The sequence below is a fragment of the Mytilus galloprovincialis genome, chromosome 6 (assembly GCF_965363235.1).
Source record: "Mytilus galloprovincialis chromosome 6, xbMytGall1.hap1.1, whole genome shotgun sequence".
In the NCBI taxonomy this organism is placed as follows: Eukaryota; Metazoa; Mollusca; class Bivalvia; order Mytilida; family Mytilidae; genus Mytilus; species Mytilus galloprovincialis.
The window spans coordinates 2,377,634-2,493,779 of NC_134843.1; the positions used below are offsets into that span (position 1 = coordinate 2,377,634).

General features: G+C 32.5%; 2 protein-coding genes across 5 annotated transcripts; one reads left to right on the forward strand and one right to left on the reverse strand.

Moving 5' to 3' along the window:
* Positions 1–1,372: 1,372 nt before the first annotated feature.
* On the reverse strand, positions 1,373–34,329 carry LOC143078691 (lipid scramblase CLPTM1L-like). Of its 3 annotated transcripts, none has more exons than XM_076253599.1 (18): positions 34,218–34,329; positions 32,234–32,422; positions 30,283–30,383; positions 28,980–29,163; positions 27,146–27,267; positions 26,641–26,713; positions 25,268–25,385; positions 24,837–24,931; positions 22,545–22,629; positions 21,047–21,150; positions 19,986–20,051; positions 18,699–18,749; positions 14,175–14,257; positions 13,242–13,276; positions 10,659–10,714; positions 10,173–10,217; positions 9,704–9,819; positions 1,373–7,581 (listed from the first exon to the last, which is right to left on the reverse strand). In XM_076253599.1, the coding sequence occupies exons 2-18, from the start codon at positions 32,390–32,392 to the stop codon at positions 7,497–7,499; spliced, it is 1,578 nt and encodes a 525-aa protein (XP_076109714.1). In that variant the 5' UTR covers positions 32,393–32,422; positions 34,218–34,329; the 3' UTR covers positions 1,373–7,496. The 3 variants fall into 3 exon arrangements, with proteins under 3 accessions (XP_076109714.1, XP_076109715.1, XP_076109716.1); XM_076253600.1 differs by having other exon boundaries at positions 34,195–34,329; XM_076253601.1 differs by lacking the exons at positions 28,980–29,163; positions 30,283–30,383; positions 32,234–32,422; positions 34,218–34,329 and adding an exon at positions 28,203–28,514.
* Positions 34,330–37,955: 3,626 nt separating this feature from the next.
* LOC143078688 (uncharacterized) lies at positions 37,956–104,327 on the forward strand. Of its 2 annotated transcripts, XM_076253595.1 has the most exons (41): positions 37,956–38,007; positions 38,871–38,935; positions 39,471–39,753; positions 40,315–41,394; positions 41,665–41,766; positions 43,488–43,643; positions 44,611–44,948; positions 46,203–46,407; positions 46,770–46,905; positions 47,550–47,688; positions 48,119–48,284; positions 49,695–49,821; positions 50,060–50,137; positions 50,829–51,007; positions 51,423–51,547; positions 51,849–52,061; positions 69,276–69,520; positions 69,775–69,941; positions 76,329–76,504; positions 76,871–77,000; positions 77,742–77,848; positions 79,636–79,851; positions 81,285–81,414; positions 82,107–82,306; positions 83,283–83,398; positions 84,561–84,763; positions 85,844–86,082; positions 88,346–88,532; positions 89,197–89,346; positions 89,754–89,886; positions 90,459–90,610; positions 92,204–92,265; positions 93,174–93,443; positions 94,627–94,917; positions 95,704–95,819; positions 96,834–96,922; positions 97,393–97,575; positions 99,462–99,638; positions 100,172–100,342; positions 102,484–102,732; positions 104,102–104,327. In XM_076253595.1, exons 1-41 carry the CDS (start codon positions 37,989–37,991, stop codon positions 104,155–104,157), a joined length of 7,626 nt encoding a protein of 2,541 aa, XP_076109710.1. In that variant the 5' UTR covers positions 37,956–37,988; the 3' UTR covers positions 104,158–104,327. The 2 variants fall into 2 exon arrangements, with proteins under 2 accessions (XP_076109710.1, XP_076109709.1); XM_076253594.1 differs by lacking the exons at positions 37,956–38,007; positions 38,871–38,935; positions 39,471–39,753 and having other exon boundaries at positions 39,772–41,394.
* Positions 104,328–116,146: the final 11,819 nt, after the last annotated feature.

Consider the following 116,146-nt stretch of genomic DNA (forward strand, 5'->3'; position numbering starts at 1 on the left):
TAAAAGAGTCCTTATTTTATTTTTTTGTTTTATATTAAAAGTCAAAATAGAGTTTACACAACTGATATAACAGAGGAAATATAAAGCCAGAAAGTGATTCTGTATAGTGGTAAGATTTCCTGGTAGTAAATATATATATTTCCTATTTGAAAGTATGTCAAATTTAATATATTTTGTATCATACTTTTCATTATACCAAAAGTAATATAACAAAAAGACAGGGAAATTCAATGACAAATTTAACAATGACTGGATTGACTTCCTTTTTTAGAAGGTTAATGGTATTTTTAACCATAATGAGACGGCATTTTTTTTTTCAATGCATTCTGAAATTGATTTAACCTTGATTAAAAGTACATTTAAAGGAAATTTTTATTCACTTGATTTGTCAACTGTAGAATTGCAGTTGCCTACGTGATCATTATCTTGTGCACACTTGATGTTGCGAGTTGGAATCTTTCATTTGGCAAAGAAAAAGAGGGGCGAAAGATACCAGAAGGACATTCAAACTCATAGATCAAAAATAAACTGACAACGCCATGGCTAAAAAATAAAAAGACAAACATTTAATAGTACAAATGTTTGCAAATATTCTTGTACTAAGGGTTACCTAAACTTGGGTTATACACCATAGGCTTAATCTTTTAATCCATTTTTTGGGATGAAAAGCATGTGGCTACTGTGTGGAGTTTGACCCCAATTTAAGGGTCACAAGGAACTGGTATTGCCCCTTATGAATTAAACAAAATCCTTCCAATCCGTAGGAAAGTAAAAAGATCCTGCTCCATATGTGGCATCTGCCTTGTTGCTGATGTAATTGATCTTCCTTCACTAAATCTTGACTTTAAACAACACAATCCATGTTGTATTAAAACTTATTTTTTTTGACATGTTGTTATGCTTTGATTTTTTTTTTTTCTGTCTATAAGAAGCGTAGCCATTGCTCTGTTTCAAAATGATGACGGGAGGTTTGAACAACCTTGACTGGCTATATAGCCATCACACAGTTGGTTTCAAAATGCCATTATTTTCCAAGTACATCAACAACATAATTTTTCAAATTACATAAAATATCTGTCTTGTGGAGAGTTATCTCATTGGTAATCATACCACATCTTCTTATTTTTATGTATTAGTTCTATGGATAATTAGTTAGAGTGATGAAGGGTGGTTATTTTAATACGCACATAATATTTCTATGTCAGTGTGACAACCTAAACTTATCAAAACTGACACAATTGACCTAAAATTGCCCTTTTACATAAAGCTATATCATATTTTGTCTTCATCAATTAAAATATATTATTTTTAATGCCTAACTTCCAATAGACAAAGTATATTTGTTATTAAATATTTAATTAATATTCAAGGAGCCAGTCATAAAAGCTTTATTTAAAATGTAATCATTTCAACACTCATGAAAATAAATGCATATTTAACTGTTTTTAATTATTATTCCTTTAAGAACAACAATCATTCATTTCTGTTTTCTTTCATTTTTCTCTCTCTCTACAGCTCAGGTAAAAACTGAAATTCCATTTTGTTGGACAAAGCGTTTAACAATAATACATCATGGTCACTAATTAAAAGTAAAGAGACATAACTGTAATAATAATTATGACATATTATTTCCATAAACAATTATTGATTAATATTATTGGATAATACAACAATATTGTCATAAATAACATATACTTTGTAGACAATGACATCACTCACACAAATTTATTTTAGGGATTACAACCTAATAACAAATTAACTTAAATCATGGACGTCCGGTCATTAGTTTTCCTTCAAACATTAAAGGACACCTGAGATTAATCTCAGATCTAGTAGACATCTGGAACAAGCTACTGCAAATTCAGAAATTATTGCGAAAAATGTGTCTGGGTTATAACCTCAATAATTCAAAATTGCATTTTGAAATTCTTTTATATGAATTAAACAGGATTTTTCTCAATATTGCAAAAATTTAAATAGATATAGGAAGATGTGGTGTGAGTGCCAATGAGACAACTCTCCATCAAAATAACAATTTAAAAAAAGTAAACCATTATAGGTCAATGTACAGCCTTCAACACGGAGCCTTGGCACACACCAAACAACAAACTATAAAGGGCCCCAAAATTACTAGTGTAAAACCATTCAAACGGGAAAACAAACGGTCTTATCTATATAAAATTAAAAAAAAAGAGAAACGAGAAACACGTATAAATAAAATAAACAAACGACAACTACTGTACATCAGATTCCTGACTTAGGACAGGCACAAAAAATTTGCAGCGGGATTAAACGTTTTAATGGATCAAAACCTTCTCCCTTTTTCTGAAACAATAGCATAAATCCCACTTTAGCCCAAAATGACAAAATTGCAATAATAAATGCAGGCAATAATTTTGAATTAACAGTATTGGTACCAAAAGTATCAAGTCTAACCGTTTGTATTTCTACAACTAAAAATATATTTATTGAACATATTATAGCAGGAAATCTTTTTAAAATAACTACAAAATTTAAATTGAAATTCACAATAAGTTTCCCTATAAATGAGGAAAAAAATTGTGGAAACAGTTTTTCAATATATAAATGAATAAAAGAGACATAATTGAGAAAAATGTAGAAACTAAGTTAAACTATTCAGTTCATTTTTAATAAGGAACAAATCTAATCAAAAACACATTGTTGAATTCTCATAACCAACAATACCAATGCTATAAACTTGTAAAGCAATTTAAACTATTCCAACCAAAATTAAAACAAGTACATTAAATTCAGAATTTATTGCAATGATTTAATTTATGCAAAAAATGCTACAGTATTGGTTTCCCAAAAATAAAAACTGGCATTCATAATTTCAGTAGTGATTTTTCTTCATAAAATATTGCATTTGCATTAATTAGATCCTACTCTGAATGCATAAATTAATTTCTGAATTTACAGTATTGGAATATCATGAACATGAAACAAAATAGTAAGAATGTCCTGCAATACTCAATGCAGCATAATATGTTTGTCAAATAAAACACTTAGAAATAAATTAACATAATATCATTTACAGATGTATTTGTATACCAGTTAAGATGCTAGAAAACAGATGAAGATGGATAGCACTAAAGAATAAGATGCTAAAAATTAAAGTACAAGTACACAAATATAACAAGATGATACATCAACATAATATCATTTACAGGACAAGGACGTCTGGTTTATTTTAAGTGTTTGAAGCCCTAAAGCAGATATGTTGGACAAATTCAATCATATACACACAAACAGCTGACAGACTAACGTACTGTAAACATTTGAAGAATGTTTATTAATAGTTTTATATCACATCAAAGGGCAATAGATTGACCTTATTAAATCCTTCCCTTTGTTTTGATCAGAGAGTGTGTCCAGAAATTTATAGACCAAAAAATATCTAAAAATATATTTCATATGCATAAAATCTACAATAAAATTAACTATTAATAAGGAAAAATTTCTGTCTCACTTGATTTATAAAGTATTTAAAGATTTTGAAAAAAATTAACAATAAAATTGACTATTATAGGAAAATTTTCTCTCACAGGATCTATAAACCATTGAAAGATTATGTATAACATGTTGTATGTGTCAATAAAAAGTCATCCCAACAAAACAAAAATCCCAGACTCCTAAAGGTCAGCATATGGTTGTTTTGCATTAAACTAATGGCATAATTAGGGCTTTTATGGACAATCCACTTTGTGGAGAATTGAAAAAAGGACAAAAAATCTGATTTTTACCAGTTAGAACATGGAACATTGCAGCAATATCACGTAAATATTTAATAAAATAATAACGTCTGCATCTTAAAAAAAAAATCCATATTTTTTTCTCTTTTCTAAATTTTGGAGATATAAATGGTAGATATAAGAAGATGTGGTATGAGGCCAATGGAAAAATTCTACATCTAAGTCACAATTTAATGTTAAAGTTAACCATTATAGGTCAAAGTATGGTCTTCAACATGGAGCCTTGGCTCACACAAACAGCAAGGTAGTCTTTCTATGTTGTGATGTTACAGTTAGGTTAGGGTAAAGGGTGGCGGCTATTAAAACATTTAAACAGTCTGCATTTGTTTACACCTGTCCTAAGTCAGGAATCTGTTATTCAGTGGTTGCTGTTTGTTGATTTGGTTCATAAGTGTTTCTGGTTTCTTGTTTTTTATATAGATAAGACCATTGGTTTTCCTGTTTGAATGGTTTTACACTAGTCATTTTTGGAGCCCTTTATAGCTTGCTGTTAGGTGTTGAAGGCCGAACTTTGGGATACTTATACAAATTGTAACTTGTATGGAGTGTTGTCTTATTGGCACTAATACCACATATTCTTATATCCATAGAAGACATTGCATATGAAGTATTATTTAGGCATAACACCTACGATGTAGGTAATACAGCTGATTTGATGTTACCTGAAATGTTGAAACGAAGCATTGAAAATAATTTCAATAAACCTTACCAGTTACTGTACATTAAATACAGACTAACCACTATAAAAGCATGAATAAAATCAACCAAAACATATTAAACCATAATACAACAAAGTTAATATCTTAACAACTGTTTTAGATAATATATATATTAGATTTTGAAACTTGCCCTCATTCTTTTATTAACAACCATCTATCAAAAAATCTGAATGAGCCTCTGTCTCAAAGTGATTTAACTAGTTGGTCTATATATATCTATTTGATAATATCAACTTTTCAATTCTTTCTTTTTTGGAAACTTGCCAAACTTATTTATAAATAAGGCAATCCATGTGTAATGAGGCAGGCCAATTACTTCCTGTAAGACCTATGGTGCTCAATGTTTGTGGAAAACCCTCTCATTAAATATTAAAACTCCTTTGTCATAAAATTGTATAAATCTGTAAAAAAGTGACATTAAATCTTAACCAGGTGCTCCACAGGGCGCAGCTTTATACGACCGCAGAGGTCGAACCCTGAACAGTTGGGGCAAGTATGGACAAAACATTCAAGCGTGATACAGCTCTGAATTTGGATTGTGATCAAATTTTTGACATTACATGGTTTTTTTTTACACAAAACAAATGTCAAGATTTTACAAATCAATTAAAGATTTCTTCTTCAAACTTTTTAAATCTAAAATTAAATAGTTGACACAGCATAGGTTTCTGACACAGAATGAATGTGGTCTAATGAACTTAAAAGTTTTTTTTTGCCTTTGAGCAATTCACTATGCTGTTGAATATTAATCCTCTCAAAAAAATGTTTGAAGAAATTTTCTTTTTATTTATGAAATCTGAAATGAGAAAAATTTAACCCCCCCTTTTTTTTCACATCCCCGTTTCCCTTTTTCCAAAACTGATATCAATTCAAATTTCTAATGGAGTTTGCAACAATAACTACTCTTTTAAATACATCATAAAATATTAAAATGTAAAATAAAGTGCTTGTTATCACTGAATGGTAAAGATTGGTTGGTAGTAAAAGTGAATATACATTGTTTATTGTATAAAACAATAAAAAAAACTTCATCAGCAACATTTTATATTGGCAAATTTCCAATGAAGTTATTTACATAAAGTAATTGGCAAATAAAAATAGAAAATGACATCATAGTCATGTCTGGCAAATGTCCAACATACATTATCTAAAAACATTTTAGATAAGATAAGGAAAAAAAGCTTCATCAGCAACATTTTATATTGGCAAATTTCCAATGAAGTTATTTACATAAAGTTATTGGCAAATAAAAATAGAAAATGACATCATAGTCATGTCTGGCAAATTTCCAACATATAAAAAAATATCAACTACTATTCTATACAAAGAAAGATAACTCCAATTGAAAATTAATTGCTATTGCACAATATTGTGCAATTAGATATTTCTTGCTATTGTGCAATACTGTGCAATTGAAAATTTCTTGCTATTGCACAATACTTGATATGGAATCCTGATTTGGACCAACTTGAAAACTGGGCCCATAATCAAAAATCAAAGTACATATTTAGATAAAGCATATCAAATAAGCCCAAGAATTTAATTTTTGTTAAAATCAAACTTAGTTTAATTTTGGACCCTTTCGACCTTAATGTAGACCAATTTGAAAACTGGACCAAAAATTAAGAATCTACATACACAGTTAGATTTGGTATATCAAAGAACCCATTTATTCAATTTTTGATGAAATCAAACAAAGTTTAATTTTGGACCCCCATTTGGACCAACTTGAAAACTAGGCCAATAATTAAAAATCTAAGTACATTTTTAAATTCAGCATATCAAAGAACCCCAAGGATTCAATTTTTGTTAAAATCAAACTAAGTTTAATTTTGGACCCTTTGGACCTTAATGTAGACCAATTTGAAAACGGGACCAAAAATTAAGAATCTACATACATAGTTAGATTCGGCATATCAAAGAACCCCAATTATTCAATTTTTGATGAAATCACACAAAGTTCAATTTTGGACCCTTTGGGCCCCTTATTCCTAAACTGTTAGGAACAAAACTCCCAAAATCAAACCCAACCTTCCTTTTATGGTCATAAACCTTGTGTTTAAATTTCATAGATTTCTATTTACTTATACTAAAGTTATGGTGAAAAAACCAAAAATAATGCTTATTTGGGACCCTTTTTGGCCCCTAATTCATAAACTGTTGTGACCTCAACTCCAAAAATCAATCCCAACCTTCCTTTTGTGGTCATAAACCTTGTGTTAAAATTTCATTGATTTCTATTTACTTATACTAAAGTCATTGTGCGAAAACCAAGAATAATGCTTATTTGGGCCCTTTTTTGGCCCTTAATTCCTAAACTGTTATAACCAAAACTCCCAAAATCAATCCCAACCTTCCTTTTGTGGTCATAAACCTTGTGTCAAAATTTCATAGATTTCTATTCACTTAAACTAAAGTTATAGTGCGAAAACCAAGAAAATGCTTATTTGGGCCCTTTTTGGCCCCTAATTCCTAAAATGTTGGGACCAAAACTCCCAAAATCAATCCCAACCTTCCTGTTGTGGTCATAAACCTTGTGTTAAAATTTCATTGATTTCTATTCACTTTTACTAAAGTTAGAGTGCGAAAACTAAAAGTATTCGGACGACGACGACGACGACGACGACGACGCAGACGACGACGCCAACGTGATAGCAATATACGACCAAAAAATTAAAATTTTTGCGGTCGTATAAAAACACCAAATCAATACAACAATATTTTCAAATAAATACTTTCATTTTATCTATTGTTGTGCCTAAATATCATTCAAAATTTCTTTTATTTTTTACTGTAACCTTTTTCCCAAATCCACATAATGTCTGCCAATGCACAATACTTTCTAGCAGAAATGATTATAATCATTCTCTGAAACATTCGCTAAATTATGGCCATCATATTTTTTCCTTTACAGAAATAATGTATTTCCATTGTCAGGTTTTTTTACAATTTAAAAAAACTAAGATCATTAGTTTAACTAATTGTTAAGTCTTTGGTTTAAGAATTATTTTGTCTTTTTGGTTTCTCCGTCTTCATCATCATAAGACACACCAAATTCATTGACTCTCTTCATATCAACAGGGTATAACCTGAAAAAGAATATTGTAAATGTTAGGTAAAGTATAAATGTTGACTATTGATTATTTTGCAATTATAAAATTGAGAATGGAAATGGGGAATGTGTCAAAGAGACAACAACCAGACATAGAAACAGACAACAGCAGAAGGTCACCAACAGGTCTTCAATGCAGCGAGAAATTCCTGCACCCAGAGGCGTCCTTCAGCTGGCCCCTTAACAAATATATATACTAGTTCAGTGATAATGAACCTCATACTAAACTCAGAATTGTACACAAGAAACTAAAATTAAAATAATACAAGGTTTTTAATAGATGTTTTCAAAAATGTATGCTTCTTTCGATGGCAAATTGTGAGCGTAAATGAACGGTGACCCCTTTTTTTTATTTCATTTTTAGCTCACCTGGCCCAAAGGGCTCAGTGAACTTTTCTCATCACTTGGCGTCCGTCGTCCGTTGTCATCCGTTGTCGTCCGTCATCGTCCGTCGTCGTCATTGTTAACTTTTTACATTTTGAACTTCTTCTAGAGAACCATTGAATGGAATGAAACCAAACATAACATGAATGTTCCTTATGAGGTGCTGACCAAGTGTTGTTACTTTGTAGCCTATCCATCATCCAAGATGGCCGCCAGCGGGGGACTTAGTTTAACATAGGACCCTATGGGAAATGCATACAAATGACTTCTTTTAGAGAACCACCTAATGGAATGAAACCAAACATGGCATGAATGTTCCTTATGAGGTGCTGACCAAGTATTGTTACTTTGTGGCCGATCCATCATCCAAGATGGCCGCCAGCAGGGGACTTAGTTTAACATAGGACCCTATGAGAAATGCATACAAATGACTTCTTTTAGAGAACCACTGAATGGAATGAAACCAAACATGGCATGAATGTTCCTTATGAGGTGCTGACCAAGTGTTGTTACTTTGTAGCCGATCCATCATCCAAGATGGCCGCCAGCGGGGGACTTATTTTAACATAGGACCCTATGGGAAATATATACAAATGTCTTCTTTTAGAGAACCACTGAATGGAATGAAACCAAACATGGCATGAATGTTCCTTATAAAGTGTTGACCAAGTGTTGTTACTTTGTAGCCGATCCATCATCCAAGATGGCTGCCAGCGGGGGACTTAGTTTAACATAGGACCCTATGGGAAAGATATCCAAATGTCTTCTTTTAGAGAACCACTGAATGGAATGAAACCAAACATGGCATGAATGTTCCTTATGAGGTGCTGACCAAGTGTTGTTACTTTGTAGCCGATCCATCATCCAAGATGGCCGCCAGAGGGGGACTTAGTTTAACATAGGACCCTATGGGAAATATATACAAATGCCTTCTTTTAGAGAACCACTGAATGGAATGAAACCAAACATGGTATGAATGTTCCTTATGAGGTGCTTACCAAGAGTTGTTACTTTGTAGCCGATCCAACATCCAAGATGGCCGCCAGCATGGGGACTTAGTTTAACATAGGACCCTATGGGAAATGCATACAAATGACTTCTTTTAGAGAACCACTGAATGGAATGAAACCAAACATGGCATGAATATTCTTTATGAGGTGCTGACCAAGTGTTGTTACTTTGTAGCCGATCCATTATCCAAGATGGCTACCAGCGGGGGACTTAGTTTAACATAGGACCCTACGGGAATTACAAACAAATGTCTTCTTTTAGTTAAACACTAAATGGAATGAAACCAAACATAGCACGAATGTTCTTAATGAGATACTGACCAAGTGTTGTTACTTTGTCGCCATTGCAACATCCAAGATGGCCGCCAGTGGGGGGACTTAGTTTAACATAGGACCCTATGGGAAATGCATACAAAAGTCTTCTTCTAAAGAACCACTGAATTGAATGAAATCAAGCATAGTATGAATGTTCCTTTCCTTATGAGGTGCTGGCCAAGTGTTGTTACTTTTAGCCAAATTTTATATTTTTTTATATGATTTCAAAAACCCAAGTAGAATCAGGTGAGCGATACAGGTTCTTGAGAGCCTCTAGTTTTATTAAGTATAAGATAAAATTTATTTATAGAAAAATAAAGCGAAATCCTATATTAAATTAAAAAGGATTTAGACCCCCTTAAATGTATGAATCTTGCTGATTTAACTTACCATCTTTGGTATAAATAAACAACAAAAACAAGATCATCTCTAAAACAGGCAAGTCTATGAGCTGTTGGCATGGTGATTATAAATGCAAATATGTCATCTATAAATGTGTTGAAAGCCTGAAATATTAAGTAGGTCAAGTTTCTTCCAAGATCTCATTTTCAAAGTTTTTTTCAGGAGACAAAGATATAATTAAATTCTTTCTGATAAAATATTTATAACTTCTGATTTTTTTTTCTCTCACTCAGACAAAATGTTGACTTTTACTTTGTAACTTATATTGTAAAAAAAAATTAACATTGAAAACAAGCAACTGAAATTTTTCCCAAATAAAAAATATATTTTAAGAATGCATTATGCAATTTTCAAAATTTTCAACGATTACACAATTTATAATAAGGCACCTTATCAAAGACAAACAATGTGGTGATATCATGTAAAATATCAAAGAATATCTGATTAACTAATTTACCTTATACATGAAGGCTCTCCATGGTAGATGTGCTACTGACTTCAACTGAAATGGAAAAGGTACTTCAAAAAAGTAATAATAAAATATAAATAGTGAAAAACTGTTCACCTATCGATACATTTGTAAAATAAATATTACTACTTAGCATTAAAAATTTGGGGCACATAAATGTTAAAAATATGCTGCATTGTCCTACGTTTTGACCTTAGAATAGTAGCAATATCAACTTTTCATTCTAGGATATATATTTTTTTTACAAAACTTCATAGTAAAATTGACAGTTTTACCCCTAAAGGGACTTCCTATAGGAATTACCATTGTCTATATTTACAGAAGTGCAAACTAAAACCTATTTTATACCTTGTTTGTTTGTATCAATGTAATGCCAAAAGTTATATACACTTTAATATAGGGTATTGTAGTTTGTTCCAAAAGTAAAGGAATTTATATTACTGGGTTATATGATATACATATACATATACTTACTTTATAATTAACAAACAATTGTGGTAACATAAATAAAAATCCAAAGGCATATACACCTAAAAAAACAACAGTACCGTTATTATATATGTCACTAAATAAAGGTAAATAGCTATAGTGCTGTATCAACCAGCTGTGATGATATCGATATCAGTCAAGTTAACAAAGGCTTTACCATACCCCTAATCTGTATGACGTCACATCACTGATAAAAGTCACAGTTAATTTTAACTATTTATTCATTTAGATGAAAGGATTGTCAACAGCCAGAGTCTATGTGTGGATCTCCTCTCCTCAATGTCTCCTCTAAGTCATGGTTGCAAGGCTAATTCAACACCCTAATCTGTTTAATATTTTACAATGTACAAAATATCAATATTTGTACTTGATGAATTAATTAAGTGCATATGATATGGCTTTTCAATATCCCTCACCGTACTAACCCTTAACATATATAATCCAAAGAGACCTGCAAGAAGGGTTTTATTGGTTAAAGGGTTTATACAGATATGATATTGAAAAACCAATATGATATTGTCTATTTATTCTATATATTACTTTATTTTAACAGATATTATTTAACATAAACCATAATATCTTCCAGGAATATAAAAGTACAATCATTGGTTTTAAAAAATTCTAGTCAAGTATTAAGGCAGTCATAAAATTCATTCATACATTTAAATATTTACAAACTTTGTCAAAATGAAATTATCCCTGATTGATTGTTGATTTCTTAAAGTACAGTGACAATTAAATGTTATTTTGTTATGCTATTAAAAAAAACATAATTAAGAGATATATCAGCGTCTTTGTCAGATTATAGTTAATATGATTGATTAACTGTTTCTAGCTTAACGCCCAATGGCAATATAAGTACACGTAAATATGTTATGCGTTTTAAAAATTTTTATTAGAATATATGTCTTTAAAACTACAGAAAATCCCCATACTGTGAATTCATTTTTCTTCCTGGAATACCAAATTTTGGTGATTTCTATGGTACAAGCTTAATGAACCATGAAATTTGTATGTTCAATGAAGTATCAATTTGCTCTTGTATGTAAAGTAACCATGAAATCATATATCCATGAAAGATTTCCTCAATCAACAAAAAATGGTACCCATGAAAATGAATTAATACTGTACATTATTCTGTTAGGAATGCATATTGAAAAACACAATCATGAAAAAAAAATTCACAAGAAAACTAAAAAGAAAGAGCATTTTTTAAAAAAAAAAGTATGAAAAGATAGTTGATATTTAATGTTTTCAACTAAACAAAAAATTGAAGTCTTCAATTATCTTTTCTTGCAAATCTTCTTCAATTAAAAGGTAAATGTTTCTGATTATATAATGTTTTATTCAGTCTCCTTTGGAATCCCTTATGACTACATGTATATCAGATTTCAGGATGTCCTTAGGTGAGGTTTTGGAAATTGTGTTAGATTTTCGAACTCCATAGTTTTTACAGGGTTAAATTATGCCCCATAACACCCATTTATCTTTTCATAGAAGACTTCAATAGATGATAAAGGTCATTTACTAAAATTTAAGCAGATTCTAGATTTTTTTGTCATTTGATTCAAGACACAAATAATACCAATGCAAATATAAGGAAAAAGTAAGAGTCAGCCTTTTCTCGCTTTTTTTAAAACTCAAATATCTCAGAAAGGACCTCTATAACCTATCAATATTTTTGGCTTATTTTGTTTCTTAACTAATGCTCTTTCCACTTATAGCATCAATTTCAAAATCTTGATTTATTCATTTTTACATATAAAGTACATCCTTGAAATACCAATATATATTTTCTGCTCTTTGGTTGGGTTGTTGTCTATGACATATTCCCCATTTCTATTTACAAGATATTCACAGTTGACAATACCACTATAGAGGGGGTAAAGGACCATTGGATGTTGGATGTGTACGGATTGATAGTTTAATCTTAGATGCATGATTTTTTATTATTTGTTAGTGGCTTTGAACTAGCTGTCAGATAACTACAAGTACTCTCAGATCTGTTCATTGTGTCTTTTTGTGTCGGGATGTATAAGTACCCGGCCACTTCCACTTGTATTTTTGTCCATCTGATGAGTTAAGCCTTTTTCAACTGATTTTTATCATTCGTTCTTATGTTGTACTGTTCTACCACTGTTAGGTTAGGGGGAGGGTTGGGATCCTGCTATCATGTTTAACAATGCCACATTATTTATGTATGTGCCTGTTCCAAGTCAGGAGCCTGTAATTCAGTGGTTGTAGTTTGTTTATGTGTTACATATTTGTTTTTCGTTCATTTTTTTACATAAATAAGGCCTTTAGTTTTCTCGTTTGAATTGTTTTACATTGTCTTATCGGGGCCTTTTATAGCTGACTATGCGGTATGGGCTTTGCTCATTGTTGAAGGCCGTACGGTGACCTATAGTTGTTAATGTCTGTTTCATTTTGGTCTGTTGTGGATAGTTGTCTCATTGGCAATCATACCACATCTTCTTTTTTATATTTATCAAGACTTCAGGATCTGTTTTTTTTTAGCCCGGGATTTCAGGATCAGGACTACTCCTACCCCCTTCACTATATACTTACCGTTAACCAGACTTTGTATACACCAGGAATACCAACTGAAAAACATATCAAAACCAATTAAAATCCAATCATAATTAAAAATTTATCTAATCTTACATTTTCTTACTAGTGAACTAGTGATAAAATGAAATGCATAAGTACAGTCAAAATAAAATCTCCTTTACAAAAGTAATATATACATGTATATCTTTTCAGTAAAGCTTTCATTCAAATGTTTAGTATTATTTTATTGGTATTTAGCAAAGAAAGATAACTTCATTTTTTCTCACGTTTTATTTTATACTACAGTTAGTGCGCTTGATTTAACAACCCAACTTTCCATTGGAGTTGAATGAAAAAAATATTGTTTTCACAAACGCTGAACTGGAAAACATTGTGAATGTAAAAAATAAAAATATTACATTTTTTAGGACATCAAACTATGAAAGTAGAAGGATGTTATGTTTACTGGAAGCTGTGTGACATTATGAAGACAGAAAATAAAAAGTATATAAAAATGTTATTTCGACTTAAAACTTTCATTCCTTTTTTTTCATTCCTCTTTGTGGCTTGTGTCACTTTTTAAACTTCAAACTTAAAATATCACTTAACTGCATGGTGTGCACATGAATTTTTTTCAATGATGCATTTTATTGTTTCGGGTGTTGCTTGTTTTTCGTTGCATATAAATTAGACCATTGGCTTTACATTAGTCATTTTTGGGGCCCTTTATAGCTTGCTGTTTGGTGTGAGCCAATGCTCTGTGTTGAAAACCTTATTTTGACCTAGAAATGTTTACTTTTTACATATTGTGACTAGGATGGAGTGTTGTCTAATTGGCACTCAAACCACATCTTCATATATCTATGAAGATTATCTCCCTTTGAAGGTTTCTATGATAGAATTCAATGTCAAGAGAAGCTACTATTGTTTAACTGAGTAGTTATTATTTACCTTTTATGTGGAACATAAAATAAAGAGTAGATCGCACCACCTATCACTAATGGCAACAATACAAAGGATAAATACTTCATTGCCTGTAAAACAATATAAAGAAGATATAATGTTTTCTTGTACATATTTCAAAGATGCTAAAAATGTCAATTTGATAAACATGCAACACCAAAATTAATAAATACAAAAACGTTATTTTGCATCACATATTTGTTTCAAGGCAAACTCAAGAATCAGAGTTTGTAACCATCTCCCTAGAAGAATAGCTCCATTAATAATAAATAGGGAGTGTGTCTATTGGACACAGATGATGCTCCCACTTGTCTATCATATAAATTTAAACTTGAGGCTCTTTAGAGCCTGTGTCGCTCACCTTGGTCTATGTGCATATTAAACAATGGACACAGATGGATTCATGTTTTGGTGATGGTGATGTCTTTGTAGATCTTACTTTACTAAACATTCTTGCTGCTTACAATTATCTCTATCTATAATGAATTTGGCTCAATAGTTTTAGTGGAAAATGTTAGTGAAAATTTACAAATTTTATGAAAATTGATAAAAATTGACTATAAAAGGCAATAACTCCTTAGGGGGTCAATTGATCATTTTGGTAATGTTGACTTTTTTTGGGGGTCTTACTTTGCTGTACATTATTGCTGTTTACAGTTTATCTCTAACTATAATAATATTCAAAATAATAACAAAACTAGAGGCTCTAAAGAGCCTGTGTCGCTCACCTTGGTCTATGTGCATATTAAACAAAGGACACAAATGGATTCATGACAAAATTGTATTTTGGTGATGGTGATGTGTTTGAAGTTCTTACTTTACTGAACGATTTTGCTTCTTAAAATTATATCTATAATGAACTTTGCCCATTAGTAACAGAGAACTATATTTGGTAAAAATTTACATATATTTACCAAATTAATGAAAATTGTTAAAAATTGACTATAAAGGGCAATAACTCCTTAAGGGGTCAATTGACCATTTAGGTCATGTTGACTTATTTGTAGATCTTACTTTGCTGAACATTATTGCTGTTTACAGTTTATCGCTATCTATAATAGTATTCAAGATAACCAAAAACGGCAAAATTTCTTTAAAAATTACCAATTGGAGGGCAGCAACCCAACAACCAGTTGTCCAATTCATCTGAAAAATTCAGGGCAGATAGATATTGACTTGATTAACAATTTAACTTCTTGTCAGATTTGCTCTAGATGCTTTGAATTCATAGTTATAAGCCAAAAACTGCATTTTACCCCTATGTTCTATTTTTAGCCGTGGCGGCCATCTTGGTTGAATGGCCAGGTCATCGGACACATTTTTCAAACTAGATACCCCAAAAATGATTGTGGCCTAGTAGTTTCAGTGGAGATTTTGTAAAAGATTACTTAGATTTATGAAAAATGGTTAAAGATTGACTATAAAGGGCAATAACTCCTAAAGGGGTCAACTGACCATTTTGGTCATGTTGACTTATTTGTAGATCTTACTTTGCTGAACATTATTGCTGTTTACAATTTATCTCTATCTATAATAATATTCAAGATAATAACCAAAAACAGCAAAATTTCCTCAAAATTACCAATTCAGGGGCAGCAACCCAACAACCGATTGACCGATTCATCTGAAAATTTCAGGGCAGATAGATCTTGACCTGATAAACATTTTTATCCCATGTCAGATTTCCTCAAAATGCTTTGGTTTTTGAGTTATAAGCCAAAAACTGCATTTTACCCCTATGTTCTATTTTTAGCGGTGGCGGCCATCTTGGTTGGTTGACCAGGTCACGCCACACATTTTTTAAACTAGATACCCCAAAGATGATTGTGGCCAAGTTTGGATTATTTTGGCCCAGTAGTTTCAGAGGAGAAGATTTTTGTAAAAGATTAATTTAATTTATGAAAAATGGTTAAAATTGACTATAAAGGGCAATAACTCCTAAACGGGTCAACTGACCATTTTGGTCATGTTTACTTATTTGTAGATCTTACTTTGCTGAACATTATTGCTGTTTACAGTTTATCTCTATCTATAATAATATTCAAGATAATAACCAAAAACAGCAAAATTTCCTCAAAATTACCAATTCAGGGGCAGCAACCCAACAACCGATTGACCGATTCATCTGAAAATTTCAGGGCAGATAGATCTTGACCTGATAAACATTTTTATACCGTCAGATTTCCCCAAAAGATTTGGTTTTTGAGTTATAAGCCAAAAACTGCATTTTACCCCTTTGTTCTATTTTTAGCCGTGGCGGCCATCTTGGTTGGTTGACCAGGTCACGCCACACATTTTTTAAACTAGATACCCCAAAGATGATTGTGGCCAAGTTTGGATTAATTTGGCCCAGTAGTTTCAGAGGAGAAGATTTTTGTAAAAGATTACTTTAATTAACGAAAAATGGTTAAAAATTGACTATAAAGGGCAATAACTCCTAAACGGGTCAACTGACCATTTTGGTCATGTTGACTTATTTGTAGATCTTACTTTGCTGAACATTATTGCTGTTTACAGTTTATCTCTATCTATAATAATATTCAAGATAATAACCAAAAACAGCAAAATTTCCTCAAAATTACCAATTCAGGGGCAGCAACCCAACAACCGATTGACCGATTCATCTGAAAATTTCAGGGCAGATAGATCTTGACCTGATAAACATTTTTATACCGTCAGATTTCCCCAAAAGATTTGGTTTTTGAGTTATAAGCCAAAAACTGCATTTTACCCCTTTGTTCTATTTTTAGCCGTGGCGGCCATCTTGGTTGGTTGACCAGGTCACGCCACACATTTTTTAAACTAGATACCCCAAAGATGATTGTGGCCAAGTTTGGATTAATTTGGCCCAGTAGTTTCAGAGGAGAAGATTTTTGTAAAAGATTACTTTAATTAACGAAAAATGGTTAAAAATTGACTATAAAGGGCAATAACTCCTAAACGGGTCAACTGACCATTTTGGTCATGTTGACTTATTTGTAGATCTTACTTTGCTGAACATTATTGCTGTTTACAGTTTATCTCTATCTATAATAATATTCAAGATAATAACCAAAAACAGCAAAATTTCCTCAAAATTACCAATTCAGGGGCAGCAACCCAACAACCGATTGACCGATTCATCTGAAAATTTCAGGGCAGATAGATCTTGACCTGATAAACATTTTTACCCCATGTCAGATTTGCTCTAAATGCTTTGGTTTTTGAGTTATAAGCCAAAAACTGCATTTTACCCCTTTGTTCTATTTTTAGCCGTGGCGGCCATCTTGGTTGGTTGACGGGTCACGCCACACATTTTTAAAACTAGATACCCCAATGATGATTGTGGCCAAGTTTGGTTTGATTTGGCCCAGTAGTTTCAGAGGAGAAGATTTTTGTAAAAGTTAACGACGACGGACGACGGACACCAAGTGATGAGAAAAGCTCACTTGGCCCTTCGGGCCAGGTGAGCTAAAACCGGCAAAATTTCCACAAAATTACCAATTCAGGGGCAGCAACTTAACAACCGGTAAACCGATTTATCTGAAAATTCTAGAGCAGACAGATCTTCACCTGATAAACAATTTCACCTTCTGTTAAATTTGCTCTAAATGCTTTTGTTTTTGAGTTATAAGCCAATAAAAACTGCATTTTACCCCTATGTTCTATTTTTAGCCATGGCGGCCATCTTGGTTGGTTGGCTGAGTCAAGGGACACATTTTTTAAACTAAATACCCCAATAATGACTGTGGCCAAGTTTGGTTTAATTTTGCCCAGTAGTTTCAGAGGAGAAGATTTTTCTAAACGATTACTAAGATTTACGAAAAATGGTTAAAAATTGACTATAAAGGACAATTACTTCTAAAAGGGTCAATTGACCATTTTGGTCATGTTGACTTATTTGTAAATCTTACTTTGCTGAACATTATTGCTGTTAACAGTTTATCTCTATCTATAATAACATTCAAGATAATAACCAAAAACAGCAAAATTTCCTTAAAATTACCAATTCAGGGGCAGCAACTTAACAACAGGTTGTAGGATTCATCTGAAAATTTCAGGGCAGATATATCTTGACCTGATAAACAATTTCAGCTCCTTTCAGATTTGCTCTAAATGCTTTGGTTTTTGAGTTATAAGCCAAAAACTGCATTTTACCCCTATGTTCTATTTTTAGCCATGGCGGCCATCTTGGTTGGTTGGACGGGTCACTGGACACATTTTTTAAACTAGATACCCCAACAATGATTGGGGTCAAGTTTGGTTTAATTTGGCCCAGTGGTTTCAGAGGAGAAGAATTTTGTAAAAGTTTATGACGACGGACGAAGGATGCAAAGTGATGACAAAAGCTCACTTGGCCCTTTGGAAGAGTTTGAGCTAAAAAGTGTTCTGTAAAATCTAGTAAGGTTTTTAATTTGGATTTATTTATCTTAAGCTGAAATCAGATGGTATGCAGGGTTGTCAGATTAAAAAAATAAATTCTGCTAAATACTGCTATAATCAATTTCGTTCAGTTATTGTAAAATGTCTTACTAGAGAATCAAATGCTTCTGTTTCCTTTTCTTTGTCTGATGTCGAACCAATCTAAAATGTAACATTAAAACTCAGTTAATCAAAGCTACAGAGATTGATATCTATTTAAAAAATAAACACCCAGAGTATTCATCAATGTAATTTCAAGGATTGGTTCCTCATCTTTTTATCCATCTTTTCATAATACATGAAAAAACATACAGTCAAACCTGATTAAACCGCCCCCCTGAATAAACCGGCTTCCAGTCCATTCCGGCCGAAAATGAAAGTCCCATATTTTTCCATTCAAAGTCTTTGTTAAAAAACCCTTTGTAAACCGGACCCTGTGTATTACGAATTCCGGTCTAATTATGAAGTCCCAATACTCTTAATTACATTAATTATTACCTGTCAAAACCGGTTTGTCTAATTAGTTTCAATGATCGATATGCAATCAAAAAATATTTTTTTTTATACAATATGGCTTTTCGTGAAAATCAATTAGTCAGGTGTCAAACTGTGAACCTACAATCGTACAGTAGTGAGCTGTATTATTTATTAAAACATTATAAACATGTCAATTAAACGAAAGACACACCGAATATATCTCGGATTGAACTTACGTTTTAACTTGGATAAACAAATTCAAATTCCGGAGTAAGAAATTCGCATCGTGATTTCGAAATCCTGAGTTCCCTGTTATGAACCCCTAAACAAATGACCTTGATAATGAAAAACACCGGATGACAACAATCAATGGATATTGTATACTGAACGACAACGTTTCGAAAGGGATGAAATTACGTTTGATAATATTCTGGTTTTTAATCGGCCATTCAAACATTTCAAATTATTGATCATGGGAGTACAATTCAAACAATGCGAGCATTATGATGCAAATGCAAACAATGAAAAACGAAGTGAAAGTATTTTAATTTATCAGATATAGTTTACAATCAGAGAGAACTTTTACATGCAAAATGTCGGACGTCACAAGTCATTAACTTCCGGTCAAAACGGAAACCTGAATAAACCGGCTCACTGTCCAAACCGGCCCTTTTTCATAATCCCGTAGCCGGCCGGTTTATACAGGTTTTACTGTATAAGTATACGTAAAAAGCTTACTATTTCTAAATTGAAAGCTTAGACATATAAGTTCAAATTGTTGTTGATTTATCATTGCAAATCTTACACTTCTGGGGAATCATATAAAAACAAAGCCCGTTATTTACCCACTAGAAAATTTGGATTTTTTGTCATAAATATAAATATACCATATCACTTCTTTACAATTATAAAATAACTTACATCAAACTTTGGTTTTCCATTTTCAAATCTAAATGAAACTTTGAAAGCTTTCTTTACTTTCCATCCCTACAAAAGAAACAAGAATGGCATAACTTCGAAAACAGATAGAACCATAATGTATACTTATACTTGCTAACATCAATTGTTCATTTTACAGGCACAAATATCATTCATCTGGCTATGCTGAGGCAGTGCTGGAGCCAGTAAAACTCATTTGTAACAGTAAAATCAATAACTTACTTTGACAAACATCAATATACAATACAGTTATTACCTAAATATTCTTTCTTTTAAAAAAAATAATCAAAATGTCAAAATGTTCCAGATTGACAAATTTATAAAAAGACTTCTAGTACTGTGAAAGTACTTTTGTTTGTGGGTATCAATTTTCATGGTTTTATCAAAAGTTACAAGACCCTAATCAAGAAAAAACCTAACCTCTATGTAGGTATCAGTACCAGTAAACTGGGTTCCCGATCACATTAACACCTACCTCTATGAACGCTCCAATTCCAGTTGGTATCAGTACCAATAAACTGGTTTCCTGATCACATTAACACTTACCTCTATGAACGCTCCAATTCCAGTTGGTATCAGTACCAATAAACTGGTTTCCTGATCACATTAACACCTACCTCTATGAACGCTCCAATTCCAGTTGGTATCAGTACCAATAAACTGGTTTCCTGATCACATTAACACCTACCTCTACGAATGCTCCAATTCCAGTTGGTATCAGTACCAATAAACTGGTTTCCTGATCACATTAACACCGACCTCTATGAACGCTCCAATTCCAGTTGGTATCAGTACCAATAAACTGGTTTCCTGATCACATTAACACCTACCTCTATGAACGCTCCAATTCCAGTTGGTATCAGTACCAATAAACTGGTTTCCTGATCACATTAACACCTACCTCTATGAACGCTCCAATTCCAGTTGGTATCAGTACCAATAAACTGGTTTCCTGATCACATTAACACCTACCTCTATGAACGCTCCAATTCCAGTTGGTATCAGTACCAATAAACTGGTTTCCTGATCACATTAACACTTACCTCTATGAATGCTCCAATTCCAGTTGGTATCAGTACCAATAAACTGGTTTCCTGATCACAAAGGTAGAAAAATATAATAACAGTTGACACACATCTCCATACAACTGAAATAAACAAAAAGAGATAAAAATATAATTAACATTTATCTCACAAATCAAAAGAATGACAGAAAATAGATAAATGACCAAAATACACAATTGTTCTGTACAGAGCAGTGAGATATACAATAAGCAACATCAATATCAAAACACAAACAATTGCTGGGTCAAGGACAATGTCGATATATGCAATTGATTCATTTCATACAAAACCATTATGCTTCATCGCCAAACAGAAAATAGCTACACAGAAGATAATAAAATTGCCTACAAGTATGATTTAACATTATCAAGTTGCAAATTAAAATTAAAATGTTCAACTAATGACAAATTTTCTATAGGCATGTATAAAGGTTTTGGCAAAACCACGATATTATATATCAACGATAATGCAAGTTGTCCTTAATCCATGAAAAATGGTACCCACGAAAATAAATGAATCCACACTACCTAAGTTTTTTTTCCTATTGCTGTTAAACAAGGAAACATATCTTAGTCTCTTCATGAAAATCTACTAACCTGCCCTTGTAGACAAACCAACCATAGTTTTTCTCTGTCTCCAGTAGCTACTAACCTGCCCTTGTAGACAAACCAACCATAGTTTTTCTCTGTCTCCAGTAACTAATATCATTCTTAAAGGCCAGAAATCTACTAACCTGCCCTTGTAGACAAACCAACCATAGTTTTTCTCTGTCTCCAGTAACTAATATCATTCTTAAAGGCCAGAAAATCTACTAACCTGCCCTTGTAGACAAACCAACCATAGTTTTTCTCTGTCTCCAGTAGCTAATATCATTCTTAAAGGCCAGAAAATCTACTAACCTGCCCTTGTAGACAAACCAACCATAGTTTTTCTCTGTCTCCAGTAGCTAATATCATTCTTAAAGGCCAGAAATCTACTAACCTGCCCTTGTAGACAAACCAACCATAGTTTTTCTCTGTCTCCAGTAACTAATATCATTCTTAAAGGCCAGAAAATCTACTAACCTGCCCTTGTAGACAAACCAACCATAGTTTTTCTCTGTCTCCAGTAGCTAATATCATTCTTAAAGGCCAGAAAATCTACTAACCTGCCCTTGTAGACAAACCAACCATAGTTTTTCTCTGTCTCCAGTAGCTAATATCATTCTTAAAGGCCAGAAATCTACTAACCTGCCCTTGTAGACAAACCAACCATAGTTTTTCACTGTCTCCAGTAACTAATATCATTCTTAAAGGCCAGAAATCTACTAACCTGCCCTTGTAGACAAACCAACCATAGTTTTTCTCTGTCTCCAGTAACTAATATCATTCTTAAAGGCCAGAAAATCTACTAACCTGCCCTTGTAGACAAACCAACCATAGTTTTTCTCTGTCTCCAGTAGCTAATATCATTCTTAAAGGCCAGAAAATCTACTAACCTGCCCTTGTAGACAAACCAACCATAGTTTTTCTCTGTCTCCAGTAGCTAATATCATTCTTAAAGGCCAGAAAATCAAATAATAACTGAAATGAGAAAAATAAACAATAAACAGATGCACTGTTAAATAACTACCACATAAGAATGCATGTCAATAAACAATAAACAGATGCACTGTTAAATAACTACCACATAAGAATGCATGTCAACATACAAGATATTTATATTTAAGTGAAGGAACATTAACCAGGATATGAAACATGAAACATGAAAACTTAATTAAACGCCTATTTCTACATATACAATATGTATTCAATGGTGTTGTACATAAATGACATATAAAATACAAAAATAATATACCAAAATACAATATGTATGTACTATACCAAAAATTGAAAATATACACTGTGATACACAAGAAAAAAGTCAGAAAAGTTCAAAATAATTTTCGAAATACAATGTTTTCACCCGACATTTAAAAGTATCCAAAGATTCAGAGTTTCATACATTTGTACCTAGTTCATTCCACAATTTTGGCCCAATAGTACTAAAGCTTCTATCTGAAAAAGTTTCTTTTTGTTATATGGGACTGCATAACAACCAATAGATGACTCTGACGACCTTAATGAACGTTTCGACACTTGAGGATTTAACAAATTGATCAAATATGACGGTGCATTACCTATATGACAGTTGTACATATATGTTAAGATTTTGAATGTAATTCTGGCTTTGATCGGAAGCCAATGTAAGTCAAACAATGCCTGCTTGGCATTATCATACTTAGAATGGTTTAACACAAGTTTGGCACACATATTCTGTATACGTTGCAATTTATATAAATCAGTTTGTGAAATTCCAAAAAGTATAACATTGCAATAATCTAAATGTGATATAACCAAAGATAAGACCAAAGTTTCAGTTGCTTCTTTCGATAGATAGGATCTTATGCACTTTATTTTGTAGTAGTTCATCATTGCTGTTTTACATTTTTTAGTAATATGGTCTTTGAAGTTTAGAGTCTCATCCAGAAAAGCTCCTAAGTACTGTATACATGTTCTTGATTTTATAACATCTCAACAAATGATTATTTCTTTTGTCTGACATTTAGAGAGTTGGTGTCGACTGCCAAAGAGAATGAACTCTGTTTTCGCATTGTTCATTTTTAGTTTGTTACTGTTCATCCAGGTGTTTATATGAACAGCGCAGTCCTGTAAGTCACGAATTGCATCCATCTCATTCGTTAATGTTGGCATGAAACGTTTATTAGCAGTATGGTCGTCGGCAAATTCGTACACAGTAATGGATGATAGAATAATGTCGAATAGAGTTCCGGCGTAGACTAAATAAAGCCAGGGACCTAAGCAACTTCCCTGTGGTACGCTACACTCAAGTTGTCGCTCTGATGATGTTGTAGAGCTGACATTTACACGACAGCTTCGAGGTCTCAAATAGGAATCGATCCATTTAAGTGCGGTTCCATTTACACCGTACTGATATTCGAGTACTTTTATCAAAATACTATGATCTACAGTATCGAATGCTGCACTTAAATCAACGGCGATCATAGCGGTGACTTCTTGATGCTCCATCCCATCAAGTATGTCATTAACGAGTCGTAGAAGGGCCGATTCGCACGAATGGAATTGACGATACGCAGATTGGTTTGTAGGAAGGAGATCATGATCTTTCACATGTTCATTCAGTCTATATAGCGCCCATTTTTCAATTAATTTAGACAGGAAAGACAAGTTGCTTACTGGTCTATAATTTGAGTAAATTAGTTCAAGACCAGCCTTTTTCAGCAGAGATATCTCTTTTAAAAGGGGCATAATTCTGGAATTTTATAAAATGTCTGATTTCTTTAGGCAATTAATACAAGAATGAGTAGAGGATCAAATGAAAGTATTGTTTTTGTGTGCACTAAAAAGATTCAAATAAATATCAAAGTGCTTTCATTTTTCAGTGAGGCTGTTTTATGATTTGGTTTCACTTCAATTATGGACAAAGGAAGATAACTTCTATTTTACCAATCAATTTAACAATTCCATCATTGATAATTTTGAATAGATATTAGATATGCCATTCATGCACCACACACAATTCAAGTAAGGTTCCTGACAAGTGTAGTTATACATATACACATCATTTTGTAACTTGAATATCTGAGTATATATTTCTTGAAATGTCCCTGATATGATGCATAGAATCATGTTCTCAATGTCTGGAAAATTAATAACTATCAAGCCAGACAAGAATAGCTGTTTTCCATTTTATAGAAAAACAAACTTACATGAAAAGCAGATACAGCAAATGTTAACATCAGAAAATAAAAATTTGTGTCAACAAATATACCCTTCAGTTCATCTGAATCTTTCTCTGAAAATCCTGAAATGATATAATACACAGAAAATTACATTAACTTAAAATGGTTTAAGATCTATTCTTATATCATGTTAAATTCTATTCTATGACAGTCACTCTTTGCTACTCAAACCTAGAGGTTCATTTTTAGCAATAGTTAAACTTAAAATCAACTGATTTATAAATTTTCAAATATCTATCAAACATTTTTTGTGCTTATCATCTGTAAAATAAATTGGACCTCGTGATGAAGACTTTATTTGACCTATAATGATTTACTTTTACAAATTGTGACTTGAATGGATGGTTGTCTCATTTGCACTCATGCCACATCTTATATCTAATTACAATGATAATTACCATAACTATGTAACTGGTCTATTGCTTGTTGCATGTGTTCCCAAAACCTCAATTTTCCAACAGATATAGGTGAGTATACTACTGTTAGAGGTAATGAATGACTAGATTTGTTTATTGGCTGAAAGGTAAAGGTAAAATACTGTAAATACACAAATTATTACATTCATTTATTACGGCCATTTTATCATTTTATACTAAACTGTGATTTTATTTTTTATGATATTGAGGAAAATCCTAGTTAATCCATATAAAAAGTTTACTATATTGCAATTATTACTCAGTTGCATTTTTCGCAATAATAACAACATCGCAATCATTTCTGAATTTACAGTAATCTATCATTTGTTACCTCCTCTACTGAATAATGTAAGCAGGGAGGGCCAGTTTAACTCCTCCACATGTACAAAGTTTCAAGTTAATTGGACTTCAACTTCCTCAAAAACAACCTTGACCAAAAACTTTAACCTGAAGCAGGACAGACGGAGGGATGTACGAATGATCGAATGGACAAACAGACCAGAAACATAATGCCTGTAAATGGTGCAAAAGAATTACAACATATTTGAGCGTGCAAGAGATCAAACCTTTAACCTTCTGCGCTCCAGAGGAATACCCTACCAGACTTTTTAGTAAATTCATTCATTTGGTAAATCCCCCTTTAAAAATAAACCCATAACATGCAAAAGTAATATCTAAAATTTATAAAAAACAGACCATTAAGGGCATACGATACAGTTACAGGGAAGATAATGACGTTGCTAACGTAAAATGTTATTTTCGTGACGTCAAACTATGACATATCATGAAAAGATGCATTTTTCGACTGATTTTTATCATTCAAACTGATTTAATTTGAAAACGAGTGCATGGACCCCTATTTTTTTAAAATAGCGATTTGTTTCATTTTGCAAGGAGATTATGTGACCCAAATTTTATAAAACTGTAAACTGTTTTAATTTTAATAAACATGCAGCAAAAAATGACATTTGATAAATATAGAGTTATTTCGGAATAAAAATTGCATAATTTCTAATGATACTTATAAAATACAAAAATTACCGATTATTTAACAAAAAACAATTTGTGTTTATCTTTTAAAGCAAAAAAGTTATGTCGTTCTTTCGAAAAAGAAAATACGGACACAAATCTGAATTTTGAGCAAATATACAAAATTTCGACCTCATTTTACTCAAAAAGTAGCACATGAAGGTATATTTTTTATGACATATTTGATTTAATCAGGTAAAAAATAGCCTATATGCAAATTTTCATCAACTTGTAAATACAGGTTCAAAACTGTATCGTATGCCCTTAAGTAGATTCATTCATATGGTGAATGTGAAATATTAATAAATGGATGACAACTAACTCACCACTAAATCTTTTGTACGGAAAGCTAACTGATCAATGTACAACATTGGTAGATAATCTCCATCAGGTGAGGGTCTGTAAAGTCAAATTATATATATTAACTGTATTTAGCTTCCTGTCATGAGTTTTTGCCTAGCATTTTTTGTTTTTGTTTTTTTTGTTTAAAAAATCTTATTCCCAAAACAATGATTGGTTAATTAACAGTAAAAATGAGTGTTACATAATAAAAAAGTAAAATTAAATTTACATGAAAAAATTTGCTAAACAGATTTTTTTTTAAATACAACTAATTGTAAATCTATAATTTCTTTCAATCTTTGAGATGTTCACTATGCATCCTATGACCAAATTAATAGCCCAATTTAAAAATCTATTTGGTTCATTTATCCAGGGAAAAACACATCTATTTTAAAGAATGTATGCCTTTTTCTATGGAATAAACAAAATCAAGTTTTCTTTTTTTTGGAAAAGTTTGCCTTTAGATAGACATGTAAATGATACATTTACTTTATAAGTCTATGAATCTCCATGGGCATGGCTCTCCTGTCAAACTGAATAGAATCAGCCATCACAGATATAATGACTCTCTGTCTCAGATGTGTGATAGGTATGTCAGGACTAGTTTTATTCTGAAATGGAATACAAAAATCACCTGATAAGAATTTACTTGTGTATATGCGCATTTACATATAATGTCCTCATTAACTACAAAATTTCATGAAATTCTGTCGTGTGGTTTCAGAGAAGTTGCGATAGTATAATAATTCTAAGTTCAAAGGAGCATTATTTCTAGAAAAAAAAATATATCGTAATTTCCAGTTGATAGACACATCTACATAGTACAATGTAGTATGTCCTTATTGTCTACAAAGTTTCATGAAATTTGGTTGTGTGGTTTAAGGGGAATTGTGATGACATACTGTTGCAGTAGTATATTGTGACCAAAATTCTTAGTTAAAGGGGCACAACTCCTAGAAAAATTTTTAATAGTACTTTCCTGTCGATATGCACATCTTCATATTAATAAATGTGTCATTATTTACAAAGTTTCATGAAATTCTGTTGTGTGGTTTCAGAGGAGTTATGATGACAAGAACAGGACCGATGAACAGACAGACGGACCGGTCAAAAACATTATACCCTTTGAAACTTGTTGAGGTGGGTTTAATTACTTGTGAAATGAATTTGAGTTTTAAGTGTGTATAGTTGTTTTTTGTGAGTGTATGTATACTGTATTATCCCAACCTTTGCTGTGTCTGTCACCAAACTGAAGAACTCTGACTCACTGTGGCAGAGAGTATGTAGTTATAGGTGTGTGTGTGTAGGTGTGTTTTTCCTGTATTATTCCTACCTTTACTGTGTCAGTCATCAAACTGAAGAGCTACGACTGGGGGTGAGAGTATGTAGTTATAGGTGTGTGTGTGTAGGTGTGTTTTTCCTGTATTATTCCTACCTTTACTGTGTCAGTCATCAAACTGAAGAGCTACGACTGGGGGTGAGAGCATGTAGTTATAGATGTGTATGTGAATTGTGTGTAGGTGTGTTTGTCCTGTATTATCCCTACCTTTGCTGTGTCAGTCATCAAACTGAAGAACTCTGACTGGGGGTGAGAGTATGTAGTTATAGATGTGTATGTGAATTGTGTGTAGGTGTGTTTGTCCTGTATTATCCCTACCTTTGCTGTGTCAGTCATCAAACTGAAGAACTCTGACTGGGGGTGAGAGTATGTAGTTATAGATGTGTATGTGAATTGTGTGTAGGTGTGTTTGTCCTGTATTATCCCTACCTTTGCTGTGTCAGTCATCAAACTGAAGAACTCTGACTGGGGGTGAGAGTATGTAGTTATAGATGTGTATGTGAATTGTGTGTAGGTGTGTTTTTCCTGTATTATTCCTACCTTTACTGTGTCAGTCATCAAACTGAAGAGCTACGACTGGGGGTGAGAGCATGTAGTTATAGATGTGTATGTGAATTGTGTGTAGGTGTGTTTGTCCTGTATTATCCCTACCTTTGCTGTGTCAGTCATCAAACTGAAGAACTCTGACTGGGGGTGAGAGTATGTAGTTATAGATGTGTATGTGAATTGTGTGTAGGTGTGTTTTTCCTGTATTATTCCTACCTTTGCTGTGTCAGTCATCAAACTGAAGAGCTACGACTGGGGGTGAGAGCATGTAGTTATAGATGTGTATGTGAATTGTGTGTAGGTGTGTTTGTCCTGTATTATCCCTACCTTTGCTGTGTCAGTCATCAAACTGAAGAACTCTGACTGGGGGTGAGAGTATGGAGTTATAGATGTGTATGTGAATTGTGTGTATGTGTGTTTGTCCTGTATTATTCCTACCTTTGCTGTGTCAGTCACCAAACTGAAGAATTCTGACTGTGGAAGTGAGTACATAGTTATAGGTGTGTATGTGTATGATCCATACAAAGTTTGAAATGGATCCTGTCCCTTAGGTACTACAAAGGCATGTAGATACATTGTTCCATTGTTTCTCACTTTGTACGGTATAGATATATTAACTGTCCTGAAATATACAAGTTAAAACATCATGCATACGGTCAAATATTGCTCTTCATCAAAGATATAACGCCATACAAACAGTCTCGGTCATATAATTTTCAAAAATATAGGGAGACACTATATACATGATATATATATATGCTATATATACATAAAACCTTAACCTTATATACATATATATGATATAGGGATTCTGTGATTACAGGTTTCACTTTACTATCTTTCATTTAAAGACTGTCATCCATAAAGTTGTTCAGTTAAGATATAACGTAACCAAACCCCATCCCATACATCTCCAAATGTTAATGCATGAAGCTTGAGGTATGGAAATATGGTCATTAGTTAGTGTTCTTGACACTTGCAATAAAGCTGTTTGATAATGTATGACTTACAAAGTCTGAGTCAAATCCAGGCAGAATGGGGACTTCAAATATGTTCTCTGATGTACATTGTTGACAGAATAGTGCCAGGTTCTCTACACATTTAGAACCCTTGCAACAACTTTTTATAGAGGTCTTATGGTAAGCTTGTAGCAAGACTAAATTTCTATCCCTATCCAATGTATCCTCATTTTCCAGTGACAATCAGAATTGCATGTCCTTCATCCTGGTTGTAGGACCTACAGATAAAATTGTTGATATGTTCTTGTCTAGAACATGGATGAAGTATTTGCCACTGGACATAAATCAAACAACAATTAACTAATTTCAATGTAAGAAAACAAATGATTTTTTTCCCATATATAATAAGGAAATCTTCACTAAGATAACAGTTTTGTTGAAACCATGACACTATAATACCATCTTTACCTTAGAAAAGTTCCCTTAATTATGACACTCTTCCAAATTTATTTCATAAAACCAAGATAGGGATCAACGTTTTATAGATTTTACACTTTTTGATGGTACACTTACAATGACGTATTGTGGAGTGGGCTACCAACTTTTTGTTGATTTCGTGGTAAGAGTTTAACCACGAATTCAAATGTTCAAAAGTGCAAAATTTCTTTCTGCTTGTATCATGTGTATGCAAACTTTTGCAAAACCACAAAATCAAATACTCACATAAATAAATTTTTCTTGGGTCGACGAAAATAAATGAATCCACAGTACATTGTACTTACTTTTCCACTGTGTCATGGACATCAAATGTAGTATTCATCCAGACAAGTTTTAAATCAGATTCCTTGGCTCCCATTCCTCTTGTAGATGTATAAACTTTAATCTGTAATACATAAAAAAAGATAAACAATTCTTCATAAACATGATTAAATCAGATAATAACAAGAGGCTGTCACAACAACAGCAAACCGGATTTATTAACATTTATTTGTGTCCTGGCAATATGACAAAAACCATAACTGATGAACGGTGAAAGTGAAAATCGTTAATATCAAATTTGACCTCCATTTTGCCATCAGTACCAACATATTAAAATTTGAAAAGCTTAGGTTGAATGGTTCATGAGCATGATGAGTAAATGCAACAACATGAACGGAAACACCATTTTTCAATCTTTCATAACCATAACTCCTGAACGGTAAAAGTCAAAATCAAAATTATTGAACTTGACCTCCATTTTGTCATCATTCAGTAACAAGTTACTAACAACATATTGAAATTTGAAAAGCTTTGGTGGAACAGTTCACAAGTAAATGCATGGACACGACTGGAAACACCATTTTTAAATCTTTCAAGAACCATAACTCCTGAACGGTAAAATTCAAAATCATCATTATTGAACTCGACCTCCAATTTGTCATCAGTAACAACATATTAAAATTTGAAAAGCTTTGGTGGAACAGTTCATGTGTAAATGCACTGACACGACTTGAAACACCATTTTTCAATCTTTCAAGAACCATAACTCCTGAACGGTACAAGTCAAAATCGTCATTATTGAACTTGACCTTCATTTTATTGTCAATAGCAACATATTAAAATTTTAAAAGCTTTGGTTGAGCAGTTCATAAGTAAATGCACAGACAACATTTGGTTGTTGGCCGCCAGACAGCCATAAATCCCCAAATCTATAACCGACATTTTTTCACAAAAATCCGGTTAAAAATTCTACATAATAAAATTGAGAATGGAAATGGGGAATGTGTCAAAGAGACATCACCCAACCAAAGAGCAGAAAACAGCTGAAGGTCACCAATGGGTCTGCAATACAGCGAGAAAATCATGCACCTATGGCATGCTTCAGCAGTAAAAATGTATAGATAGAGGTTATTTATTTCACATCAGCATTGACATACATGACTGATAAATAAGGGGCAACAATTCTATATTATGGATAAAAAAGGACTGAATCTCTTCATAAGCATGAATAAACAAGGGACTAATATTCTACATAAACATGGGTACATAAAGGACTTTAATTCTACATAAACATGGATAAACCAAGCGCTAAAATTCTAAGTCAGATTTTTTCACTACTTACTTTTCTTATTCATAAAACTTAACATGACAAAGACTCCAGGCTGAAAGTCTGATGATTGTTTTCTTCTATTAAATATCTACATGATCTACATGGGAATTAATAAAACACAAGTTCACACAGAACCATGTTAACAAATCTCTTTAATTAAACATTGAATTGTATTGTTTTATCAAAACTTGTCTTAAGGATGTACTTAGGTGAGGTTAGGTGAAAATTAATAAATAAAGAATTTAAAATTGATACTTTAAGCCGGTAGAGCATCCGTTAGGGATAAACATAAGCTAAAAATATTGATAGGTCATGGACCTCCTTTTCGAGATATTTGAGATTTAAATTATGGCGGGAAAAACTTGTCTTAATTCAAACTTCCATTATTTTGAAATGTGATCTATAACTTTGGTTCAGATTGCCTTCAGATGATGCTATGCTTTAAGCAGTGGTTAAAAAAAATGATAAATAAAATAACAAAAATACCAAACTACAAATAAAATTCTAAACGGAAAGTCCTTAAGTAAATGACAAAATCATAAGCTCAAACAAGTAAAACGAATCGATAACTACTGTCATATTCCTGACTTTGTACAGGCATTTTCTTATGTAGAAAACAGTGGATTAAGTTACAAGTTACTTACTTCTAATTTTGGTTCTGGTTTCCGATCTAAGTATGATGGTATACAAGATTTTGAATCTTTACATGGTGTTGGGAAGAATATACCAACTATAACCCACATGGAATGTGCTATGTAAGCTAGAAATATGACTGAAACAATGGCAGTAAATGATGGCTTCATTTTGGATTTCTGTGAGTTAAATGGTGGTTTCTGAAATAAAATATGTATGCAGACTTCTTATACGTTCAGGTATTTCACATCCAATTTTTCATGGAAATATTCTTTATAAAGCACAAAGGTGTCAGTATTCACCTCAAAAACTAACAAAACCTTTGAATAGACTTATTAAAAAGGGATATAGTTACGATACTGTTGTCAGGTCATTAAAGATTGCATATTTTGGCGTTAATATTGATTCACTTATAGGGTCTTTGCATCGGAACTAAACACATTTATTCAAAAACCAGTTGTTGGCATGACACGGGTTACGTTCTTCTCATATATGTTATGATGGTATGATACTAAACCCCTAACGGGAAGGATTGTGCCTGATGTTCATATGATGAAATCATAATCTTTCAGTCAGTTTAATTGAAGTCTGGATCTGGCATGTCAGTTAACTGCTAGTAGTCTGTTGTTATTTATGTATTATTGTCATTTTGTTTATTTTCTTTGGTTACATCTTCTGACATCAGACTGGGACTTCTCTTGGACTGAATTTTAATGTGCGTATTGTTATGCGTTTACTTTTCTACTTTGGCTAGAGGTATAGGGGGAGGGAAGAGATCTCACAAACATGTTTAACCCCACCGCATTTTTGCGCCTGTCCCAAGTCAGGAGCCTCTGGCCTTTGTAAGTCTTGTATTATTTTAATTTTAGTTTCTTGTGTACAATTTGGAAATTAGTATGGCGTTCATTATCACTGAACTAGTATATATTTGTTTAGGGGCCAGCTGAAGGACGCCTCCGGGTGCGGGAATTTCTCGCTACATTGAAGACCTGTTGGTGACCTTCTACTGTTGTTTTTTTCTATGGTCGGGTTGTTGTCTCTTTTATTTAGTTCTTCAAAGCTACATTGTATCAATCAAATTATTTTGTTCAATATTCAACATGTTCAATACTTTTTAGGTTAGGGGAAAATCAGATTTTTTTTGTTTCTCTGCATCATGTGCATTCTAGGAAAAAACTCAAGAAGTCCCAACATCTGACAAAAATTCATAAACATGACCTGAGTACATCCTTAACATTCAGTGGCAAATATTTCATGTCTAATACAGGACTAAAAAACGTTAGCGATATACAATAGGTACATTGTAGGTCTTGTAATAGAAGTCACCCAGTATGATTGATTGATTTTTGGTGTTTTAACACCACTTTTAAGAGCCACTTTTTTGGGGCTATTTAAGTTGGTCAGTTTTCAAGGGGGGGTGTAAGACGGAGTGTACGGTGAAAGCCACTGGCCTTTGATAGGAAAACTGACAATCCTAGTCAATTAAAATTTGAGTAGAGTGTTGACTGGCTAGTGGTTACAATAGTAGAACTACTTAGACCCTCACCCAATTTGAAGGTACAACATGTACAATGTATGTTGGCATAATGTTGCACTTTCAAACTTGACCAATACTCAACGCTTTCGGTGGGTGCAAAAAACAGAGTAATTTTGTAAGATAAACCAAAAATATACAAGCAAGTATAAAGTATGATAGAAAAAAAAATAATAATGCAAAACTATGAAAAGGGGTGGGGGTGGGGTGGGGGTGCTCCATTTTATTTTCGTTCATCTGGTATGGGCATGATGAGGGTATATCGGATAGGAACAGAAATTTTGACTTGAAACAGGCCACCTACAAATCATGAAAGTGTTGATGTAAGGTTATTAAGACACCCTCTTTGAATGAGGGATCAGATTTGAGTGACCAGATATAAAGGCTACTGAAAAAGGGCCTCATAGAAAAATAAATTAGTGATTGGTGCATTTTTACATATATCCTGTCAAATGTTTTACTTTTCAGATTTCATAAATGATCTACATAAAGGCTGTCTAAGATGCAAATGTAAACTTTGACATTCAAAACTGTAAAATGTGTAAACAAATCATTGGCCACTCAATCCCGGAAGTAAATTTAGAAATTAAATTATTATCTAAATTGAGTCTTCGGATCCGATACTGTAGTGCTAAAACAATGAGTGTAAGTTTCGAGAACATGTTATCCCTTTTATAAATTATAAAATGTTTTAATCAGGATACATTTTGACTAGAGGGTCTATAAAAACTCAACTTGTTGAATTTCTAACTATATTTCACATTTTTTTTGTCATTGTTTTGAAAAAAAGTGGATGTCCAACAACTTTATCATAATAGATGATAGAAGATTGGAAAATAACTTTAAATCGAATTTAATATAATCTTTTGGAAAGCAAGTTATTTAAAACAGCTTGCATGTTACTGGACAGCTGGTTATATTTTCAGTTATTGGCAATCAGCGTCTTAAAATGATTGTCGCGGCAAGCGTAACAATGACGGCTGTCGGTAATGTGTTTGTGTACATCCATCTTCTTTCTATATTGGGCATATAACTGAGAAGAAAGATGATAGGGAACTTCAGGGACAACAAGGATATCCTTTAAAATAAATCCGCACCTCTACGATGTCTACACACATCATAGATATGTAAGACTCTAAAGTGCGATGGTACTCTAAAGTGCGATGGTCACGCTAAAGTGCGATGGTCTACGCTAAAGTACGATGATGTCTCACGCTAAAGTGCGATGGTATAACACACAGCGGCTAACGTAAGATTGTTTTAAATTTTAAGAGGCTAAATTACAATGAATTAAAACGAAAAGTACGGTGTTTGACCAAAACACTGTGATGGTCACATTACAGAAGTTAGTTTGCTAGTGGGGTATAGCACAGTTATGTTTAAAACAGATGTTTTTAAATTGAAGTTTTTCTACTATGCTGACTTTATTTATGCAGGTAAATGACATGAGTTTTGAAATATGAAAAAGAGTTTCCAAATCGAATTCGAGCGTACTAAATGAAGTGCTTGGATAATTGATGTATCTTGCCGTTCACGCAGCTTTCTAACAGTAAACACCTTCCTTTAACAATCTTCAATTTCAGTCTAAATTAATTTCATTTTATGTACAAAAAGTATACAATATTTGTACATTCTCTGTCCGAAATATCACTATGATTTGTACTTTGAGAAACGGAGAAAATAGGCGAGGTTTTTCTCCTGTTTCGAAGCGAGTAGGGGGCCTACACATAACTTTTATAATTTACGAATACTGTTTTAGGCTACAATTTTAAATTTTATTCGCTTTGAACGTATGTTTTTTTTTTTTTACTGACGTTGATTTTCAATTATATCAACATAATTTAAACGATGAACGACTTTAACAGTATTGTATATATATAAATGTACCCAATAGCCAGCAACAGAAACAGGACACAAGAAGACTAGTATTTAGGCATATGCATACTATATATATGGTGTGTGGATAGGATTTACAGAATAGAGAATAATGGGCCAAAATATTAAAGAATAGAAATCAATTAGTGGGATGCTAAAATAAAAAGAATAGAGAATAATTGCCAAAATGTATAAAGACTAGAGAAAAGTGTCTGAAAAAATAAAGAATACAGAGTTGAATTACCACCTATCAAGACTCTCTACTATTCTTCACCTTTACTGTAAAGTAAAATGGTCGATTGTAGGAAAGTTTCCAAAAAGAAATACATTTGGTTCCGCCGGTATAACACAGCTAGTTTTAAAATTCAGTAAGCCCGGTTGTTCATCTCTTGGTTAAACTTTAACCTATTGTTAAATATCGTAACCCTTGGTAAAAGAAGATTGTCAAAAATACTTAATTTATTTTCAGGCATGTCCATTTTTGTATGTAAAAAAGATGTTAACGTCATAATGAAATAACGTCGCTTTCATCTATGCTTTCGCAGACCATCGCACTTTAGCGTATGGGGGCATCGCACGTACACCAACGCACTTTAGCGTGGCCATCGCACTTTAGCGTCCCCATCGCACTTTAGAGTCCTACAGATATATGGACGCGCTTACACTATATAACTCTGGAACTTTCAAATTTTGAGATTTTAGAAAGATATTTTGTAGAATGGGAATCATTGGCGAATCGTGGACTTTCCAAATTTTCTACTGATTTTGCCGCGGTATCTGTGATTTGTATATATTCTTGAAACCCGTTATTTACATATTTGAGATAGTTCTTTTTTCGTTATTTTCTTTTTGTATTTCATTATTTTTTTTTACATTTGTTTTTATTTATGTTTAATTAATTGAGATCTATGTATATAAAATACAAACACTAATATTTTTTCTCCTTTAAATCATGTATATAGGTTTATGTCCATATTCAGTTGAAGTATAAAATACATAAGGAACCATAGCGACTACTTTTTATTAATGTCGAAAGTTCTTGTGATGATATTTTCCGCTACAACGAGATCACGAATCTCCAAGTCTTAGCGCGTTTCTTTTTTAATATTTATTGCGTGCACAATTATTTCACTCGGTAGATGTTGATTGAAAATTTTGACAGCTATTCAATCTCTGAGTTTAGGTGACGAAGTTTACCGATTGTTACCTTGAATTTTTTTTTCTATATTGTATATAAAAAAAACTATATTATTCATGGCCTTGCATTTACTAACTGAACTTCATCATAACTGTTTGTTCAATTATTTGGTTTATCTTAGAATCAATTTACACTTTCTAACTGAATCACAGTTTTCCATCACACTTCGCTGTGCGGTTGGCAAAGTTCGATCGAAATGCCTCATGGCGAAATCGAGAAAGGGAAGACAATATAAAGAAATAGCGGTATATTTCTAAAGATTTTTATAATAAGATACAGATTTTTCTTTTTTTTATAAAAGTAACTTCATGTACACATTTTTAATAGTAAAAGTTTGTCCTTTTCATTAAATTAGCATGTGACTTTAAAAAAGATTGTACACGTGCTAATAATGAACCACTATTAAGTTACGCATGCGTAGAGTTTGCAAAAAATATTAAGACGAGTTTTGACCAGTAGCTGATCAATAACTCACCAAACAGTCACATCAAATTTGGTATTTTTTACAAGGATTTACCCTTATCTTGCTCACTTGCATTTCATAAAGAAGAATTTGAACTCAAATACTAGTATCATATGGTTATATGATTCCACTAACATAACCTTCTATGAATAGTTTAGTGGAGGCGCTAAGACCAAGAGCCTGTCGTTCATTAGTTTACATTATTTGTTTGTTTCGTTTTTTTTTAAGCTGACACCAGATCTTTGATTCTCTCGTTTGATTTTTTCCCCTTTTGCTAGGGCTTTTATACAGTTCATTATACGTTGCGGATTTTGTTCATTGTTGAAGGCAGTACGATGACTATATTGTTGTTAACATCTTGGTCCATTTGGAATTTGGTGGATATTTGTCTCATTTGGCAATCATAAATTCTTATTTTTATATGTTTATTCATTAAAGAGTTTTCGGAAAGAAAGTTGATTTCAATTGCCAAAATGGTAGATCGTTTATAAAAAACCCTATTGGAATGGTGAACTTAAATCTAAAATGGTTACTCAGTATCATCATATTAAGTAATTAGTATCACAGTCATATTATTTATAGGTATACACATATGAGGGGAAATATAGCAAATCGATTTACACCTGGTTACTATGACAATAGCTACAAGAAACATGTATTGATTCCAAATACACCTGTAACTGTTTTTGATGTAACATGGCTAGAAATGGCTTAGGTAAGATTAAGTAATGTCTTACATATTTGATGTCAAATTGATGTATTCCTATTGATAACTTATTTGTATTTTGTTTCTCCTTTATATTTTTATGTATTTATTTCAAATTTTTGAATGAAGGTTACCCACAGAAATTCCAACAAAAGTAGCAATACATTTCTTAGCAGAAAATAATATCTTTTATATTTGATGCGACTGTCGTAATCTGTCTCTGTACCATTGTACTTTGGTCTACGATAATAAAGATGTATATATATATATATATATATATATATATATATATATATATATATATATATATATACAAGTGAAAGGTTTATCTAGCTATAAAACCAGGTTTAATCCACAATTTTCTGAATAAACTCGTGCAATTATATATTTTTTTGGTCTATTTGATTTCATATTATAGGTTTAAAAGATATGTACGAGAATGAGTTTTTGTAGATCGAATCAGTCTACTAAAAGGTTTGACCTAGCTTGTTTCACTTCCAATGCTCACATTGTTTTCTTTTTTGAAAAGCCGAACACGTGTAGTTGATGCGTAAACCATCTTTAGCTAAGGAGTTCAATGGAAGTTCACATGGACACGGAATTAATAAGATCGGATTTTTTACTTGCAGTGAATAATTCATAAGCGATGTTTCTTTGCTTATTTTTACTGAACCAAACTGACTGCCAAAAGGGAATTATTATATCACTATTTCACTTTCATTAAAGATTTAACAAATACAATCATATTTCATTATTTTCTTTTTCTCGTAACTTAAGCTTATTTAAAGGTAACATTGAACAACCGATGAAACGTATATTAATATCACGAATGCTGTTATTATAGTTTCATATTTTATGGTTTGATCTTTCAGTTGTACTAGTTATACTGGTATGTCCAGCAATGGTCAGTTGTTACATGCAATGTCGAGATGATGAGGTGACTATATATTTTCAATATCGTAGATAAAATAGAAACGTCTTTGTGTTTGTTTGTTTTTGTTGTTGGGGATTAGTTTATTAATCATATTTTATATTTTTTTTTACGGAGAGGGGGAGGTATTTTCTCTCTTATATTAGCAGGCCAATGTTTGATTTCTTAGTTTTCTTATAACATCATCATCATTCCAGGATTTTCATATAACACTTATTGCATAAACCAAATTTTATTTATTTTGTTATACATTTCGAACAGCGGTATACTATATTAAATGTTCTTCTACTATTTGGAATAACTATTAAAACTATTAACCAGGACTGTTTATAACAATTGTTTCAAAATAATCATCGGTTTTCAACTTTCATATATCTAAAGGTTTCTTAATTTAAGACTCGAACGTACTCGATGACAGTTAATTGAGACACAACACAAAAGAAATAACTACATAGCTGTCTTTTTTTTATTTTATTAAATACTAAACAAATATTAACATACCAAGGATACACATTAAATGCATTTCTTTTTTTTCGACCAGATATTTTGTATCAGAACTGGGCAGTGCATTAAACAGAATTCAGATTGTTTCAAAGAAAATCAGAATATAATTGGTGGTTGCCAACGGGACGAAGTATTTTGCCTAGAAACGGGCAAGTGCATCAAAGTTGATAGGTCGTGTTCTGATGGCAATACAAACCACCAGTGTGCTGACAACGAACAATTCTGTCTATTTTCTGGTGAATGTGTGAAAAGGGACGTTAATTGTTTCCCAGCGACCGCAGATATATGTCCGTTTGGTACCACAAAATGTCTACAAACTGGTGAGTGTAACGTAATAGAGCATACATTTTGTGATCAAGACAAAAGTTCCAAGAGTATTATGTGTTTAGATCATGAAGTATTTTGTTTGCAGAAAGGACTGTGTGTTTCCAATACTGATATTTCTTGCGAAAACGATAAAGATACAGATATAAACCAAATATGCCCAGAAGGTACAACAAAATGTCTTCAATCGGGTGAGTGTATTGCCATGAACAGCAACTGCAACAATGATCAGTCACCTTCGACTCTCATGTGCAATGATAAAGAAATGCTTTGTCTCAACTCTGGACAGTGCAGACCAAAAGAAGACTCATGTGAAACAAACAATGTGGGGACGTCATGTCCAGAGGGCACTGTATATTGTCTCCTTTCTGGAATGTGTATTCATTTACACAAAAATTGTAACGATCACAGTAAACAGTGTTCGGAGAACGAAATATTCTGTCTTGAAAGGGGTTATTGTATAGACAAGGACGCACTTTGCGACTCTCATATTAGTGAGAGCAATGACAAGTTTTTCTATCAATGCAAAACTAATGAAATTTTCTGTATTCATTCAGGCCATTGTGTACCAAAAGATATGACCTGTGACTTTCAGCCTGGCGAGGGAACTAACCACCAATGTATTGAGGGAGAATTATTTTGTCTACAGAGAGGTATATGTGTAACAACGGAAAAGACATGTGAGCACAATTCTGGCACAACCACAAGCGATCAATGTAACGAAGGCGAATTATTTTGCCTAAATGAAGGAAAATGTGTATCAAAAGAAAATGTCTGTGACTCTCCGTCTATAGGTGATCATTCAAGCCATCAGTGTATAGAAGATGAAATGTTTTGTTTACAAAGGGAACAGTGTGTTCCTAAGCTACCAGAATGTAATCAAGAACTGGATGATGACCAAGTCACAATATGTCCTATTGGAAAAATCAAATGTTTACAAACTGGTAAATGCGTTAACATTTGTCATGATGATTTAATCGATTTGTCGAACGCAGGACCGTGTCCTTATGATCATGTAAAATGTTTGTTAACAGGAGAGTGCGTTAAGCTTACGGAACAGCCTAGTATCTGTGAGGATATAAATACGAGTACCAGGAGTTGTCCACGTGACCAAATAATGTGCCTTCAAACTGGAAAATGTGTTCCGACTCCCAAAATATGTGATACCAATGCAAATAGCATCGTGTCGAATAAATGTCATGACGGCGACATTATGTGTTTACAAAGTGGAAAATGTGTTTCAGCAACAAATGGATGTAAAGATGTAATAGAAGATGCAAAAACGTCAACATCAGAAGACAGCAGACTTTCAACAACGGAAAGCTCAGACTTTACAGCTACAGGAGATACACAACCAACAAATGATGAGGTGTCTGTTACACAAGAAAACAACTCTTCAATGAGTGGATGGAACGCAACACATTCTGAAATAACATCTTTGGAGACAACAACTTGGACAATGACAACCACTGATCCAGTTCTTCCAATTACTGATGTGTATCATAAACTGCTACCAGAGCCTTTGTTCCTATACGAGGATTACCTCTTTATAGTTAATGATACTCTAGGAGAATATGGCATCGAGTCTGAAATGAAAATCAACTGTACAGACAATGTGAAATTACAAAATTCTACAGGTATGTTCAAAACGTAACTTCCCAGCTCAAATGGCAACGCTTTTAAAAATTAAAAATAATGTTTGATCGTTTTCTCTAAATTTGAATATATCAACCAAAAAAAATAAAAATAAATAAATAAAAAAAAAAAATCGCTCAGTGATAGGAAAAGATATGACATAAGGTAGATGTTTAAACCGCTGATATCGTTTTTCTGTACCATAAAGCTTTTTTACATCGTTGTATTGTGTATGTATTAATTAGTTACTACCGATAACCATTATTTTGAAGGTGCTTCATTGATAACCGCAGGTACGCCAGTTACCACTCAAAGCTACGTAATACTGACTTTGATATCAGGAGGAGACGGCTTGTGTAGGATACATTCACAAGGTATTGAAGATGTTATTTGATTGCCAATAAGACACCACTCAACCAGAAACCAAACGGCATATAATTAGAGAACAACTATAGGTCAACGTACGGATTTTTTTAATTTCTGTGTCCTTTGGTCTCTTGTGGAGAGTTGTCTCATTGGCAATCATACCACATCTTCTTTTTTATATTCAATAGTGATCAAATCCAACACCGTATAGTAAGCTATAAAAGGCAGGGAAATGACAAATATAAATAAATAGTCCAATCAATCTAGCATGAAAGTAATTGGAGAAGATTTCTAAGTTATGATCTTTACCATTATACCCCAAATATACACAGAAAAAAGTACCATAAAATCTTATTTGAGGAAGACTAAAAAGATCACCATTTATAAAAATTCCTATGGAGATTCGCATTGAAAAGGGAGATAACTCTGGCAAAAAAGGCAGAAATATTAATAAAAATTGATACAAAATTATAGCTTACCGCTTCTATTCATCAGAATGTATTGATTCTTGATTTTTTAGCGGTCTTTAGGGTATAACAAACAACTCCAAAGGTGTTTTCATATCTTTTATCAAGCTATAATATAGATTTTGTAATTCATTAGGGACAACATCAAAAGTTAAATGTAGGATAAAAAAACTTAATTCACATAGTTTTTTCACTGACCTCTCCCCTCTTAACTTAATTTGGGAAAAATTGATTAACCTATATGGATATAGGTAAAATCGATTTTGGATTAACAAAACTTGCAGCAATGTTGACCCCCCCCCCCCCCCCCCAACTATTTGTTTTTTATCCTACATCGATCTATTAATGTCGTCCTTTGTTGACCATTTTGTCGATTTTTTCAATATGTCAAGGTAAAGCATCTCAAATTTAATAAAAAAAAATAATTAAGAATGTATTATTCTTTTTGTGGTTTAAAGTTTCTTTAGACAAGTTAGATGCTGATAAAACTAATATACAGATATAAACAATACCAAATTTTTACATTATTTTTTCAAAATGGTCACAGAGCTTCAAATTTGCAATTTCTTTAATGAAAAGTGCACAAAAAATAAAACTACCCATAACACTTCGGTTTTGTACATTTCATGAGCAGAAGATTATATAATTTAGTCAAATATCAACTTATAACCCCATCAAAGTATCATACTTTACATAAATTTCAAGAAAATCAACCAAAAACTGACAAAAAAAGACTTATTTTTGCGGAGGTATCTCCCCTTCCAATGTTAATTTCCATTGACTTTTTTCTGTGTATATTAAGGGCATAATGCTATAGATTAGAACTCACACATTTTATGTTGCAAATTGGCACTAAAATGGACATAAAAGGTAATTTCATACCTACATTTTTAGAAAATTTCAAAGCTAAAACGGCTCCGAATTATATAATATCAATTGATCCCATTACCCTCAAATCAATGATGAAAACATGACACAAAAAAATCCGAAAATCTAAAATTAAATATGAAAGTAGAAAGGTGACATTCAAATGTACACAAAAATATCACAAGAACAAGCATATACAAAGAAATATGTTAGTGAACACTATAGGCATCTTCCACTTTGCAGGCATCACTTGTCGTTAAAACCACTATTGTTACACAAGCTTTAACTGACTGAAAATACTTTTACATACAGTATTTATTTGGATGTGATATCATATTCAACATTGTTTTACTAACTATGAATCATTCGTTTGAGTCTCTTTTTTATATTTACAGACAAACCGAGATCAGTTTACTTTATGTATATCAAAATGATCGAGGAACCATATAAAGCAGATGTTGAGTTTGCTATGGCGGAAGCGGAGATAGAAGAGGACACACATTTCCTTTATTTCACAGATTGGAAAATGTGGTACAATATCACTATTAACGGTATACTTATATTTATAAAAACACACTTCGTAAGAAATATATAACATTTAATTTGCTGTTTTCTTCAAAACATACTGCTTTACTGCATTACAATCGGTTATGTCATGCATGCAATAACCAAGTATATTTTGAAGTAGACGATCTAAAATTGTGCATCAAATTTATTCGTTCATACTGTGTTAATTTACGTTTTTTGATTGAGTTAAGCCTTCCAATTGATATTTTATCGTGTGGGTTTCTATGTTGTGATGTTATGCTATTGTTTCAGAAAAGGGGAGAAGGTTTGGTACAATTAAAACGTTTAATCCCGCTGCAAATGTTTGCACCTGTCCTAAGTCAGGAATCTGATGTACAGTAGTTGTCGATGTTTAAAAATTATGTAATTTATATGTGTTTCGCGTTTCTCGGTTTTTATATAGATTAGGCCGTTGGTTTTCCCGTTTGAATGGTCTTACACTTGTAATTTTAGGGCCCTTTATAGCTTTTTGTTCGGTGTGAGCCAAGGCTCCGTGTTGAAGGCCGTACATTGACCTATAATGGTTTACTTTCATAAATTGTTATTTGGATGGAGAGTTGTATCATTGGCACTCACACCACATCTTCCTATATCTATATCTATTATATGACTGATTATTGGTTTTTGTTGTATGGAGATAATGGCAGTTTTGAACAAATAAGAAGTGAATGCATTGTTGGCGTAAAATTTGGTTCTTTTGTCATTTTCAATATAAATTTTAGCAGAACGGAATTAATAACGTTCACTATCACAAAAATGATCGGAGAGATTGTAAAAAAAAACTGTTATCAAATCTCAACAAATACAGCAATTTGTGAATTGACATTACAGTTGAACATAATGAAAGAAAATAAGCTGAAGTTAATATCTATCATGTATAATGTTTATTTGAAACACGATCCTCTCGATTAAAAAAATACGTCACTAATAAACATATTATTTCCTTGGCAGACGATGCTGTAGACATCTCAACGTTTGCACTGACAAATGAATCACGAAAAGAGTTCGTTGATACATATAAGGGAAAACTTTTTCAACATCACATCTTGCATGGTATCAACAGTCATCTTAAGCTTCAACAAGTGCCTTTGAATGAATACGGCGTTCCTGTCGCAATCTTGGAAGTTCATGATGGGTCTAAATGGACTCCACACGTAATGAAATATACGAATGTGGATATAGTAAAACACAATTATAGAATAAAATTTACAGAGTCATGCAATTGCCAGTTTAATGTAGAATTGTTACACCCAGGAGCTAAATCTAACAATGATCTGATGGTTATCAAGGTATGTTAAAAGTTAAGTTTTATTATTTGATTTAATCAACTGGCGATATTGGGTTTAGGCAACTGACTAAGGTTGTTTTTATTCTACACTGAGTTTACTCGTCAATTTACAAACCCGAGAAATACAAACTCCCATCAACACAATATTAGTAGCAGCGTGTACTAGTTATCGAATATAATATATACGTGGTTAGTAAATATCCTATGGTTCGAGACACGGCGACGTTAAGCCATATTGTTGTCCTTAAGCGTGAACAAATATATTATAACGTATGTTTACAATGTATTTTTACGAAGAAACATAACCCTACAACTAACCGTGTATATTAAATATACATCAATCACTAACCCTGTATTAAAAATAAACTCTCACTGACCTTATAATAAATTCTAAAGCTTCCCAAGTGTTTGCTCTTAGCCAATAATATTCCTAGAAATGCATATGAGGTAATTTAAAGTCATATGAAACCTCAAATTAAAAAAAAATATATGCATATGTTTTTTAAAACTAAATGGATAGTTTTCATTATACAACTTATGTACATATACTTTTTTCTGAGGAAAATTCTTTAATTTGTCCACATTTAGAAGAAGGTTGCTTATTTTTAATTGCTTGCTGCCAGGAAGCAATTCGCCGACATATTTTCCGTATGCATAGTGACCTAAGCGTGACCCTCCTCGTAACAATCCGGTGATAGCAATACGCATGAATCTGTCATTAAAATAAACAATTACCTGATTGTATATGTTAAACACATGCTAAATACCCATGTTTTTTGTTGATTATTTACTATAAGGTGACAATCGGTAAACTTCGGCTTCAAAACACGACATTTAATGAGTAGCCATATTTGTTAAATCATAACAAACAGATAAAAAAAAATAATTGACAATTATACGATATATTTGCGTAAAAAATGATAAAATCGTGCACAGAGGACTAAGTTTATGATATATACATGCATTGGTTCAAGAATTGGATGAACATTATTTTTCACCAGTCACTCGTTTCTTATGACTTGAAGAAGTGATATTAAGTGCTTCAGAAGGGGTTAATATATCCTGATTCGAATTCGAAATATGTTCGTATTCACACATTGACGAAGATGATTTGGAGTCATAAGTATGCACATTCAAGAATAGAATGGTCCGAACTTAAATGAAAAATCTCCTGAACATCAACAACTTATATTTATGCAAATCACGTAAAACAGGTCCATTACTTAAACACATGATTTATTTTGATACGTAACAGGTCATGACTGTAAACGACGCCCCAGTACTTACAGATAGAGCAATATTGAGATACAATGAATTAGTCGAGACTTATCTTTTATACCCGTATGTACACGAAGATACAGACTTTAGGATTTCAGATATAGTTCCACAATTCTATTCCGATGAAGATGAGCATAGTATTATAGGTGCTGCTGTTATAGGACAGATATCCGACAAAATAGGTTAGATATTTATGAGATAATGTTTTTAAACCAAAAGACGTAACGTGAAAGTCAGGATTAATTGATTGTAACATGTAAACGTCCTCTTTGAAATATTTTATGTATAATCAGAAGAAGTGCAAGGCTAATCGATAAAGAAAGCACAATGAAAAAGAAAAGGATATTTCAGTCTCGCTTGAGACCTTAAAAATATGTAGGACGTCAAATACATTTAACCTCAAAATAATCAGAACCAAACAAAACAAATTCAGAACATTCAGATTTTCTAAAGTTTACGTGGGGGTGTGCCAACAATAGAGTTAAACACTGAAGAGTTCGGTCAAAATGGTGTTTCAACAGAATTTCGATTTTTATTTTTGCAGGAAAATGGATGTTTTCGCACAACAGCTCATGGACTTCATTTCCATATATAGACAAATCAGATTTACCCGGCAGATCAAACATAAATGTTCATCTTCTTGGTCCGGATGATATTATAAGATTTGTCCCTAATAACAGGTAATGCTAGTAGAAAGGATTCTGGTAAAACAGTTGACCATATAATAAAAAAAAAACCAATCAACATATCCTGCTTGTTGATAAAAAGTAAAATCATAAAAATAATGAACTCCGAGGAAAATTCAAAAAGGAAAGTCCCAAATCAAATGTCAAAATCAAAAACACTTACACATCAAACGAATGGATAACAACTGTCATAATTGTTTTCCTAAAAAATAATCAATCAATTGTAAATGAAATAATAAATAAAGTGATATCGTAATGGTTTGAAAGAAATTGCCGTGATAAAATAGTTCAAATAGTGAAAAACTTAAATTTGTCATTTATAAACAAACAAAAAAATGGCAAAAAATATAAAAGGAACATTCAAACTCATTAGTCGAAAATAAACTGACAACGTCATCAAAAAACAAACCCTAAAAATATAGTATACAAAACACAACATTGAAAACCTAAGACCAAGAAACACAAACCCCATCAAAACCCGGGAATGAAAGTATGTGCTCCGAAAGATTGAGCATATCGTGCACAACGTATAGCACCCGTTGAGCAATAAGAAATATATTTGAACTGAATCAGTTTGTTTTATAGTTATTATTTCCATCTTTATCAATACTTTCTTTTAGAATTTTTGTATGTTGTAGTTCATATCTTTGGACCAGACAAGAGGCAATAGCGTATACCAGAATTTACCTTCTTGGCTGGGACATGAGTAATTCAAATAACGAAACACAATTAACAGATATTGTGGACATTCATAAGTGTCATGGTATCCATAATAAGGTAATCTTCAATCAAACCGAAAGTACACAGAAATTCACATTTTACCTTCATACGGGTTTTTTGAAAAACATCTATATCTTCAACGTGCTATAAGTTTTGTGGATTATTTCTTTAATTATCTCAAAAGTAAATATGATTTTGAAAGCCAAAACAAAATTGTAAAAAAAACAACAAAAGTCAGACAATAGTAAATAAGGGCAACAGTAGTATATCGCTATTCTAAAGTCTTAAATCGATTAAGAGAAAACTAACCCGGGTAACAAACTGAAACCCAGGAAAACACATCAATTATAAGAGGAAAACAACGAAACAACACTGAAGTGCAACAAAAAACAAAAGACAACGCAACATAAATGGAAACAAACTTTTAGATAACAACTGCCGTTTCGATTCCATTACCTATTGTGATTTTCAATATCTGTATGTTAAGATATGTGGACCTGGCGGGAAATCAGAATTTGGAAGAGATGTTATCGCTCTCTACATAAACAGAGTTGGGTGTGATGGTATGGCGTCATCGTTGATGTCTGCAGACAGTTGTGGAATTTGTGGAGGACATGACGACTGCATTGATTGTACAGGAACACCTCATGGAGGTAAAATCAATATTTTTAGTTTTTCGTTTCACGACTTCATTTAAGAAAGATAACTGATACCTTACTGTATAAATAAAGACATTAAATATACAGAGATTGTAAATAAACTCACGTTAATACAGGAATTAAATGTGACGCTCGAATCCAAAAATAAACAGTCAAAAAACGTCAGAAGTTGAAGAGAAGTGTGGAATCAAAAAGCAAAATGTTTTGTCATATACAGATAGGGTCATTTCTTCCTGAAGTTTAAAATCTTTAGTATTTCTGAAAAAAGATAGACTGTTAAAAATATTCTATAATAGTATGTCTTACTTATCGTACAACGTAACTAAACCCATATTACAACTGACTTCAACGAACCTACATCCTTGAGCAATACTTTTTATAAACCCCTCCGCAAAAATATATAAACAATATCTTCAAGTACAATGTGTAAACACATTGCACAAAATACTTATTACTCTATAAAGGTATGGGCAATATCAATTAACTTTGTAATCCAATATTAACTCACTCACAAGCATATACCGTACAGCGGTTTATTTTCGCGGGTGTAAAATTTCGCGATTTTCATTGAATAAGGTGTACGAAATATTTCGGCGGTTATTATTTTGACGGATTCAAAACTTTTATCAGTACAATTGCATGGGCATGGGCATTTTTACACCCCGCATGGTCAAATTTACACCCCGCGAAAATAACCCACTTTACGGAATATGGAGCAGGAACTGTTCAACATGCTTTAACACTCCAGTTTAACATTCAGTGTTACTTAATCTTTATATATGTGTTTACTGTTATGTAGACTGAGACATGTATTGTCGAAATGCGCATCTGTTGCAGGAAAATTGGTACCGTTAATGTTATTACTACCACTGGGTCGATGCCTCTGCTGGTGGACTGTTAGTCCCCGAGGGTATCACCAGCCCAGTAGCCAGCACTTCGGTACTGGCATGAAAATACGGGTTTTTTGTGTTATTAAAATTTGCTGTTACAAAATGTTAGAAATTATTATAAATTAAGGAATGTATCTCTCTCATGCAAATCTCTGATTCCTTTCACGGATTTTGTTATAATTTTTGGACCTTTTGGATTATAGCTCTTCATCTTTCAAATAAGCTTTGGATTTCAAATATTTTGGCCACGAGCATCACTGAAGAGACATGTATTGTCGAAATGCGCATCTGGTGCAGGAAAATTGATACCGTTAATGTTATTACTACCTATGGGTCGATGCCTCTGCTGGTGGACTGTTAGTTCCCGAGGTTATCACCAGTCCAGTAGCCAGCACTTCGGTTTGATTTATAGTTTTAGAATTGCCTCTCTGGTAATACCTTCTCTTTATTGGTGCCTACAGCAGAATGTTCAAGGCTCTATAATCGTTATTTTAGATATACTTTATCATTAAAGGTGCATCATATGATATGTGCAGAGATTGTACAGGTGGAAGTAGCAGTATACCATACGGACACCATCTTGACTGCAACCATGAATGCGGCAATAATTATTACGAACAACGTTTACAAATGTGTGTCAGGTGAGTAAGATTAACAAAAAGGAATGAGTTTTATTCAATCCAGTAACTCTTTATATGATATAATATTTAATTCCAAAAATGTGATAAAAATTTATTCTTATTACTTTTAGGTTCAAGCAAAGCATATGTTATATGGTGTGTCAACTTATTTCAATGTGACGTATTATAGTTCTTCAAACTTTTTATGGAGTTTGTTAATTGAGTAAAAATTGAATTAACTGATTTTTTTATCATTCAGAAATGGTACAGATGTCCACGGACTGTTGACTTTAATGTCATGTGACAGTATGTTAAACAGCGGGGCTTACATAAACAAGCAAGTATCTCAATCATATCTAAACAATATGGTGTCCCCTAAACGTTAAGATGTATTCAATATTTTTTTACACAGTCGAGAGGGGAGAAATTGTGTATCTTACGCATTTCAATGTTTTAGTCTCTTGACTGCTTTACCCCTATTTTTGATATTTTTACCTATTATGTCTGTTGGTTTTGTTCACACTTCGTTGTCAATATAATACAATTGTATACGACTGTCATACAAGTTAGAGGTATAGCTAGCTATAAAACAAGGTTTATAATTAAAAAAAAATAAAATAAAAACAGGTCTAATTAACCATTTTCTGCATAAGAAAATGTCTGTACCAAGTCAGGAATATGAAAGTTGTCCATTCACCGTTTTGAATGACGTCCTCATGGATAATTACAGCACGTTCATAATCAACCGTAAAATATGAGAAAAAACATACCGAGGTGACGAGATCAACATGTTTAGAAATTTGTATGCAATATAGACTGAGGGAAAGTAAAATTACTACTGAAATTGCACCATTAAATTTTATCATTACCAAGACAATGTATATATAAAATTTTATATAACAGATTGATGTAGAGAACAACATTCCTGTTTTGGTTAAGGTATGTGTTACAAGAGAAAATATGCTTGATGGTTTTTGAATTTAAATAAATTACAATTAGGTTATCCTAAGTTGAACTTTTTATCATAGATGTGGACATTGTGTATTTGGTAATACTTCATTACCTAGTAATCATGGCGAAGATGTTTGTGAAGTCTGTAACGGTGACGGCACATCCTGTTTGGATTGTGATGGTGTTGTTAATGGCAACAAAAAGGAAGACTTTTGCGGACAATGTTTGCATCCATCAGACAGTAATTACAATAAAGGTAGGAATACATGTAGATTGATATGGTCTAGCAGACAAATGATTGGTTATTAATTTTGAATAAGGAGGACCAATAAAGAAACTTGCAACGTATGCACTTCATTTTCATTTATTGGTTATTGTTAAACACGTATATTGTTTTGTTGGACACTATATTTGATCTAAATGGTATTGTGCTTATTGCTTTGTCTGTCAAATACTAAATTTTGAAACAGCATACTTTTAAGTTAAGAAAACTTATCAAAAAGAAATGAAACACACAGATAATTGAAATTGTGGGAGGAATAACGAATATTATCAAGAAGGCAATGTTTAGCTGTAAAGACTCATCAAAGATGCAAGCCTTACAATCGGAAAAAGAGTAAAATATGAAAAATATATTTTCGTTATCTACAAATATTTTCTTTTAAATCCAGGCTGCATGAAGTTAGGATCAGTATCCCCGAATTACCTTCGCAACTTTGATAATCATACGTTGCATGTTGTTGGTGTAAAGTTGGACATGTTCTCGACTGTAGAATGTTCCCTACACAAACATAACGTAAGTATATTGGCATTTTTGTATTGATTCTCGGCAAAAAGTGTGTCTCAATTGGTTATGATATACTATTGTCGAATACCATTTCCAATGAATTCTGCACTGTTACACTGGTTTGTCTTTTATTTTTCAATTTACTTTGGCCTAAAAAGAACTCTTGGAACTGTTTTAGACAAAAAGTACTCGTTTTTGCAACTGCAAATAAAGACCAATGTTTGTAAACTTTTCATTAAGCATACACATAAATATATACGAAGATTAAGATATCATTTACAATTTGTGATAGATTTGTTTATATTTGTAGGACATATATTTGAGCGTACTTAGCTTTGATAACACAACAAGTACAATTGAACTACAGACACCAGATCTGTTAGGAACCAGGGGAGAATACAATATATCATGCTTGTTTGATAGCAATACCACTTTGGTACTGGAGAATGAGCTTACAATTTATAAATATCCACATATTACATCTATCAATCCTGACTCTATGGTAATTGGAGATATGATAAAGGTATGTTTTTATTAATGGAAAAATAATAATTGATAATGAGCACTCTTTTCTTACTGTAGCGGATTGGTTAACTTAATGTATGGACAGGCAGTAAACAACATCTATTTCGTTTGACTTTGTAATCTTAACTCAATATTGTAACATGATACATAACTATGCAACAACGTCAATAAAGTATATGGTGACGTTAACAAAGTAAATGGAAACGTCGTTAAAAGTAGTGTTAACGTTTGACGCGTAAGTTGAACTGTCTCTAAATAACTGACACTTATGAATATGTGACCCTATTCAAATTATTCACACCGATTAAAGGTTAGAAATGAATAGTTATAAATACATTATGATTCGTGCAAAATAGAATTAGACAATCATGATAAAAAAGACAAATGATGAAAAGATGAATTATTGTTTTCTTCTTTCAATAGATTGCTTGTAAGCTCTAATCCACTTTTTCGGAAATATTAGAGGCAACGCCAGTTCGATTGTCCTCTGTGACACGGATATGTTATAAATACGTCAGATACATGACGAAGTTCGTAAAACTTTCGGAAGGATAACATATCATTAGTTTATCGCTATCTTACACTAAGGAATCCGCTCGAAAGCAAGCTGTACATGTTTTAATGAAAATCGAATGCATGGCAGTTTGTTTGCCATGAAATTTTATATACATATTTTAATTGTTCAGTATTCAAATTTCATTTGCTTTTTTATCTTATCATTTTTTATTTTTTTTTATAAACCGTTCATTAATTTCCCTAATTTCTACGGCGTGTTATTTCTCTAAAAAGACATAGCATCTTTAATAATCGTTTATTAAATTAAAACAGGCCATGGGTCTTCATGTGTTCGCTTTTAGAAAATGATATTCCTTGAGGTGAATAAGAGGAAAAATAATTGTCGTTTCAGGGTTAATACATTCTTTTCTAAATGTTTAAAAATTCTGATTTCTGTTTATTTTTTCTAGGTGAATATAACAACGAACGGTGTGGAAGATACAGGGTTTACAAATCTTAACTTCTGTTTATTTCTTTTAGGTGAATATAACAACGGACGGTGTGGTAGATACAGGGTTTACAAATCTTAACTTCTGTTTATTTCTTTTAGGTGAATATAACAACGGACGATGTGGTAGATACGGGGTTTACAAATCTTAACTTCTGTTTATTTTTTCTAGGTGAATATAACAACGGACGGTGTGGTAGATACAGGGTTTACAAATCTTAACTTCTGTTTATTTTTTTCTAGGTGAATATAACAACGGACGGTGTGGAAGATACAGGGTTTACAAATCTTAACTTCTGTTTATTTTTTCTAGGTGAATATAACAACGGACGGTGTGGTAGATACAGGGTTTACAAATCTTAACTTCTGTTTATTTTTTTCTAGGTGAATATAACAACAGACGATGTGGTAGATACAGGGTTTACAAATCTTAACTTCTGTTTATTTTTTCTAGGTGAATATAACAACAGACGATGTGGTAGATACAGGGTTTACAAATCTTAACTTCTGTTTATTTCTTTTAGGTGAATATAACAACGGACGATGTGGTAGATACAGGGTTTACAAATCTTAACTTCTGTTTATTTCTTTTAGGTGAATATAACAACGGACGGTGTGGTAGATACAGGGTTTACAAATCTTAACTTCTGTTTATTTCTTTTAGATGAATATAACAACAGACGATGTGGTAGATACAGGGTTTACAAATCTTAACTTCTGTTTATTTTTTCTAGGTGAATATAACAACAGACGATGTGGTAGATACAGGGTTTACAAATCTTAACTTCTGTTTATTTCTTTAAGGTGAATATAACAACAGACGGTGTGGTAGATACAGGGTTTACAAATCTTAACTTGTGTTTATTTCTTTAAGGTGAATATAAGAACGGACGGTGTGGAAGATACAGGGTTTACAAATCTTAACTTCTGTTTATTTTTTCTAGGTGAATATAACAACAGACGATGTGGTAGATACAGGGTTTACAAATCTTAACTTCTGTTTATTTCTTTTAGGTGAATATAACAACGGACGGTGTGGTAGATACAGGGTTTACAAATCTTAACTTATGTTTATTTCTTTTAGGTGAATATAACAACGGACGGTGTGGAAGATACAGGGTTTACAAATCTTAACTTCTGTTTATTTCTTTTAGGTGAATATAACAACGGACGGTGTGGTAGATACAGGGTTTACAAATCTTAACTTCTGTTTATTTCTTTTAGGTGAATATAACAACGGACGGTGTGGAAGATACAGGGTTTACAAATCTTAACTTCTGTTTATTTCTTTTAGGTGAATATAACAACAGACGATGTGGTAGATACAGGGTTTACAAATCTTAACTTCTGTTTATTTCTTTTAGGTGAATATAACAACGGACGATGTGGTAGATACAGGGTTTACAAATCTTAACTTCTGTTTATTTCTTTTAGGTGAATATAACAACAGACGATGTGGTAGATACAGGGTTTACAAATCATAACTTCTGTTTATTTCTTTTAGGTGAATATAACAACAGACGATGTGGTAGATACAGGGTTTACAAATCTTAACTTCTGTTTATTTTTTCTAGGTGAATATAACAACAGACGATGTGGTAGATACAGGGTTTACAAATCTTAACTTCTGTTTATTTCTTTTAGGTGAATATAACAACAGACGGTGTGGTAGATACAGGGTTTACAAATCTTAACTTCTGTTTATTTCTTTTAGGTGAATATAACAACAGACGGTGTGGTAGATACAGGGTTTACAAATCTTAACTTCTGTTTATTTTTTCTAGGTGAATATAACAACAGACGATGTGGTAGATACAGGGTTTACAAATCTTAACTTCTGTTTATTTTTTCTAGGTGAATATAACAACAGACGATGTGGTAGATACAGGGTTTACAAATCTTAACTTCTGTTTATTTCTTTTAGGTGAATATAACAACAGACGATGTGGTAGATACAGGGTTTACAAATCTTAACTTCTGTTTATTTCTTTTAGGTGAATATAACAAGAGACGATGTGGTAGATACAGGGTTTACAAATCTTAACTTCTGTTTATTTTTTCTAGGTGAATATAACAACAGACGTTGTGGTAGATACAGGGTTTACAAATCTTAACTTCTGTTTATTTCTTTTAGGTGAATATAACAACAGACGATGTGGTAGATACAGGTTTTACAAATCTTAACTTCTGTTTATTTCTTTTAGGTGAATATAACAACAGACGATGTGGTAGATACAGGGTTTACAAATCTTAACTTCTGTTTATTTTTTCTAGGTGAATATAACAACGGACGATGTGGTAGATACAGGGTTTACAAATCTTAACTTCTGTTTATTTCTTTTAGGTGAATATAACAACGGACGGTGTGGTAGATACAGGGTTTACAAATCTTAACTTCTGTTTATTTTTTCTAGGTGAATATAACATCGGACGGTGTGGTAGATACAGGGTTTACAAATCTTCACTTCTGTTTATTTCTTTTAGGTGAATATAACAACGGACGGTGTGGTAGATACAGGGTTTACAAATCTTAACTTCTGTTTATTTTTTCTAGGTGAATATAACAACGGACGATGTGGTAGATACAGGGTTTACAAATCTTAACTTCTGTTTATTTCTTTTAGGTGAATATAACAACGGACGGTGTGGTAGATACGGGGTTTACAAATCTTAACTTCTGTTTATTTTTTCTAGGTGAATATAACAACGGACGGTGTGGTAGATACAGGGTTTACAAATCTTAACTTCTGTTTATTTTTTCTAGGTGAATATAACAACAGACGATGTGGTAGATACAGGGTTTACAAATCTTAACTTCTGTTTATTTTTTCTAGGTGAATATAACAACAGACGATGTGGTAGATACAGGGTTTACAAATCTTAACTTCTGTTTATTTCTTTTAGGTGAATATAACAACAGACGATGTGGTAGATACAGGGTTTACAAATCTTAACATCTGTTTATTTCTTTTAGGTAAATATAACAACGGACGGTGTGGAAGATACAGGGTTTACAAATCTTAACATCTGTTTATTTCTTTTAGGTGAATATAACAACAGACGATGTGGTAGATACAGGGTTTACAAATCTTAACTTCTGTTTATTTCTTTTAGGTGAATATAACAACAGACGATGTGGTAGATACAGGGTTTACAAATCTTAACTTCTGTTTATTTCTTTTAGGTCAATATAACAACGGACGGTGTGGAAGATACAGGGTTTACAAATCTTAACTTCTGTTTATTTCTTTTAGGTGAATATAACAACGGACGATGTGGTAGATACAGGGTTTACAAATCTTAACTTCTGTTTATTTCTTTTAGGTGAATATAACAACAGACGATGTGGTAGATACGGGGTTTACAAATCTTAACTTCTGTTTATTTTTTCTAGGTGAATATAACAACAGACGATGTGGTAGATACAGGATTTACAAATCTTAACTTCTGTTTATTTCTTTTAGGTGAATATAACAACAGACGATGTGGTAGATACGGGGTTTACAAATCTTAACTTCTGTTTATTTTTTCTAGGTTAATATAACAACGGACGATGTGGTAGATACACGTTTTACAAATCTTAACTTCTGTTTATTTCTTTTAGGTGAATATAACAACAGACGATGTGGTAGATACAGGGTTTACAAATCTTAACTTCTGTTTATTTTTTCTAGGTGAATATAACAACGGACGATGTGGTAGATACGGGGTTTACAAATCTTAACTTCTGTTTATTTCTTTTAGGTGAATATAACAACGGACGGTGTGGTAGATACAGGGTTTACAAATCTTAACTTCTGTTTATTTTTTCTAGGTGAATATAACAACGGACGGTGTGGTAGATACAGGGTTTACAAATCTTCACTTCTGTTTATTTCTTTTAGGTGAATATAACAACGGACGGTGTGGTAGATACAGGGTTTACAAATCTTAACTTCTGTTTATTTTTTCTAGGTGAATATAACAACGGACGATGTGGTAGATACAGGGTTTACAAATCTTAACTTCTGTTTATTTCTTTTAGGTGAATATAACAACGGACGGTGTGGTAGATACAGGGTTTACAAATCTTAACTTCTGTTTATTTTTTCTAGGTGAATATAACATCGGACGGTGTGGTAGATACAGGGTTTACAAATCTTCACTTCTGTTTATTTCTTTTAGGTGAATATAACAACGGACGGTGTGGTAGATACAGGGTTTACAAATCTTAACTTCTGTTTATTTCTTTTAGGTGAATATAACAACAGACGATGTGGTAGATACAGGGTTTACAAATCTTAACTTCTGTTTATTTTTTCTAGGTGAATATAACAACAGACGATGTGGTAGATACAGGGTTTACAAATCTTAACTTCTGTTTATTTCTTTTAGGTGAATATAACAACAGACGATGTGGTAGATACAGGGTTTACAAATCTTAACATCTGTTTATTTCTTTTAGGTAAATATAACAACGGACGGTGTGGAAGATACAGGGTTTACAAATCTTAACATCTGTTTATTTCTTTTAGGTGAATATAACAACAGACGATGTGGTAGATACAGGGTTTACAAATCTTAACTTCTGTTTATTTCTTTTAGGTGAATATAACAACAGACGATGTGGTAGATACAGGGTTTACAAATCTTAACTTCTGTTTATTTCTTTTAGGTCAATATAACAACGGACGGTGTGGAAGATACAGGGTTTACAAATCTTAACTTCTGTTTATTTCTTTTAGGTGAATATAACAACGGACGATGTGGTAGATACAGGGTTTACAAATCTTAACTTCTGTTTATTTCTTTTAGGTGAATATAACAACAGACGATGTGGTAGATACGGGGTTTACAAATCTTAACTTCTGTTTATTTTTTCTAGGTGAATATAACAACAGACGATGTGGTAGATACAGGATTTACAAATCTTAACTTCTGTTTATTTCTTTTAGGTGAATATAACAACAGACGATGTGGTAGATACGGGGTTTACAAATCTTAACTTCTGTTTATTTTTTCTAGGTTAATATAACAACGGACGATGTGGTAGATACACGTTTTACAAATCTTAACTTCTGTTTATTTCTTTTAGGTGAATATAACAACAGACGATGTGGTAGATACAGGGTTTACAAATCTTAACTTCTGTTTATTTTTTCTAGGTGAATATAACAACGGACGATGTGGTAGATACGGGGTTTACAAATCTTAACTTCTGTTTATTTCTTTTAGGTGAATATAACAACGGACGGTGTGGTAGATACAGGGTTTACAAATCTTAACTTCTGTTTATTTTTTCTAGGTGAATATAACAACGGACGGTGTGGTAGATACAGGGTTTACAAATCTTCACTTCTGTTTATTTCTTTTAGGTGAATATAACAACGGACGGTGTGGTAGATACAGGGTTTACAAATCTTAACTTCTGTTTATTTTTTCTAGGTGAATATAACAACGGACGATGTGGTAGATACAGGGTTTACAAATCTTAACTTCTGTTTATTTCTTTTAGGTGAATATAACAACGGACGGTGTGGTAGATACGGGGTTTACAAATCTTAACTTCTGTTTATTTTTTCTAGGTGAATATAACAACGGACGGTGTGGTAGATACAGGGTTTACAAATCTTAACTTCTGTTTATTTCTTTTAGGTGAATATAACAACAGACGGTGTGGTAGATACAGGGTTTACAAATCTTAACTTCTGTTTATTTCTTTTAGGTGAATATAACAACAGACGATATGGTAGATACAGGGTTTACAAATCTTAACTTCTGTTTATTTCTTTTAGGTGAATATAACAACGGACGGTGTGGTAGATACAGGGTTTACAAATCTTAACTTCTGTTTATTTTTTCTAGGTGAATATAACAACGGACGATGTGGTAGATACAGGGTTTACAAATCTTAACTTCTGTTTATTTTTTCTAGGTGAATATAACAACGGTCGATGTGGTAGATACAGGGTTTACAAATCTTAACTTCTGTTTATTTCTTTTAGGTGAATATAACAACGGACGATGTGGTAGATACGGGGTTTACAAATCTTAACTTCTGTTTATTTCTTTTAGGTGAATATAACAACAGACGATGTGGTAGATACGGGGTTTACAAATCTTAACTTCTGTTTATTTCTTTTAGGTGAATATAACAACAGACGATGTGGTAGATACAGGGTTTACAAATCTTAACTTCTGTTTATTTCTTTTAGGTGAATATAACAACAGACGATGTGGTAGATACAGGGTTTACAAATCTTAACTTCTGTTTATTTCTTTTAGGTGAATATAACAACGGACGATGTGGTAGATACAGGGTTTACAAATCTTAACTTCTGTTTATTTCTTTTAGGTGAATATAACAACGGACGATGTGGTAGATACAGGGTTTACAAATCTTAACTTCTGTTTATTTCTTTTAGGTGAATATAACAACGGACGATGTGGTAGATACAGGGTTTACAAATCTTAACTTCTGTTTATTTCTTTTAGGTGAATATAACAACGGACGATGTGGTAGATACAGGGTTTACAAATCTTAACTTCTGTTTATTTCTTTTAGGTAAATATGGGGTTTACAAATCTTAACTTCTGTTTATTTTTTCTAGGTGAATATAACAACGGACGGTGTGGTAGATACAGGGTTTACAAATCTTAACTTCTGTTTATTTCTTTTAGGTGAATATAACAACGGACGGTGTGGTAGATACAGGGTTTACAAATCTTAACTTCTGTTTATTTCTTTTAGGTGAATATAACAACGGACGGTGTGGAAGATACAGGGTTTACAAATCTTACCTTCTGTTTATTTCTTTTAGGTGAATATAACAACGGACGGTGTGGAAGATACGGGGTTTACAAATCTTAACTTCTGTTTATTTCTTTTAGGTGAATATAACAACGGACGGTGTGGTAGATACAGGGTTTACAAATCTTAACTTCTGTTTATTTCTTTTAGGTGAATATAACAACGGACGGTGTGGAAGATACGGGGTTTACAAATCTTAACTTCTGTTTATTTTTTCTAGGTGAATATAACAACGGACGGTGTGGTAGATACAGGGTTTACAAATCTTAACTTCTGTTTATTTCTTTTAGGTGAATATAACAACGGACGGTGTGGAAGATACAGGGTTTACAAATCTTAACTTCTGTTTATTTCTTTTAGGTGAATATAACAACGGACGGTGTGGAAGATACAGGGTTTACAAATCTTAACTTCTGTATATTTCTTTTAGGTGAATATAACAACGAACGGTGTGGAAGATACAGGGTTTACAAATCTTAACGTCTGTTTATTTCTTTTAGGTGAATATAACAACGGACGATGTGGTGAAACGGGGTTTACAAATCTTAACTTCTGTTTATTTTTTCTAGGTGAATATAACAACGGACGGTGTGGAAGATACGGGGTTTACAAATCTTAACTTCTGTTTATTTCTTTTAGGTGAATATAACAACGGACGGTGTGGAAGATACAGGGTTTACAAATCTTAACGTCTGTTTATTTCTTTTAGGTGAATATAACAACGGACGATGTGGTGAAACGGGGTTTACAAATCTTAACTTCTGTTTATTTTTTCTAGGTGAATATAACAACGGACGGTGTGGAAGATACGGGGTTTACAAATCTTAACTTCTGTTTATTTCTTTTAGGTGAATATAACAACGGACGGTGTGGAAGATACAGGGTTTACAAATCTTAACTTGTGTTTATTTCTTTTAGGTGAATATAACAACGAACGGTGTGGAAGATACAGGGTTTACAAATCTTAACTTCTGTTTATTTCTTTTAGGTGAATATAACAACGAACGGTGTGGAAGATACAGGGTTTACAAATCTTAACTTCTGTTTATTTCTTTTAGGTGAATATAACAACGGACGATATGGTAGATACGGGGTTTACAAATCTTAACTTCTGTTTATTTTTTCTAGGTGAATATAACAACGGACGGTGTGGTAGATACAGGGTTTACAAATCTTAACTTCTGTTTATTTCTTTTAGGTGAATATAACAACGGACGGTGTGGAAGATACGGGGTTTACAAATCTTAACATCTGTTTATTTCTTTTAGGTGAATATAACAACGGACGGTGTGGAAGATACGGGGTTTACAAATCTTAACTTCTGTTTAGTTTTTTTCTAGGTGAATATAACAACGGACGGTGTGGAAGATACGGGGTTTACAAATCTTAACTTCTGTTTATTTCTTTTAGGTGAATATAACAACGGACGGTGTGGAAGATACAGGGTTTACAAATCTTAACTTCTGTTTATTTCTTTTAGGTGAATATAACAACGGACGGTGTGGAAGATACAGGGTTTACAAATCTTAACTTCTGTTTATTTCTTTTAGGTGAATATAACAACGGACGGTGTGGAAGATACGGGGTTTACAAATCTTAACTTCTGTTTATTTGTTCTAGGTGAATATAACAACGGACGATGTGGTAGACACAGGGTTTACAAATCTTAACATCTGTTTATTTCTTTTAGGTGAATATAACAACAGACGATGTGGTAGATACAGGGTTTACAAATCTTAACTTCTGTTTATTTTTTCTAGGTGAATATAACAACAGACGATGTGGTAGATACAGGGTTTACAAATCTTAACATCTGTTTATTTCTTTTAGGTGAATATAACAACGGACGGTGTGGAAGATACGGGGTTTACAAATCTTAACTTCTGTTTATTTTTTCTAGGTGATTATAACAACGGACGGTGTGGTAGATACAGAGTTTACAAATCTTAACTTCTGTTTATTTTTTTCTAGGTGAATATAACAACGGACGGTGTGGAAGATACGGGGTTTACAAATCTTAACTTCTGTTTATTTTTTTCTAGGTGAATATAACAACGGACAGTGTGGAAGATACAGGGTTTACAAATCTGAACTTCTGTTTATTTTTTTCTAGGTGAATATAACAACAGACGATGTGGTAGATACAGGGTTTACAAATCTTAACATCTGTTTATTTCTTTTAGGTGAATATAACAACGGACGATGTGGAAGATACAGGGTTTACAAATCTTAACTTCTGTTTATTTCTTTAAGGTGAATATAACAACGGACGGTGTGGAAGATACAGGGTTTACAAATCTTAACTTCTGTTTATTTTTTTTCTAGGTGAATATAACAACGGACGGTGTCGAAGATACAGGGTTTACAAATCTTAACTTCTGTTTATTTTTTTCTAGGTGAATATAACAACGGACGGTGTCGAAGATACGGGGTTTACAAATCTTAACTTCTGTTTATTTCTTTTAGGTGAATATAACAACGGACGGTGTGGAAGATACAGGGTTTATAAATCTTAAATTCTGTTTATTTCTTTTAGGTGAATATAACAACGGACGGTGTGGAAGATACAGGGTTTACAAATCTTAACTTCTGTTTATTTCTTTTAGGTGAATATAACAACGGACGGTGTGGAAGATACGTGGTTTACAAATCTTAACTTCTGTTTATTTTTTCTAGGTGAATATAACAACGGACGATGTGGTAGATACAGGGTTTACAAATCTTAACTTCTGTTTATTTTTTCTAGGTGAATATAACAACAGACGATGTGGTAGATACAGGATTTACAAGTCTTAACATCTGTTTATTTCTTTTAGGTGAATATAACAACGGACGGTGTGGAAGATACGGGGTTTACAAATCTTAACTTCTGTTTATTTTTTCTAGGTGATTATAACAACGGACTGTGTGGTAGATACAGGGTTTACAAATCTTAACTTCTGTTTATTTTTTTCTAGGTGAATATAACAACGGACGGTGTGGAAGATACGGGGTTTACAAATCTTAACTTCTGTTTATTTTTTTCTAGGTGAATATAACAACGGACGGTGTGGAAGATACGGGGTTTACAAATCTTAACTTCTGTTTATTTTTTCTAGGTGAATATAACAACGGACGATGTGGTAGATACAGGGTTTACAAATCTTAACATCTGTTTATTTCTTTTAGGTGGATATAACAACAGACGATGTGGTAGATACAGGGTTTACAAATCTTAACTTCTGTTTATTTTTTCTAGGTGAATATAACAACAGAGGATGTGGTAGATACAGGGTTTACAAATCTTAACATCTGTTTATTTCTTTTAGGTGAATATAACAACGGACGGTGTGGAAGATACGGGGTTTACAAATCTTAACTTCTGTTTATTTTTTCTAGGTGAATATAACAACAGACGATGTGGTAGATACAGGGTTTACAAATCTTAACATCTGTTTATTTCTTTTAGGTGAATATAACAACAGACGATGTGGTAGATACAGGGTTTACAAATCTTAACTTCTGTTTATTTTTTCTAGGTGAATATAACAACAGACGATGTGGTAGATACAGGATTTACAAATCTTAACATCTGTTTATTTCTTTTAGGTGAATATAACAACGGACGGTGTGGAAGATACGGGGTTTACAAATCTTAACTTCTGTTTATTTTTTCTAGGTGATTATAACAACGGACGGTGTGGTAGATACAGGGTTTACAAATCTTAACTTCTGTTTATTTTTTTCTAGGTGAATATAACAACGGACGGTGTGGAAGATACGGGGTTTACAAATCTTAACTTCTGTTTATTTTTTTCTAGGTGAATATAACAACGGACGGTGTGGAAGATACGGGGTTTACAAATCTTAACTTCTGTTTATTTCTTTTAGGTGAATATAACAACAGACGGTGTGGAAGATACAGGGTTTACAAATCTTAACATCTGTTTATTTCTTTTAGGTGAATATAACAACAGACGATGTGGTAGATACAGGGTTTACAAATCTTAACTTCTGTTTATTTCTTTTAGGTGAATATAACAACAGACGATGTGGTAGATACAGGGTTTACAAATCTTAACTTCTGTTTATTTTTTTCTAGGTGAATATAACAACGGACGGTGTGGATGATACAGGGTTTACAAATCTTAACTTCTGTTTATTTTTTTCTAGGTGAATATAACAACGGACGGTGTGGAAGATACAGGGTTTACAAATCTTAACTTCTGTTTATTTTTTCTAGGTGAATATAACAACGGACGGTGTGGAAGATGCAGGGTTTACAAATCTTAACTTCTGTTTATTTTTTCTAGGTGAATATAACAACGTACGGTGTGGAAGATACAGGGTTTACAAATCTTAACTTCTGTTTATTTCTTTTAGGTGAATATAACAACGGACGGTGTGGTAGATACAGGGTTTACAAATCTTAACTTCTGTTTATTTCTTTTAGGTGAATATAACAACGGACGGTGTGGAAGATACAGGGTTTACAAATCTTACCTTCTGTTTATTTCTTTTAGGTGAATATAACAACGGACGGTGTGGAAGATACGGGGTTTACAAATCTTAACTTCTGTTTATTTCTTTTAGGTGAATATAACAACGGACGGTGTGGTAGATACAGGGTTTACAAATCTTAACTTCTGTTTATTTCTTTTAGGTGAATATAACAACGGACGGTGTGGAAGATACGGGGTTTACAAATCTTAACTTCTGTTTATTTTTTCTAGGTGAATATAACAACGGACGGTGTGGTAGATACAGGGTTTACAAATCTTAACTTCTGTTTATTTCTTTTAGGTGAATATAACAACGGACGGTGTGGAAGATACAGGGTTTACAAATCTTAACTTCTGTTTATTTCTTTTAGGTGAATATAACAACGGACGGTGTGGAAGATACAGGGTTTACAAATCTTAACTTCTGTATATTTCTTTTAGGTGAATATAACAACGAACGGTGTGGAAGATACAGGGTTTACAAATCTTAACGTCTGTTTATTTCTTTTAGGTGAATATAACAACGGACGATGTGGTGAAACGGGGTTTACAAATCTTAACTTCTGTTTATTTTTTCTAGGTGAATATAACAACGGACGGTGTGGAAGATACGGGGTTTACAAATCTTAACTTCTGTTTATTTCTTTTAGGTGAATATAACAACGGACGGTGTGGAAGATAGAGGGTTTACAAATCTTAACTTGTGTTTATTTCTTTTAGGTGAATATAACAACGAACGGTGTGGAAGATACAGGGTTTACAAATCTTAACTTCTGTTTATTTCTTTTAGGTGAATATAACAACGAACGGTGTGGAAGATACAGGGTTTACAAATCTTAACTTCTGTTTATTTCTTTTAGGTGAATATAACAACGGACGATATGGTAGATACGGGGTTTACAAATCTTAACTTCTGTTTATTTTTTCTAGGTGAATATAACAACGGACGGTGTGGTAGATACAGGGTTTACAAATCTTAACTTCTGTTTATTTCTTTTAGGTGAATATAACAACGGACGGTGTGGAAGATACGGGGTTTACAAATCTTAACATCTGTTTATTTCTTTTAGGTGAATATAACAACGGACGGTGTGGAAGATACGGGGTTTACAAATCTTAACTTCTGTTTAGTTTTTTTCTAGGTGAATATAACAACGGACGGTGTGGAAGATACGGGGTTTACAAATCTTAACTTCTGTTTATTTCTTTTAGGTGAATATAACAACGGACGGTGTGGAAGATACAGGGTTTACAAATCTTAACTTCTGTTTATTTCTTTTAGGTGAATATAACAACGGACGGTGTGGAAGATACAGGGTTTACAAATCTTAACTTCTGTTTATTTCTTTTAGGTGAATATAACAACGGACGGTGTGGAAGATACGGGGTTTACAAATCTTAACTTCTGTTTATTTGTTCTAGGTGAATATAACAACGGACGATGTGGTAGACACAGGGTTTACAAATCTTAACATCTGTTTATTTCTTTTAGGTGAATATAACAACAGACGATGTGGTAGATACAGGGTTTACAAATCTTAACTTCTGTTTATTTTTTCTAGGTGAATATAACAACAGACGATGTGGTAGATACAGGGTTTACAAATCTTAACATCTGTTTATTTCTTTTAGGTGAATATAACAACGGACGGTGTGGAAGATACGGGGTTTACAAATCTTAACTTCTGTTTATTTTTTCTAGGTGATTATAACAACGGACGGTGTGGTAGATACAGAGTTTACAAATCTTAACTTCTGTTTATTTTTTTCTAGGTGAATATAACAACGGACGGTGTGGAAGATACGGGGTTTACAAATCTTAACTTCTGTTTATTTTTTTCTAGGTGAATATAACAACGGACAGTGTGGAAGATACAGGGTTTACAAATCTGAACTTCTGTTTATTTTTTTCTAGGTGAATATAACAACAGACGATGTGGTAGATACAGGGTTTACAAATCTTAACATCTGTTTATTTCTTTTAGGTGAATATAACAACGGACGATGTGGAAGATACAGGGTTTACAAATCTTAACTTCTGTTTATTTCTTTAAGGTGAATATAACAACGGACGGTGTGGAAGATACAGGGTTTACAAATCTTAACTTCTGTTTATTTTTTTTCTAGGTGAATATAACAACGGACGGTGTCGAAGATACAGGGTTTACAAATCTTAACTTCTGTTTATTTTTTTCTAGGTGAATATAACAACGGACGGTGTCGAAGATACGGGGTTTACAAATCTTAACTTCTGTTTATTTCTTTTAGGTGAATATAACAACGGACGGTGTGGAAGATACAGGGTTTATAAATCTTAAATTCTGTTTATTTCTTTTAGGTGAATATAACAACGGACGGTGTGGAAGATACAGGGTTTACAAATCTTAACTTCTGTTTATTTCTTTTAGGTGAATATAACAACGGACGGTGTGGAAGATACGTGGTTTACAAATCTTAACTTCTGTTTATTTTTTCTAGGTGAATATAACAACGGACGATGTGGTAGATACAGGGTTTACAAATCTTAACTTCTGTTTATTTTTTCTAGGTGAATATAACAACAGACGATGTGGTAGATACAGGATTTACAAGTCTTAACATCTGTTTATTTCTTTTAGGTGAATATAACAACGGACGGTGTGGAAGATACGGGGTTTACAAATCTTAACTTCTGTTTATTTTTTCTAGGTGATTATAACAACGGACTGTGTGGTAGATACAGGGTTTACAAATCTTAACTTCTGTTTATTTTTTTCTAGGTGAATATAACAACGGACGGTGTGGAAGATACGGGGTTTACAAATCTTAACTTCTGTTTATTTTTTTCTAGGTGAATATAACAACGGACGGTGTGGAAGATACGGGGTTTACAAATCTTAACTTCTGTTTATTTTTTCTAGGTGAATATAACAACGGACGATGTGGTAGATACAGGGTTTACAAATCTTAACATCTGTTTATTTCTTTTAGGTGGATATAACAACAGACGATGTGGTAGATACAGGGTTTACAAATCTTAACTTCTGTTTATTTTTTCTAGGTGAATATAACAACAGAGGATGTGGTAGATACAGGGTTTACAAATCTTAACATCTGTTTATTTCTTTTAGGTGAATATAACAACGGACGGTGTGGAAGATACGGGGTTTACAAATCTTAACTTCTGTTTATTTTTTCTAGGTGAATATAACAACAGACGATGTGGTAGATACAGGGTTTACAAATCTTAACATCTGTTTATTTCTTTTAGGTGAATATAACAACAGACGATGTGGTAGATACAGGGTTTACAAATCTTAACTTCTGTTTATTTTTTCTAGGTGAATATAACAACAGACGATGTGGTAGATACAGGATTTACAAATCTTAACATCTGTTTATTTCTTTTAGGTGAATATAACAACGGACGGTGTGGAAGATACGGGGTTTACAAATCTTAACTTCTGTTTATTTTTTCTAGGTGATTATAACAACGGACGGTGTGGTAGATACAGGGTTTACAAATCTTAACTTCTGTTTATTTTTTTCTAGGTGAATATAACAACGGACGGTGTGGAAGATACGGGGTTTACAAATCTTAACTTCTGTTTATTTTTTTCTAGGTGAATATAACAACGGACGGTGTGGAAGATACGGGGTTTACAAATCTTAACTTCTGTTTATTTCTTTTAGGTGAATATAACAACAGACGGTGTGGAAGATACAGGGTTTACAAATCTTAACATCTGTTTATTTCTTTTAGGTGAATATAACAACAGACGATGTGGTAGATACAGGGTTTACAAATCTTAACTTCTGTTTATTTCTTTTAGGTGAATATAACAACAGACGATGTGGTAGATACAGGGTTTACAAATCTTAACTTCTGTTTATTTTTTTCTAGGTGAATATAACAACGGACGGTGTGGATGATACAGGGTTTACAAATCTTAACTTCTGTTTATTTTTTTCTAGGTGAATATAACAACGGACGGTGTGGAAGATACAGGGTTTACAAATCTTAACTTCTGTTTATTTTTTCTAGGTGAATATAACAACGGACGGTGTGGAAGATACAGGGTTTACAAATCTTAACTTCTGTTTATTTTTTCTAGGTGAATATAACAACGTACGGTGTGGAAGATACAGGGTTTACAAATCTTAACTTCTGTTTATTTTTTTCTAGGTGAATATAACAACAGACGATGTGGTAGATACAGGGTTTACAAATCTTAACATCTGTTTATTTCTTTTAGGTGAATATAACAACGGACGGTGTGGAAGATACAGGGTTTACAAATCTTAACTTCTGTTTATTTCTTTTAGGTGAATATAACAACGGACGGTGTGGAAGATACAGGGTTTACAAATCTTAACTTCTGTTTATTTTTTCTAGGTGAATATAACAACGGACGGTGTGGAAGATACAGGGTTTACAAATCTTAACTTCTGTTTATTTTTTTCTAGGTGAATATAACAACGGACGGTGTGGAAGATACAGGGTTTACAAATCTTAACATCTGTTTATTTCTTTTAGGTGAATATAACAACGGACGGTGTGGAAGATACGGGGTTTACAAATCTTAACTTCTGTTTATTTTTTTCTAGGTGAATATAACAACGGACGGTGTGGAAGATACAGGGTTTACAAATCTTAACTTCTGTTTATTTTTTCTAGGTGAATATAACAACGGACGGTGTGGAAGATACGGGGTTTACAAATCTTAACTTCTGTTTATTTTTTCTAGGTGAATATAACAACGGACGGTGTGGAAGATACGGGGTTTACAAATCTTAACTTCTGTTTATTTTTTCTAGGTGAATATAACAACGGACGGTGTGGAAGATACAGGGTTTACAAATCTTAACTTCTGTTTATTTTTTTCTAGGTGAATATAACAACGGACGGTGTGGAAGATACAGGGTTTACAAATCTTAACTTCTGTTTATTTTTTATAGGTGAATATAACAACGGACGGTGTGGTAGATACAGGGTTTACACAGTGTATACTATTATGTCCGTTCAGAAGTCCGGAAATTGGTTGTTACACAGCATCAGGATTTTCAAAAGTCCATATCCCTATTGTTTTGCTGAACTCAAAAATAGTGCAGTGCGATTTAAGTCAGTTGCGGTATTTTAATCGTGCTAAAGCCTACAAAATATTAGTGGCAGTAGAACAAAAAGAGATTTTGGATCTAACAAGGTAAAGACAGGTTTTGGTTTTGTCATGTTTAACAAGCTTCCCATTTTGTTTATCTTGGAGTTTGTTTTTTTGGTTACATTTTTGTTATTATTTTTATTACAAAAAAAATATTTAAAATCATAACAGTCCTTTCTTCATTTATAAGCAGAACTGTAAAACAACTTTTTAAAACGGATTAGAACATTGGAGATTAATTATCGTTTTATATTTGGTATAAGTGAATATTTACATGCATGCACAAATATTATTTGTAGGTTACAATCCACAGACTTTATCATCAGAGCCGAGGCTCCTGTTATACAAGCTGCCATATTTGATAGAAGTTTTTGTTACTTCAGTGTTGTTTTCAATAGAGATATAACTGGACCAAATAAATGCAGCGATATATTCCATTTGGATACTTATAATTTATTAGGAACAGGTATAAAGTTGAATAACTAGATATATGAAAATTGTAGGGACTGAAATGGTTCTGCTTTTTACACGTCCGTCAAAATTTTGACGGGACGTATTATGGTATACACATGTCCGGCGTAAACATGTCGCACCGAAACTTGTGAACAACTAACCCAAGTTTCATGAAACTTAAAATGGTTGTTCCTTATGATGGCCAAACGATCTGTATACTTTCTTGGATTAAAACATTTTGAGTTACGGGACTTTTTAACTAAAACAGGGGTGGTGGTTTTTTTTCACAAGTCGCGCCTTATCTCAAAAACCATTAATGATTTTTGATTAAAACTTTACATACTTCTTAGTTATATTAATCTAAAGATCTGTATATTTTTGGTGATGACTCAAAATTTTATTTTTGAGTTATTGAAAAAAAAGAGGGGGTTCACATGTGGCGCCATATCTCAGAAACTATTCATGATTATTGCATAAAGCTTCACACACCTGTTAGTTATATTAATGTCAAGATCTGATAACTTTTTAGTGATGATTATTTATTTTATTTTAGAGTTATTGAGTATTTGTAAAAAAGGGAGGGGTCACATGTATGAAAGGCCGATCATGTCAAAAACCCGATAAAGTAACACGTTAACATTTAACGCGATTAAAACACATGTAACACGATAATACAGTTTAAACGCGTAAAAACAAAATTTTAACGAGTAAAACAATATTCTAACGCGTAAAGAAATCAATATATTTAACGCGTTAAACTTTGCAATTATCAGTAAAAGACGTTTATCGCGATAAAATACCTGTCGCACTGGCCACATGTGTCATAATGAATCACATTTACGCGTTAAATTCAACACCATTACGTTGCTACGATATATTACTTAACACGTTAAAACATTGTTTAACGCGTTAAAACATCGTTTAACGCGTTAAAACATCGATTAATGCGTTAAAACATCGGTTAAAGCGTTAAAACATCATTGCATGGAATATCGGGTGTCCTGTACATTACAGACGAGGAGGATAACAATTCTCTTTAACAGCCCAGATTTCAAAATAGCAAACACAGGTTTGTTAACTGAAAACCATACAAGTTCTAATGTCCTATATGAAGCAGGTATCTTGAACAACATGGACTCTGAATGCATCGCTTTATGCGATTTAATATAAAAAAAACAAGTGCTGCAAATGAAAACATACCACCACAAACACAAGAAGATTACACCAATGAAGACGATAACATTTTAGCACACTAGGGAATGAATTACAGCCTCCAACGTGTAGCCTTGGCCCACACCGAACAGTAAGGTATGAAGGGTCCAAAAAAAGACAACCATTCAAACAGGAAAGCCAACGGTTTAATCTATAAAAAAAATGAGAAACACTTATGAAGCACATCAACGAAAGACAACCACGGTACAAAGTACCTGAATTAGGACAGATGCAAACAAATTCAACGAGTTTAAACGTTATAATAGACACCAACATTTATCCAACTTGAAACGATAGTGTAATATCATAACGTAGAAAGACACACTTTAAAATATCAACTGAAATGGCTTAACTCAATCAAATGACATATTAAAAAAACTATTGAAGAATGACTCAATGTAAATACAAAATAAAACAATGGGGTTACAGTCAAATAATATCAGAAAGACAATCATAACCTTGAACAAAATTCAGGACTGATAACGGACGGACAGAGAGACAGTCTATTTCCGCTTTACAGGTAGGGCACTAATAATAGCGCCCATTTTAGGGGAAGGGGGATACATAATGTGTTCTCTGTACATGCCATATTACAGAACAACGCAGTATTTAGAGGTAAGAAATGAATGATGGCGAGGCGAAAAAAAACCCAACTTAGTAAGTAGTAAGAATAAAGAATAACATCCTCCTTCCCCAATGGATATCAAATAGTCATCCTCTTACTTTTGGCACAGATTAAATGCATTATTGGGCATGGTTTACTAGATGCTCGATGCATGCTCTTAAGAGCCTCTTGTTTTAAACATGTTCACAATTTACACAAGATTGCTAGATGGTATATTCGTAATAGAAACCAGGATTGAAATTTTGTACTTGCGCCAGACGAGCGTTTCGTCTAAAAAAAGCCTCGGTTATCTGAGTGACAGCCGTGTAACAATATCCGATCGTAATGTTTAACTGATGTCTGGTTGATAGATATAGTAAAGATATGTCATGTTTTCACCATCTGCAGAAAAACTTCACTTGTAGAGACTTATGTAAGTATACGTCAAACTACCATAGCTTATGGTACAATACCATCGTACAATACTCGACTTTCATCATCGGATAATTTTATTGTCCCTAAATCAAATACAGAATTATACATTGGTCCAAAAGTGTGGAATTCACTGTCCAGTGAAATTAAAAAATCAAAAAGTATATCTGCATTCAAATACTCTTACAAGTCATTTTATTTTTAAAAGTGTTAAATTTATAATTTAAGCCACAATGTATACCATAGGTGTTTTTGTTGTTGTTATATTTCTTTATATACGTCTTTTGTTTACATGTGTGTAATAGTAGATTAATTATGTTTTATTCATATTGTTAACATTGTATGTAGAAAGCCTCATTAAAAATTGGTTTAATCCAAATGAGTTACTCTCTTTAAATAAAGATATTATCATTATTATTATGGTAAACCCTTATGTTAGATACAGACATCAAAAGATGCAAAAAGACCAAGTAAAGTATCTGAAAAACCTGACATATAAACACAATTTATTCAAGACGAAGCGTAAAGACAGGTTGACAAATGTAAATTTAGATGGCCTTTTAATTAACATGATGATCAGTCCATTATATATATATATATATATATATATATATATATATATATATATATATATATATATATATATATATATATATGCTTAAATTAAATTAAACATTACTTTAAACACGTTACAGTAACAATTGTAGTTAACGTGTTAAAGATGGATTTAACGCGTAAAAGTGCATTTTACGCTTTAAAGTTGCATTACATGCGTCAAAATTGTTTTAAACGCGTTAAAATAATATTTAACGCGTTAAAGTTACATTTAACGCGTTAAAGTTGCATTTTACGCGTTAAAGTTGCATTAAACGCGTTAAAAGTGCATTTAACGCGTTTTAGTTGCTTTTACCGCGATTAAGTTGCATTTTACGTGTTAAACTTGCATTTTACGCGTTAAAGTTGCATTTAACGCGTTAATTCTTATTTTAACGCGATAAGTAATAATGACGATGATATTGAAAATGTGCTGAAAATCAATAAACTTTATCGCGTTGAGTGACAAAGTTATGTATGAGTGGCCGTTCGTGTCATTTGCGCGATATTCTATCGCGTTATTAAAAATAACGCGTTAATTTACTTAACTATCGCGTTACTTTACAACAATAACGCGTTATTTCTCGGTTTATCGCGTTAGTTTCCAAAACTAACGCGTTATTATACAAAACTATCGCGATATTTAATTTTTGCTATTAATTTGAAAAATTATCAAACTAACGCGTAAGTTTTCATAATTAACGCGATATTACTTTTTCAAGTAATAACGTGTTAGTTTCCAAAACTATCGCGTTACTTTCTCAAACTAACGCGTTATTTCTTCATTTTATGAAAACTATTCAATTAAGTATGGTCCAATCAGAGTCTTTGTTATTTCCATCTTTTGGCAATAGAAGTAAAATTAAAGTGGCTTGAATCCATGATCCGAGATAATTTTCAGTTTCTTTAAAATCATTGTTTTTGATTTTTTTGTTCGAAAACAAGATTTATATTGAAAATCAAAGATTTTTGTATCCCATTAACAACATTCTAACTTTAGTTTGTAGATTTCTAATTAATTAGCATTTACAATAAAACGAAATCAGGACAACGATTCAAACAAAGTATTATCTGTTAAGTCCAGGGAGTGATTCGTATTTGCGTCGTCAATTCTTTATGGCTAGGGATTATAAAGACTGCTTTATAAAATAGTTATTGGATAGTACTACAACGGAAGGGTAAAGCATTTCTGGGGTAAGCGTTCTTATAGGGTAAAAATATCTATCGAAACATGGAAATAAAGTCAAATTCTATACAATACGCATTTGGGACTATCCGACCCGTTGTCCTGGTAGTTCTTTATGGCTATGGATTTATAAATAGAACCCAAACGTAAAGCTATTGGATAGAACTGTAACGTGTGGGTAATAATTTCTGGGGGAAGCATTCTTAAAGGACGAAAATAACGCCCGAAACATGGACATAATGCCAAATTCTATATATAAAAAAACGCATTAGGGATACCCACTTGACCACACTTGTCACTGTTAATTCTTAACTGTAGAAAAAGATCAACTCCACAAAACTTTTGCCATGTACATTACTTGTCTCTGCTTTTGCAAGGAAGGTTACATCGTTAAAAAAGAGAGGTCAAAGATACCAAAGGAACAATCAATTCAAAAGTCGAAAACAAACCGCAATAGTAGCCAATTCATCTGTTATCTCCCCTCCTATCCTCTCTTCGTATTCAGTCTAGAGGAATAGTATTTGTGATTGGATAAAAAAAATAACATAACCTATCGTGTTTTTTCAATAAAATATCACGTTAGATTACATTTCTAGAACTAACGCGATAGTTTTGGACATTAACGCGATAAAATGTGGAAGTAACGCGTTAGTTTAACAAAGTAACGCGATAGTTTTACAAAATAACGCGTTAGTTTTGCAAAGTAACGCGATAGTTAAACAAAATAACGCGTTATTTTTTACTATCTCGTGATTTATAAATATCGCGTTATTTATGAACATTAACGCGTTAGTTTGATAATATTTCAAATAAATAGCAAAAATCAAATATCGCGATAGTTTTTTGTAATAACGCGTTATTTTTGGAAACTAACGCGATAAAACGAAGAAATAACGCGTTAGTTTAACAAAGTAACGCGATAGTTTTACAAAGTAACGCGTTATTTTCACTAACGCGATAGAATATCCCGCAAATGACATGAACGGCCACTCATACTTATGACACATGTGGCCATTTCATTTAGTAAGTTTCGAGTAAAATCTGACACCTTAAAACGTTGTTATAGTGAAAAAAAAGTATTTTCGGTCATTTTTTGTAGTTTTGTGATTAACGCGTTAAATAATTAAATAACGCGTTAAAAATTATTTAAACAGTATAGTTAAAACAGTATTTATCGCGTTACACGTGATGTTATCGCGTTAAATGTTAACGCGTTACTTTATCGGATTTTTGACATGAACGGCCTTTCATACTCATGTCGCGCTGTATCTCAGAAACGATTTATGATTATTGCATAAAACTTCACACACTTCTTAGTTTTATTTATCTGAAGATCTGTATTCTTTTTTGTGATGTTTTTATTTTTTTTTATAAAAAATATGTTGTGTGCAATTTTTTGTCTGTGTCTTATATAAACTTCCTATTGAGCAGGAATAAGGAATGCGTCAGATTACCTAGCATGACTTCTAGTACAACCCCCGTGTTATACTAAAAACGATAAATATGTGTATTTTCAAAAGAGGACGGGTGTATCATACGCTCGTGGCGCATCAAATCCGAGTTACAAACAAAAATCGAGGGGGACACATCAACTATAAGAGGAAAACAACGGAACAACAGAAACACTGATGGGCAACAAAAAACAAAAGCCAACATACATAGCAACTTACTATTTGTTAACAACTGCCATTTTCCTGACTTGGCACAGGACATTTTAAGAAAAAGATGTTGGCTGAACCTGGATTTACGGATAGCTAAACTTACTTATATTTCAATGTCAAAAGATATCGCTAATATGATAATACAGACATACAACACCGAAAAACAAAAGAACACTCAACACAGCGAAACGCATAAATAAATAATGTCAAAGCAGATTTTTTAACATGTAAAATGCAGAATAACCAAGGACATCTTTCATTAACAACAGCACAGCAAACCCCAAACTTGTTTTTTTTTACTTATATATAATCTTGAAATTCATACAATTATATGAAACGAGATCCAATAAAGGCAACAATAGTATACCGCTGTTCGAAATTCATAAATCGATTGAGAGAAAAGAAAATCCGATTTACAAACTAAAACTAAGGGAAACGCATCAAATATAAGAAGAGAACTAAACTTTACAATTATTTTCACAATGGTAGTCCATTTGCTATTTAAATTAACTGCTGAAATGTTTTTGAAGTAGCAATGCAGAAGTAAAAAATGATGTGTGTAAGACGTTTTCAGTTTATAGTATGATGAGAAATATCTCCTCAATATATATAATACGATAACTTTATACCTTTGTATCGTGTTTTTTTTTTTTTTTTTTTTTTTTTTGTATATTTTCTCACGTGAATGTAACTTTTACCCTTTCTCTATAGATCCATATTGTATAACTGTTGGTAAGAGAGTACTTGTAGATCTTGGCAGAGACAATACTCTACGACCAGGCCATACCATAACACTTAAATCATCCGCAATATACCGCATTGGAGCCATGCAACAGTATGCAGAGTTCGCTACAGGAAGTACAAACATAAGCATACCAGTTAATGCGGTAAATTATTAAAAATAAAAGATTTAGAAATAGTTCCTTGTTACCTTTGATTATTTTTAAGAAAGGTATTGCAATTTTAAACAACGAATTGGAAATGGCGATGATCATATAAATGTTTTGAGAATAAAGTAAGTTTTTAAAAGTGTTCCTACATATTCAACAGAAATCAATTGTTGCTCTAAAAAATTTTAATGACACTATTTACATCTTCTTGAAGTATAATTTTAGATAAATCAGAGCTCAAAATATAATTCGTTTTCCCTGTATTTCATCGAAAAAACGTTCGTTCGTCACTAAATGTATATAATAGAATGATAAAAAAAAGTGAAATGCATAGTTATTTAAGTTTAAAAATAAATTATTTAGATGCAGCCTCAGTTTTCCCTGATCGGACCATCAGTAGTTGGAAGTTGCGATGCATTTAATGTGGTACTCAAACAGACAAACAGTGGCTGTATAAAATTCAGATCTCATTGGTCCATACAGGCAAATCCAGGTAGGAAACTGAAGTGATAATTTACCTAGCAAATAGAGTTTCAAATCAAATTTTATATCGCTAAGTTATAATAAACATATGTACTTGGTTCTTTTTGTTTTAAAGAAACTAAATCATCAAAATTTGTCAACTCAAAATAGGTAAGCAAATCTATCGATTAATATTCATTTGCAAAAGGTCGATTTCAATCCGATGAGTCTCAAATATTTTCAAAAGACTGAAATTGTGTATGTCAAATCACAATTATTAATTATACCCCCGCTTTAAAAAAGGGGGAGTATACTGTTTTACCTCTGTCTGTCCTTCCGTCAGTCAGTCCGTCCGTCCCATGAATATTTTTCGTCGCATTTTTCTCAGGAACTACAATACAAGGATTTCTGAAATTTGGTTTCAGGGTTTATCTAAGTCAGCTATACCGTGTGATGCGTTTTCAGATTGATCACTTGACAACTTCCTGTTTACCGAACACTTGTATGATTTTACACATGATAGCCAAGTTGAAAATTTTCGTCATATTTTTCTCAGGAACTACAATACAAGGATTTCTGAAATTTGGTTTCAGGATTTATATAATTCAGCTATACCGTGTGATGCGTTTTCAGATTCATCACTCGACAACTTCCTGTTTACCGAACACTTGCATATTTTTACACTATTAATATTATCCACTTGCGGCGGGGGTATCATCAGTGAGCAGTAGCTCGCAGTTTCACTTGTTTGAACTTCTTGTTTCATTTTTAGCATCTGGTAATACATCTTGGGTCAACTCTACCTCGTTTACCTCCTTTATGAACAAAATTCATGATATGAAAAATAGTCCTAGGATGTTAGCCGTACACCATGATGAGGTAAATTTCATCTTGCAACTATGCTGCAGATCGATCTATCAATGTAGGGTAGCGGAATCGAGGTTTGCTGACTGAATTCACAATCAATCAATAAAAAACTGATATAATTGATGTAAGAATATGAACTTGTCAAACGAAAATAAAGGCAACAGTAGTATACCGCTGTTCAAAAATCGTAAATCTATGGACAAAAAACAAAATCGGGGAAACAAACTAAAACTGAGGGAAACGCATTAAATATAGGAGGAGAACAACGACACAACATTCAAATGTAACACACATAGCAACGGACTAAGCGTTAGACAAAATCCGATGAGAATAACCAATATAACATCAAAACCAAATACATGAATTTGGGATAGAAAAGTACCGTGACACGTCTTATAGCAATGAGAATTCACACTCAAATATAGGAGAAAACAAACGACACAACGGAAACACAACGTAAAAATGTTACACACACAGAAACGAACTATGATATAACAATGGCCATTTAAAAATAAGATACTAACATCAAAATAGAAAGCTAATGATAGGGAATATACCTATCTTGTACTTATGTTAATGTATGATATTTGATGTATTATATAACTGAATTACGAATGGACTGTTTGACGATATGACCATAGAAAATAAATATGCAGTCGCTCATAAAATGTTATAGAACAAAATTAACAACATATACTTTCTCACACATATTTGTGAACTGTTAATACATATCCATATATACACATTTTCAAATAGTCCTCGAATCCTTTTTTTTTAAATGAAAGTTACTTTATCCCGAATGAATTCACATAATGTTTCTATAAAACACAATATTCAGAATCATCTATGATTGTTAAGTAAACTTATTCCATCTAACATCAACTATTATCTCGTATCCATAATCCCTGAACCAAATTGGGTTATTTATTCGCAACATGGTAATGTTTTCTGAACATTCAATGTGCTATGCTTCTATGGTTCATTTAATGAAAAAAGTAAAGTCACAAAAATACTAAACTTCAGAAAAAATTCAAAACGGAAAGTTCCTAATCAAATGGCAAAATCAAGAGCTCAAACACAAGCACCAAATGAACGGATAACTAGTGTCATATTCCTGACTTGGTATAGTCAGTATCAAATAAGTATGCGTATCAAACGAGTATCTTTCATTCTTATATAACGAATAGTCGGTCTTGACTACTAGAAAAACACACGAGAGTATTAATATCATGTTTGTCAGTATTATGTATTGGCATAATATTATTGTAACTGATAAATGTACTTAAGAAATGTTATAAAATTTGCTATACCTTAAGTGCTAAGTGTTGCCCATATCTGTCCGTCCCGTCTGTCCTGCGCGTCCCCAAAAATAATTTCGATCTCGTACTTTAGTTTGGCTCAACCAAATATTATAAAGCTGATATACAAGTCACACAACACAAATCAAGATCGAAATTGCGTGACGTCACTTTAATCTCTTCATAAAATATGCACCTCTAAAAATATAAAAAAAATGTTGAATTTTTCGTTTCCTTTCTCTAACTTCAGTTTGCTTTAACCAAATATCATTAAACTTATACGAAACGTCCACCAACAGTGGCATCGACCCAGTGATGTAAATATTTATCAAAGGTACCAGGATTATGATATATGAAATATGTTATTACAATATATAATATATAATATATGGTATTACAATATTTAATTTTGAGCATTGTATTTGTTGTCGAAATATAATTATCAAATGAACCTCAATGTATTGTTATATATTAAAATGTATACATGTTGTGCATTTGCAGATACAACCTGGGGAAAATGTTGAATTCAGTGTAACTGTTCAGGATGATTTAAATGGGTTATCATACGTTGCAAGGCACAATGTTTCCCGAGAAATGACCATGAATCCTCTATCTGTATCTTTAATGATACTAGGCGATACAGCGCATGTTGATCCAGCCAATATAATACGTTTCTATGCCACAGCCAAAGTACCAGAATGTTATAACTTGACAGAGGTAAATATGAACGATCATCACGTCAATACTTCGGTCACGACATGATTATCCGTATATAAACATTAAAATTATAAAGAAACCAAGGTTTCAACTCCGTTGATTGTTGGTCGTAGATGATTTGATATTTTTAGGTCCATTTTCGTCATAAAGCTCTTCAACTGATTTGGTTCAAAGATCCTGATGAAGGTAAATAAAAAAGCCGCAGGAAATATATAACGTGTTGTATTCATTTTTTAATAATTATTATGGCTAATTTATGATAATTTATTTACATTTGAAACTGATGTAAAGAAATAAAATAAGTTACATGGATAAGTTTGAATTCAATCTTTTGATTCCAAATGTCGTGTAAAGTAGATCTAGGATTGTATACGTAGTTAATCAAAAATTGGTGAACATTCTTATCACTTAACTTAACTACGATATTTTGTTCCTCAGTTAGATTCGTGCTAATGTATCGTCCTCTTGATATTGCCGGATGTATAAACTAAATTAAGTTGAGAAAAACATAGTGAATGTGTCAAAGAGACAACAACCAGACCAAAGAGCAGAAAACAGCCGAAGGTCACCAATTGGTCTTTGACACAGCAAAAATATTCCGCATCCGAAGGCATGCTTCAGCTGGCGTCTTAACAAAACTTTACACTAGTTCAGTGATAATGGACGTCATAATAAACTTTAAAATATATAAATAAACTAAAATTAAAATTCATACAAGACTAACAAAGGTCAAAGGCTCCTGACTCAGGACAGACGCAAAAATGCGGCAGGATTAAACGTTTTGTGAGATCTCAACACTCCATATATACCGCTAGCCAATGTAGAAAAAACCAAACACACAGCAAAACGTACAGTAAGAAATAGTAAATCAAATGCAAAGAAGAATTTCGTTAACTCCACTACATATCCTCTTATTTTCAGTGATAGTCCTTGTTTTTCGTCCGAATTTAAATTGTTTAATTTGTGAGTACCTGCATATCCACATAGTATTTGATACTGGACGTTAAACAAACTCAAATAATTAACCAATCTCAGAGCATTTAATTAATTACTGCCGATTCCAATGAGTGTGTAGGGAAAGGTAACATATTTGGTTAGCTTGTTTACTAGCTGAACTGTTAAGTCATTATAAGGTAAGTTTAACTTCCCTCCTTTAAGAGTAGACTAGTCTGACAGATAACCAATCTATCGGTCTGTAGGACTAAACTCCTTCGAAAGAAAGATTGTTTACCTTACCTAATAACGACTTTAAGGTTCAGCTAGCAAGCAAGCTAAACAAAGATATTAACTATACCTACACACTCATTGGAATCGGCTGTACCCTTCTGAAAAACGAATGTCTTGTTTTTATTATGAAAATTAGGAAGATATCCACTCATAAATTCAGTGCGTATTCCTACTGTTGCTCTTATACCATTTTATTTTTTTTGAAGGAAATCGTTAAATTTAGTTGGCAAAGTGGAACCTCAGATTTTAGTTTGTCAGTATTTAATGACAAGCCAATAGCAGCCGTCAGACCGAACACATTGCGAGGTGGCAGCATGTATACAGTTACAATTATTGGTAGAGTTTTATCACTTTAATAAACAATTGATCATTTATTAACTTTTATAGACTGTTATCCTTTATGTATACTTTATGTATAAAGTAAAATAACAAAAATAACGAACTCCATGGAACATTTTATCCGGAAAGACCTTTATTAGATGGCAAAATGAGAGAGAGTGCAAATTCTTCAGTTAAAAAATGCATTTAAATATATATCATTTAGCATCCACGGTTTTGACGCCGTAGTTTAAATTTCTATTTGAAATATTAACTTTCAACCGAGATAAGATAAAGTAAATTTGATTGTTATAGATGTCAAATGACAAGAATATCAGTACCATGCATAAATCTATCCAGTAACCAGATATAATATAAGATTGTCTATCCAGTAACCAGATATAATATAAGATTGTCTATCCAGTAACCAGATATAATATAAGATTGTATTATCTATAAAGTTCAATGAAACTTTTCATTGTAGGAAAACAAGTTCTATAAGTAATTAATTCGAAGAAAACCCAATCCAAATATCTTTCTGACAATAATAAAAGGATTTTAAAAATATGCATTACTACATTTTTGCAACAATTCACTCTTCCTTCAAGTTATCCAAAAGGGCGTTAAGAAACCATTTTCACATATTCCAAGACCAAACAACTGGAACATCAGAGGGATATTAACAAAATAATAACATTTTGCTCCTTCAGCATTCTTTGAAGACGTTCCTGCAGCGGAAGCTGTTGATTTAGTAACGTTCCATACAATAAGTAAACCATTGGATGTTATCATCGATGGCGGTGATTTCATGGTATTCGCACCTCACCAAGAAGTTGTACTTGATGCTGGTGTTTCACAGGATCCTGACAGACAGAACTTACCCAAGTTCTTTACTTGGACATGCAAATATGCAAGTTTAGCTTATTGAATACCATATCTATGTTTATTAATCTAATATTATTAAAGAGACATTGAATAAACATCTTTGTTTGCTAAATAAAAATAAATACAAAGAAAAAAAATATGACAAGGATGCTTTTTTATTTCTAAAATTCGAAACTAAAGAGTATCATTAATATATTAAATACCATGTGTCAGATGTCCATAAGAAAATAGTTGATGAAATAAAAATAATTTATGTGTCAATTGTGTATTTTTTATGCAACAGGTGTGTACCGATGCTATAATGTCATGAATTAATCAAGAAGCTACAAATCAAAATAACAAAAGAAAAAGTTACAATTTAACGAAGTAAATTTTAGCGAATTAGTTTTGTCATATATTAAAGTCATATGAAACTAGTGACGGGTGAAAAATAATGTTTATCCAATCCTAGAACCAATGCATGTATATATCATAAACTTTAGTCTTCTGTGCAAGATTTTATCACTTTTTAACGCAAACATATCGTGTAATCGTCAATTTTTTTCTCTCTCTGTTATGAAGTGAAAATATGGCGGCTCATTAATTGTCGTGTTTTGAAGCCGTAGTTTACCTATTGTCACCTTATAGTAAACAATTAACAAAATAAACATGGATATTGAGCACGTGTATAACATGTACAAAAAGATAATAAATTATTTCAGTGACAGATCCATGCGTATTGCGATCACCGGATTGTTACGAGGAGGGTTACGCTAAGGTCACTTTGCATACGGAAAATATGTCGGCGAATTGCTTCCTGGAAGCAAGCAATTAAAAAAAGTGATCTTTTTCTAAATGTGGAAAAATTAAAGAATTTTCTTCAGAAAAAAGTATATGTTTATAAGTTAAATAATGAAAACTATCCATTTTGTTATAAAAACACATGTACATCATCTTTTTTTTTAATTTGAGGTTTCATATGACCTTAAGAACATTTGTTATTGTCAATTTGGTAATTGTAGGAAAATGGCTTTCCATGTTTAATAGCACATGGAAATGATACTGTTCATATGTCCTCAGTATTTACCTTCAATGAGAGGATTGTTATCCCGGTCAATACCTTAGCTGTTGGTGACAAGTAAGCGAATATAACTGTTTAATATGAAATTGTCAGGAAATATGAAAACTGTTGTAAGAAATAAAATGGTATTATAAATTATAAGATATCGTGATAAAATGCGTGTGTTCAAACGAACAGATGATGAATACTTTAATTTCTTTTTCTTCACATTAGTTCCGAATACGAAAACACAATTAAATTTGATTTTTTTTTCAAACTGTTACTAAAGCGGGAAAATATGAAAAAAATATTACTTCGTTTTTAGGATTCTGTTTGGTTCAGTTTCGTGAAAATGTGCTAAATAAGATAATCCCATAATTATTGTTGACATGAAAGTTTTTAATTTAACTCATTTGGATACGTATTTAAGCAATTTTTTTATTATACATGAAGAGGAGATGGACGAGCATGTCTTCATCGTCTGGTTCATTTATTCAAAAGATTTGAATGTACATGAAGGCAATAAAAGTATCCCGTTTTTAAAAATTCGCACATCAATTAAACGAGAGAAGAAAAAAAACAAGGCATAACAAACCAAAACCAAGAAAAAACAATCAATTATGAGAAAAAACAAGGGTTAAAAAGAAACACTTGACTGCTACAAAACCTAACGCCTACATACATAAAATGAACTAAACAAGGAAGCAATGCTGAATACACATTTCATTGACTAAACAGAAAACATAATTAATTAAAGTTAAAAGATGATTTATACATATTTTTAACGTATAAAATCGAATCAAACAGACATGAAAACAAAAAGCGATTGCATGTGTTCGTTATCTATTAATATTCATATTTTTATTTATATCGGGTAATATGACCGTCTGATCTTCGGAGGTCATTTTATGGATTATAAGACAGCATATGGCTGAAAACAAGTCCGGATTGCTGATACATTATATGGAACCTGTGCACTATAAAAAATTTTTTTTTTAGGTTTTTGTAAATGTGAGAACTTAGGTCAAATCGATGAACATGAATTTGACAGCTAATGATGCTTTAAGAATAAACACAAGGAAGGGAAAATACGAACGTTTATACACTTCAGTGTTCTGTTGTTCAGTTGTTTTCCTCTTATATTTGATTTAAGTTTGTAACCCGGATTTACTTTCTCTCAGTCGATTTATGACATTTGAACAGCTGTATAGTAATGTTGCCTTTATTTAAATCTTTTCAGGATGATGTGGACAGCAACGATGACAGTCGGTCAACGTACGGGTAATTACACGACAACTGTAGAAATTGTCAATGTCTTGCCGCCATCTCTAGTTTTACAACTCACAAATAGTATAGTAAACCCTGGAGATAAACTTAGAATTCCATGTACAGTTACGTCTCATGGTCCAGTTATGATGATGTGGTCTTCCTCGTCCGATAATGGTAAGAGAATTTCCCATATTTTCTCCATATTCCAAGAGCTTCAAAGTGCTAAGTTTTAAGTGTGTATTTTTTTTTTTGATTTTCACTAGTATCGACTTTTCCAGTTCTTGTGTCAGACTATTTTCGTTACTGACATTAGATTTGTTTGCCTTTATATACAATTATTTTATGTATGTTGTTCTTTTTATGTTTAATATAACAACAGTATTGTATAATATTAGGCACGCTATAATTGCAAAATATCACCTTTTTTTAATTCGTATGATTCAATTCTTATTTTTTTCTGCAATTTTATGTTTCATACTGAAAAAAAGAGAGAGAGGTTAAAGGGGCTCCTGGGTATAAATCAATTTTTTTTTCTAATATAGGATTTCGCTATAATTTTTTATAAATGAACTTTATCATATACTTTAAAGAAAAATGAAATTAAAAAATGGGGTCACCGTTCATTTTAGCTCACAATCTGACTCCGGAAGAAGCATACATTTTTGTTAATGTCATTTTTTTCTGTTGAACTAATAAGAGAAATAGAGGTAATATCGAAATAAAAAAATAACCTAATTACAGAAATCGTTTAAATTTTACAATTATTTAGTTTATGCACAGCTTATTTTAAAACAATAATAAAAAATATAGGTCACCGATGAGTTAAAAAAGATATTTCAAATTTAATGCCAAAAAATGGCATTTTTGCACCAAAGGGAGATAATTTTGAGCTTTTTCAATGATATAAACATTTTAAAGGTCATCTGGGACCAAACCGAATCGATTTGTTGGGATGATTTTTGTACCATATCATAAATTAATAACTAATAGTGTAATGAATAAAATTTGTAATGAAAAAATAAAGGTTTAATTTTTTGCTGAAATTTTTGTACCCACGAGCCACCTTAAACAGATTTTAAATTAACTATCTTAACCTAAAGGTTGCTACACAAAGGCACCGCTACCCCAATTATTATAAAACACAAACAAACTACTTAATAAAGGTTTTTCAATTACAACAATTAGTGAACAATTATATTCACTCAGTATGTAAACAATGTCACTGGAATAATACGTTGTGTGTCATTTTTTAAGGTTTTGATTCAATCGATCTTTCAACCATACTTAACTCTGAGTCAATACTTCAAGAATCAACAGTATCGGTGACAAACAAGGAGTTTTCTTTGTTCATTGACTTGTCTGGCATTGCCACGCTACCAGCAGGAGCTACATTTGTATTTGTTGTGACAGCATTCGCTCTAGATAATGAGCAGAGTAGTGAAAAGAGGGTTCATGTGACAGTTAATTCCCCACCAACAACTGGCGATGTCCAGGTAAGTTGAATGTTTTGTAATATTTAGATCAAAAGTATAAAACACGGGATTTAAAATACAAGGGAGCTAACCTAGACACATATATTTACATATTTATGTAGATATGATAGGTTAAACCTGGTTTTAAACCAGCTTAACCTCTCACTTGTATGAAAGTTGCGTAAAATTCAATTAAATTGGCAACATTGTGTGTGCAAAACAAATAGACATGATAGGTAAATATGTCAAAAATTGGGTACAGTAGTCAACAATGTGTTATAATCTTAACCACTATAAAACAACTATGTCAACAAAGAAAAAATGACATGCAAAAACTCTACAGACAAAGCAATTAAGACAAATGAAAGACAGGAATATAAAAATGCCGATAGCACAATGACAAAATTACGGGATGTATAAAAACCGATCCACGCAATGAAGATATCATCAACAATGGACTAATAAGTAAAGGTTGAAAATATACAAAGGAAAATAACACTATACTGTTTCATGTAATAAGGAAGATAAACAACCCCAGTCTCTAGGATTTAATACATAACTTCATGGCAGTAACACATAAGGGATATACATTTCCAAATTAATTCGGTATGCAAGGGCTTAACCAGGTTTAATCCACCATTTTCTACATTTGAAAATGCATGTACCAAGTCAGGAATATGAAAGTTCTTGTCCGTTCGCTTTTGATGTGTTTTGTCATTTGATTTTGCCATGTGATTATGGACATTCCGATTGGATTTTCCTCTGAGTTCAGTATTTTTTGTTATTTTACCTTTTGCTGCTGCTACTTACAGCACTCAAGACTTTTTTAAAACGTCACAACTGCCTGAACAGATAGATGACGAACCAGGACTATGTCAAAGAACGTCTTGTCCTTTTTAAAATAAAAAAAATCAACAGAAGGTATCAAGACAACGTTAATAAATATATTTTATCAACTTAACAGATAATACATGATGCAATTAAATAAGAGAGCCTTGAGTGGCAGCTGTAAACTCTTGAATACCAAATTAATTGGGAAATGTATATCTCATATGTGTTATTAGGGCCCCGCCAAAGGCGGGTCGCCCTATAGTGATCAGTCTGTCCGTCCGTCCGTCCGTCCGTCCGTCCGTCCGTAACACTTTGTAATAACTTTGTGTCCGCTCCATATCTAGAGAACCATTATGATTTCATACTTTATACTTTACATGGTTATTAACCACCACCAGAGGGTGTGTCATGATGTATGTACAACTTCCTAGGTCAAAGGTCAAGGTCAAAAAACTTTGGTTTCAGTTGACAACCCTGTGTCCTGTGGTGAAGATCGTGTCCGCTGTATATCTTGAGAACCGTTATGATTTCAAAGTTTATACTTGACATGTATATGAACCAACACCAGAGGGTGTGTCATAATTTATGAACGACTGCCTAGGGCAAAGTTCAAGGTCAAAAACTCTGGTTTCAGTTGACAACCCCATGTCCTATGGTAAAGATCGTGTCCGCTCTACATCTTGAGAACCGTTATCATTTCAAAGTTTATACTTGACATGTATATAAACCAACACCAAAGGGTGTGTCATAATTTATGTGCAACTTCCTAGGTCAAAGGTCAAGGTCAAAAACTTTGGTTTCAGTTGACAACCCCATGTCCTATGGTAAAGATCGTGTCCGCTCTACATCTTGAGAACCGTTATCATTTCAAAGTTTATACTTGACATGTATATAAACCAACACCAAAGGGTGTGTCATAATTTATGTGCAACTTCCTAGGTCAAAGGTCAAGGTCAAAAACTTTGGTTTCAGTTGACAACCCCGTGTCCTATGGTAAAGATCATGTCCGCTCTATATCTTGAGAACCGTTATCATTTCAAAGTTTATACTTGACATGTTTATAAACCAACACCAAAGGGTGTGTCATAATTTATGTGCAACTTCCTAGGTCAAAGGTCAAGGTCAAAAACTTTGATTTCAGTTGACAAACCCATGTCCTATGGTAAAGATACAATTTTTTAATGCACATTATTCACAGCGGGGCCCACAGAGATGGCTCCCATCTCAATGATATCTAGTTGCCACGAAGTTGTTGGAAGTTAATGTATCAAACTTTGATGTCCACCTCCTTTCTAAAAGGTGAAAGTAAAATCATCCCTCCAATTATTTTATGGACACCATCACAATTGGTTGACCGTTAAAATATATCTGTTTAACTGATGGCAACGGATATGCCCACGAAGCACATCATACCTTTTGGAAAAGTTTCAGTTGTTTTCTTTAATATTGGCAGATAAGCCCGTCTAATGGAACATCAATGACCACAGATTTCACTATAGATGTAGGCGATGGTTGGACAGATATTGACGGAGATAGTACCTTGTTCTTTTTTTCTGTAAAGGAAGCTAACCTAGACAGAATACGTCTGAATGCAAGGGGTCTATCTGATGTTTACAGCTACATGTTTAAACTGACAGAAGGTACTTTTATTCGTATAGGACTACAGTTATTAAAGTTGCTTTTTTATTTCTTAGTTCAGTTTAGTAAATAGAAACCAAATTTAGAATTATTTAATACTGGATTGCTGAGAAAACCGTGCTATCTATGTAGCTTTTACATATATATTAATTTTAATATTTGAAGTCTCGGTCTGGTTTATTTGCGAATCTTTTAGAAAAATAGTTAGACTCTGACTGAAATTGGAAATACAAACATATTGTACCCAACTTGATAGAGATTATGGATGAAAATCCATTAGTATTTTAAAATATAAGGGGCTTTAGTTGATAACAGAGACGTCATTGCAAAGACGTTCAAGTACACTTTGAAAGTGAACAAGACAAAGGACTTATCTTTTGTTTTACAACAATCATGTAAAACAGCATATAACCATAATGCGTAGATCATATATGACTCTGTTAATGAAATCACACACCTCTTATTGAGAATATTAAAAAAAAGGACATCACAAAACAGTATATATAGATATATTTTTTTATATCTTATTACGAACAAAAAAATCATCTGATTAGGCACTTTAAAAATCAGAGTTTTCTCCCTTATATAATTACATAAATGGGTTTCTTTGTGTTTGTTAATTGTTAAAATCGGCAACAATAACTATTAGGTTGAGTTATTTTCTAGGTGTTTATGACGTCATAGTTGAACTATGTGATACATATGGAGCTTGTTCAAATGTGAATTTGAAGGCCGCTATTACTGTGTTGGGCAAGACTTTTACTGAAGCAGAACTTGATCAAGCTGCTGCGTCAATAACAGCAACTCTTAAAACAGGTAAAACCAATTTAAAACATGAAAAGATAAATAAGAGAAGACTTATATTCTCCTCTGTTTCCCAGAAAAATAGATATGTATTATTAAATTATTTGCTTAGATTCATCAATCAAAATAACGTCTTCTCAAAAAAGTTTCCGCATTGTTCTATTGTTGAGATATTTACCGGGTCTAAAATATAAATAGAAGAATATACATGAATGATTCTATCAAGGATTCCATAAAACCATCAACAAGATAATTTTTCTTGTAAGATTTAAATGTTCTATTTGACTGATTCTGTATCATCGATACTATCTGTCTAATGTCCTTGTATGTCAAAGGCTAAGGTATAGTCTATACTTTTATTACTAAGAAAACAAAAAACATGTGTATTCCTGTAAGTTGAAAAAATGAAAACTTTACAGATATGAATGCAGCTATTGGAATGGCTATGACAATGTCCAGTCTCCTTGTAACTGATAACCAGAACAGCACTGATTCTGTTTCTCTTGTCATCAACGAAGTAGCTACCAGTCTTTTGATTTCTGTTGTTGCAGCGTACGTATAATAAATGGCGTAATAATGCGCATGTAGATCTAGTGAACTTTTACATTTAAAACAAATTAAGGGAATTGGGAACAGATAAATAACAGTATAATGCATGCAAAAAACTTGTTTCATTGAACACGACACATTACTATCATCGAGTACGATCGAGGCTAACATTTGGAAAGCAAAAAACTTAAGTTAAAGAGCATTGAAACTTAAAGAACCTAATTAGATCAGTCTAATTTACCTAGCAGGACAATTCCATTTAAGGAAATTGCAGATTATCTAATACTTTCATATTACTTTAATACGCAAATGAAAAGAACGCATTACACGCAATTGCTTACTGCAACAAAACACAACTAGCGGAAAAGCACATTCATTCTTTTAGTTCATTCTTACGTCACAGTTTTTAATTATTTCAAAGTGCATTGAAAAATTATAATTTTGAGGAGGAGTTCTATGATTAGAAACTCCAATTTGAGATTAGTTTGTGTCTGGCTGGCGACCATTTCTTTTTCTATTTCATAAACATATATTTTCTGAAAATGAGATCACTGTGGCCTACCTGTACTTTTCAGCGTTGATCCAGCTGACGCTACATCCGTTTTAGATTCTGCTAATAACATGCTACAGCGTTTGGCTGACAGTGGTGGGTTGACACAGACAGTGATCACCGTTAGTCAGTCATTAGCTTCTGATTTAGCTTCATATGTCACAAAAGGAACAGGTCGTAAGTATTTCGATACTAATTCTCAAAAACATGTTTCAAAATAACCTACATTTGAATAAATGTTATTTTTTATAATTGATTATATGATGCAAACAAGGAAGAACTCCATAACTACCAATATATACTAGTCAACAAACGAAACGATACAAGGCAATGCATTTTTCATACACAATGAAATTGGATACACTGGACCAAAGTAAATAATTGCCCAATTGGTCAAATTTTTACAGAGTGTTATTTTCTCATCAAAACCTTTGATTGAAAGTAAAAACGGGCTTTGTTTTATTTTTTTTTTTTTATTATTTGAAAAATCATACTTTTTGCCAAACAATTCAAAAAACGATATTAGAACTTAAAATTAAAATTTTAAACATGGTTTACTTAAAATTAAAATTTTAAACATGGTTTACTTAAAATTAAAATATTTTAAACATGGTTTACTTAAAATTAAAATTTTAAACATGGTTTACTTAAAATTAAAATTTTAAACATGATTTACTTAAAATTTTGAATGCCTTTGCAGATGTTTGAATACTTAGTTCTCATCTTCGAAATTAAGTGCCGACTTTTGTCATCATTTTACGCAAAATGAATTTGACCCCTATGTTCAATAACTCGGTATTTTCTAAATATATGAACGTCACTGATGAGTCTTATGTAGACGAAACGCACGTCTGGCGTACTAAATTATAATCCTGGTACCTTTGATAACTATTTGCAATTTGGTCACATTCTTTTAATCATATGCATTTGCTTTGTAAATGAACGTTTTTTATTAGATAATTGAACAGTTTTTCATATCTATTATATTTTATGATACATTGGAGTTCAAACATGTGTATCGTTTTTTTCTTGACTAGTAGATCTATAAGCAGACAATTTAGTTGATAAATATTTCTTTATGTCAAAATATGTCATTGTTGGTTATTATGACAAACAGTTGCAATATTGTTCGGATACTCTGTATGACTAAACTTGACAACAACTTGTTAAGTGGCCAGGCTAGTTCAAGGAGAAGCAATTCCAAATGATAACTAGACAGCAGGACTATTATTTAACATCAAATATTGTGGAAATTAATATATGGGATTAATAACTTAGGAAATAAATTTGTATGAAGCCATTTTGCTGCTTTAATACTATTTTTTCTCCTGAAAAGCGTATGCATTAAATTTATAAACCAACAACAAATCAAGAGCAAAATAAAGGCAACAGTAGTATACCGCTGTTCAAAACTCATAAATCTATGGACAAAAAACAAAATCGGGGTAACAAACTAAAACTGAGGGAAACGCATTAAATATTAGAGGAGAACAACGACACAACATTAAAATGTAACACACACAGCAACAGACTAAGCATTAGACAAAATCCGATGAGAATAACCAATATAACATCAAAACCAAATACATGAATTTGGGATAGAAAAGTACCGTGACACGTCTTATAGTAATGTGAATTCACACTCAAATATAGGAGAAAACAAACGACACAACAGAAACACAACGTAAAAATGTTACACACACAGAAACGAAGCCATCCAAAGTAAGCTAAGGGCTCATTTAAGTGTGCTTATATTTTTATCTTTTTTAGAATCTAGAAGACGAAAGAAAAGGACCACTACGGTGGACATTACTCCGTTACCAATAAATAATGTAAGTTACTATACAAAAAAAGTGAAATAACAAAAATATAAAACTCCGAGGAAAGTCCCTAATCAAATGGTAAAACCAAAAGCTCAAACACATCAAACGAATGGATAATAACTGTCATATTCTTGACTTGGGACAGGCATTTTTCTTATGTAAATTTTGGGTAGATTGAAACTGGTTTTATAGCTAAATACATGAACGCTGACAAAATGTCATTATCAATCAATAAAAAGTAAAATCACAAAAATACTGAACTCAGAGGAAGATCAATTCGGAAAGTCCATAATCACATGGCAAAATCAAATAACAAAACGCATCAAAAACAAATGGACAAGAACTGTCATATTCCTGACTTGGTACAGGCATTTTCAAATGTAGAAAATGGTGGATTGAACCTGGTTTTATAGCTAGCTAAACCTCTCACTTGTATGACAGTCGAATCAAATTCCATTATACTGTCACCGATGCGTGAACAAAACAAACAGACACAATAGGTAAAAATGTCAAAAAATAGGGGTACAGCAGTCAACATTGTGTTATCATCTTAATAACTATAAGAGAATATTTGTTTCTGCAACAACCATGTTTTGGTCGAACATAAATCACAAAATATCAATCTCAAAAATCAATGTAAATCTTAATTGTACTCACTGTTTTGATATATGTTTATTATGATAGTAAATAAACTCATATTTGCCTTGGTGATGTCAGTTATCTCTCAAATTATAAAGTTTCTTCTTAAGATAGCCAAAAAAGCCAACAAATTGATCTTTACTTTAGCATATTGAGAAAAAAAACATCAATGCTGAAATCATACATGTACGATATCGAAGGTTTTTTTTTAAGCATAATGAATGTATTACTTTCACGCATACCCAAATTGTAAATTTTATTACCTTCGTGTATTATAGGCAGCAGTGCTATTAACAACGTATAGTGCCACATTTTCACAACAGTCAGAAGACAGTATATCGACCAATTCTGCCACAGATTATCATCAATCTTTAGACAATATTTTCATAGGATTGTGTGCAACGGTGGCATATGCCGAGGACCCCGTAGTTATTTCATCAACATTAACGACTATCAATATCGACAAACGAGTGACAGAGAATACTGAATCTTTAGTTTATGATGTTACATGCAAGAACTGCACATCTTCTATTACACATCCTGCTCACGTGAGACTTATTAATTTTTTATTATTAACTCGTATGATACCAATCTTCGTGGGCACGAATCGATGCAGGTTCTTAGATAAACTTCTTTAAACGTAATAGTGTTATTAGCTGTGCTGTTGGGTTATTTGGAAAGCTAGGCAAAAACTCTCACACATAGCATATTTGTGAAAAAACACAAATACATATAACATTTTATTACCACGAATAGGCTTATTAATTCACAAACCTGCCTACCTAACTATCTTCTTCGCTTCTGGTGGAGCATAAGGTCGCCACAAGATTTCGCCATCCAGATCTGTTTTTATCCTTTGTTCCTGCTGCTCCCCAGGTCATTACAAGCTCCTTCAGTTCTGCCTCAATTGTTCGACGCCGCCAGGTGGTTATGGGTCTTCCTCTAGGTATCTTCCCCCTGAGGTGTCCATCTAAGAGCTGTCCTGGTTATATTGGATACAGGCATCCTGAAATCATGCCCCAGCCATCTGAAGCTCCTCTGTTGTATTTGTTTTAGGGTACACGTGGGCTTGGTCAATTCAAGGAGATGTTCATTTGAAATACGGTATGGCCAAAAGATTTTACAAATTCACCTTAGACAATTGTAGTGGAAACTTAAGAGCGACCTCAAATCTGTTTTTGTTACTTTCAAGTATTTTACTTTCATACAGAATGACAGATTTCTCAATTCACAAATAGACATGCATTATCAGGAAGAAAATTTGAAATATTGCTTTCAGACTTAATGGCAGCAATCATAAATTGGTTGATCGTTCTTTTGTCTCAGCTTCTTCTGAAGTTACTAGTGAAATTTTAATTCTGAAAGTTTTGTTCATCTGACATTATTATCTGTATGTCATATTTCTTATTTTTATACATGCTATTAAATAGAATCAAACAAATATATTCGTGATGGTTGTTATACAGAACTAATTCATTATAAAGATTTTCAGTCCATCTTTCTCATAACCCTGTGTAGGAGCAAATTTGTGCGTTATAAACCCGCCTCAGATAATGAATTATTCAAAAATGCATTATGACAACTATGTAAAAGAACACATGTGAGTCATGGAAAATATATATACACAACTTAATGGTGCCTTCAAAATGCTTCATTTTATTTCTAACGGTTTGAAGACTTGAAAAATCTGTCTATAATTTGATATGCAAATGTTATTTCATTTTTATGCAGGTGACATATGGGATATCAATTCAGAATAAATACGCAAGCTGGGATTGTTCCCCTTATTTGAGTTGTTATGGAGCATGCTTCGTCTCTGCACAATTAACAAAGGATTTAGTGACACCAACATCCCCGTCTGAAATGAGTTTAACCAATCGAGTTCGCCGAAGCGACATTATAATTCTAAAAGTTATAAATCCAGTTGAAAATTCTATATTGACTGTTGGTAACCTTGAAACGCCGATAACAATAACTATCAGAGTGGACGGTGATGTAAACACTACAGCTTATAGTTTACAGGTATTCTAGTTTCTATAGAATTTGTTGATAGAAAGAAAATGTGTGTATTGCATTGAAAAACTGCATTGTCTTCGATCTATAGTACAGTCTGTCGTACTTTTTCATATAATTTGTTGTCAAGAATTTAAATTGTCCTTAAGTATTTAAAAATGAAATCGATAATGTATGATTGATAATTTTCTACCGTATTTGGCACTAGGATTGGCATTTGCTTAATCGTATGTTAACTTCTTAAACCATCTATACACTTTCAAACAATTGTTTGTAAATTTTTGTATTACCAATCTGTGTTTGTATAAGTAGAAATGGATCATGATAGACATCTTACAATCTGTTCTGCTCAAACTAAAAAACAATTATAGCCGTTTTGAGCTTGCAGTGATGTGTAATTTGATTTTGATTCGGTTAATGTAAATTGCATGTTAACATTTTGTGTTGTAATTTCATTTTCTGATACGACAACCCACTTACTGTGAATTCTTTTATTTTTTTGTAGATTCACATTTTTGTAGATTCACATTTTTGTAGATTCACATTTTTGTAGTCTCTACTTTTGTTGATCTTTGAATTTTGATATTTTGGAAATATGCATACTTTCTAACGTAAATGTATAGTTTGTTGAACAATCAATTCTTGGTCTTCGTTCACCAATCAAAACCAGGAATTGGAATCAAACGAATTATATTGAATCCACGGTAAAATTGGTTAAGTCATAGAAAGGGGGATAGTTATATGTGCATTATATGTATTTTATACATTTAAAGTAAAACTCTTTTGCCGTTTTAGTGTTTATTTTGGAACCATGATAGCTGGACAAACAATACCTGTACAGCAAGTTCTCCACATATGATAGATTTAATGACAGCCGTCACCTGCTCATGTGATACTATGGGCTATATTGCGTAAGAACATTTCTATTCAACTAAATGAAGTCAATTTAAAAGTATAAATAATCCAATCAAACAACAACAACATAAACTACACTTTTGATTTTGCCATTTGATTAGGGATTTGAATTTTCCAGGGAGATCATTATTTTTGTGGTTTTACTTTCTACACTGCCTCACTATAAACAACAACAAAAAAAAAACAACAATTATTCTGTTGTCATGTTTAGAGATATATATTTTCTACTTTCAAGCAAATATTTCTGGAATTCAGAATAAAGTAATATTGGATAAAGAAATGATAATCTCAGTCTTTAAAATATATAAGCGGTACTTATAATTATAACAGATGTTTATTTAGACAATTATTGTCTTCTCAATAAAACTCGAGGCCAACATATTTGAAATTGTAAACTCTAACGCTAACAAGTTAATCTGGGTAAAAAGTACCAAAAGTATTGCCTAACACAGAAAAAAAAATCAAATCTAAGCATTAAGGAGATACATTCCTACATTCCTTAAATGTCTACTTCAAACCATTTTCCCTGACTTTGAAATTGTTATGATAAAAAAATGACATATCTCAGCAATAGAGTACAGAAATCCCGACAAAGATACCAGGCTTACATATTGGACAAGCGTTTCTACAAAATACTCATCAGTATTTCTCAACAAAAAAAGCGCATGACAAAGTTCGAATTTGAAGAGTGTTGAGGGCAAAAAATTCCAAATTCTTCGGCCTCGACCTGGTGGTTGTAAAAATAAATTCGTCAAAAATACCAGGCTTATACAGCTGAGATAATTTATTCCTGTGGTTGAAAATAACAAGTATTTCGAACAATTTGACGTTTCGTAAACTAATACCAGAGAATATTATTGCAAATTCTGTAGATGTGGAAATAAAATTGTATCTTTTTAATGAGTTCTAATGATTACTTATGCTATTTGAATGGTTTGCATTTCTTCTGGTATATTTTATTATTTTCTAGATAATAAAGTTAAATTGTTCTATTTGATGACTTTTTACAGTATATTTGAAGGACCACCCATAATTGAAACCATCATCTCCACCTCAACTGAAAGTTCTTTGGAAACGGAGACAGTTCCTGTGCACGAAGGTACGGAAACAAAATGTTTGAGTTTAATCATTAGATTGCAGTTTTTTTTCAAAATGTCTATTGAAATTTATATGTTTAAGCTGGTACTATTATATATTGTATAGAAATCCCAGGTTTTCAAACAAGTGAGAGGTTTTGCTAGTTATAAAACTAGGATTAATCCACCATTTTTCTACATAAGAAAATATCTGTACTAAGTCAGGAATATAACAGTTGTTATCTATTTGTTTGATGTTTTTGAGCTTTGATTTTGCCATTTGTATAAGAACTTCCCGTTTTTAATTTTCTTCAGAGTTCAGTATTTTTGTTATTTAATTTTTTGAATGTTTAACAATGTGACAAGAACCACAAAATTAACAATTAACAGATACACGTTATTAATGGTGAACTGATGTTCTCAATAATTATATTGTTAAAAATATGTTATATGAAAAACAATTACCCGTTTCTATTTTCATTATATCTTTCAGAAACAACAGAAACGATTATATCGATTCCATCGTCAGCAGAAGCAGTTCAAGTGTCTTTCACCATTGATACAGACTATGCCATTATTGTTGATCACTTGCAATTTAGAAATGAAATCAAGCAAAAACTTGCTGACACCATGCACGTAAAGGTTAAACGGATCACATATCTAAGCGTAGAATCAGGTACTCTTTATACCAGTTTGGCTACATTTCTTTTATCTGTGTGAATATTGAGTACAAAAGATTGAAATCTCACGGACTCTAAAGACTTTAAAACAAAAAATCATAAAATTACTGTACTCCGAGGAAAAACCCGGTTGACACTACTATGCATCATAAAACTGGTACCCGGTTAACACTACTATGCATCATAAAACTGGTACCCGGTTAACACTACTATGCATCATAAAACTGGTGAGGATTTTACTTCAGCATATGTGGAACGGAAACCATAATTCTGTATCACAGATTCAGTTTATTTTCTATCTATGAGATTGAATCTCCCTCTGGTATCTTTCGACCCTCTTTAATGAAAATTAATATGATAAACATATATATATATAATCGTTCACACTGACGCGATAATATCTTATAATTTAGGATATACTCTTGAAATGTCAGTTTAATTAGAAATGTCATAATTTATAACAAAGATTTTAAAATTCATACTTTACTAATCCTCGTTTAGAAAGGAACAATATAGATATACTGTTTTGATTATAATTGGTTGAAAATATACCTTATGGTTTTATCCTACAATAAACCTTAAAAAAAAGAACAGAGCTTTGACTTTGTAGAAAATTTGCGTTAGTGATTTGTTCTTTTAAAATTGAAAAACAATGAATCACGATTGCAATCAAAACATTTTTTAAATTAAGGGCACTGTTTATGGCCTAACATTATGGGGTAATCGCCTTTTAGAGTAAAATTTCATCGAAAAGCCGAATTCACAAGTGATAATATTATCAGGACCAAATATTTAAAAATTAATGTCTTCGCGGATTCATAAGGAGAATACTAGTGTGATAACCCTTCTTTCGCGTGTTTTGTTTTTGTCTAAACTCAATAAAATATCTAGCTTCAACCTCAAGTTTCCCAAGTCGAATCCCAAAACCCAAACTGCATTGTTTTAGATATTAGATTATGCCATGATGTCAATTAAAGTTGTACTTATTAATTGGTCTTGGAGATAATATGTATTTGTTGAATGATGCATATTTACAAAAAGGTATAGTATATATTATTAATCAAAGTTCTTTGAAACGTTCATATGAGCGTCACTGATGAGTCTTATGTAGACGAAACGCGCGTCTGGCGTACTAAATTATAATCCTGGTACTTTTGATAACTATTTACACCACTGGGTCGATGCCACTGCTGGTGGACGTTTCGTACCCGAGGGTATCACCAGCCCAGTAGTCAGCACTTCGGTGTTGACATGAATATCAATTATGTGGTCATTTTTATAAATTTCCTGATACAAAACTTTGAATTTTTCGTAAAACTGAGGATTTTCTTGTCCCAGGAATATATTACCTAGCCGTATTTGGCACAACTTTTTGGAATTTTGGATCCTCAATGCTCTTCAACTTTGTACTTGTTTGACTTTATAACTATTTTGATATGAGCGTCACTGATGAGTCTTATGCGAAACGCGCGTCTGGCGTACTAAATTATAATCCTGGTACTTTTGATAATCATAATTATGAATTAACTGTTTACAAAACTCTGAATTTTTTAATTACTAAAGTTTTTCTACTTCAGTAATAGATTACCTTAGACTGTATTTGGCAAAACTATTAGGACATTTTGGTCCTTTACTATTGCAAGAATCGAATTACAGATGTGTGTGTCTGATATCGAATCGCGAGTTCTTATTATTGACATACTCACACTTTCACATTATCCGTTATGCTTGAAACCTTGCAATATTTTCTAAAATTTACAGTGCTTAGTTCAATTGTAATGCAATAGTAATGTATAAATATACTATGTACTGTTTTTTATTCAACATGTGACATTATCTCATATTTGTCAAACCTTGTTGAATATTTTTATTATTTTTTCAGGAAGTATAATTGTGACGTTTAAGGTTGAACATGGAAGCATTTCAGAGACAACTATCCAGGAAGCCGTTGAAAAACTACTGGCTGCAATCATGTCTAACAGTTTGGTCATCACAAATCATCACGGTGGACCTCTGAAAATTATCAAAGCTTCCTTTACTTATGAAGTGGTAGATAAAGGTGTGTCATATCAATGATAAGTTTTTTTTATGTATAAAGGCCACTTTTAAGAACCGCTTTTGGGCTTTTTCATAGCAGCCAGTTTTTATTGGTGGATGAAGCGGGAATACAAGGAGAAAACCACCGACCATCATATCAATGAAGCTCCTCTAATGTTTATTACAAATTTATACATTCAATTTGATTATATGTAAATACACGTTACCGTTTGACATAAACATTGTTGACCTGCATAGGCGACAGGGACAGCGAAACATAGATATTAGAAGATGTGATATGAGTGTCAATGACACAACTCTCCATTCAAGTCACAATTTGTAGAAGAAAACCATCAATATGGTAACTTAGTTCAAAATTTAGTATCTTAGTTTAAACTTGCTTTCGAAAATTTTCTCAATAATGCCTTTGGCACATATTGGAAACGTGCTTTGGAAAACAGAGAAGATGTTCATACACATACTTTATCTATTTGGTGTAGGACATTTTAGGTGTTTTGCGCATAACAAATAATTTGATTTATATTTTTGTTTTAGACCCAGTTCCAGAAGAAGAAAATCCTTCAACTCTGTACATTATACTCGGTTGCGTTGGAGCATTACTGGTCATCGCTGTAGTCGTTATTGCTATACTGCTTCACAAGATGAAAAAAGACCACACTGCGGTGTCCACTTCACCACCACCACCTTATGGTCCCCAGATGCATGGTCAGTAATTGACATGAGAATTTCTAGAGGCTGTTTTTTCCTTAAACAAGCATGTCCATATAGCCCTTTTTAAAGTGTTATTAATTACATATATATCGGAATCAGGATCTTGTTGCACGTTAATAAACATCTGATTATAGATAAACTTGTCTTCATCTTTTATGGTTTGAGACTCTTGACACAGATATAAAAAAATAACAAAATTATACAGTTGCATAGAAATTATTCCAACATTTTGTTTTTCACTAAAATGATAAAAAAAAACAATATTAAACATTTTTACATAAATCATTTGTGTAATACTCAAGCTTATATTAATATACCGCAGTGATAACAAGGGCAATTATCATTTGATAAATCAAACGTTTGATGTTCACTACACAGAATACAGTTGTTATCAATGACTACAAAATATATACTATCTTGTTTAAGTCGTAAAAAAAAATCTGTTGTTTGTGTTACAATACATATTCTCAAAGGTTACCCAAAGATTAAAAAATGTTGATGATTACAAATGTACCTACGTTTTATATCTAAGAAAATTAGTTTGCCATAAATACTGCTACTATTAAAAATCAAGCGGAGGTTGATATCTTATGTTGCGTGAAATGTAAAACCTTGGAAATCCCAATCAATTTCATTTGAAGGTACTGGTAGTTCATCGTTTATTTTAATTTCATATCAGAAATATATTGAAAAAACACTCGTTATTAGCTTTTCTTTTAAATGTTTTTTTCTTCTTCTCATAACTTTGTTATCTTTCGTTTAACATTTAGTATGTAAGCATTTCAATTTTTCTGAAATTAGTATATATATCTTTTTAAGGTGGTACCTAACACTACAGGGAGATAACTCTGTAAAGTCAGCTAAACGTTTTAATTACGTTGTGTTGTAGAAGGAATATTAAGCTTCTCAATGATCAAAATTGATGTTTGTCAAACTGCTATATAACCAGTGTAATTTTTCTGACAAAACGGTTGGTTCAAAATTTTTAAATTTTTTATATTTTTGTTAAAGGGTCAAAGTAAATATTTTGACAAAATTTTATGAAAATTAAACGAGCCAAATTAATTTTAGTGAAAGTGTTGGTTACCACCTTAAGCCAAGGGTATAAAAAAATGTTTGAACCAAGGCTGCGAAACGGTGAATCATATCAGCCTCGAGCACCACTGAACAGACACTAATTGTCAAAATGCGCTTCTGATTCAATACAATTAGTCGAATCGTAGAATGATTTACGTATGCTATCATAATTTCGTGGACCACAATTAAAAATCAGGTACACGAATGACGATGGATATTTTCATTTGCCATGGCCACAATTCCGTCTTCAGTCATTGCATAACCGAATACAAACTATCAACGGAATTTTTCTTTATTGCTGAACTGTGAACATCATCTAAACCGAAACTGCTACCCATTCCACTACATCTGAGTTCAGCCGATTATTGTCAGGTTCAACAAGTTCAGTGTTTAGTTCTCTCAGTAGTGTTTTTTAACTGTCTTTTTTGCCATAGTGTTGTCATTCTTCTGAATATATAGCAACTATATCCTCGTCAAAAGTCTTGGGCTGCGCGTACGTGCTTCGGAAGGGTCAGTTGTGTTCCTTGCTCACTAGTGAAACGAAACGTGTTGTGTCTGTTTATACGTTAATTAGTCATACCCAATGATAAGTCACCATAAAGTAGGAGATTAGAAATGACTACAGTGTTACTTATATATCACATAAACTTATATACTAAATGGCACAAGAAAAATCTAAAACATGAACACATTAAATGAAAATTTTAAAATTCTTGGTTCACCTTTTCCTTATGTAGAAAATTATATATACAGGGACATCTTTTATTACTGGCAGGGGGAAAAGGGACACTTTTTTCACAAGAGTTCATTAAGGGGAGATTACTTTTTTGTGTATAGAAAATGAAAGGGGAAAGGTGCATTTTTTTATCAGTACAGTTTGGCCATTGGGGCAAGATGCACTTGTCTCAGAAAAAAATTTCAATATTAGCCGTTTGCTGACAGCGCTGATAAATAAGAGTGACAGCGCAGATAAATAAGAGCAATAATAGTTCCGATTCAAATTAGCTGTTTTTGTAATATTGCGAAAAATATGTCATATTATCCTTTGGTTTATAAAGGTGTTGATGTTCCAAGGCCAGTTAGTAGTGGAAGCAAGAAATTTCTGGTCCAAGAACGAACAAATTCAAAGACAAAACAAAGTAATGATAAGCACGGATGTGGTAAAATGTATGACACTGGTCATGGATCTGCAATGAAAGATGTGGATATTGTTGCAATAGAGAAAGGTGCTGGAATACAATGTGCAATGTATGGTCAACCAGGAGAAAAGTGGACGGAAATAGAGATTCGAACAAACAGTAGACCAGGTACGATATTTGTAACAACTGGCAATGATTCCAAAAGATTGTTTTAACTTGCTATAAAACCAGGTTTAATCCACAATTTTCTACATAAGAAAATACCTCTACCAAGTCAGAATTATGACAGTTGTTATCCATTCGTTTGTTGTGTTTGAGCTTTTGATTTTGTCATTTAATTAGAAACTTTTCCTCGGCGTTCAATATGTTTGTGTTATAACTTTTTTAAAAGACTGCATTTGTAAGTTATTTAGTATTTATTAATGTTTCTTAAATTGGGACATATTTTGAGTCATATGTAGACGAAGCGCGCGTCTGGCTTACTAAATTATAATCATCCTGGTACCTTTGATAACTATTCAGCTATGTGCACCATAAAATGGCGACATTGTTAACAGTTTTAAAATAGCAAAGAGGAAATTGAACATTACACATTTAAGGACGCGTACAATAACATGACCACATTACCAACAACGAAAAACAAACAACTGTCTACCAAACGCTTATAAGAGAGCAACAAGAACACCACTAAACCTTTCGGACAATATATGTCCCTAAAAATTGTTATATTGGACCACAATTTAGCACATTGAAAAAGGAAACGGATAATGTGTCACAAAGACAATAACCCGACCAAAGAGCAGAACATAGGCCAAGCAACTTATGGGTCTTGGGCGTTCAAGAAGGCTGGCAACTTATCAATAATGTATTCAATATAAAAAAGAAGATGTGGTATGATTGCCAATGAGACAACTATCCACAAAAGGCCAAAATGACACAGACATTAACAACTATAGGTCACCATACGGCCTTCAACAATGAGTAAAGCCCATACCGCATAGTCAGCTATAAAAGGTCCGATAAGACAATGTAAAACAATCCAAACGAGAAAACTAACGGCCTTATTTATGTAAAAAAATGAACGAAAAACAAATATGTAACACATAAACAAACGACAACCACTAAAGAAGAATATTACCATTAAAGATGGAATGTGAAATTCCTGAACTTATAAGATGTCTTCTAGTTGTTTTGTATTTACAAATGATGTCCTTGTACCGATGATAACATTTGGTAACTTTTTTTAAATCGAAAACCCTGATGTTATATTTTTCTGTAATACAGAAATTTCTTTCGTTAAAACGTTAGTTGCTTTTATTAAACAAATCTTGCAATGCAAGGAAATTTCAAAATAAAAAGCAATTACACCACATCATAAGAGGCAGAAAAGTAACACTTGAAAAACATTGACAAGGAGAACACAGCAATAAATTTGGTGCAAAACAAAATGGTACCGCACGAGGATATCTATAAATAATAATCATGTTGTACAAATATGTTTTACTAATCAGTTAATAGTTCTTTTTATAAATTTCAGGTTCGGCGTCCTCCATACCAGGTCCGCCTAACTATTTACCTCCAATTACAGGCTAGAAGGCATATCAGCTGCTATGAATTGAGGCTTTGAATTACCGTTAGACAACATCAAAGCTACTATTAGATTTTGTCTAGATGACTCCATATAATATTTTAAAGATTAAATATAATGTTCTATCATAAAAGAACATGTTCTTTTCTGTTGACAAATAAAGGCAACAGTAGTATACCGCTGTTCTAAATTCATAAATCGATAGAGAAAAAACAAATCTGAGTTACAAACTAAAACTGAGGGAAACGCATCAAATACATTGTATAAGAGAACTACGACACAAGAGAAACAAAACATTAAAATGTAACACACACAGAAACGAACTATATTATAACAATTGCCATTTCCCTGACTTGGTACAGGGCATTTTAAGATAAAAATGGTGCAAAACACAGTGTATTCGTGTCTCTGTCAACTTTGTCTGTGATTTCATAGATAAGTTAGTATATTTATTCAACTCAAGCATCAATTATGCAATAACTGTGTACGATTCTCTCTAATTTGTTCTTTAGTTTGTATGAGACTATTATACTTGTCGTCTTCAGGAGAGCGAAAAGAAGTTGAAGTTATGTGTTGTATTCATGTTACACTATTAGATGGTTAAACTAAATTGATTTTTATTGAGAGCGCCTCTCGGAAAATTAAGTAGTAGTCTTTGATTAATCAACATTAAATACGTTTCTCATTTTCGAGACTTCCACGAGTTGAAATATAACGCAAATAAATTGTCGCAACTATTTAAAACTGGATCTTTTCTAATCTTACTGCATCCAGTCAGTTATAAAATTGTGCAGAAAAATCCCTGCAAGTGGGTTAGAAATAGAGTATCAGCAAAAATAAGTTGGTATACAGCAAATGTCATTTGGAGGTGCTGCAAAAAGAGGTAAACTATACACGAGAATAGTTTCCCATGCATACACTTTAGGCTAAAGCGTCTTGGTTAAGTCACCACATCTCTACCATCATGTATATTCGTCAACAGGATTGTCAGAAAAAATTTACAAAGTTACATTTCTGAAAAAGAACAAGCTCGTTTAAACCTGTGCTGATCCTCGGAGAATGATTAAACGCATCAGTAAGTTTTAATCATCATCCCCTTGTTAAAATCAGATGTGTTTTCTTTACAGTTAACAAATACTGTTGTTTTATCTGAGTTGACTTTATTAACATTTTTCAATAGGTGTTTATCAAATTATTGCTTAGACTTTTTTTATTTATTTAGTTCATAGGCAGTAAATGAACCATAAATACGTTTGATAACATTCGTTATCTTTCCAACATAATATTTGATTTTGTGTGACGTTATTTGAAGACATTGGTGCGTCACAAAAACGTGTAAGTACGTTGAGCAAAGCATATTCTAATGGTTGGAATTGTTCTTTGACTGCTTAAATAAATGTTTTAATGGGGTCTTGGCTGACAAATTTATCTTCATCAATTTGACTCAAATTCTCATATTTGATTTATGACATATTAAAAACGTATATCGAATTATAAAAAGTCAATAATTAACCATTTACAAGGTATGGGCTCGATAATATGTATAATCGTTTCGTGTGCATTTTAGCCTAGACGCCATCTAATTAACTATCGAGTTAACTCCGAATGTCATAAAAGCGATAAAAACATATATAAAGAATAGAAAGTGAACTCTCGCAAATGGATTTTTCTAGGTAGGTTTGGACAATTTATACATTCTTGCTAACTATGAACTAGAATGGCGGATGATACAGGCGTAGCAGAAAATGTGTGCAATTTCGAAGCATCAAATCTCGCGAGTGAATCACTCAGTTTTGAGATTCGATCATCGGTAAACTACTAACCTTAACTATTAAACATTAGAAAGTTTTTTTTTATAATAGAATGTTTAATACATACAACCTAGTAAAGTTCCTATATATAATTTCCCGAACATTAAGAAGACGATCAGTTAACAAAACGATTCCTCTATAAACGGTTCGCATTAAGCAATTGAGTTCTATTGCATAATGTATGAGCATTAATGTTATTAACATGTGTTGCTAGTGACGACAATTGATACATATGTCTTCTGAAGTAATATTTAGCAACCTCTGTAGTAAATCCAATTGTTTGCAATTAAGATAGTTACTCTTTTATCTTCTATTACTTATATAAATGTTAGAAAACACACACGGCGTCTTATCATTGCGATTCTAAAGGCCAATTTTCAACTTAAAGACGCTGCATTTTGTAACTGACAAAGTGTAATGTCAAACTGTAATGCTCCTTTGAAGAAAAAATGCAGAAAGGAGATGAATGGCTCACCTGGTAACCTTAACTGCACGGGTGTTTAACAAGTGTGGCAGCTATCTTTCAGGTTTGAATGTATTTATACTGTACGTAAAAGCATAAGCATACTGAGGTCAATACATACGTCTAAATCTGTTTACAAATAGTTATCAAAGGTACTAGGCTTATAATTTGTTACGCCAGCCGCCTGACTCTCAGATCAAAATAGTTTCAAAGTTACAAAGTTATATATGATTGCGTTGGAGATATATATATATATTGTTTGTCATGCATCCGATTTCACCTAGATAGATGCACACGCCCGATGAAGCTAATTTGTTTAGCGAAATATTGCGTGAATACTATATAAAATATAAAAACTAATTTTATAACACTCATTAGTGTGTTAAAGTTACATTCTTAGACACTTATATAATTTAATTTAGTAACTGCATCAGTTTATTTACAAACTGATCCACACCTAGATAGATTGAATGTTGATTGTTGCTATTTTTAGACACTATATATATAATATTTTTAAATTTGCAAACTACATTTCACATCAAATAATAACAGTTCGTTAAAATATTGTCACTAGCGCTTTCATGCCTTCTGGCAATCTTCAGGCGACGTTTTAACAATGTCCTTGACGACACTGCCGTTGGTAACGTTTATTACGTTACAATAACGGTAAGGGGAGATAAATCAAACGTGTTTACGTAGATCCGTTTAATTTTGGCTGAAAGTCCTTTATAAAGTGTGCGTCCTATGCCAGTCTTTTATATTTGTTCGATTCGTTCATTTTATAGAACGGATATACGGTAAATTTTCCACTACTGCACGTTTCGAAATGTTCGCTCACATCTTGCATTCGTGTGGATGGATCTCGTATCTGTTGTCTGTGAACACGAACTCTTTGACAAATTGAATTACCAGTCTGTCCGATGTACCATTCCTTGCAAGTGCTGCATACAATGCAGTAATTAAGGTTTACCGTTTTGCAATTCATGTCTGCATTTGGAACAATGGTTTGGCCGTTTTTCAATGTTATTTGCGGGCCGGTTGCCATATATTCACAAAGACCACATCTAGGGTCATTACATTTTGAAACGTTGTATTGTATTCCATTTTGGTCATAAAACTTAGCCCTTGTTAAAATCTTTTTAAGATTTAAAGGCTGTCTTTTACTTTTCAGGAATTTTTCTGTAGGGAAAAGCTTTTTTAATTTTTTCGTTTTTTGTAAAACTGGCAAATTTGCTTTTATGACGTTGAATATGTCAGGATTGTACGGGTTATGAGGGCTAACAAACGGGATAAGTTCTGTATTACTCTCTTTACGTGCTGTGGACCTGAGTTCCGTCATTGGTATAGCTTTTGCCTTTTCTATTCCCTTTTCTATTAGTGGGTTTGGATAGTTTTGTTCTTTCAAAAACACCTTTAGTTCATTCAAACGTAATTCCATCGTGAAATCATCACTCACAATTGTACATACACGTCGTGCTAGACAAAACGGGATGTTTCTTTTCGTATGTGAAGGATGACATGAATGAAAATTCAGGTATTGGTGGGTGTCCGTCTTCTTATAATATATATCTGTGGTTAAGGTTGTTCCATTCTTTAATATTAAAATATCTAGAAATGGCAGTCTTTGTTCGTTAGATTCGATGGTAAATTTAATCGAAGGATGTAATGTGTTTATCAGACTATGAAACTTCTCTAAATTGTGACTTTTGTTTAAAATGATAAAACAGTCATCTAAGAATCGCTTCCATTCCGATTTTACGTACACTTTAAAAGCTGTATCAAATTCACTTTCAACTTGTTGATACATTTTATCCTCCAGAAATCCCATCACGAGAGTTGCGTATGTGGGAGCAACTTTTGTTCCCATAGCTGTGCCAGAGATCTGTAGATAATATTTTCCATCAAAGAAAAAGGTGTTATTATCTAGTATGATTTTCAATCCCTCCAACAAAAAATTATTCGAAAATCTTTGGTCGATAATGTGCCTATATGACTCTAGCCAAAATTTTACAGCATCTAATCCTAGTTTGTGCGGTATATTGGTGTAAAGACTTGTTACGTCGAAGCTTACCAATATTGCATCTTCTTTGACTTCTGCTGGTAAATGATTTAAAAAATCAAAATTATCACGGATAAAACTAGGTACATATTGGCATAAAGGTTTCAAAATTAGGTCAATGAAATGGCTCAATCTATGAGTTGGACACTGCGGTCCAGCATCAATAGGCCGAAATTTTAAATCTTTTGGTGAATTTATTTCGATATATGCGCAATTTTGTTGTTGAACTGCTGTTTCTACTTCCTTACTTTTGTGGATTTTAGGTAGTCCATAAAAGTTGCTTGTCTTTACCTCAAATTTTGTAAGATAGTCGTCAACTTCCTTTTCAGTAGTACAATGAGGAAATTTTGAAATAAGTTTGTTTATATTTCTCTTAGTTTTCTTTTCCATATTGTCGTTGAGTTCCCGATATTATTGTTTATCATTGAGCTGTTCCTGAATTTTGTCTCGTTTTACAAAAAACGAAAAAATTAAAAAAGCTTTTCCCTACAGAAAAATTCCTGAAAAGTAAAAGACAGCCTTTAAATCTTAAAAAGATTTTAACAAGGGCTAAGTTTTATGACCAAAATGGAATACAATACAACGTTTCAAAATGTAATGACCCTAGATGTGGTCTTTGTGAATATATGGCAACCGGCCCGCAAATAACATTGAAAAACGGCCAAACCATTGTTCCAAATGCAGACATGAATTGCAAAACGGTAAACCTTAATTACTGTATTGTATGCAGCACTTGCAAGGAATGGTACATCGGACAGACTGGTAATTCAATTTGTCAAAGAGTTCGTGTTCACAGACAACAGATACGAGATCCATCCACACGAATGCAAGATGTGAGCGAACATTTCGAAACGTGCAGTAGTGGAAAATTTACCGTATATCCGTTCTATAAAATGAACGAATCGAACAAATATAAAAGACTGGCATAGGACGCACACTTTATAAAGGACTTTCAGCCAAAATTAAACGGATCTACGTAAACACGTTTGATTTATCTCCCCTTACCGTTATTGTAACGTAATAAACGTTACCAACGGCAGTGTCGTCAAGGACATTGTTAAAACGTCGCCTGAAGATTGCCAGAAGGCATGAAAGCGCTAGTGACAATATTTTAACGAACTGTTATTATTTGATGTGAAATGTAGTTTGCAAATTTAAAAATATTATTATATACATTCTGTACACCGTGTTTTTTTACTTTTGCTATATATATATATATATATATATATAAACGAGTCTAAATTGAAAACTACGTTCAAACCTATGATTGCGTTGGATAAAAACCGCAATTTTTATACGTGTGCATGTAAAACAAATTTCGTTGTAGAAGGGTCTAAAAACAGCACAAACAACATTTTCCAAAAGGCCAAAAAAGTGAAAAAGTTATTTAAACAAAACGCATTTGACTAACAGGTCGAACAATTGATGTTGTTTAACCCTGCTGACTGCCATTGGCGATTGCCAAATAAAATTGATCACAAGATGTAACAAAAATGGATCTTAATATAAATTTAATACTAAACAGAAAAAAAATTTTAACTTGTGGCCACGATGTTATGCCACAAACATACGGTGTCAATATTTTTTAGTACACCAGATCCGGATTTCGACAATAAATGTCTCTTCAGTGATGTTAGGGATCGAAACGGTATTTGGAAGGCCATTTAAAAAGTACCCTCATTTTAGATAGACTCTAGAATTCTAAGAGTCAATATAGGATGAACGGATCATATAAACCGGAGGGAAAATATGATACAATCCCAAACGAAAAAATATAAACGAGTCTAAATTGAAAACTACGTTCAAACCTATGATTGCGTTGGATAAAATCCGGAATTTTTATACGTGTGCATGTAAAACAAATTTCGTTGTAGAAGGGTCTAAAAACAGCACAATCAACATTTTCCAAAAGACCAAAAAAGTGAAAAAGTATATTTAAACAAAACGCATTTGACTAACAGGTCGAACAACTGATGTTGTTTAACCCTGCTGACTACCATTGGAGATTGCCAAATAAAATTGATCACAATATGTAACAAAATGGATCTTAATATAAATTTAACACTAAACAGAAAAGAATTTTTAACTTGTGGCCACGATGTTATGCCACAAACATACGGTGTCAATATTTTTTTAGTACACCAGATCCGGATTTCGACAATAAATGTCTCTTCAGTGATGTTAGGTTATATATATATTTTATTGATAATCCTGCATATCATAATCTCGTAATATTCAACTGTGCAAAGTGTGTATCGCACATATAAAACAATACAAAATGGCGGACAATGAAATAACAATTGAATCCGTTATCAAAACAATTGAAAAATCCAATGACCTTAATCTGGATAGCATTTTTCTCAGAATACCCTCCAGAATGTATGCCTACAAAGTTAAAAACGCCAGCAGGCGATAAGGCCAAACGAGCTAAATATGAGTCGATAGACATTTATCTATATGAGGACAAGGCAAACATGGTTGCTTTTCGTGTGAAAGTTGATCGCATTCACGTGTGGATCAAAACTCTTCATGTATGGTATTATGATCATCTTGGTAACTCCGCCGAACATGATATAAGGTGGTTTGATGATCCAGCAGATTGGAATAAGAATGCAGGAGGCAATAAAGCCATATGTATTGAAATTTTAGCGAAGCATCCGCATGATACAGATACCCCCCTTTTATACAAAGTTACATTTTTTATTAGCACTGGGGTCATCCAGACACAGGGTAATGCCAAAGACAAATTTGTCAAACAGGATTTTCCCATCTTGATAGCACTTATCAAGAAAATTTCGAAACAATACACCTACAAGTAGCCCTGTAGAAGAGGCCAACAAGGAGGACACTTTAGGCAAACTTGATAATGATCAAACATGTGAAAAACAGTTATTTGAAAACAAAGGTGATGTAAACAATAACAATGAATCAAAATCAAACAACCAAAGTAATGAATGGTCTGCAACACAATTTAGACCTGAAAAAAATGTTAGAGAGGATGGAAAACTTTTTCGTACTCGCTCTAGATAAGATATGTACAAAACAACCTGAACTTTTTTCGGCTAAAATGAAAACAATGGAGGATTCATCTATCAATCACATAAAAGAAAATGATAACAAACTTGCAAAAGTACTTGAAAGTGTTTCCAAAATTCAAAGTGCCAAATCTGATTCTACAAATGCATGTGATCAGAAAATTTTCAACAAATTAAGTACACTTGAGCATGAGAATTCTGATTTAAAGATGTCATTGCAACAGGTTAAACACACAACAGAATTTGACAAGTTTCAGTTGCAGTCAAAACTTGACCAACAAACATCTCAGTCTGAGCTTCAAAAGGTGAACCATAACAAATCGCAATTAGAGTTTGAAATGAATAAATTAGAAACTACAATACATGAGAAAGATGATAAACTTAAAACTTTAGTAAGCTCATGCAATGAACTGTAATCTAAATTAGAAAGATGATGAGCTATACAGTCTCAAACAACATGAATGTAGAGATGATGGTGCTGCACAGTTTCAGGATGTGCCATCAAGAACTAGAAGATCCGATCAAAATAATACAGTCAAACCACACGTTATATTAATTGGAACGTCAAATACTGAAAGAATCGATGTGTCTAAATTGTCATCTAAGTTTACAATGGAGAAACGAATTGCGTACACATTACCTGATACCGAGTTAAGTTTGCGTGAAATTGAGCATGCTCCTGATATAATTGTTTCACTCCTTAAGAAATAAGCTACGTGAAAAAAGTGCAGAAAGTTGTGTTAACAAAATGAAAGAAATTGTGTCTTTAGCAGGTGAATTATATCCATCTTCAAAAGTTATCATATCTACATCAACACCTAGAGCTGACAACGAAAGCTTCAATATGAAAGGCCAGTTGATAAGTGTTTTATTGAAGCAGGAGTATTTTGATACAAAAGAAGTATATCTGTGTGATCACAGTAATTTAGCAAATAAAGGCAGAGCAGTACCTAGATTTCTCCGTGAAGATGATAAATATCACCTTTCAGATCAAGGTGTAAATGTGTGCGCAGCAAATATTCGAGATATAGTTGATGAAGCTCTTGATTTACCTAAACGTAGACCGTTCTACAATAGCAATGTTAATTTGAATAACGGATCAAGAGGTGGATATCGTGGACGTGGTGGATATTGGAGTCGTGGTGGATATCGTGGTCGGGGTCATAACAATTATAACAATTATCAAAGTTGGGGTCGTGGATATGGGTAGCCTTAATATCCTGATATTTAACTATCTTGACTATCTTATTAAAGAAGATAAAATTGCCAGTTATAATTAAGTTTTGTTTAATACACATTGTAAGCAATTGTAGCTAGATTTTGTTTTGCTTTCTGTTTTGTATAAACTTAAATTGTCATTTATAATTATATAGTACAAGAAAAGGTTAATTCATTTTTACCTTTCCTCAGTTAGAGGGGTTAGTTATTTCATAAGAGGGAAAAGAGTTTTATTATTTTACAAGGATTTCATATTCATATTACATTGTACCTGCCAAAAGCTAACTATAAAAAAAAATATTGTACAACTTAGAAGTGGTCAGAGGGAATTAAAAAAATTTGATTAAAGAGCAATTATGACCAGTCAAAAGAAAAATATGTTTTTCCACAACATAACATTTTGTATTTGGAATATAGATGGGCTTATTTCAAAGCACCATGATAAAATAGCAGATCCCCTTTTTCTTCAAGAAATAAGAAATTATGATGTACTATTAACTGAGACCCATGTAGGTTATAACACTACAGTCAATATTGAGCGTTTTAACTATTACCCTATTTGTAGACCACAGTCAGCTAACTCTAGATACTATGGGGGCCTAGGTATTTTGATTAAATATGAAGTTCGCAAGGGCATCAAGATTTTAACAAATACATGTAAAGATTATCAATGGTTGCAATTTGATAAACATTATTTTAATCTAAATACAGATATATTTCTATGTTTGGCATATATTATACCTGCAACTTCATTTTATGCTGACCAATCAGAAGACGCAGACTTGAAAACATAGAAAAAGATATTATTAATGTTTAGTCAACAAGGTAGTATTATATTGTGTGGTGACTTAAATGCAAGGACAGGGTCAGAGCCAGATTTTATAATTAATGATGTTAATGATACACATATACCAATGTATGATAATTATAGTTGTGATATTATTCAAGAAAAAAGATGTAGCTATGATATGAAAGTAGATTCAAGAGGTAAACAACTTCTGGACTTGTGTATTGCGTCCAAATTACGTATTTTAAATGGGAGAATGTGGGGCGATTCTCATGGTAAATACACTTGTATGAAGGCAGTGGGTAGTAGTGTGGTTGACTATGTTATCGTGTCAGAAGATTTGATTGCAAACACTTTATTTTTTCATGTTGCTGATTTTCTATCAACTCTGTCAGACTGTCACTGTAAACTAACATTTGGCCTGTTAGCTAGTTACTCACCTAAAAATAAGGAGCAAGACATTACTATTTTATTTCCAGGAAAATATATATGGTCAGAAACCTCTACACAAAAACTTCAAGATACTTTATGCCAGCCAAATATTAGAAACAGTATTAAAAAATATTTGGACTCAAAATTTAATCTTTCAGAGGAATATATTGAACAAGCGGCTAATGAATGTTTTAATATAATAGATAACGCTGGCAGTAAATGTTTAATATTTCGTAAAACAAAATTAAAAGGTGTACGTAAACATAAAAACAAAAAATGGTTTGACCTAGACCTAGTACAAAAACGTAAAAGTCTTATTTCTAAAGGTAAGCTATTATCAAAATTCCCTTGGGACCCAATTATAAAAGGGTCTTACTATAAATGTTAAACTGTAAGAGAGTATAATAAGCTACGTAAATATAAAGAAAGGAAATTTAAACAAAACATTCTTGACAGTCTGGATAATCTAAGGGATAATAATCCAAAGAGTTATTGGAATCTCATTAAAGAATTAAAAGAAGACATTTCGGATGGTCCAGAAAATTCTATTCAAAGTAATTTCTGGTTTTCATATTTTCAATCTTTAAATTTTAACTCTGATAAATTTAAAGACAGATTAGAGAATATAAGTAAGAAAGTAAAAAATTTAGAAAAAAATCCAACTTTTTGTGAACTAGATTACAAAATAACCCTAAAAGAAATTTTGGATGCTATAAATAATCTAAATAATAATAAAGCTGTAGGATTGGATGGTATTCCAAATGAGATATTAAAATCAGGGGGAAGTATATTTGCACCTGTTTTGCAGAAACTTTTTAATTTAGTATTCTGCTCTGGAACATACCCTCGCAAATGGTCATTATCTTATTTATGTCCAATTTTTAAAGCAGGGAGTCCTAGTAAACCTGAAAATTACAGAGGCATAGCAATAAATTCATGCATTGGAAAATTATTTAACAGTGTTCTTAATAAAAGACTTGACATTCACCTTGATAAAAATAATATAATTCATCCATGTCAGGTTGGTTTTTCAAAAAAGAGTAGAACATCTGATCATATGTTTGTTTTAAAAACCATATTAGACAAATATACTAACAAAAAAGGGGGAAAAATTTATGCTTGCTTTGTGGACTTTAAAAAGGCTTTCGACAGGGTCATACACTGTGGTATTAAATATAAATTATTGGAAAATAACATATCTGGAAAATTTTATACTATTTTAAAAGATATGTAAAACAAGAATGAAATGGCTGTGAAAGTGGGCAATATATTAACACCATCTTTCAGCTCGCTAGTTTGGGTGAGACAAGGGGATGTTCTAAGTCCAAAATTATACTTATTTAAGCTTTTCATTAACGATCTGCCTCCAAAATTTGAGCCAAGTCCAGATGCTGTTGATATCAATGGGCGTAGAATTTATTGTCTTTATGTACGCTGATGTCATTATTGTATTATCAAACTATAAAAAAGGTCTTCAAACCCGACTTGATATATTGCATACTTATTGCATTGATTGGTGTCTAGATGTAAACTTGTCCAAAACAAAAGTTTTAATTTTTAATAAACCTGGAAAATTTTTAAAGGAATCACTTTATTTAAATAAAGAGGCTATAGAATGTGTTAATAAATGTAAATATTTAGGGATAGTCTTTACTTCTAGTGGTCTTTTTCAACAGGGGAAAGAAGAGCTATTCAAAAAATCCTTAAAGGCAAAATTTAAATTACAAAAATCCATGTCAGCCTGTAATCCAAGTTTTGATACTGCAATTGATTTATATGATCACACAATAAAAATTTTTTTATTATATTGTAGTAAAATTTGGGGTTCATTTAAAATTAACGCTGCTGCTTGCAAGAAAAAAAGTGATTATCTATTTGAATTAAGATACATAAATGATCATTTGGAAAAATCACATTTCAGATATTTAAAGTATATTCTTGGTGTAAATAAGAAAGCCTCAAATTTAGCAGTGTTATCAGAGGTTGCAAGATTTCCTCTTTATTTTTCTGTCATTATATCTATGGTAAAATATGTACACAAATTGGACAAAGGGTTACTTTATGATGCTTATGTTCGTAATTAAATTTTAGATGCAGAAAACATTAATTGTTGGTATTCATCTATGAAATATGTACTTCAATCACTTGATATACAAAATTTAGATACAAAGCTCAATAAATTAATTAAA

Bases quoted from the DNA above. Each gene is read 5' to 3' on its own strand.
- LOC143078691 (XM_076253599.1), bottom strand. From the start codon at position 32,392: ATGAAGCCATCATTTACTGCCATTGTTTCAGTCATATTTCTAGCTTAC. The intron at 30,384-32,233 runs GTAAGTAACTTG...TATGTATTACAG, and splicing joins AACCAGAACCAAAATTAGAA to ATTAAAGTTTATACATCTAC. The intron at 18,750-19,985 runs GTAAGTTATTTT...GTTACATTTTAG, and splicing joins ATGGAAAACCAAAGTTTGAT to ATTGGTTCGACATCAGACAA.
- LOC143078688 (XM_076253594.1), top strand. From the start codon at position 39,813: ATGTGTTTAGATCATGAAGTATTTTGTTTGCAGAAAGGACTGTGTGTT. The intron at 69,521-69,774 runs GTAAAGACAGGT...TATTATTTGTAG, and splicing joins GAGATTTTGGATCTAACAAG to GTTACAATCCACAGACTTTA. The intron at 99,639-100,171 runs GTGTGTCATATC...TTTTTGTTTTAG, and splicing joins TTATGAAGTGGTAGATAAAG to ACCCAGTTCCAGAAGAAGAA.